At 40.9% G+C, this 144,179-nt stretch overlaps 1 protein-coding gene across 6 annotated transcripts; it reads right to left on the reverse strand.

Moving 5' to 3' along the window:
- Window positions 1-32,258: 32,258 nt before the first annotated feature.
- LOC124550901 (F-box/LRR-repeat protein 17-like) lies at window positions 32,259-110,698 on the reverse strand. 6 transcript variants are annotated; one of them, XM_047125680.1, is made up of 8 exons: window positions 110,552-110,698; window positions 96,711-97,081; window positions 86,053-86,221; window positions 78,503-78,822; window positions 65,543-65,731; window positions 52,685-52,858; window positions 41,266-41,490; window positions 32,259-32,746 (listed from the first exon to the last, which is right to left on the reverse strand). In XM_047125680.1, exons 2-8 carry the CDS (start codon window positions 97,076-97,078, stop codon window positions 32,614-32,616), a joined length of 1,578 nt encoding a protein of 525 aa, XP_046981636.1. In that variant the 5' UTR covers window positions 97,079-97,081; window positions 110,552-110,698; the 3' UTR covers window positions 32,259-32,613. The 6 variants fall into 6 exon arrangements, with proteins under 6 accessions (XP_046981636.1, XP_046981638.1, XP_046981637.1 ...); XM_047125682.1 differs by having other exon boundaries at window positions 110,546-110,698; XM_047125681.1 differs by having other exon boundaries at window positions 110,531-110,698.
- Window positions 110,699-144,179: the final 33,481 nt, after the last annotated feature.

Raw genomic sequence — 144,179 nt, forward strand, 5'->3', positions numbered from 1 at the left:
TGTTTACGCAGCCACAGGCTGCGACTCTTATATTTCGATTCGGGACGAATCTTGTTGAAAGGAGGGAGGTGTGCTGCGCTAGTATTAGTCTCAGGAATGTCGTAGGAAAGAGGAATTTTGTTAAAATTCGGTAAAGATGCAGTTGAGTGATGAAATCTGGGGCCACTGGCAGTGTGTGGTAATAGTCGGCAGCTAGTCGGCCAGACAGAGTAAGTAAACATGGTGCGCAGCTGTAGCAGCGTATTGCACGTACGATTTGAGCAACAGCGAGGCAGGGAAGTGCAGCGTTGCATGGAGTTATTGCGATGTATGAGGTGGGGCACCAGGCCAGAGCCAGGAGGGCGATGTGTAAGTGACTGACGTATGGGAATTTATCCCTGCCGTACTTTCTGTCTCTCTCTCTGGCACTACGTCAGAAGTGAGGGGAAAAGCAGTATAAATAGTCGGGCACTTTTAGCTTGAGTGTGTGTGCCAGGTCAGTCAAGAGTCGGGTCGGACGTGTGCTAATCTATGCTTATAGAGGCCAGTCTGGCAGCGATGTTTTAAATATTCTGTGTAACCTGCACTTTATTTCTATGTTCTTGTTCAGGCTGTATTCCGCCTCCAGGGACACAACATCGGGGTGGGATGGAATAGCAGCCAGGTACTTGGAGATTGCACGGTCTGCCTGAAGGAGTGTGGTGACAGCAGTCTGCAGTGAGTCCAGGACGGGCCACGTTTTCCGTAGGCGGCAGTGGGTGTTGCCATCGAGCAAGCACCAGTAGCGGCAAGTTGCAACACAGCATCCAGGAGGGCACGGGTTCGAGTCCAGGCCTGTCCTGGGAGCAGTGGCGGCCAGTATCTCCACCTTGGTCCTATGGTCAGACAAAGCAGGCCAAATGGGACAGAGGGCGGCAGGGACCAGGGACTGTAACAGTTCCCAGAATCGCGAGCAGCTACGCGACGCAAGACACGATGCATCCTCGGGCGGCGACCGGGCAGAACATGGCCGGCTTCCAACTGAGCAGCCTTGAAGACGGCAGCAGCGGTATCGGCATACCAGGAGTTGCTGAGCCGGCTGGACTCGCGGGACAACGCTGTGGGCGGCACGCCGACACTACACTGCACCCATCGTAGTACTGTAAATTATATGAATATAGGAATACGTCCGAATACCGCTGTATCACACTGCACTGACCCTTGACGCTATTTAACTTGGTCGACCTCCTGACGAGAAGTTGTGCAGTGGGTCCCGGCTTCAGCTCGGCCATCTGGAGTCCTGCGTTCGACCATCCACGCCCCGCAACGAGAGAATATATTGATATGAAATTCCTGGCGTGTGCACGCCAGGATAAGAATTGAACTCGGGACCTTTGCTCTAACAGCTAAGCTACCAGAGTATGACTCATGACTTGCCCTCACAGCCTTACTCGTCTTCTATCTTCCAAATTTCACAGATGCTCGCCGGTGAAACCTGGAAGAAAGAAATTTGCAGAGGCATTGCTTGGCTACAACCTGGGGCTATGCCACGTCTCCACAATATCCTTTCTTCCAGGAGTGGAGGTCTTGCATGTTTCGCAGGAGAACATCTGTGAGGTTTGGATGTACACAGAAGCGCCAAAGAAGCTGGAACAGACATGAGTATCCAAATACAGAGATGTGTAAGCAGGGAAATTGCTGCGGTCAGCAACGCCTGTATGAGTGTCTGTGCAGTTGTTAGATGGGTTACTGCTGCTACAATGGCAGGTTATCAAGATTTAAGTGAGTTTGAAAGTGGCATTGTAGTCGGCGCAACAGCGATGGGGCACAGCATCTCCGAGGTAGCGATGACGTGGGGATTTTCCCGTACGACCATTTCATGCATGTACCGTGAATATCAGGAATCCGGTAAAACACCAAAACTGACATCGCTGTGGCCGGAAAAAGATCCTGCAGGAATGGATCAATGACGACCGAAGAGAATCGTTCAACGTGACAGAAGTGCAACCCTTCCACAGATTGCTGCAGATTTCAATACTGAGCCATCAACAACTGTCAGCGTGCAGACAATTCAACGAAACATCTTCGATATGCGTGTTCGGAGCTGAAGGCCCACTCGTGTACCCTAGATGACTGCATGACACAAAGATTTACACCTCTCCTGGGCCTGTCAACACCGACATTCGACTGTTGGTGACTGGAAACATGTTGCCTTGTTGGACGTCGTTTCAAACTATTGAGCGAATGGACATGTACGGGTATGGAGACAACTTAATGAATCCATGGACCCTGCATGTCAGCTGGGGACTGTTAAAGCTGGTGGAGGCTCTGTAAAGGTATGGCGCGTGTGCAGTTGGAGTGATATGGGACCTCTGATGCGTCTGGATACGACTCTGACAGGTGACAAGTCCATTAGCATCGTGTCTGATCACCTGCATCCATTCGTGTCCATTGTGCATTCCACGGACTTGGGCAATTCCAGCAGGACAATGTGACACCCTACACGTCCAGAATTGCTACAGAGTGGCTCCAGGAACACTCTCCTCGTGTTTAAACACTGGGATGCCTTGCTGTGCTGTTCAGAAGGGATCTCCATCCCCTCGTACTCTTACAGATTTATGGACAGCCCTGCAGGATTCATGACTTCAGTTACCTGCAGCACTACTTAGACATTATTCGAGTCCACAACACGTCGTGTTGCAGCTCTTCTGCGTGCTCGCGGGGGCCCAAGACGATATTAATTTCCTCAGCTTTTCAGTGTGTTAGATGATTTACTGAGGGAAGTAAGGCTGTGAGGGTGTTGTTCTCGGCGGAATTGCCCGAACACTACAGCCCATTTACGCCCCTATTATTATCGCTGTACAGTTCCTTTAATTATACGGCGACAATTGTCCGCATACACTCTTAAAGTAAACAAACAACAGCAATCACGACGATGTGACGCAGTTTTCAACAATACAGGGGTCGCTTAGACGTCCCGTGTCGTTTCTTAGCAACAGTCTGGTTCGAGTCGGATGGTGAGCAACGTGAATAGTGGTGTCCGCATTCAGCAAAATCTTAATAAATACTGAAATGCCGTATGGACAACGATAGCGGTCTCTGGTAAGCCATTAAACAGCATCTGATTTCCACCAATCCATAGCAGCAAAAATACAGGCGTTAAATTGATTGCACCTTTCTGCGGGTGCATAACATTAATTCTGACATCACGTATTTTGAATGAGAATGGGGATCTTCAACACCGCAGTTATATTCGAGCTGATTTAATTTTACGCGGTTCGTCTAAAGCAGTTTGTGTTGGAGAACCATTAACTTCATAAATCTTGTAATTAGAGTAAGATCTGAATACGACAAATTAAACGTGATCCTACGAAGATGCCCATGCCAATTGCTTGCTGTATTCGCTCGTGTAGATAACGTTCGATAAGTTTAGTACTTCACCAAATACACGTTTTCCATGGCCCTATCGTAAGAAATAATATGTTTCTATAAGACTTTCTAGCGTGTTTTAGATGAATTTCAGGTATTGAGCTCTATTTTGAGTCAAATCTAGTGTCCGATTCCATCTGTCAGCTTTGAACATCGCGAGTGAACGACGCCATGAGTTTACGATGCGAAAGATGAAAGTGGCTTGTTATAAATTTTATCTGTGGTTGTCTTAGTAACTGTCGTCAGCTATGCAGTTTATTACGAATATATCGCCATTTCCCAGGTTGTGGTTAAGCAGAAACCTAAGTGCACCGCTTAAGAAAAGAATTTCTGAATGACAACTCCTTCTACTCAATAGATGAATTCTTAGATATCAAGTAGTGACTGAAAAATAAATTAATTAGCTATTTTGTGTAAAGAAAACTTATGTTAAAGTGACACATTCCACATCATTACGAAATGTCGTATTCATGATCTATGGAACAAGGATTAATGTATGTATGCATGTATGTATGTATGCTCGTGAATCAAGTAGCAATCATAAATATATATGACTAATTTTTTCCGAATGTGGCACCTTCTCATAAGGCTGAATTGGCTACAAACTTAAGAGCACAGCTGCAGTTGCTGGTACATAATCTTACTTCTCACAAATATTTGGCTGTTTTTCTCCAATTGTGCCACGATTGTCGAGGGTGAGATTAGGCAGCAACCTAAGAGGACAGTTATATAGGTCAATTCTAGTTCTTCGTCCCACGGTTCGTTGTTTTCCGTGATTTTACAGTAAGTGTTTGTTGTTATTTCTTTTAGGATTACCGTATTTATTTATTTACTTCTTGTCTCTATAGGTCAAGTCTAGTTGTGGATTCCAATGTTAGTTATTTTTCTCGTTCATCCAGTAGCATAGCGAGTGATATGAAAAAGTTAAACTTTTGACGAAATAATTAACAGCCAATAAAAATCATGAAAAATAACGGAACGTGGAATCAACAGTTGGAGTGACACCATACATGGCAATTCTCAAAGAATGCACAGTGCACACCTATGGTACCAGCAGTAGTACATAAAGTAACACGAAAACAGAAATCGTATAACTGTGCATGCTTTTAAAATTTTCATGGGTGATACCGTTCTAATTGTCGATTGCACGTTCCATTATTATGTCATTTTCATTAGGCGTGGCTCCCTATTTCCTTTTAGGATTTACTTGTATGGTATCGCTTCCAGTACTACTGCAAAAAAGCGTTAAATAACCTTGGAATCGACAACTAGAAATGAGCTATACAGCTCACTTCTGGATTATCGATTCCAAGATTTGTCATTTTTTCGTTACGTATGTAGTGACTGTTCTTTTAGAAATTCTGTGTTGCTTTCTCGTTTTTTCCTGCTTCTGCCCTGCTTACGTTTCCTATGTGTTGCTGTTATTTCATTTTGCGGTTGTTGTGTTACATGTTAGTATGTTTCCATTCAAAACCCCATCCCCTACGATTCAATACTTGCTATTAAGAACTACAGCTATTCCGTAACATTACGAGTGTACTATGTGTCATATTGCGGTGAACTTTAAAGGTAGTCTGTGATTCTTTCACTTACTAGCGTGAACTATGATCACAATTCACCCACTGAGAACCATGAGGGCCCAAAGCACATATGGAAAGTTTAGAGAAAAACAGATATTTGTACAAATCAAATTTGTAGGGAAACCACCAGTCCTGTTTTTTAATATCATAATATCATTTAATATTTGTTATTATTGTTGATCTATAAATTTTGTATATATAGGCTAGAGGCAATTGCGTCTTTTAACTGTAGTATGATTTGTAATCAATGTAAAACTGGAATCAGAACATAAATAATAGACACTTAATGCACCACACATAGTTGGGACTTGTCCCAACACTTCACATTCCACGTTATCATCATCTTCATTAAGCAAGTTCTCTAATTTGAGGTTCAGACAAAACTATCTGTTAACTTTAGGCATGAAATATAGTAGTTTTTTTTTTAGTCAATGTATTTCAAGTTTGATATATTTGCCTTCCATCTACGTATTGGGGCACTAGACTTTGCAAGGCATCAACAAATTGTAGAGAAATAGCAAATTGTGGTCTCCCTCGATGTGACTTGAAGTAAATGTTGGCCTCCCACGATTCCATTAAAGAATACGTTACTTTAAACAACTGTTCACGGAAACCTGTTGAAAATTTCATAATTTCAAAACTTATTAAAAGTGCGTTGTTACGATGAACACCAGTTTTCGGTGTGCCAGTAAGGTCGATAACACTCAAAGGTTCCAAAATCCTCAATGTCCATTTTACAACCTGGAATGCTCAAACCATGGAATGTGATTTTACGGTGGGGCATTTCCCCAAGAGCTTCCAGATTTTATGAAGAAATGGGTGTTATTGTAGCTGGTGAGCGTTTCTACAGCAATCAAAATTTATACTTTGGCAGCTTTTCGCAACAGTTCACATACAGGGCGTTTCAAAAGGACTTTACAACTTTAAAAATTCATATAATTTTATCGAAAGAAGATAGAGAACTGGGTTTAGTGTTATTTTGTAGGGAAACACATCAAGTTTTTTTTTTAAATTTTAAACTAAAGATGTTGTATGTGGCTTCCGTTGGTTATCCTGCACACATCCGATCGGAAGTCAATTTCTTCCCAAACTCGCTGTAGCATTGCAGGTGTAACTTGCTCAGTGGCGGCGTCAATTCGTGCTCTAAGTTCAGTTAGAGAAGCCGGCACAGGAGGTACAAACACGATATCCTTGATGAATCCCCATAAAAAAAATCGAGTGGTGTCAGGTCTGGGAAATGTGGGGGCCATGCAAATGGCGCACCACGGCCAATCCGTTGACCTGGGAAACGGTCACTGAGAAAACCCCGGACGTTAGCCAGGTATTGGGGCTGTGGTATCAAAAATTGCTTTAACATATCCAGGTACGCTATCCCGTTGATGGTTCTCTCACGGAAAAAAAGGGCTGTACACTTTGTTCTTGCTCAATGCATGTAAAACGTTCAGTTTAGGACTATCACGAACATGTTGCAATGTTTGATGTGGATTTTCACTGCCCCAAATCCTACAGTTATGTGTGTAAACCTTGACACTTAAGTGAAAAGTCGACTCGTCAGAAAAGATGATTTTATTCAGGAAATGTTCATGCTCATGTTATCGACCTAACATATCTGCACAGAAGTTCTTGAGAGCAATTTTATCAGTGTCTTTCATTGCTTATACAATCGTCAGTCTGCACGGTTTCAAATGCAAACAGTTTCTCAACACACGTCAAACGGTCGTATGTGGGATTTGCAGTTCGCGAGATGCACTCCGTGTCGATTTCGAAGCCTGCTGACGAAACGTTGCCTCACTCTCCTAACGACGTCGTCAGATGTGCTTAAACGACCTGATGATTTCCCATGTCATTTATGCCACTCTAGGAGGATCTTTAGAGTACTTGGAATGGAAATTACTCTGAACTGTGTCGGTGTCTTCGATTCGTCCAAGGAAACCACACAGCTAGCACACTAGAAAGTGGTCGATTCCGCTCCCCCCACCATCTACAGGGCCGAGTGTCAACTTTCTTTGTAGTCTGTTCGTAGGAAAAAGTTGAAAGACTCAAGTCCGTTTTACACAGGACGTGCGACACGAACAAAAAAGCCGCCGTCTACCGCAGCGCTCCACGCGACAGACGGTTCAACTATAAAATAGTGGTCACACGGGTACATGCCTGTCTAGCCGTGTGCTCTACGTATGTACTGTTTTTGTTGTCAACTGCCAGCAAGTGAACCGACGGCTTAAATTTGCTTTTCGTGACTATCAAGTATTCTATGTCCTTTTGTAATGATTACTATGTTTAACTATTTCAGATTGACATTGTGACGCTGTATTTAGCTGTTTTCGTGCAGTTTATATAAAAGTAAATCACTTACATCTGTAAACGACCTCACTGTAAGAGATGGAAATCATGGATAAACTAATAGAAATGTTGCTTTTCTGTTGCCAATATTAATTTACTAGATTAACTTTCGTTTTTCCTTTCATTAAAAGACACTTTATGGCTTTTGTGCGAGTGCATGTGCATATGCGAGTGAACGAGAACATTTTTCTTAAGAGCAATTCCAGAGAGATCCGGATCACTGGTTTACATTCACTTCTTCATACAAGCGTCTTATCGTTTAAATTCCATTGAATGCTTATAGCCAAAGTTCGACCCCATTAACACTTTCTATGAGATGAACGAACTACAACGTTTCGTTGAGCAGGAGACACAATTCACAAAGAACTTCGAGCGGTTTGTCAGTTGCGCTACGCACTTGGACGTCTGCGCATGCACGAAGCACCTACATACGCGTGAGAATAGAATCAATCCTATTCTGCCTTCTAGCGATTGTACGCGTGAATCTCGTGCAATTAGGACCCTCTACACGGTAAGCGACGGCGGAAATTGTGCATCATGAGTAATCTTGCAAGCTCGTAAGTCGTGTGTAGAAAGGGCTTAACACAGTCGCTGACCAAAGAACTAATCAGTGTCACCAACTCTGGATGGTGATAACGCTATAGAGTGCGTCCGATCTCCGTCAGTTCTGGGTGGGTCCGTGGAGGTGAGGTTAGAACCTGTTAAATGCAAGAATTAGGTTAGATTTTAACCTCTCAGTGTGGGATGGATACCACGATTCCTCCGTGGTTCGAAATGAGTTCTGCAGTGCGGCGTTTGCTATTAAAAACGAGGTCGAATGCCTCTAAATGAGATACTTATGTCTTGAAAAGAACTTGGCGAGTATTGTACACACTGTCGTCAGTTATTGGAATTTCGAGTTTTACGAATAGATGAGGGGGAAAATGCCATGCCACGGAAGCTAAAAAACGCTTTAACTCTCTGAGACAACCTTGCTTCTCCCACCACCGATTAGTATCCTTGATGTCTTTCATGTTTATGCGTGTGTATTACGAAATATGTACCTGGCTTCAATGATACATCACATTAAGCATCTCTCCAAAACACTTTGTTCCAAGTATTGTTTAACGTGTGTTCACACATTCCAACAGCGCAACTACGCATGCACAATTGGAAATGGAGGCTGTGCATACAGCGCGTTGATACCCGCCTTCAGTGGGAATCCACGCTCTTCACCAGATGTCGGATAGCTGGGGTCCATATGTGTCGTTTACGTGGGACACATCTTCCGAAAGACGAAAACCAAATTTCGGAAACAATTTTTTGCTGTCATGTTTACATGTTAAGGTCTGAAGCGGATTTGCTAGTCCAGTTAGACCCTTTGCACACGCAGCGACTCAAATGCAACCCACTGCCGACGCCAGTTGCCAACCGAGCCATTTCCTGTATTGTCAAATGGGGCTCCGCAGACGGCGCGACTCACCGGTACATCAACGCTTCCAACGCGTTGTCAACCAGTTGCGCGCGACTCGGCGCCCGCGTTGCAAGCGATCTGAGTTGCGTCGTGTCCACGACATCAGCTTTGTTTTACGTGATTATGAGGATGAAGGAGCAAGTTTTTAAACATTACTTCTGTGTGGGAAGTAGACAAACATTCCATTTTATATAATTACAAGCTTCCAGGCTGGTGCATGAGCGATTTCACAGACATGTCGGAAAAGAAGTTTATATGACAGGTATGTAATGTACTGCATATCTATTGTTTATAATAAAATTACCAGTAAATCATTGGGAACAAATGTACAAAAAAAATAGATAATTCATACTTGGGGTATTCTTTGTGTGACAATGCCGTTACGTTGTTGTGCGCAAACAAGCCTGAAAACGGCGGAAAAGACAAAGATGCCTTAAATCTACTGTATGTGTTAAATACAGTGGTGTTCAAATACAAATGATTTAAAAATCATAAACCACTATCACCACATTTCCATGTGTATAATTGTAATCAAGTGCAGGGTTTCAAAATAACAGTAATCGACAACACATCAAAGTGAAGAATGTAGGTTTCATTCACGGAATTTAATTATAGTCGACGTGAAAGGAACATTCAAGTACAGTTTATATTTCTGTGAATGTATGGAAGAAATTCATAAGCAATAATAATAACAGAGGATCACATCTTCTGTGCTAGAATCTGTGGTCGACATGGCCTGTAATCAAAAGATGCTCAGGTACAAGAGACAATACTCCTTCTCCGCCAAGTTTGCAAACAGCAACCTGTAGTTTCACATTGCAGAGTTGCGCCGTGTTCGGAGCTGCGTTGCAAGCTAGTCTGCAATCAGACATCGCTGACCCGTTGCGTTGCTTTTCAGTCACTGCGTGTGCGAATGGCCTTAAATATGGCGACTGGAAAACAGCTGTTACAGTGTATGATTTATTCAGTGCCATCTATATTTCTCTGAGATTAGACGTGGTGTAAACAACTCCAGCCTAATATTTCTACGTACCCATCACTGTAAAAAAACAATTTGTCCATATTAGCTGAAAATTTTTTAAAACATGACGAAACCTGACAGCTCAAGAACGTCTCAAAACTGATTGAATTTACATGGTACTGAAAATCTATTGCGCAGTTGGAAAATCAGCAACCAGAAGCGGATTTCCAGAATCGATTTTGAAATGTTTACATGATCACCTGGAAGCGGTATTTGAAAATTGGGTTACGATTCGGGTGTTAGGAGCCCCATGTTAACGGGGTGACTGCGTAGTGTGTTGAGGTTATGCTGTACAGTGATTTATGTGCAATATTCTCTGTTGACTCAAAAAGAAGCAAGCATAAGTTTATAGATGATTACACACAAAATTAAAAGTTGTGTGGAATGCTGCATCTGAAGATTATTTGAATAAAATCTCGAGTATGTTGCCCTGAGCATCAAGTATTAGATAAAAAGTCTCCAATCACATTTCTATAAAGAAGAATGCACCATAAGTAGTACCATAGGTAGGAAAACTGAGAAGATTAAGCTGAAAATAAATGAAAAGTGTATATGAAAACTACGGAATTGTATTCACACTGCATCGAATTAAAAGAACAACTGACAAGCCTTACATTTGAACAAATGAAGTGATGTACCAGTATGTGATGATGAAAAAAATATGAAACTGAAAAACACGACGACCGTTCTAGTGGATTCTGTCGTCTATAAAATTCCAAATTTGTCGAGTATTAGTGCATATAATGCAAAATGGGGTAATATAGAACAGTGGGGTAACATGAGCCATTTTGACATCGATTGTGTTAAGTGCACATTGTGGCGACACTGGTGATCTAGTGATACTGCTTATGTTATGAGGACGTTGTCAGAAAAGTGCTGGTTTGTTTAAGAAAAAAAAAAGTTGTTTCATTTGGTGAAGCTGAGTTTGAACTTATTTATTAACGTCATGTGAATAAATTACTGTTAAAATATGCCTCAAGAAACTTTGATTGTTCTGAAATGACCATTATTGAGTCAGTACCAATGCGTCCATAACACAACCTCAAATATTGCTGTTACAGTAGCACACTTGTAAGTTCAGTGCTGCCAACACAAGTAACGCTCCTTGCGAAAATTCTTTGAAGGAGCAATGATGGGGTAACATGGGGCAGTGTCCTGTGTTACCTCCTTGTGTTTTCAGTGTCCAATGTTACCTCTCTTGTTATTTGTAAGTGCAATTTCAACATATTAATAGCATTTTTTCTATTTCAGGAGAATCAGTATGATTGGAAATCCAAAAAGGAAGCCTGGGCCACGTAAATATCGTCGTTTCACTCATGAACAACTACAGAAAGTGATTGACGAAATGAAAAATAAAGGTATACCTCTAAGAAGAGCTGCTGAAAAATATGAGGTGACCAGATCCACTGTAGACCTTCATATACAAGCTGAAGATGATAAGTGTGTCCTTGTGTCTTGTATAATTTCTGCAGGAGACTGCAGCTTCCCTTTGATACCTTTAGACGTTAATCTAGTTGTGAAACCATTCCTTGACCACAGAGGAATTATTGAGAGGAGATTCAACAATAATTTACCAGGCAAAGATTGGGTTTTATCAGTTTTATCTTGTCACAAACGAAAACTCCCACAAAGATTGTCTCAGAATGGGCAAAGATCAAGAGCTCAAGTCGCTTCAGAAATAGTAAACCAATATTTTGATGAATTACAACAATCCCTTGAATAAAACCACATCTTACTGTAAACTATGACGACACCAATATGACTGATGACACAGGAAGAAAATCAGCCACTATCAAACGTGGCTGGTGACATCCCGAAAGAATTGTCGATTCAACTAAATCGACTGTTTTGGTCATGTTTTTGGGAGAGGGGGGGGGCAGTACAAAAGGAACAGTTTATAATTAAGGGAAATGTGGAAATTTATGAACATTGGTTTGAAATGGTAGCTTTGCCTTATTTCAAACAATTCAGTGCTGAATCTCCAAAAAAAATTTCATTGGAGTCAATTTAAGCAGCCACATATAAGCAAAGGTAATATCTGAATGTCAGAATAACAACACCAGTTTTGAAACTTACCGGCAGATTAAAACTAGGTGCCGGACTGAGACTAGAACTCGGAACCTTTGCCTTTTGCGGGCAAGTGCTCTACCATCTGAGACACCGAAGCACAACTCACGACCCATCCCCACAGCTTCAATTCTGCCAGTACCTTGTCTCCTACTTTCCAAACTTCACAGAAGCTCTTGCCTGCAATAGGCAAATGTCCCGAGTTTGGGTATCCGTCCAGCACACAGTTTTAATCTGCCAGGAAGTTTCATATCAGCGCAAACTCCACTGCAGAGTGAAAATCTCGTTCTGGGAATATCAGATTTGTTTCACTTCCTCCCAAAGGCACGGCCTTATGCCGACCACTTAATGTTGGCTTTTCCAGGCCTTTAAAAATTAAACAATAAGAAATTCAGCCTTCAGTTGCAAGGTAAAACTTTTTTACCCTGCAACTGAATGCTGAATTTCTTCTTGTCTGAACAATTCACAGCTGCTGAAGCGCTGCATTATGTTAAAGACTTTATAAATTAAGCGGAAAACTGTTGTTGATGACTGGACACAGAAGAAGAGAAGAATTATTCCAAAAGGCAGGTTTCCTGGACTGCTAAAACAATGTCTTGATGAATTTGGTGACAATTGTGGAAAGCATCTGAAATCAGGGTTCAGAAGTACAGGCATTGATCTTATAGACAGAGAAGAAGTGCTGAGAAAATTGTCTGGACCCAAAATCACCAGTTTCAATCTTGAGGGAAATGAACCAGAATAGATTCAAACCATAGAAAATTTTCTTGAGCAAACCAGAAGAAAAGAAACACAACCCCTCCGAAGTAAAAGGAAAAGAATACGTTTTCCTGCAGGAAAAACTGTATCACCAAGTGATTACACTACACCTACAGTTCCTGGGACTTTAAAGAAACATGTCAACAGCAACAAAGATAAGAAACCTGACACATCATGTAGTGATCAATGTGAGATGTATTCAGTTCATGACTCTGACCCGGATGGTAACATGTCCCTTCTTGAAACATCTGTAGAGGAGACAGCAGGAGAAAATGAAGAAAACCAATTTCCATCTGAAAGTATAAAGTTTTCTCCAAGCTGTGTACCAGAAGGTGCATTTGTAGTCATAAAACTTCTGTACAACAAGGACACTAAGAAGGAGGCAAGTTCTTGATGAAATCATTAAAATGTAACAAAACATGTTTTCCCAGATGATGTTGATTTAATGAAAGTGGAAATGACATCAAAAATTGAATTAGAGGATGTTACAAGTTTCAATTTCAACTACGATCTGTTTCAGTTTTTTTATCGATGAAAATTTGAAATTATGACCAATGCTTGGTATTAAAATAAAACAAAATTCTTTTTCCTTCATTATTACTTGATTCTGAATACCTTTCATTAGCCTTCCGTTGGAAAACACCCAAACAACAGCTTTTTTGTAAAATAAAATGCCAATGTCATATGTTACCCCGATCTGTGGGTTAACATAGGACACATGAATTTTCATTTCAAAACACTGTCAGATGTGAAACTAAATTGAAAATGTTCACAAAGTATAGGGGCTACAAAGTCACCAGGATTTTGGGCATAAAAAGTTCATAGGTATACTTTAGTTAAATTGGAGAAACCACTAGAAGAAAAAAAAAGGTGTCCTATTTTACCCCATATTACAGTATAACAATTCATGATTAAATGCAGCTGACACATTCAAAGTAAATTGAACATAATGACTGAGTCCTCGGTTTCAGGAATAATCATTTTTATTTATTTATTCATGTTCCATTGATCTATTTGCAATAGAACAGCATGGATATGGGATGGATCATATGTAATTATACATGAGCACAATACTTACTGATGCAAATAGGTATAAATTGTAATACTGCATAGGAACAAAATGTGCTAATCATTACAAGCTTAGGCATTTCTTACAGTGAAAAGAGGTACAAAACAATCACATAATAAATTACAATTATTCCACATTACAAGTTACAAATTTGATAAAACTGAAATCCTTTGTTTTCAAATGAGGAGTAAATAATTCAAACAGGTATAAAAGTAGTCACTAGCTGAGGACATTTTATTCCCAAGCAGAAAATCTAAAACCCGGTTGTAACCTCCTCCTGAAATTTCCAGACAAAACATTGTCATTACTTTGTATTTCTCATACCTCTGTTGTTCTTTAGCTACAGTGGCATTTGTGTTTTCTTGTTCTGTTGCCTTTTCAGCACGAGAAACGCAAAATAAGCTCCCAAGCAAAGAAGGGGATTCATAACATATTGCTTAATGCACAATGAGGCAATGTGTGTACACGAGAACATCCATGTGTACATGCATTCTTTCCACAAATTTTTGTGCTTGCCTTTTTATCCCCATGCATCTGCAATTGCACGCAATGAAAGGGGTATCATGTGGACATACTATACGTGAAAACAAAGTTGACGCTTGGTGCAGTGGCTGATAGGAGTGACCGTAAAGGCATTTCCAACTTACAGTTGGAACCATCAGCCACCACTCTGCATGTCAACTTCGTTTGAGTGAATATTACCTTTACCATATTTTTCAACCACACCATCGTCTGATGTTATTGGGTTACCTCTGCCGACAGTATCTAACTACCACTGTGAATACAGTCTTTTACAGCAAATTCCATGTGCCTCATGAACGTATTTTCATATCGTGGCCTATAGCATGGCTACCATTCTTGCAAATGACGATGATCCATTGCGAGTCCAGGCTGCCTATTTACACATGCTATCGCAGACACTTCTGTAATCTTCCAGGTACATTCAGTGATATACGTAGATCTGTCCTCAAAGTCGAGTACAGTCGGTAGTAAAGAAGTAAAAAATTAAACGTCATGTCTGATGCTGGAGTATTACTGCATGAATAGTGAAAATGTAGTAAGTGATAAACTTACTTACTTTCATCATTTTATGGGGGATATCAGCAAGAACAAATTTTGTAAAGATTTGAAATTATGTGTAAAGTTCGTTGGAAATCGCTAAGAGCTCTCATTCTCAAATACTGAATGAATAAAGGCCAGGTGTTTGCACACCATCAGTTACACTGCCTCAAGATGTTTAGTTGCTTTGGAGGAGGGGACCAAACAGCAAGTCATCTGTCCCACTGGATTGGGGAAGGATGCCGACCGTGTCCTTTCAAAGCAACTGTCCCGGCATTTGCCTCAAGCGATTTAGGGAAATCACAGAAAACCTAAATCAAGATGGCCGGATGTCAATTTGAACCATTGTCCTCCCGAATGCAAGTCCAGAGTTCTAACAACTGTGCTACCTCACTTGGTGCCTGAAGGCAAACACACACTTTCTAACAGGAAATCTTGTCTTTGGGTTAAACTTTTAACATAATAATTTACCTCTTTAACGATTTGATTATGGCAGCATTTAAAATTTTTAAATTCGCCCAATTATTACGCGAAATAAAAATCAAATATTTGTTGCCCCAGAAAGTCATTACGTATGCAATCTGCAATTAGTGGCCAATTCCAAGACTGTCGATTTACAATAAAAGATTAATCGCTTTTGCTGTCTACAGATTTTGAAAGACAGCCAACTGATCGAAAGACCAAGCATAACCGATATATCTGAAAATTCACCGCACATTATTTGGGTTGTGTAAACGACGCTAATAACATATTTCATCAAATCTTAACACTTCAGATATTACTATCAGAGCCATCGAAACTCACAAATTAAAATTTATGGAGAATTCCATTGCCACTCAACCTCTGAGCACCATAATATAGGTGAAGGTGTTGGTAAATTAACCGTGTCTAAATTGACTCTCACTTCATGGGCCCACCGACCACAGGCAATTATATTGACTTCATTTATGACCTACATCAAGGCATGGAATCACACAAACCAAAGAATGTTATTTTAACGATTGTCATCATCATTCTTGAAATAATTCACTTACATACCACAATCACGGAATTATCAAATGGCCACATTGTGCAGCCGACGTCCTGTTGTGTAGTGGTTCCTATAGATGTTAGGTAATATCAGGTGAGGCAGGCATACGGAGCATATAAAACAAACAGGCAGCAACAACGCATTACACCATACTGTAAAACACGTGCTCACACATACCACCGAAGGCAGAATTTTAATTCTGAGCAACTGACGTGAAACACAATAGCCTACAACTATAATGAGACATAATTCTTGACACGAAAGCAGCACTTTTAGTTTGTTAGTTTGCAATTGGCTAAAGTGAGTACAACATCTGTTGACAACTCACCCCTGCCCATATGAGGCGAGGGAGGTGAAGTAAAGTAACATGAAACAAACGAAAAGTGAATACTATTCCTGTGGGGCTACAGTGTAGATTATACAACAGTCTGGCTTGAAGCAGCATACTCGGTTGATGAACGCAAGAAATAGTGAAATATTAGTCATTTACTATCATTTTGTTCACATTCTGGAAATCTTGGAATTGATCAGATAAAGAAATGTTTATTTTAAGATTTCTAAAGTCATTTCGGTTTTTCCTGCTGGAAAATGCAAGTCAGAAGCCTCCAAGCTCTCATTATCTTTTCCTCGTGCCCACATATTATAGAGGGGTGTACAAAAACACAGAAACATCACGAGAAATGTATTTCACCACGAATGGCACCTGTGGAATTTGTGCAATACATTGCAAGTGTCAGGCGTGGTAAGAACAGTTTTCTGTGTAGGTGTGAGTGTATTATGACAGAGATAAGTGGATACAAATGTGGGCAAATTGTTAGTGCTCATATGGTGAGATATGGGCATTTCCATGACCAATGTAGCCCAAGTTTTTGGTGTTGCAAGAGGTCCCATATCGAGGATTTGCACGACATACAGGGAATGTGGAAAAACTTCATCCAATAAGTGACATTGCTGTGTGTGTGTGTGTGTGTGTGTGTGTGTGTGTGTGTGTGTGTGTGTGCGTGTGTGTGTGTGTGTGTGTGTGAGAGAGAGAGAGAGAGAGAGGGGGGGACTGACTGTGACAGATGCTCAGTGAATGTGAAAACGTAAGAGGATGACCATTGCATATGTCAGGGACTGACTGTGACAGATGCTCAATGAATGTGAAAACGTAAGAGGATGACCATTGCATATGTCACTGCAGAATGTCACACTGATGAACCCGTTCATCACTAAGGCAACACAAGCTAGGATTTTCATGGTGAGCTGGAATTCGAAAACCAGTGATACAAATGCCTGAATCTATAAAACCTGGACTGCAGAACAATGGAAGAAAGTCATTTTGGCGGGTGAGTCTTTTTTCACACTGTTTCCAACTTCTGGCTGAGTTTACATTCTAAGAGTGAAACACGGTTCAGTGATGATTTGGGCAGCATATCATGGTCATGTGTAGACCCCAAGGTTACAGTACTATCATTATTTGACTATTTTGGCTGATCACGTGCATTCCAGTGTACACTATTTGTGTGCATTCCAGTGTACACTATTTGTCTCCCATTGGCGATGCTGTGTCCTGGGACGACAGGGTCCCTATTCACACAGCCCACTTTCCCCAGGACAGGTTTTGTGAGCACCAGGATGAATTGTCACATTTCCCTGGCTACCACAGCTAACTCTCAATATTATTGAAGAAAAAGACGCGTGATTGCTATCCACCTCAAACATCGCTACTAGCACTTCCCGTTGTTTTGCCCGAAACATGGCATAATGTTTCTTGGGAAACCGTACAGGACCTGTATTTACCCATTCAGATACAACAAAGTGTTATGAAAGTCAATGCTTTTCCTACACTGTATTAGGTGGGTAATGTGCTGTTACCATGTTTTTGTCCACCCCTTCTATTTTCAATGAGTCATACTGGAGGTAAAACATGGTCCAGTCACATTGATGTGACCACCACCTAAGTTTGACATCAACATGCAATAACTACTCATAGATGGCTGGTGCCAGCAGTAGCAATGGAGGGTGCACAAAACGTGTTAATGGGACACAGAAATCAGAGCAGCCATTGTTGTAATACGTAAATGGAGTGGTTTATCCAATGTCCAGTAGGGCAGGGTGACTGGCTTTTCAGGCCACGGCTAAGTTTCTGATTTGCTCGTGTGCTGCTGTGATTAAAGTGTACCCAGCATGGAAAAACAGCACTATCCTAAACCGGAGCTGAGACAACTGTACTGTCCAATGGGCCATATATGACAGGAGTGAGTGATGACTGCAGTCATGTGTATGGGTGAATAGAAGTGCAACTGTTGAGCAAATGACTGCCCACATTAACCGAGGGGCTACCAACACTGTCTCCTCAACGGAGTTGTTGCGTACAGACTCCTGCAGCAGGTGCCGGGATTGTGCACCTGTGCTGGCGTGACAAAGGTTCTTGTAAATTGTCTTACTATTTTCTTTGATACTGAAAAATTCTCTTAATCAAACATTTTGTTACAATTGATATTACAGATTTTCTTCGAATTTTCTTACAACCCTGTGCAAAACACCATAACAACTTCATTTTATGTATTCTCAAATTTTATAACATTATTATTAGGTGAAAGACTCATTCAACTTCAGTTTAGAATATTAACCTTTCTTAAGACAACACTTCTCAGGTGTGATACCTAAGTCATACAATCTCGTACAAATTCAGTGACCGACACTGTTTGAGGGAGATACTGTAAGAAGTCAGGATCTGACAGACCTTTCATGCAGTTAAAGAAATATGCGATACTAACTAAATCCTGGCCAGATTTGGATTCATTTTAATTCGTAAATTATATTATTTATACTGTGGATGCTCACAGCGTTTTATAATCGTCAGGAGCTATTTTGCCATAAATAAAGGAAGAGGCAGAAATGACGGACATTTTTAGAACAGATAGCATTCAGGCTCAGGTAGTAGGAGTAGGAGGACTGATGAGGTCACGTGTTTGGTAGCTCCTCCAACTTTGTTAAATCGAGGTCACTGAGTTGTGCACAGTGCATTTTAGTCAAAGTGCATTGCACGAGTTGCTGGTGATTTTCAAAATTTTGTAACTCATTATTTTGAGGTTTAAAAGCCATCTTTATAAGTCTTTATGTAATGTCAATCATTATGGGAAGTTTTCCTTCAATCAAAAAATATTATTTTTTGGAACATCATTTGAAAAAAAAAGAAATAAATAGTAAAAAAAATTATTAAGTTAAAAGCTAAGGAGTTAAAAGACATTGCTGTAGGAAAGAGAGCGACTCAACCTTCAATGGTAAATTGGCATTGCCTGCCAAATGCAGATAGTCAGTTATAAAATGGCCCAAACGGTCCTTACATCACCCTCCATAAAAAGAGGAAGAAAATATGAAATAGATGGACCCTGGACAATAGCCCATAGCAAATCAACAATTTTATCACTTATAGACTATCCAGCACATCTTAATGACAGCCCACATGTACAGTGACTACATGACGACCACAATGACTGTGCAGCAAAGCATCGGTACTCTGAGCTTAGGGCTTGTCACAGCTGGTGTCAATAGTGCAACTGTGCAATGGGAGAAGCAATAGGTTAACCTCATCCCGCATACCTGTAAACAGCCAGCAAAGGTTTGGCCAACTACAACAAAAGCACTAAGCTCCGAGTACCGGTGATTTGCTGTGCACTCAGTGTAGACCGTGTGGGGTCTGTCACTAGGATGTGATTGTAATTTGTTAGTATTCAAACTCTCGGTTCAGTACAGGCTATTGTCGAGGGACCTTCTATCCCATATTTTTTATTATCAGATATTGGTTCTTCATCGCTTTTATGGAGGATGATATATACACACCAGCAAAAGCTGCACAACCCTTCTTTCCGACATCAATTTCATTAGTGACTTAAAAGTACTGTATGTTTAGTGATTTTCATTACTACAGTTTTGTGACTATAATTTCTCAGAAATGATTTTGTTCTTATCACCAACCTTGGTGTTTACTGTATTCTCTCTGCTTCAGCCATCATCAGCTACTTTGTTGCATTTTCTAACCTCATTTCCTCCTCATTGTCTGATGTAATTTGGCTACATTCTAAAGGGTGAGCCATAATGTACAGATGTTAAAAAAATATATTGTTACTTGTGCTTCAAAAAAAATTTTATTTACAGAATACCACTCAAATGATGTTGCCATTTCACAAAATTAATGCTCGAAAATAACATCTGCCAGGTGATGGCCGTTTTCAGCAGTACACTTCTGGGGCCACTCTTGGAAGTTGGCTTCCACTCTCTCTGATATTGTTCTGTCAATGTGAACAACTTCCACATGAATTGCTTTTTCAGGTCAAGTGTAGGTGGTTTAAGATCATTTACATGTGACTTGAGGTAACGCCACAAAAAGTAATTGCACACGGATGGGTCTGGCGAAAGAGGAGGCCAACTAATGTTACCAAACCGGGAAATGGCGTGACCACGAAAAACAGCCCAAAAAACTTTCACTGACATTCTTGCTGTGTCAGCTGTGGTCCCCTTCTGCTGAAACTAGACTCACCGGATAGGAATACATTTTCCTCTTAGTTTAGGTAGGAAGAACTCAGTGATCATCCGGCTATAATATTCTGAGGTTACAGTTACAGTGTTCCCGTTGCCTTGGAAAAAGTATGGATCAGTAACATTTGTATCAGTTACAGCACACCGGTCAGTCACCTTGGGACTATTTAATGGTCTCTCGTGCGTTAGTTTTGGGTTTTCACTGGCACATTAATGACAGTTCCGCTGATTTACCATGCTCAAATAAAAATGAGCTTTAGCACTCGAGCAAAATAATGCTGCCATTTTGCTCAACTACGAATTCCATTTCTTGAGCAAAATTTAGCTGCTGTGCATAATGTCTAGGGTTCAATTGTTGCACTACGGCCATTTTGTAAGAATAAAATCCTACGTCAATATACAAAATACGCTTTATTGACTGATTACTGAGGTTCAGCTCAGCAGAATGTCTCCTAGCGGATCGACGACCAGCTAGTACGACTTGCCAAACTCTTTCTACATTTTCTGCAGTGCGTTCCGAGTGAGGCATCCCTGGTGGCTTGCCACTCGTCACTGTTCCTCATAAAAGAAATGATTCAGCCCAATGTAAAATGGTGTTGCAAGTGGGAACACTATCATGTTGTGATATTCGCTATTTTTGGCTTCATTAAAACAGCAAATAGTAATTACTTTCAGCCAGAAGGCAAATACTTGTTTATAAAGAATGATTAATGTATAATAAGGCGTCGCATAGTGATGGTGGAATTTCCTAAATAAGGTAACTCGTCGTCTTTGGGCGGCAATATAAACAGAAGAATACGGATAGATACGCGATCCTTCACTATTTTGTTCGCTGGAGAACAAATGAGGCTTTGAGCGCTAAACACTTGTACTGTTTTTCTTAAGTAAGACGGACGCAGATTTGTGGCGGTCTGATCTAATTTTTTACTAAATAAATAAAAACATGTTCCGTCTAAGTTTGAGTGAAGTGTAAAAAGAAGAACTGCTATAACTTACCGTGACGACACACGAGCGACACAAAGAGGACAATGGCTATATAAAAGAGCGATCAATAGACATGAAACGGACATAAAAATCTACCGTCATTGTAGTACTAAGCTTAAGGTACGATATATGTTTCAGTTATAATAAATATTTGTTCTGGGAATACTGAATCATTTAGCAGTGCTCATTCCTATCATCTCCTCAGTATTATTTATTTATTTATTTATTTAAGCTGGCAAGATTAGGGCCATCAGGCCCTCTCTTACATCTAACCAGGCATTCTACTTATTTTACATTCATGTGTTTTAGTAGGCATGCTAAACTACATCTAGTACAAAAAGTGAAATAAACAATTTGAAAGGTACACCTGGAAAAATTCATACATATAGAGTTTATATTCTTAGGTCACAAGTACTGTTATAAATAGACATTATTGAAGAGACAGATTTTAGATAGGAGTGCCAGCAGCAGGGAGTATGAGGGAGACTCATGGTGAAGGGAGGTGAAGAATAGAGACATGATGAAACATAATTAAGGAAATATAAAGGAAAAGAAGATTGCGTGGCTAATAGAGAAGGATGAAGAGGAAGGCATCTCAGGAGCAAGATAGGAGACGCTAGCTTTGCTATTTGACAGATGAGGGGATTGTCCTTGTACATTAATTTTGTGGAGAACTTTGTGAGGATGATAGTAGGAAATGCTTCAACTTCTTCTTAAAAGCAGCAGGAGATCGAATTTTGCGCAAGGTCAGGGGCAGTTTGTTCCAGAGGCGGACAGCGGCAACTGAGAAGGAGTTTGCAGAAGTTTTTGTTTTGTGAGTGGGCACAGTTAGGATACCAAATAAGAGTGACCTCGTGTTTCGATTGTGATGACAAGACAGGTTTTTAATCTCTGAAGCAAGGTACTGTGGTGCTTGCGCGATGAGGAGTCGGTGGAGTAGACATAGAGTGTGGTAGTCACGCAATTTGTCCGGCCGCAGCCACCCTAGCTCGGAATATGAAGCACTAACATGATCATATCGGCGAATGTTGCAGGTGTAACGCACACAGGCATTCATGGTTAGCTCTAGCCGTCTTTTGTTTTCACTACTCATGCCTTGTTGTATCACATCACAATAGTGGAGGTTCGGTAGAATGAGTGCTTGCACGAGCTGGCGTTTCAAGTCCTGTGGAAATATGTTCCGAAACTTTTTGAGAGCATAGAGACAAGCAGACGTCTTTCGGCACACTGCGACTGTATTCTCCGCCCAGTTGAGATGCTCATCCAAAGTTACACTCAAGTTCTTCACTGTTTTCTGATATGGTATTGGAGTACCGTCGAGCAGAATAGGAGGTAGCCGTTCGCGGAAATCTGTACTTATTAATTTCTGATGGGCTATTAAGATTACTTGCGTCTTTTTTGCATTTAGTTTAAGCCCCAGGTTTTTCGCCCATCTCACTACTGAAGACAGATCATCATTCATCTGAGCGATTGCAGTGTTTACATCTTCAGGTCTGACGCTTAGGTAGAGCTGGAGGTCGTCGGCATAGAAATGATATTTACAGGAGGACAGAACCGACGAAATATCGTTGACATATAAAGAAAACAAAAGTGGTCCTAAGACTGATCCTTGTGGCACTCCCGAGGAAACATGTTTCCAGGAAGATTTTTCATTTACGCAGACAACACATTGCTGTCTGTCTTTTAAGTAGCTTTCAAACCAATTTTAATTATGCATTTTGCTAAGATTACAGACACCAAGATCAGCAGTCCAATGTGCGTGTTACATTGATAAAAAGAAAACTGTTTTATCGTCTTCTTGCATCCGCTTTAATACTGAATTTCCCTTTTGTGTGATGTTACAGTTGTTTTTGCGCCATTAAGAACTTTCTGGTCCCTTAGGAAATTGTTTTCTCATAACAATAACCTCACGACCGGGTATGATCGTATCTACGATCATGAAGTAATTAGAAAGACGATAACGCAATTTCTTAATCAATAGCACGCCAGTTGTGACTGCCTCAAACCACACGAAACTGCAAGTAAAAACTATTCACATTTCATTATGCAATATTTTATGACAATGGTCAATCCATGATTCTTACGCCAATTGTGATTGATAAAACAGTAAGCGAAATCTCAAACACCAACTTTTTAATTGAATAACAACATCACTTTTCTTTTGTTACATCACACTTAGCGCCCGAACAGGGACCTGACCAAAAATTAGTTCAAATGCTTGGAAAATTTTCTATGTGCTTATGTTAATAAATGTTCTGTCGTTTCATTTACACATCATCCCTCTGAGAGAAAGATGGAAAATACGCTGATCGATAACGCAGTTTAATTACCTAGAGAAAAGAAAAGAAAAGAGACGCGAATTTGCTGAGACAACATAGTGGTAACCAAGCCATCAAAAAGTAAGTCAGAATTTTGCATACGCAGTGTAGTGCTTCAGTAGCAACGTTGCTTTTCCAAGTCGATCCACATCCCTTCTATCTCCTTCCCTCTATAGAAAATCTGCTTTATTTTATCCTTCAAAGTAAAATTCTTCGTAGTCTGATAATAGAAATTATTTTTCTCCATTGTTAGTAGAGCTGTATTACATTTTCAACATGGTGGATATTGTGTGCAATTTGCAGTGAAGAGCATCTTCATTCATTTGTCTGAAACGTTTAGGTTCCATCTTGTCTTCTCGCCAGATAGAATTTCATTTGTTGCTCACGCGAGAGCGGTGCTCTTAGCGGACTCACCACGTCACAGACAAACGGCAAAAGCCTTGCGTAGCACGTGATTTACTGACGAAAATGGCAGATAGTAAACAGAGACAGGTGACAACAGGAGACGGGAGTGAAGACGTTAACAGTATTCCATACCCTTTACGATCGCCAACGCGAGGTTCCCCTGTGGAAACAGAACTAACTACGTCTGTAACAGGGGGAAGTGACCCTGATGTCCAAACTCCTCCCGCTGCAGCTACAAATGACCTCGGTGCGTTAATGGAAATGCTGAAACAACAGTTTGACGCAGTAAATGAGACTGTAAAAACACAGAATGAGACTGTTAACGCCCGATTAGATGCTGTGAGCGAATCAGTAAAAACACAAATTGAGGCTGTTAACGCCCGATTAGATGCTGTAAGCGAATCAGTAAAAACACAGGTAGGCACAATCAAAACAGATGTGCATAAAGAAATTACGGCTGAATTAAATACCCATTTGGGTGAGGTGCAAACTAAGTTCAGTGATCAAATTCTGAAAATGCAGAAACAGGCGAAAAGTGAAATAGCTGAAGCATCTGGAACATTAATCACAAAAATTTAGGCAGCTATCAAAGAAATAAACTCAGTTAGAAATGCGGTATCTGACATTGAAGGTGTAGCAGAGGATCTGTCGAGGCAGATACACTCAATCAATATCGAAGAACAGGTTAAGAGCACTGTGAAAGCACACGCGGAGGCATTGTCGGAACACTACGGTGAATGGATAAAGGGTACAGATATTTTTATCGAAAAGAAGGTCAGGGAGAAGCTTAGAGAGATTGTCAAGCACGTAACATATGAAATCTTAGCTGCTCCTGGTAAGTCGGGAGACACAGTGGTCTCTGAATTGGGACAGATTCGAAGGACACTTATACGGGATCTTCCTGAGTGGAAGCAGCAAGTAGTGGACAAAGTCAGATTTCTGAGAAACTGGGTGGAAAATCCGCACAAGCATACGCAAGCTATAGGGAACAACTCTTTAGACGGTGACGAATGTCAGTCAACTCCTTATGGTTCACCACCTGATTACATGCAAAACAACAGTCCTGCTGAGCCTCGAGAGGGGAAAATAAATGATCCGCCCACATATGTGAGTTTAATGCATGAGGAAAGTGTGATTAAGCATCGCACTTTTCCTGTTTTTCATCCGCAGAAGCGAGAAATACACCCCATCGTGTTCCTAAAGAATTTTTCCGGTATATTTCCCAGGAGCTGGACAGACAGACAGCGTATTCAGTTCGTCACTGGCTTTATTTCCGGTGATGCAGCATTATGGGGAACGGAAATGGTAGACACGTGTAGGAATTATAAAGAGTTTGAGAAAATGTTCTTGGCAAAATTTTGGAGTAATGGGGTACAGCAGAGATTAAGGAAGGAGGTGTATAGTGCGGAAATTTTCAATGAGAAGCGTGGAAGTCTCCGGCGATACTTCGAGAAGTATCTATCAAAAATTAAATTCTGGGATTCTCCGATTTCTTCCAAGGGCGTAATTATGATTCTCAAAAGCAAACTCCCTCTGTCAATTAGAGAGAAACTAGTTAATGTGTCCGAAGAAGACACGGATGTATTCCTTTCTGTGCTGGATTCCTTAGAATTAATTAGCGAGGGTGTGCGTTCCAAAGTTGGCAGCGGCAAATTCATCCCTGGCAGCCAGCAGAATGCAACGCACGCGGACAACAATGCGCCGAAGGAGAGAGCGAGCTACTGCGATCGCTGGTACCAACCTGCCAGCCGTTATGAAAACACAAACGGCAATAATTTTAAATGGAAGCAGAAAACCAATTACAGTAGTCATCAGAGATACCACCCAATTTACAACCACCAGGTACAACATCAGTACGGAAACCCACCCTTTAATTCAGCGCCTGAGCAGTATGGAAATTCTCCACAAACGACTAGTAATTTTTCAAATGGGCCAGTGTACAATCAAACTTATAGGTCGAAAAATAGCAAGTGGCATGGGCAAGGCGGAGGCCACCCAGCACAACACCAAAACAACTTTTCCCGGGATAGAGGACCGCGGAACAATTTTCAAACAGCACCAAATGCGATCTTTCCTTCACAAGGAAATGGTTTTGCCGGTAACCAAAAGATCGGGCGACAGCAGCCGTCTCAAGTATTCTATTCACAAGTGAATGCACCCAGTGGATTTTACCCCTTTACACCGGCATTTGTACCACATAACCAGCACCATATGAAACGGAACAAACAATTAAGGCTATGAATGACAAACAGACTAAACATCCTGCAGAAAATTAGAGGCAGCGCCTTTCAGCCTCCAAGAGGTCGCTGCGGATTTTGAGTGGGGCACTAACAAATACTCTGATTCTGAGTATGTTAATGCGATACGGCACGACCATGAGACCGACTTACGAGATGACCTTGCACGTGACAAAGAAGCTCAAGACATTAACAACATTTATGATGAACAGGTCCAGGCTTCGATTAAGATTTCTATTGCCAACATTCCTTTCACAGCCGTTGTTGATACATGAGCAAACATCAATGTCATGTCACCATGTCTCTTCAGACAGGTGTCTTCTGTTTCAAAAGTTTTATCATTGCCGATTCAGGGCTGCTCCATATCGGGAGCGATTGGTTCATTGAAACAGAGTTAGTTTACAGACACAGCTTCAACTGCAGATAGAATCTGTTTCAGTTTCTTGCCTCTTGCATACTGGAAATTTCCTTGTGTGAACTGTTAATGATAAGTATTGTGTTGAACAGCGCACGGACTTCATGGTAATGGCTACTACATGTAAACTTCAAGTATTAAATGTTAAGTATGGAAAAATTGTTTATAGTGATGGATATGAACTGATATTTCTTCAACAAGCTGAAGCAGGAAATTTAGGTTGCAGAAAGAATTTCCATTTAACTTTAAGTTAGTATACAAAAAAAAGTGCTTGTGAGGTGATTGCCCGGAGCTATATAAATATGTACAGGTGAGAAATGGAGGAGGGTGCGTAAATAAGCACTTCTCTCAAGGTACAAGAAGATTTATAGATTTATTCTTAGTAATGTAAGTACTTGAAGTTCTGTTGTAAAAGTCCCAATTACCTGCTTTAAAAAAATACATGTTCAAAACGTCCAGACAGTGGACAGGAGTGGAGGAAATATCTTAGCTTAAAGTTCAGTTACAGCGTACTGTTAAATGAGAAAACAAGTGGTAACCCACATGTGTTCACGCAAGGAGACAATAAGCTGTAGTACACTAAGTTAGGTGAAATACAGTACAAATAGAGGCAAACCATGAAGCATCAATATTGTAGCGTAAATACTCCACGAGGCCATTAATTGCTATGAAAGTAAACTGTTTCCCTGTGATCTGAGCCCAATCTAAAGAGTGTATGAGGAATTTTAGCTGTTGTTGTTGTTGTTGTTGTAGTTGTGGTCTTCAGTCCTGAGACTGGTTTGATGCAGCTCTCCATGCTACTCTATCCTATCCGACCATCATCAGTTATTTTACTCCCTAAATAGCAAAACTCCTTTACTACTTTAAGTGTCTCATTTCCCAATTTAATCCCCTCAGCATCACCCGATTTAATTTGACTACATTCCATTATCCTCGTTTTGCTTTTGTTGATGTTCATCTTATATCCTCCTTTCAAGACACTGTCCATTCCGTTCAGCTGCTCTTCCAAGTCCTTTGCTGTCTCTGACAGAATTACAATGTCATCGGCGAACCTCAAAGTTTTTATTTCTTCTCCATGGATTTTAATACCTACTCCGAATTTTTCGAATGTTAGCTGACAAATTGACTCCAGTAGAATCAAGGTACTAAATAACCACATAGCAAGCCCCCTGTATCATAAATAAGTCCAAGTAGAGATCTTCAGAAGTTTTATAGCGTAATCTAGCGACCATTCAATACCCTAACTGAAGGCTAATCTAAAGACCAAGCAATGCAGTGATGTTTAAACTTAATACTGATTATAATGAGAGTCAGATGTAGAAGTAGCAAAGCATGCTGTAATGAAATAGGTTAAAATTTATATATGTGCCTATGTTTATTATGATAATTTTATTTACATGCAGATTTTATTGTAAAAATGTCTCCTAAGACACTCCTCTTATGAAATCCATTTTCCTTGTGCCCGTTCCTTTTGATCCTGGTTCATTAACTTAGACCAAGCGTCGACTTGTAAAAGGCACGTGTGCTTGGAGGCAAAGCAGTGCTTATGAGAAATGAGACAAGTAGTGGGATGAACTTCGCTAGCTTTGGTAATGTTTTTTTTTTTTTTATGGACAGGTTGCGTAAACCCAATGAAATGTGGGTAATTCCATTCATGCAAAAAATAGTAGACACGCGTTACCCTATTTTTTTACAGAGAACGATTGCTGAGTACATGAAGCAAAGAGGGAGACCTATTGTTATCCAGTCTGCCCTCAAATATAAAAATGTTTTAAAGCACAAAGGAAAGCACAAAAGAAAGGGTACAGCGTTAAATGCGTACTCATTAAGTAGTAGATATGCTACGTGGCAGTAGAAAATGATCTTGGGTGAACTAAAGAATAAATGCAATGAGTCTTGCGCAATCTGTAGTTTTCATAATGAGGAGATGAGCCCTTAAAAGGAAGTTTGAAAGAATATTTTTAGGTTCAATAGTGAAAGTAAACCTTGAGAAACAAAGGGTCCATTCATAAAGCAGTTGTTCACTAGACTTAATGAAAGGAGTGACCATTAATTGTAAATATTAGCTCGTAAGTGATCCTTTGTAAATAGTAGAATATAAGTCTTTCTGTACCAGTGGAGGAAACCTGCAAAATTTGATTGTTTTGTAAATGAACACTATCGACGAAGGAACTGAGCACGAATGCTGTGTGAAGATGCACACTAAAGTGCGACGTGCATAATAACTGTTCAGTGTGTATTAGTGGCAGTGTTATACTGCAAGTGTAAAAATAAGTCAAGACTACAACAATAGGTGCAACGCAAAGTTCTGTGTTGTTCTAAGTGCAGCGACAGCTACAATATTCGTCGTCACTTACCTGTGAGCCTCACGGGAGGCAGTTGACAGGGAAGTATGGAGGCAGCTTCAGTGTCCGGCTGCTCTGATGGAAAACGCGCGCGAGGTGTGTGTATCGATGCACTCGCGTGTTACTAAGTTCCCAAAAAAAAAAAAACGGGCGATCGACGACCAGAAGCTCTGTTACAGCCTGAGCGCGAACGGATACTGAGTATTGGAGCTCACGCAACACTGTGCAGCCGCTTTGAGTGGCTGACGTGTGGGTGACGAAACAATCCAAACTTTAAACTGCTAACCGCCATGACCTCAATCGTACATACTGGAGGAAAGACATTTGCACACTTGTGTGACTACATTTTCATACGTAAATTAAGCAATTTTCTTGAGTTGAAGTTAAGATGAGTGAGAAGTAGATTGTCAGATTACTCAGACCTTAAAGCCATTAATACCGGCACTCCTGAACACTGCTAAAATGAATTATAATCCTGTCTCTTGATGGACAAAGAAAATTAATGTGCACTATAGGAAGACCCTGAACTCCAGACCAGTCCTGATCCTTAACAAATGTATCCAATAGGCTGTAAGTTATACTAATAATTTTCCACTTCTTCTGTTTCATATTGTAAATAAAAACCCGGGAAGCCACTTGAATTCCTGGCACCACAGTGGAAAGGACAGATGTACTGCATGATGAACGCCGTAGACAGCTAGCACAGAAAGTGAAAGCATCACAAAGTGTAGTGCTACGTTATTAAACTGTAATTGAACCACAATGAGTCAACAGAAGCTCAAACATTGTCCACTCTAGTTTAGTGAAAATAAGCACTCACTGTACTCATGTATTAGTTGTTAAGCTCAAGAGAATGTAATTTCTGAATTCTATCCCCTGAAGTGTGAAATGAACGTTCACTTATTGTTATAAGCAAATATAGACCAAACTTAAATATGCACATAAGTGTTAATCTTGGTATTATGGAATGAAGTGACTGATGAACAAAGAGTGAAAAACTTTGTTTTGAAAAATGAAAATATCTGACATATTTTTTTATAAATGTAATTTCAATTTATGTACTTAGTACGCCAGTAACATTATGTAAATGTCACACCAAAAATCACGAATATCTCATGAGGACATGAGGATCGAGGTAATCCTTCGGCATTCCCTCTCTCCTCATGGGAGGTGATGTGATATTCGCTATTTTTGGCTTCATTAAAACAGCAAATAGTAAGTACTTTCAGCCAGAAGGCAAATACTTGTTTATAAAGAATGATTAATGTATAATAAGGCGTCGCATAGTGACGGTGGAATTTCCTAAATAAGGTAACTCGTCGTCTTTGGGCGGCAATATAAACAGAAGAATACAGATAGATATGCGATCCTTCACTATTTTGTTCACTGGAGAACAAATGAAGCCTTGAGCGCTAAACTCGTGCTGAACTGCAATGGTAGACTCATTATTGCCCACAAAACTATCATAAGCAAACAGATGATGCTGCACAGTCTGCAGCTCCGTGACCCAACTAAACAAAATGGCAGGAGCTACCAAATATATGACCACATCAGTCCCACTCTCCTACTACCTCAGCCTGAATACTGCCGGTTCTAAAAACGTACATCCGTTCTGCCTCACCAGTTATTAATATTATTTTGCTTTTGTTGATATGCATCTCATAACCTCCTTTCAAGGCACTACCCATTCTGTTCAACTATTTGAGTGTAACAGCACCCACTCACAGTAGACCTGCTACCTGACTGCAGAACACACTCCATATGCCGAGTGCATTTACCGGCGAGATTTTTTGACAGCACTCCACTTCTGCTGAGGGGCTGACTTAGTGACCGAGATTGTCACTTACTGTCAGCTGTTGTGTTTACACCAGCTGTAAAAGACTTTGCACACCAGTTGTGACAGGTACTGGATTTTGTTTTGTTCTCTGTGTACATTGACATTTTATGAATATTTTATGATGATAATTTGTTGGCAGTTATAGACAGTTCTTGTCAAACTCTTCTCTAGTGGTAACTAGCCTCAGGTCTTATCCATTACCTATTCTGTGTTTATTTGGTTAATAAATGTTTATTCGTTCCTGGAACACCAGAATTTGAAACTCATACAACTGGCTGTGTGTCTCGGTATTGACAGCTACAATTGTTCGGGTGCCAGCACGGATTTTATTGACCAATACCTGAGTTATAAGTAACCTCTAGTTGAGAGCTGAAAATTGTGTTGAAGAGAAGGGCTGCCACTTGGACATTTTTTTAAGTGGCCATATAGATAATAAAAAAAACATTAACTTCTGATATTGAATAAATAAGCTTTTTCTTTTCTTAAATATTAACATTCCGCTCATTTGAAGATGATCCATTTGCTACTGGTCACCCTGCAGCAGGTGAATTTTGGTATTTGGCCAGCAAGATAACTGACACTGCCAGAAGTAAAAAGTGTATACAACACAGACTAGTAACAGCAATAAAAACTTTTCTGGGAAAAGAGAAATGTATTAATAGCTAGAAAAGACAAAGGCTTGACTACAGTTTACAGTTTCAAGGGGATGTAGGTTACACAAACACATTTATGAAGAGGAAAGCACAGAAGAGAATAACTTGGAGGGCTGTGTAAAACCAGTCTTCAGTCCCACGACTACAACAGTAACTGAAGTAAGCAGACATAATTATAGTTGCTATAGGAAGTCTGAACTGGCAATGGAGGCTGAAAAGAGTTTGGAAATTTTTATCTAGATTGTAGTGATATTCTGAAAGCCTGAAGAAACACTGACTGCAGTTCATCATGATAAGGAGGACAAGATCATTAGAGATGGAGCACTACATCATCTACAGCCATTTATAAAAAATAAAAAATAAAATAAAAGCTGACGCACTCATGCAGAAATCTGTTCTGGAAACTATAGGATTTTATGAGTTAGGAAAAATTACAGCTTCAACGGTGAGACAGGACTGAAGATTGTTAATCCTTTGAGGTCCTTCACTCGTCATAGGGATCCAAATCTTTTTTTCTCTACCAAACTGTACCACAAACACACACATGCACATCACTGGCATCAACTTTTACGATTAAATTCATATCATATCATTTGTTGCTTTGAGTAACATCACCACACAACAAAATGCACAAGGAATAATAAAAATCACAAGTTTTCTTTTAGTGTAACCAACATATGTAGTCAGACACTACTACATACCAAAAGCTGGAATATGCAATCATGGAAAGAAATATTTTCAGCCACACAGTATTAAAAACATTGCGTGCCATTCGTAATATTGCAAAAACTAATTTTTATTTGTATCAGCAGACCTTCCAGTAACATACATCAATAATTAAATGTAATAATTTAAAACAAAACTGAGACACTCGAGACATGTGCAATTACTAAAATCTTTGTTCACGTATTGTCAGTTGTTTTCCTCTTCTCATTTCCATATTTTGGGCATCCAATGCCCTGTTGAAGCTGACAGTAAGGAAATGGAGGCAGTGGCTGAGTTTTGTAGTCAGGGTCTTTAGAACACGAGTGCAACTTCCATCAGTGTGTCGATCCCATAGCTATCCCACTCCATGTGCCGACTGTGTGCAGACCCTGGAAATGGTGTCACTCGGAGTTACCCTCTTCATATTATTCGTATTCATCGTGACTATCATCTGTCATTTGTGCCCCGAGTGAGCCCTCCACTCTCAGGTCTGGCATCTGGGCCCTGATTCTGTCCAGTGCGCTCGGATCTCCATCACAGTAGTCAAACTCCAGCTCTCTGTTTGCACAAGACAAGAGACACGGTAATTATCAAGAGTTGCCACAGTCAATTTTTATCCTGCGTAATATACAGGGTGTTTCAAAAATGACCGGTATATTTGAAACGGCAACAAAAACTAAACAAGCAGCAATAGAAATACACCGTTTGTTGCAATATGCTTGGGACAACAGTACATTTTCAGGCAGACAAACTTTCGAAATTACAGTAGTTACAATTTTCAACAACAGATGGCGTTGCAGTCTGGGAAACTCTATAGTACGATATTTTCCACATATCCACCATGCGTAGCAATAATATGGTGTAGTCTCTGAATGAAATTACCCGAAACCTTTGACAACGTGTCTGGCGGAATGGCTTCACATGCAGATGAGATGTACTGCTTCAGCTGTTCAATTGTTTCTGGATTCTGGCGGTACACCTGGTCTTTCAAGTGTCCCCACAGAAAGAAGTCACAGGGGTTCATGTCTGGCGAATAGGGAGGCCAATCCATGCCGCCCCCTGTATGTTTCGGATAGCCCAAAGCAATCACACGATCATCGAAATATTCATTCAGGAAATTAAAGGCGTCGGCCGTGCGATGTGGCCGGGCACCATCTTGCATAAACCACGAGGTGTTCGCAGTGTCGTCTAAGGCAGTTTGTACCGCCACAAATTCACGAAGAATGTCCAGATAGCGTGATGCAGTAATCGTTTCGGATCTGAAAAATGGGCCAATGATTCCTTTGGAAGAAATGGCGGCCCAGACCAGTACTTTTTGAGGATGCAGGGACGATTGGACTGCAACATGGGGCTTTTCGGTTCCCCATATGCACCAGTTCTGTTTATTGACGAAGCCGTCCAGGTAAAAATAAGCTTCGTCAGTAAACCAAATGCTGCCCACATGCATATCGCCGTCATCAATCCTGTGCACTATATCGTTAGCGAATGTCTCTCGTGCAGCAATGGTAGCGGCGCTGAGGGGTTGCCGCGTTTGAATTTTGTATGGATAGAGGTGTAAACTCTGGCGCATGAGACGATACGTGGACGTTGGCGTCATGTGGACCGCAGCTGCAACACGGCGAACGGAAACCCGAGGCCGCTGTTGGATCACCTGCTGCACTAGCTGCGCGTTGCCCTCTGTGGTTGCCGTACGCGGTCGCCCTACCTTTCCAGCATGTTCATCCGTCACGTTCCTAGTCCGTTGAAATTTTTCAAACAGATCCTTTATTGTATCGCTTTTCGGTCCTTTGGTTACATTAAACCTCCATTGAAAACTTCGTCTTGTTGCAACAACACTGTGTTCTAGGCGGTGGAATTCCAATACCAGAAAAATCCTCTGTTCTAAGGAATAAACCATGTTGTCTACAGCACACTTGCACGTTGTGAACAGCACACGCTTACAGCAGAAAGACGACGTACAGAATGGCACACCCACAGACTGCGTTGTCTTCTATATCTTTCGCATCACTTGCAGCGCCATCTGTTGTTGAAAATTGTAACTACTGTAATTTCGAAAGTTTGTCCGCCTGAAAATGTACTGTTGTCCCAAGCATATTGCAACAAATGGTGTATTTCTATCGCTGCTCGTTTAGTTTTTATTGCCGTTTCAAATATACCGGTCATTTTTGAAACACCCTGTAAATACACTCATTCAAAGCTTCCATTAGTTAAAGGAGACAAGTCAGATTACTGCTTCTACCAAAATTTTATTCGCGCTGTGGGCAACACGAGGCAGGAAAGCTACTTATTATTGAGGGATATGTTGTGCTGCATCAAATGTGAGAGCTATCAAAAAAGAAGCTTCACTCGGCTATGAATAAAATACTGGAATAGTTGAATCACATCTATTAAAACCATCCTTAAAACTACAGTTTATTTCTCTATACAATCACCATTCAGATTTAAATATTCACCACTTGGCTAACAGATTACAGTGGCGTTTGGTTTTGTGACTTGTCGTTTGTTTGATGTACAGAGCACAGAAGAGTCGTGAGTTTTGCTATTGCATTTGTCAGTGAACAGCACGTTTTGTTTCATTTTGTTCTGTGTATACTGAAAGTGCAGGCTACGGAAACAACTTTACTTTGTTCCTAAAGGGGAAGGGGAAAAAACTATGAGTATACAATAGAGTTATGTATGCATTTTTACCTCTAATTATTACTTAATTACTAATGTCACCATTTGGAGTCATTCATGTGTTAATATGTATGGGATACACAAGGATGAATTTGTATCATGAGAGTGTATTGTTTTTGTTCTTATATAACATTTTGTAGTTTTCATTCTTGCATCATATTTTCTTTATGGGTTAAGCATGGACACATCAAGGCTCTACAGGATAATGAAATTCTTCTTCGGCGTTGTGATGAATCTGAAATATCAGATGACGAAATTATTTTGGGTGGTGAAATTGATGATGAACCACCAGTGCAGCAAGCATTGACTCAACAGACAGAAGTTGAACTGGAGAGTTTTGATGATCCTCGTACTAATGATGAAACGCCTATAGCTGTTATGGATAGAAACTTTAGGAGCTGTAAATGCAAATTGCCTGTGCTGTGTGTGGGTACGCAAGGATCTGCAGGCCATGGATGTACAGTGTGCTGTGCAGTTTTCAGATCCACTAAGTGAAGAACATACCCCCTTCCAATATTTTGAAAGTTTTATTGATGAGACTATAATTTACAATTTAGTTACACAGACTAATATATACTCAACTCAAGGGTAAGGCAAAGTATAAATGCTAGTGCCAATGCAATGAGACAGTTCATTGACATTCATTTAGTAAGTGGTATTGTGAGTGTTCCCATTTACAAGATGAATTAAGCAAATGAGACAAGCTATAAACAGATAGCTGACACGATGCCACTCTGTCAATTCTACAAGTTGAGGAAGTGAGACCTGAGTTTCTCCTGGTGTATACAACTTTTAAATAACTTCCGGGAATTCAGCCAGGTAACACTTTCAGCGACCGTAGATATTTCGGTGGGAGAACACCCTGCCATTGTCAAGGCAAACTGAAACGGACAGGCGGCATACGTGCAAATTTAAAACCTCGGTTCTCGGACTAAAGCACCAAAGATGACCAAAGACAGAGCTATTGATAGTGAGACTATGAATGCGCAGGTGAGGTAGCATTGACTCTGTCCCTCTGTTTTTTGACAAGGGAGAGAGCCAGATTCCAAATAGAGTTTAAACAGAAACGTCCATCCCTGTTAACGAGGTGCTTGCTAATTTAATCTCAACGAGCAGACAGATGGAATTGCGATGGGTAGTCCATTGTCTCCTGTGATCGCAAATTTGTTTGTGGAAGACTTCGAGGAATGTGCATTGGAGTCGGCGCCTTTGAAACCCGCCTGTTTCTTTAGATACATTGACGATACCTTCGTTGTTTGGCCTCATGGTGGGGAGAATTTGAATCTCTTTCTAGAACATCTGAACTCGATCCACCCGTACATTCATTTTACGAGGAAGAGGATGGTTGCATTCCCTTTCTTGACGTATTGGTTAGGAGGAAGGATGATGGATCATTGGGATAGTCTACAGGAAACGTACTCACACTGACTTGTACTTACAGGCTAATAGTTGTCACCATCCGGCTCAGCGTGAAGGGGTACTTCGTACCTTGGTACACAGGGCACATGTCGTTTCTGACGCTGGAGTAACATTTTGTCAAAATGGTTATAGTGTTAGACAGATTGAACGTGCGTTGCGCTATCGACCAACTGAACATCGGGTGACTGATGATAATTCTGAGTCAACACCTAAGTTTACTGCCTTTTTGCCTTACGTAGGAAACACATCCAACAAGATCGGCTGTATTTTACAGAAATACGATGTGAAATGTGTTTTCTGACCTCCATCTAAAATTAGAGCACTTTTGAGTTCCGTTAAGGATGATCGTGGACTGCATAAGGCGGGTGTATATCGTATTCCTTGTAGCTGCGGCATGGCATATATTGGTCAAACTATCAGGACCATGGAGGACCGATGTACTGAACATAAACGGCACACACAATTACAGCAGCCAAGTAGATCTGCTATTGCTGAACATTGCTTGGATACTGGTCACCCCATGTTATACAATAACACCGAGATATTGGCATGCACGTCCAGCTATTGGGACAGTGTTATTAGCGAGGCAGTTGAGATTAAATTAGCGAGCAACCTCATTAACAGGGATGGAGGTTTCTGTTTAAACTCTGTTTGGAATCCAGCTCTCTCCCTTGTAAAAAAACAGAGGGACAGAGTCAATGTTACCTCACCTGCGCATTCATAGTCTCACTATCGCTAGCTCTGACTTAGGTCATCTTTGGTGGCACTAGTGTTCAGTGTGTGTATTATCTTTCCTGCTTTAGTCCAAGAACAGAGGTTTTAAATTTGCATGTATGCCGCCTGTCCATTGCAGTTTGCATTGAAAATGGCGCGCTGTTCTCCCACCGAAATATCGGCGGTCGCTGAAAGTGTTACCCGGCTGAATTCCCGGAAGTTATTTGAAAGTTGAGGAAGTATTTGCATGTGAACGACAGTGCAAATATGTTGCCCAGATGTGACACACAGCATACAAATTGTCCAAGGTGAAGCCATCTTTAGATCAACTAAAGAACAAATTTCTCAAAACTGAAGTTGAAGAATACAATGGCATTGATGAACTTATTGTGCCTTTAAAATTACACACTTCTATGTGCCAGTATATAAAATCAAAGCCACACAGGTAAGACATAAAAGTATTTGTTTGAGCTGGTGCAAGTGGCTGCATTTATGATTTTAAAGTGTATGTTGGGAAGGGAACAAACACTGCATGTAATCCTGAGTTAGGAATGAGTGGAAGTGTAGTGATGTGGCTGACTGAAATTGACATGCGTAGGCACATTCTTAAAGTCTTTACGGACAACTGGTTTACATCCCTCAATGCAGCAGCAAAGCTTAGAAATGAAGGAATATATGTTGTGGGAACCACCAGAAAAATCAAACTGGGTGGATGCAAACAGAAAACTGATGCAGAGATGAAAAAAGCAGCCAAAGGCACCTGTGATTATAGGGTAGATGAAGAAAACAAAATTATAGTTTTGAAATGGTTTGACAATAAAGCTGTCCACCTGACTTCTCTTTATAAAGGCAAGGAACCTGTTGCAAATGTGGAACACTGGAGAAAAATAAACAGATCGTACATAGAAGTTCTATGTCAGAACATTGTGCTGGAGTATAATATGCCCACAGGAGGAATATGTCCATCCTGATATACTGAATAAACATAAAAAGCAAAAGGTACTACCTGAGAATTACACTCCTGGAAATTGAAATAAGAACACCGTGAATTCATGGTCCAGGAAGGGGAAACTTTAATGACACATTCCTGGGGTCAGATACATCACATGATCACACTGACAGAACCACAGGCACATAGACACAGGCAACAGAGCATGCACAATGTCGGCACTAGTACAGTGTATATCCACCTTTCGCAGCAATGCAGGCTGCTATTCTCCCATGGAGACGATCGTAGAGATGCTGGATGTAGTCCTGTGGAACGGCTTGCCATGCCATTTCCACCTGGCGCCTCAGTTGGACCAGCGTTCGTGCTGGACGTGCAGAACGCGTGAGACGACGCTTCATCCAGTCCCAAACATGCTCAATGGGGGACAGATCCGGAGATCTTGCTGGCCAGGGTAGTTGACTTATACCTTCTAGAGCACGTTGGGTGGCACGGGATACATGCGGACGTGCATTGTCCTGTTGGAACAGCAAGTTCCCTTGCCGGTCTAGGAATGGTAGAACGATGGGTTCGATGACGGTTTGGATGTACCGTGCACTATTCAGTGTCCCCTCGACGATCACCAGTGGTGTACGGCCAGTGTAGGAGATCGCTCCCCACACCATGATGCCGGGTGTTGGCCCTGTGTGCCTCGGTCGTATGCAGTCCTGATTGTGGCGCTCACCTGCACGGCGCCAAACACGCATACGACCATCATTGGCACCAAGGCAGAAGCAACTCTCATCGCTGAAGACGACACGTCTCCATTCGTCCCTCCATTCACGCCTGTTGCGACACCACTGGAGGCGGGCTGTACGATGTTGGGGCGTGAGCGGAAGACGGCCTAACGGTGTGCGGGACCGTAGCCCAGCTTCATGGAGACGGTTGCGAATGGTCCTCGCCGATACCCCAGGAGCAACAGTGTCCCTAATTTGCTGGGAAGTGGCGGTGCGGTCCCCTACGGCACTGCGTAGGATCCTACGGTCTTGGCGTGCATCCGTGCGACGCTGCAGTCCGGTCCCAGGTCGACGGGCACGTGCACCTTCCGCCGACCACTGGCGACAACATCGATGTACTGTGGAGACCTCACGCCCCACGTGTTGAGCAATTCGGCGGTACGTCCACCCGGCCTCCCGCATGCCCACTATACGCCCTCGCTCAAAGTCCGTCAACCGCACATACGGTTCACGTCCACGCTGTCGCGGCATGCTACCAGTGTTAAAGACTGCGATGGAGCTCCGTATGCCACGGCAAACTGGCTGACACTGACGGCGGCGGTGCACAAATGCTGCGCAGCTAGCGCCATTCGACGGCCAACACCGCGGTTCCTGGTGTGTCCGCTGTGCCGTGCGTGTGATCATTGCTTGTACAGCCCTCTCGCAGTGTCCGGAGCAAGTATGGTGGGTCTGACACACCGGTGTCAATGTGTTCTTTTTTCCATTTCCAGGAGTGTATTTTCCATTCCATAGACGTGGCTTGTGTAAATGCTTGGCTGTTTTAGAGAGGACATTGTGGTCAGAAAAATGAGAAGTAGCAGACGCAGCAAGTGCCTCACTGAAGAAAGGAACTGGTACACCAGAAAGAAAGAGGGGCCGCCCAATCACAGATTCTCTAAGCCCAGCTGCTCCCAAAAGAAAGCCTAAGGCAATCTGCCCAGTTGCTGACGTGCACTTTGACCAAATCGGATACTGGCCTGAGCATTTAGATTCAGAATCAAGATGCAGACTTTGTACAAAGGCCTATTCAACAGTCAAATGCTCCAGATGCAGTGTTGCATTGTGTTTTAACAAACAAAACAACTGTTTCAGAAGTTTTGATTAAAAATAAATCAGTAAAAAAATCAATTTTGTAGAACAATTTTCGGTTAAAAATAAATGTAAGATTCAAAGAAACATGCTGTTTTATTCCTTAACTAAACAGTAAAAAGTTTTAACACTTTCTAATAAAATAAATAAGAAATTAGTTTATGTATTTATACTAATTACTTTAAATCTAAGTAACACTTATGATGAATTTCAATGACAATGATGCCATTTAGAATAATTACTTTACTTTTTAACCAGTAGCATCAGAACAACTTCAGCAAAGCATATGGCGTATGTACAACATATATAGTAAATATTCATTTTTCCCAATTTTTCTCTAAATACCATGCACAAATAGTTAATGAGCAACAGATTCTCTCTGCATGAAACCCTGTTAGCTAAGATTACAACCGGGCTGTTACAGTATCTTCAAGTTCTTTATTGTAGCCGAGCCTCTGTTCAGAGTCCATGAAGAGATGGAAACCAGTTAGAGTGAAGTCTGGGCTGTAGGGTATATGTTCAAAAATGTCCCATTTGAACTGATGCAACAATTCTCACATTTGTTGGGCAGAATTCAGCCAAAAACTGTCATCTTAAATTGAGACACCAGTACCCTAGAGACCACAGCACTTATATTGAATTGTTATTTTCACTTATCTCGGTAGCTCACAGTAGTAGTAGTAGTAATAGTAGTAGTTGTTGTTGTTGTGGTCTTCAGTCCTGAGAGTGGTTTGATGCAGCTCTCCATGCTACTCTATCCTGTGCAAGCTTCTTCATCTCCCAGTTCCTACTGCAACCTACATCCTTCTGAATCTGCTTAGTGTATTCATCTCTTGGTCTCGCTCTATGATTTTTACCCTCCACACTGCCCTCCAATACTAAATTGGTGATCCCTTGATGCCTCAGAACATGTCCTACCAACCAATCCTTTCTTTTAGTCAAGTTGTGCCACAAACTCCTCTTCTCCCCATTTCTATTCAACACCTCCTCATTAGTTATGTGATTTACCCATCTAATCTTCAGCAGTAGACTTGAGAATTAACTGCCATTCACATTTCATAAAATCCAGAACAAGATTCCTTTGATGTCCCAAAAAGATAGTATCCATAAACTCTCCAACTGACAGGGTTTAGTGTCCTTTTTCCTGTTTTGTTACGGTAGGCAGTATGACCTCACATGATGGTCATCCATTTAGTTCCCTGTTGGGATCGACTCTTACCACTGGTCACAATTTCGTTTTGTAAGACTTCCCCTTTCACATTTTAATGATCACAGAGGTCCAGAGAAGAAGTCACCTGTTGAGTGCTGCTGTGGTTCATAGAAAGAATTTTTGGAATTCAATGACAACAGAACTTCCGGTAACCTGCTTGCATCTCCTGTATAACACTCCAAGGTGTTTGTGGAAGTTGCCGCCCCCCCCACCCCCCACACACACACCTGTTAGCTAGACTACTACACTAGTATGAATGTAGTGTTACCTGAGCTTCACCAGTCTGCCAGGAAACTTCTCAAACGGTATGGCGTAGCAAAAACAATACTTGAAGAAAAGCCTGCGGAGCTCTGACATTTCGAGAATGCAGTCCACATAGGGCTTTAATCTATAAAATTTAATATAACTGAACTCCAAAGTGTGCAATGCTGACACCTGAGCTATGTATGATATTGCTTTTCCACCAAGACATAGACAATAAGAAATTTTCAATCTGAAACACAGCAAAATTATATTTCTGTAAGACTGCTAACAGGATATATTTGAGCAAAAACCTTTTTAGTAAAGTTTATACAGATTTTTAGGATAATATAAATAGTACACTGTTGTCAGTAGTTCAAGTCATTGTTAAATCAAGTAACAGTGTAAAAGAAGCAATTTTTACCTATCTATAATCTATCATTAAGCGTTTAAATGGACTCAATTTCACCATTTTGTGTACACATACATGCACACAAACACATGTGCATTATGAAAAGGATACAGTGAAAAACAGTGGGGTTATAATTAAACTTTTGCTACTTGATCCAGTAGTGACAAAATTATTTACTGTATGGGAACCCAACTTTCTACGAATTATGTTCAAACTGCGCGCTGCAGGATTTGTGATGTTAGCAGTATTAGTGTCGTGACTTGTCAATATATGCCAGTACTGATAGTGCATTACAGCTGAAGACAGTCTGGACAAGGCACGCGGGGCTTTATTTGTAAGGCTGTTTTATCAAAACAACAGTAATAGTGCTGCTACTCTTCACAAGTATCAATGCATTTAAGGAATATGGAGAAGTCCTCTTTCCACACTGGGGTTGAGGAATATTATTCATATATTCAAAATAACTGGTGATTTGGGAATTGCTCCTCGGAGAGGCCAACTGTGGTGCAAATTTTTGAAGAAGTTATGTTGCCACGGCTGAGTATGCCGAATTCAATGTGCTATTTTCGTGCAGTGCACGAGCTGTGTCAAGACAGCTGAACATTCCACAGTCCACCATTTGAAAAGTGCTGCGAACAACTATGAAATGGTATCCATACAAAGTTCCTGGCTGTTGTGTATGCAGATGGTCATCACACTGAGCAACACTTTGTAACCCGGAACTTAACATGGTATGCAATTAACAAATGTTACCCTCTCATGCAGAAATTAAGATGTGTTTCTTTCAATGATTTATTTGTTATTTCTCTTCTGCATGCCCTTACAAATGTTTCCACAAAGTTTCATCATCCTATGATCACATTTTTTTCACAGGAGCCCTCTCAAGTAGCAAAAGGTTAAAATGAATACCCTGTATGTACGCACGTTATCTGCTGCTATTACCAATATAGATACTACAGTCTATAAGCTGGGACAGTTTTAAATATCACAAAATACTGCTACTCCATTGTACAATACATGACATTTATTACGTACTCACATACATGAACAATATAAATGAAACAGCATTAGAACTCAGAATCAGATTCCACTATCAGTTTCCATACTGGGGAAGGCTGCAACATTTAAAGAGTAGAACTATGGGGCCAGGACTCTTTGAGGAGCTTACAAACTGCATCTCCTTTGCTTTTTGTAATCAACTACTAAATAGCACCAAAAGCTAAATCTGAGATATGACCTATAGATATTATGTTACAACATTGAAGCCACATTTTCTGACATTTTATCATGACAAACACATTCTGGAGAGATCTTTCATGTGGCGTATGTTATCTCTGCTGTGAACTTAATGTTTTTCATGTTTTCAGTTCTGAATCTGAAATATTTAATGATTTAAGCATTTGTAAAGCAAATGTACTGTATCTGTCAGGTTTTTAATCAATGCTTATGTATTGCAAATATATGCAGTTTAAGTGATACACCACATTAAAGATCTTTTCAAAAGGCATCTTTTTTAATACCTTTTTTGTTGAGCTGAAGCATCAGGAAGTGTGACATTGGCGACCAAACACGCTACTGTACATTGATCTATTGATATTACTTATTATACCCTTGCATGGATATGCACTGTTTTTTGATCTTGTTTGATGTTTGGTCAGATACGAGTGTTCCAAGTTTCTTCAGTTTCCCTAAGCTCTTGTTTCAAATTTTACCTGATAAATTGTACACTGAATTCATGTTGTGCTATTTTCAGACTCATGGTATGCTATAGGTACTCACAATAAAATAAAACGCACTATAACTCGGGAACAATACGTTCACAAAAAGGAATGACATCAGTGAGTGAAGAAATTGTTGGTAACTACCAGTGATGGGACACATTGTGCATGCTTACTTCATCTAATTATTCATGAAAATCTCATTAGATGGTGCCACCTATGTTACCATATTCTAGTGAACTCTAGTGAGCCATTTACAACTTCGTGTGTCTTTCCAGCAAGGGATCTAAAAGCCAATGTCGGGAACAAAAAACTGTTTTCTACATAATGGAAACATTAATATTGAATGTAGGTTAATGACCCATCAAAGTATAATAAAAATGTACAGAGCCAGAGATTTGATAACAAAGCTTCTGCTGCTCTGTTGATTCCCTTTCATCATAAGTACGTGAGGTGATGGTAGGAGACCCTTAGGCAGGACGAACAGAGTGTTCAATGGATCCATATGAGCTGTACTACATGGGACTTAGGAACCCAAACTTCTGATACATAGAGCTAATTGGAATTTCAACGCGCACCATTATCACTTAGCTACTACCTGTTCGAAAAACGTCACTCGATGTCAACAGTTCCAAAAACATTTACTGTCATTATTTACACCCTTGTGGTAAGCACACAAAATGTGTCTTGGTGATTTCAGCTCTGTAATTCATTACCGAGAAATATATTTTAATACATGCTCTGGAGAGGCTCCACCGCAGACCATTTTACTACAAGCCACGCCTGCTTAACAGACTTTCCAGGAAACCTAATGAATTCTCATACTGTATAAAACATCTTTTGCGTAGAGGTTTTGAACACAAATATGCCTTCACTGGCAATATGTTATATAATTGTAAACCCATGTATGTCATAATGTGCCAAATTTTTTATGTCTGGCAGCTGGGATGTCAATCTGCTTTTTAATGAATGGACGAATAGCAGGTGTAAAGGCTCAAACAGTGTAGTACAGTAGTTCAATGGCTACCTGAAAAACATGCGTCCATGAGCTGTCTAAGGGTTGGAGATTTCATTGTGGAAATGTGGCTCTCTGGAAGAAGAATGTTTGGTTTAAAGTCCTGTCAATATCGAGGACATTAGAGATGGAGCACAAGCTCGAATTGCATCAAGGATGGAGAAGGAAATCAGTCGTGCCCTTTCAAAGGAACCACCCCAGCATTAGCCTGGAGCAATTTAGGGAAATCACAGATGTGACTCTCTGGAGTCCCCCAATGGGTTTAAGTCCTTGGTTGATTGCTTTTGCCACTGTATATCAACAATATTTCATTTGTGGTCTACAAGGTGTGATAAAAAAATGTAATGGGAATTTTTGTTTTTCTTAAAGAATCTTTATTCATTCATCAGCATCAACCTTGTTCCTTTCTAAATAATCCCCCTCGGATACAATATGCTTGTGGCAACACTTTTTCCAAACTTGGAAGCCCTTCTGGAACACACTTTTCGTTATGATATTCAGCTCCTTCAGTGATTCTGTTTTTATCTCATCAATGGTGGGAAATGAAAGAAATTGTAGGGGGCCATGTCCGGCAAATATGGTGGCTGAGACAATGTAACAGTTTTGTTTTAGATTTTAGTTTTTTTGTGGTTGCAAGGGGGGGAGGGGGGAGGGGGGAATAATCACGAACAAGTGTGAAAGTGTGAGTGGGGAGAATTATTGTGATTAAATTTTCTTCAGATTGCTTGATGCAAATGGTGTACAACTTCCAGGAAATACTCCTTATTGACCATACAACCATAAGGCAGGAAACTCACGATGCACTATCCCATGGCAACTGAAGAAAAAAATGAGAAGAACCTTTGCATGTGATCAAACTTCTCAAATTTCTTTTCGGTCTTGGCTCTTCAGGCAATGTCCAATGGTAGGATTGGGTGTCAGTTTTGATGTCACACCTGTGTATACATGTTTTATCACCTGTTAAAAAGCAACTTTAGAATTTCTGGATTATTGTCAACATGATTCAGCAATTCCTTAGCAATGTACATGAGCTGTGTTGCGACTCGTGTTGGTGCCGTTGGTAGGTTGGTATCGTGTAATAGGGATATTGGCATCTCGTTTTCTTCTTGTGTTTACTGGCGCCACTACGTTTGCTGGCGTTGTCTGTCCGGAAGTGGCAGCAGCAGCATTAGCGATATCTAGTACCGTGGTACTATCTTTGGAAGGAAGCGAAGTGTTTCATGGGTCGGGTGTGTCGGCAGTTCGGTTGGGACAGAGCAGCAGTGAGGTCCGGCAGCGCAAGGACATGCCGGGACCACTGGCAGCACAGAGGCATTGCCGGATCGAGGGGCTGTAGTTGCGAGGGCCACAACCTCATTGTCCACCAGACCCATGACATTTGAGTTGAGTGAACATTAACCCAGTAGTGAAACCTCCACTATTACGAGATCACGCCTTTTGTTCATGCACTGCTGCTAGCAGGTTCGCTGAGATGAAGATTAACGAGTGGACTGTTTGCGGTTGGCAAAATTAATTAGCCGTCCTTCACTTCTTATTATTAAGCATTGAATTCCTTGTGTTTGTTGATGAAGTTCAACCAGCAGTATTTTTCTGCCTAGTGGCCGCCAATGCCCCAGTTACCTGCCCTGGGGGTTAGCATATTTTCGCGGCAGTGTACCTTTCCTCACCTTGCCGCTGCTGTATGGTAAGGCATGTAGTTCGACAGCCTCCTTGATTGTGGTTCGGATATTTTGTTCTTTTGGATTACCTTGGCCGTAGTGGTTCCTTATGCTTCTGGATGTTCTAAACACCGGATTCTCAAGATGTAATGCTGTCTACCGGTTCTGCATTGCCAGGGTTATTCCATCGTTGTGTTGGTTAGCAGACATTAGGTAGATTTTGCAAGAGTGCTGGTTTGAGTTGCTGTCCGGTTAAGTGACCACAAGTCTTGGCTTCCTGTCTCATCGGTCACGAAAAGTTGAGTGACTTTCCCACGCCAATCCTTGAAGCACTGTCTGAGGCCCACTTCTCTCTTGGATTGATCAGATTGTGATGATTTTTTCTAAATATTTTAATTCTGAGTTATTACTATTGAGGCCTTCAGCCAAAAAATAATTTGAATTTCTGGTCAATAAGGCCTTCAGCCATGAGTGCCACTTGCTTAAGAATTTTTTATTAAACAGTGTGTCTTACCAGCCAGATCTGATAACTGTTCCTTATTGTCAACCTTGTTCACAATTGGTTCCAAATAAAGTGTACGTGACTTTAAAAAAATAAAATAAAAAAAATAATCTGAGCCACCAACGGTAACTGAGTAAGGCCCCGTCCACACTGAATCCTACCTTCCCTAAGTACTACATCTGAGTCCACCTGATACTGTTTTTGGTTGAAATTCAAGAATTTCAGAACAAACTTTGCTGCTACATGTTTCATGCCCAAAATATCTGAAAAAACTGCTTAGTATGGAGACACAGGAATCACATCATCATCAGTAACCTCTCTGATGGTGATTCAGTGATTTTCCAGAAAAAAAATAATTTTCTTACTTCTTCCACACTGTCATCAGTAACTGATGTGCTAAGGTGTCCAAGGCAGTCACTGTCTTCAACGTCTTTTGAACTCTCTTTGAAACATTTATATGACTCAGACGAGATCTGCTAAATCCAGTCAACAATTCAAATTCGGTGCTGCACTTTATTCCATTTTTCAAGAGAAATTTAATGCATACTCTTTGATCCATCCAGCTTTGAAAGTAAAAATTTGCCAAGCACTTGAAAACACGTACAACCTATTCAACTGTCAACAATAAACTAAATATTCAAAACAGCTGAAAATGCAAACACACATCAGAAATGTGTGTACCAATATGATAAAGAAACTGGAAAAACCGCAAGCTCTGAGATCATTGCTGCTGCCGTATCAAGTTTTAATGGTGACCAGAATGAAATTTTCACTCTGCAATGGAGTGTGTGGTGATATGAAACTTTATTGCAGATTACAACTTTGTGGTTTATTGCTAGAGCACTTGTCCACAAAAGACAAAGGTCCCAAGTTCAGACATGTGCAACATCACTAGACATTTCTCACCCCATACAGTGTGTCAGTTTTCTTCTCTCTTGCTCTGCACATTATACAGTTTCTGGAGGATGTTTTCTTGATGGCATTGGTGGGAAGGGGAATAAACCTAGCAAAATGTGCCCAATTTTCTGCTTGCACTTTTAATGGGTAATCCCATAATGAAGCCATCCACGTCTAGAATAGTCTGGCGGTAGAGTGACTGTTTCTATTATGTCCTCAGCCAGCTGACTTCTAAACTGATTAAAACAAGATTTTTCTCCTGTTGCTTAGTTTAGTGTGACATATGAATTGAAAATCCCAATGTCCATCAGGTACAAGAAAATGTTGTTCTATCCTTTGGCATATCTTCTCATGACGGAGAAAGATAACAACTGCTGGTCTTGTCTGTCAACTGCATTCATTGATTTACTTGTGTTGTGTTACTGCTTGGGACTTCTGGACTGGAGTTTTGGTTTTCCTGCCAGTTTTTCCTGTTGCCGTCATACTGATATCTATATGGATAGTTGATAGAATATTTACTTCTTTTATATCCATCGACTTCAGAGCCATGAGCCATGAGCCATTATCAGAACTATCAGAAACATCACATTCAAGAAATATTACTTTCAAGAAACACTGCTGTAACTTTTATTCAAAAGATTTTTTATGTCCTTGTCCGAGAGAAACTTTTTGCAATACTGCATTGCTTGCTATTACACAGCTGCTGAAAAAGCCTGAAAATGATTGCTTGTAACTCCCAAAATACCAAAAGAAATCAAATGTGGTATACATCACCAAATAGATCATTTTTTCAGCTTTCCAATGATACATAATGCACCACACACCATCTATTGACAGAAAATAAGAAACACTAAGAAGAAGCTATAGCTGACTGTACTACCAGCCAACAATGTAACAGCAGCTTGAAACCTGCAGCCAGCTGTATAAGCCAATGGGTTAATAAATGTGAATACAGTACTGAGTGAAATGCTTTTCCAAAGTCAGAACACAGTGTCCTGCTGACTGGATAGATCAGTGGCTTTCCAGTTGTCGTGTAGGAAAAACACAAGGTAGGTTTTGCATCACAAGTATTTTTGTAATCCGTGCTTGTCGGCACAAAAGAAAACCATTCTGTTTGTGATAACTCATTACATTTGAGTGCAAAATGTGTTCTAAAATTCTGCAATAGGTGGATGTCAGAGAGATCTGATGGCAGCTTCACGAATCACTTCTGCTACCGATCATATAGATGGTATGATCCATGCTTTCTTCTAACAAACAGGCAGTTTCTTGTTTGAGTGATCCACAGTAAATTACTCTAAAATAGGTGCTGGCCCATACATAATTTCTGTCTAGAACCCAAGGATTCCACGGAACTAGTTCACTCTAACACTTTCAGCTGTTTCTCGAGGACAATTACACTAACATTTATATCACTCTTCTTTTCAACGGTGTGAGAATTGAACTGGGGCAGTCCTCCTGTTATTTCCTTTGTGAAAAACGTTTTAAACTGCAGTACAACATATCTGCTTTTGCTCTGCTACACTCAGTATGAGTTACCGTTTCACCACAAGACTCTGGACATTAACTTCGGGGCCACTAATTGTCTTTTCGGTCAGCATGGATTTTGTTTGAGTTCAGAAGAGTCCTTTTGATACGATTGTGCCACAGTTGTTGTTGAGCTGGAAGTGTGACTGAACCAAGTACAATAGTGAGAAAATTTTCGAGATTGATTGTGTGTGCAAGCTATGTTGCAAAGAAACTTTTTTTCTGAGATTAAGAAGGAACAGGGGTATTTCTAGAAGGGGTGGGGGTGGGGGGGGGGGCATTATCTGACATGATAAAGATTGATGATAATAATTTCTAGAAATACCGGTATAACAGTTTGTCTAGGATAGCAATGAATGATCCTTTAGAGTCAGTCATAAGAATAAATTAAAAAATAAAAAATAAGAATAAATTAAAAAATAAAAAATAAGAATAAATTAAAAAATAAAAAATAAGAATAAAATAAAAAATAAGAATAAAATAAAAAATAAGAACAAAATAAAAAATAAGAACAAAATAAAAAATAAGAACAAAACAAAAAATAAGAACAAAACAAAAAATAAGAACAAAACAAAAAATAAGAACAAAACAAAAAATAAGAACAAAACAAAAAAAGAACAAAATAAAAAATAAAAAAAGAATAAAATAATAAATAAAATTTCCAATACTGTGTACGTTTTAAAACTAGCGGAAGTGGGATGAGATAGGGCAGACATGTACTCTTCCCTTTCCAAACTCATTTCTGAACACAATTGAGCACGGCAGCAGAGTTTGAGGAGGTGTGAGGCAACTGTGTTTGACCACTGTTACTCAGGAAAGCACAAAATGGCTGTGGGAGAAGCGAGGCCACTAGAGGTTGGAGAAAACTGTGTTTCTGGAGAGCAGTGAAAGAGGCACCCCGAATGTTCTGGAAGGTTGATATAGGAGCATCTAACATTAAATTAAAAGGAAGATACAGTTTTGAGAGGAGAGCTACTCCTTGGCAACAGTAGAATGGACTTGTCCCTGCACACTGAAGCAGATAGACATGAAATGGTCAATAAAAATATTTTACAATAAGAATTATGAATGTTATGCAAGGTGATGTATCTGACATCAGATGTTGGTTGAGGCTCAACATGATCGACATTGGCTGAGAGCAGACAGTGACACTTGAGGCAGCACAACCTCACTGATGCTCTAAGCGGAATTGGTAGTTTATCTGATGTTGCAAACTAAAACCATGTACACCTATGACAGTCTACTGCACAATGTCTCTCAAATGCATTGGTACATGGGCTATGGACACTATCTTGCAGTGTATATTGTGGAAGATGATTGTGTTTCGCCTTATGGTCATAACTGAGTGGGGACAATCAACAATAGAGCTGGATCTTATTGTGAATGGTGCCAAGCAGTGTCTTAAATATCCTAGTGTTTCACAGATAAAGTCCCTTATGGCATCATATTTCATATAGCAACCTTTGCATGAGCAGGTGTAATGATGGCCCATTGGCTTATCTTCCACTGGTGTTGCTAGTTCATAGAGAGCACAGTGGGCGACAGTTACTCAGAATTATTGGTTCAATGAATGTTCCTCAAATTCTAACATGATATATAACATGATGCATATATATCTTTGAGTTGGAATATGATAAATATGTATACCAATAATGAAAACTCATGGATGGAAAAATACGTAAGATATGTGAAAAGCAACCACTTACCTTGTAGCGTAATGTGTGACTTTGGTGAAGTGATGTGCTGCAAAAATGAATGATGATTGCCAGTGTAAAAAGTTTAGTTGGGTACTGAATTTGTATAACCTGACGTTTGGCTGTACGTTTCATTTATGCTCACGTATCACAAGACAGATCGACACAGCGTATATGGTAGTTGAGCGAATGACAGACATCTTAAATCCATTCGTGGTCGAATGTAATGCACCTGCCATTGTTCAAGCGTAGTACAGAGGTGGACTGTGTAAAGATTTTTGTGGTCACTATTGGTTATCTATATTACCAGCCTGGCCATGTCGTTACATCTGAAGACAGCAGACTCCTTTCTCCAAGATGCAAAGTCTGTGTCAGCTATAAATCTAAAAGATCGATCATGAAAAATAAATGTATGTGCTGTATTTCACTGCCATTGTATACATTATGGTTTATACTTTATCACAGTGTACAACTTTAACCAAATTCACAATAAAGACTGGTCTTTGTCATTTTCACTAGACAGATGGAATATCCCATCATTTTTCGAGAATGTAATAGATTACGCCTCAGTGGTAACTGCTAGTCGGACGGCTTATTCCTAGTAGTCAGGTCCAGCCTTAGAGATACAGTGTGAACCACGGAAGAAAAGTGGCTGTGACAATGCCTATGACATCGTGGGGAGAAGGGAAAACCTGTATCTGTACATCCAGTTGGAATCTGTTAACTAACACAGACCATTTGTGGATGTAGTCCGTATCAAACTATTTGTAATTGTCCGCATAATTAACCAACTTCATTATGCACGGTCATTATAAATGAGAATATAAAATTTATCTAAAAACAAAGATGATGTGACTTACCAAACTAAAGCGCTGGCTCGTCGATAGACACACAAACAAACACAAACACACACACGCAAAATTCAAGCTTTTGCAACGAACTGTTGCCTCATCAGGAAAGAGGGAAGGAGAGGGAAAGACGAAAGGATGTGGGTTTTAAGGGAGAGGGTAAGGAGTCATTCCAATCCCGGGAGCGGAAAGACTTACCTTAGGGGGAAAAAAGGACGGGTATACACTCGCACACACATACATATCCATCCACACACATATACAGACACAAGCAGACATATTGCTCCCGGGATTGGAATGACTCCTTACCCTCTCCCTTAAAACCCACATCCTTTCGTCTTTCCCTCTCCTTCCCTCTTTCCTGATGAGGCAACAGTTTGTTGCGAAAGCTTGAATTTTGTGTGTATGTTTGTGTTTGTTTGTGTGTCTATCGACATGCCAGCGCTTTCATTTGGTAAATCACATCATCTTTGTTTTTAGATATATTTTTCCCATGTGGAATGTTTCCCTCTATTAATTCACAATATAAAATTTGATACACAAGCTTAATCTACATTGCCACCCAATATCGCGATAAAGTAGAAGCAAAACATCGCAACCTACAGATGATTGATGTGTTGGCCACACAAACACATAATAGAAAATGGTTAAAATTAGCTTTTGAGCTCTCGATTATTTTGCAGTAAGAGTACACACATTCACACATGCAACCACACAGATACCAAAGTGTACACACTCAACGCAGCAGAATGAATACCAACTTAGTTTAGAGCACAGGGCCTCAACAATATAGTCTGCTCTTTCTGGGCATGTTGAGTACTTACTTTCTGGCCAGCTGTCCACGTCCCCATCCTGTAATTTCATTCAAAGTGTACGCATGTTCCACCACAATCTGAGAACTTTTGCAGTGAATGAAAGGCAGGTGAGTATTGCAGGTTGCAGTGTAGCTAACGTGCACCGACTTTTAGGAGCAAACTACGCTTTAGGGCACGAATGCGGGTGCCTGTACCTCAAACTGCCACCAACGTGTGTAAGTTCCTTCTCTAGAGATTTTGTGCGAGTTCTGCTTTTCACCTATCTTGTATGAATAAAAGTCTGTGCCATATAACGAAATTGGACGCGAAGTTACAAGCATTTAATGCAAAACAAACACACTGTCGTGTTGCTCACACTTACGTTTCCAGCTTTTTAAGTTGGTGGAGTGGCTCAAAAAGAGCATCTGTGTGATGCGCACAGCTGAGCAGTTCAAGTTCTCGTAGGTCCGGGCAGTGCTGCACCACGGTGCGCACCGTCTCATCCTGCACTATGCAACTCAGCTGAAGGTGCTGTAGTTTCTGCAATCGTCCGTTCCTAAAGGGACAGTAAACAGGTGTGTACTAGACTTATAACAAAATGTACAACATACAAAAACTATCTAATGCAAAATGTCGGAAACTCTGTGAGGCTTTTCTCAGACAATACTCTCGTCTGCAGGGAGGTCACAAGCCCAGAGTATAGTACCACAAAGCAGGAAGATTTCAGAGGATCTGTGATGCGTGCAGTGACTGGAAGATAATACTAATGTACATAAATGTAACATACTACACATAAATAAGCAGAGACACTGATTAATGTCCGGTAAAGCTGTTGGTGATAAATCAGTGAAAATGTTAACAACAATAAAATATTTAATTGTATACATCTGGAACAATAAAATATTAATGACTATAAAAAGTTAGTTCTGTTGTAAGCAGATGCCAGGTTATGACTCCTAGGAAGGAAAAAAAAAAAAGATTAAAAAAAGAAATGAATCGACTGAACCTTACATATTCCTTCACTGGGTATCATTAAGTGAGGACGTATATGAAAGTGACCAAAACAATGAGAATTTTTTTTATTGGCTCTTCATTTACTACATGGAACTGAAATTTCAGTTCCTCAATATTATCTTCCATTTCCACTTCTAAGTGTGATAAAAATAATAATTAACAAAAGCTTGCATGGGCCACGCCCCTTTGTTGTCCTGTATTTCCACATATTATTTATTCCAGCAGTGTTTTCTTCCAGTTTTATGGAGCCACAATGTGGGGAATATTTTGGTGTTTAGCGAATTCAGTATGCGCATGGAAAACTCAAAATCCTAATGAAATTTCCAACTCCCTGGTAGGGTAACCATGCCCCAAGACAACATTTGTTTCCACAACTGCTGATGAATTTGCACCATATGATGCTTGTTTAGTTTTTAACTGTACTAATCTTGCAGACTACAGACTCTAGAGAGGCTAGTATTTGATCCAAGAGCTTTCACATTGGCGACATTGAAGGAAATCACAAGCAGGAGAATTGATGCTGCTGACATTACTGTTACTCAGTTTGAAAATCAGATTAACCTAAGAGGACAAGCGAAGTAAAGACTACTTGAGGATGAAAAGGAGAAAGCATATGTTTTGCACTAGTTTGCACTGATAAGGTAAGGCCTAACATAAACACTGTCAAATCTTTAACTCAAGCTTCCCATAATCTACATTTTGCCAATTTTATGTAATTAAATTTGGCGTAAATCAGTCACTACTATAGTGAAACATTCTGTGGAAGGAATTTTCATTTACTACTATAGTAAACTGTAATATAATACTATAATGTTAACAAGAAACCTGTTGTTTCTTTCAAACTATTAATTGTATTTTAGTATGTAGCCTATATGACGTTGTCTATTGCTGTAATGGCCGAATGACAATAAAATTATTATTATTATTATTATTATTATTATTATTATTATTATTAAGGCAAACCTCTAAGATTTTTTTTCATAGGAATTTGAATAGCTGTAAAAATCTAGCAAAAGAAGGTATCAATATTCTGTTCCACAGATATTTGTAATAATGATATATCAAACTTTGTACACAAGAACATTAATTCCAGTCTGACAGAATTTCATAGAAGGGACATTTGTACTCATCTTGTTGAAAAAATTTCAATTATTTATAATTAAAACATATAACTTCAATAAGCATGAAAACATGTGTGTGTATCCATATGACATTCTTTAACAACTGTGCCAAATTTAGTTACATTGCCTTGAGAACTTCAGATTTTTTTCAAAGTACTGCAACTTCGCATATGTCCCCCCTTAAAAGAGCAAATAGAGAAAAGCCAGCAAAGACCAGCCAGTTTTCTCTCTCCATTATATAGTATGTGCAACACTGTAACAGAAATCCTATGAATTCCAGTGGCAGATGTTACAGGAGCCATTCTGCTCTGTGCAGAAGCTTACTGTTAATATTTTGAGAAAATTTGTTCCATGAAGTGAAAAGCTAGATACTGCTTCCTCCTCACACGCAGCTTGTAAAATAATTGTGACTGGAAAATAAAGAGAATTTAGACCTCGCATGAGGTATTATATTACATGCCCTGTGCACCGTTTGCAAGCAGAACAGGTATGAGGTGAAATGACAGTTCCCTCCACCACACACTGTAATGTGCCTCATGGGGAATACTTGGAGGTGTACAACTACATCGTAAGTTTATGTATGTTGATAGGCCTGTGGCTCCTGGTACGTAACATGGTAAAACATTCTTTTTTTGTGCTGGTAAGGAATTCCTACACTGATACAAGGAATTCCTACCGCAATACACTGTTGTTTATTGCCAGTGTACCTTGTTAGACACTAATTAAAATTTTATGACATGAAATGACTTCTTTTCCAGTATATATGAAACACTCATACTCAGTCATATGAAACTCATTTATTCATTTGTCGTGTTCTGCAGTCCTCAATAAGGAGCGGAGCTTCCTGGAACAGGAGGGCCAGAAAACAAAGAAATTAAGATTTAACTAATTCAAATTTTACAAGCAGTAGGTGTATTTTCTATGGAAAGGATGAGAATCCAGCTGAGCCGTGATGCTATAGGAAGTGTTGAAAATCAAGTTAGTTAGTTTCATGTTCCACAATTCAACTGCAACATAAACTGTAAAGTGGAATGAGTCATTTTTCGTTCATGTTGCAAGATAGCTTGTAAATATGGCTCATCCTGAACATTTATAACTGTACTTACAATCACTTTTAAATATACATCTATGAGTTAGTAATTCCTGCCCACCACCTTTTACACATCATAATAACAATATTTTTTTTATGAAACAGAAGTAGTTTTCAATGAGAAACTTTATTTTGTTTTCAAATTTTTCTTTTTGTCAGTCAGACATTTTATAACACTGGGTCAGTTATCAAAAATTTTAGTTGTAGCATTGGGCATTTCTTTTTGTGCTGAAGACAACCTTAATGTGGAGTAATGAATTTCATTTTTCCTTCTGTCGTTTTGAGTAGTGCTGGATTTTTCAAAACAAACTGCGTGAGGGAATAAATATACTGTGAAGCACTAGTCAGAATGCCCAACTCCTTAAACAGATGTCTACAAGACGATCATGCGTGAGCACCACGTATTATTCTCATAGTATGTTTTTCAGTAATGAAGACTTCCTTTTCTTATAGATGAATTACCCCACAACATTATTCCATATTAAATTCTTGAATGAAAATATGCAAAATATATCCACTTACAGATCTGTCTCTCCCCAAGATTTGTGATGGTTCTAAGTGCAAATGTGGCTGATTTAAGTGGTTTCAGGAGTTCCAAAATGTGCTTTTATCAATTTAAATTTTTATCAACATGGATACCTACAAATTTTGAACCGTCCAATCTATTTATTATTCCCCTTATTATGTTACACTTACCGTTGGTGTAGCAACCCCAAGATGTGCAAAACTGAATAAATTTTTTTAATTCAAGGTGATACCATCACAGAAAACCACTCAGTGATACTTTTAAGAACCTTGTTTACCATTCTTCTGGTGCTATATGTATGCTTGGAGTGATTACAACACTACAATCAATAGCAGAAATAACTATATGTTTACCATTCTTTTGGTGCTATATGTATGCTTGGAGTGATTACAACACTAGAGTCATTAGCAGAAATAACTATTTCTGTTTGATGTACATTAGACGGAAGATCACTTACACATATGAGGAATAATAGCAGACCTAACATTGAGCCTCGAGGACACCCATATGCGATTCTCCCCAATCAGAACAATGTCCCCAGACTAAAATGGTTGATTCTTTTGGTTAGATCTGACATTATCCATTGCTTGGCTATACCATCAATTAAATAAAAGTTCTGTTTATCTAAGACAGTACTGTAATTCACAAACTCGAATGCCTTATTTTGGTTGTACTAAATACCAACTGGCACTGTTCTCTTATTTAACATTTGTAAATTTTGCTGAGTGAACATGTAAATGGCATTCTCAGTAGAGTAACTCTTTTGAAATCCAAACTGTGATTTACTGAAGATATTATTGGAGCTTACATGAGAGATTATTCTATAATAAATCAACTTGTCAAAAAGTTTAGAAAATGTCAGTACTGAAACTGCTCAATTATTATTGATGTTATCTCTTATCGTCTTTGAAATATGCCGTTGTTAAACCCCTCTTTAAGACTCTCTCTCTGGAAATTCTTGAGCTAGTGATGGATAACATATTTCAGAGAAGGCAGAGCTTATTGTATGTGATTAAATCATTAGTACGCTACTGAAAACACCATCAAAACCAGATGAGCTTTTATTTTTGAGGGAATACACAATTTTCTTAATTTCAGAAGTTGGTGATACATTTATATAATTGAATTTTATGTGAGTTGCTTTCTCAACATAGTGTTGTGATTTTTCCCTGTAATTGTTTGTCGTACACTCAACATTTAAGTAAACTGATATGACAAGACATTAGGAAGTTCTTCACAGAATTGGTGGGGGATGGAATGTGCCAAAGCCACAGAAAGAAGAAGGAATAAAGTGACAGTATGTGTGTCGATACATCAGGGAACATACCCACATATTATAAACTCGTGCCACTGAACACAGTTCTTTTTTCTTGCAGGGTCCAATTATACTCCTCAAGCCACTTTACATTGTATGGCAGAGGTATCTCTGCCACCAATCTCTCTTCCCCCCTTCCTGTTCCACGCACAAACTGCAAAAAATGAATGTTGCTGAATCTCCATATAAAGGCTCATTTCTCTGATCTTCTCCTTGTGTGCATTTCACAAGACATTGGTATGTTTTTAATTTTCTTTCCAATTGGTAGGAATTCCCAATTTATTGGTTTACTTTAGATAGAAACTTCTCAAATATCTTGACAACAACAACTAAAAGCGTACAGGAGTAAATGTATTGGGAACTGAATGTAAGAATTTCCAGATCCTTAGAAACTCTTCTACAAGTTGCTCAATTATCTACTTTACACAATATCCATACTGATTACTTCTGTTGAACAAACAATTACTTCACTTTATGTGAACCGCTATAGAAGATAGGGAGTGAAACCATGCAAAACAAACCAACACTCTTGTCTTTAGGTCAACATACAGAAGTGACTTCTAAGGGCAAAACACACTGAACTGAGTTTCTTGCTTATTTTATCTGTGTGTCGACTCCATCCTGACTTGTTAAGCAGCTCCACACAAAGGAATTTCCACAGTGTGTTTCATTTAGAGTACAGTCATTAATGATTTCTCACAGTTCAAACATGCCTTTTGACTTGTCTGAAACTGAATAATATTAGTATTTCTGAGATAAAGAAGGGAAGAATGAAGACTAGGGTTTAAATGAAATGACACTATTTCCGAGTCTTTACTGGCCTCAGAAAAATATGATTTTATGTATGTAGACTGAAGCAGCAAGTGACAATTTGTACTGAGGCTGGGAGTCAAACCCAGGTCTTCTTACTATACAGGCGCATTGGCCAATAAACCCTTCTGGCACAGTGGTTCACACAACTGCACAGATTAGCCTGGCATGCCTCCCCCCCCCCCCTCTCCCCCCTCCTCGATCTAACTGCTCATTGCTGCCCCAGTCTGACACAACTGCTTAGTAAGCAGGAGATCCAGGTTTGATTCCCAGCCTTGATACATATTTTCACTCGCTGCTTCAGTATATATACACAAAAAAATCGTACCTGTACAAGACTAGCGAAGTCTCTGAAACTGTGCCATGTCATTTGCATTAGTACTTGCACTTGCATTTCAGGCAGGATCCTCCATTTACGTTTGATGCTGAGGTGGTATTCCAAAACACGGAGCCTCAGTAATTCTGTAGTTCTGTTCACTTTTAAGGGGGGAATTAAAACTAGTATGGAGCGGCAATGATAATTTGGATCGAGGAGAGGCGAGCCAGGGTAATCCGTGCAGTTGTGTGAACTGCTGTGTCAAGATGGCTTAGTGGCTAATGCATCTGCCTAGTAAGCAGGAGACTCGAGTTCAATTCCCACTCATGGTACAAATTTTCACTTGACGCTTCAGTTTGTATACATAAAACCAGGGTTTAATGTCCTGTTGACATTGATGTTATTAAAAACAGAACACAAGCTCAGATTGCTTCAAGGATGGGAAAAGAAGTAGACCATGCCCATTCAAAGGAACCCTCTCAGGATTTGCCGGGAGCGATTTAAGAAAATTGCGGAAAACCTAAATCTGGATAGCCAGAAACAGATTTGAACTACAGTCCTCTCCTGTATGTGAGCCCAGTGTGCTGACTAACCCTGTTGTGAGAGATAAGGATTTAAACTGTTAGGGGCAAAGCACTCTCAGGCTCATACTGCTATCTTCTGAGCTAGTCTGGTAACAGTTTGATTAGATTAGCTCAGTTGTGCCACTGGCAAACATTAAAGCTTTGGAACATACCAACAGACATTGTTAGGAAACAAAAATTGAAATTCATATGGAAAAATGCAGCCATATTTGGATCCTGTAGGATAAGCTACATTATCTACTTTGGCTAGGGCTATTTCTAATCACAGATGATAGGAAACTTTTTGTTTAGATTAACTTCCCACCAGGTCCTAACCCAATCTGTACGGTGGGTCCAATATTGCCACTACATGAGACACAGTCCAGCCATGGCGAGTGAACAGTCGACAGCTGATACTCTTGACATCGCCGTAGCGCCATAAGCTCCACTGGTAACTTTTCACGAAACATCCCTACGATTCACACTATCCTTGTTAGCCACACCTCAACTGTGAGAAAACAAACTCCTTTTACCAGGAAAGTGTCTCTCCTGTACACCAAGCTTGAACATCGTGCTTCGAAGGGCTCTAGGGAACAGCTGAACAATGGGAAGAGAAATTTTTTTGTTGTGGACTGAAACAGGCAGGTTTGAAAAAGCATTAAAATGTTTATTACATCACAACACATTACTGTACAGTAGTTATATTTTATGGATCTTGTACAGAGGCAGCTCTGGGGTGTGAAAAGTACTCAAACATGTACATTTTACTTACGTGTGTTATAATCACTTAAGTCGTTACCACAAAACATTATTGTATTACAGTGCTAATTTTGATTATAAAGTAACCTAACCCTCAATTTTAAGTGTTTCTGTGAAGATATTTGCAATGCAGTAGGAGGGGTTACCCAACAGAATGTTCTTTACTTCAGTCTGAAACTCCAGCAAGTTGTTGAATACGTGTGCTGCCACCAACCTGACTACTTCCTGCACTAATCTAAATCTAGAGATCATTTTTAGTCCTGATGGCAAATTCTTTTTTTCCCCCTCTTTTTGTGAGAAAAGACAGGTATTAGCAATGACTAAGGACATTAAAAATGTATCTATTTGTGAAATAGCTTTCAAATACTAAGTTCTATGAAAAGAATCTCAGCAAGATGTCCTAGAACAAACACCTGTTATAATTATTGCAACACAATTCTGTTTTCTGGAACTACTATCCCCTTAAGTTGAACCTAGCCCCTCTGCCCAAAAGAAAGGTTCCAGAACTCACTGGTGAACATAACTACATAAATACATTTCTTTATTTTTAAATCATCTATAGCAGTTATCACACATATGCTAACATATGCTGAACAAAAGGTGCTTCAGTAATTCCAGGCAGTGGGTTTTCCAACTCGGACTTTGATCTGTCTGTAGTGCCAAAACTTTAACATTTTTGCTACTTGCACGTATTTGTTTGAAAGGACTATTATACGGTGTCCAAAATTAAAGCAAAAACCCCTGTTTCTCTATTCTGTGTCTAATTCACGATGTAATCATACAAACTGTCAAGAGACATCTGTACGATCGTGTTGTGTACAGAATATGGCATTCCACCAACAATGAGGCCAGGGCACTTATCGAGCAGGATAGTGTTCTCCAGGTAGTCCCTCATCCACATATGCTGTGTGCACAGTCAAAGACGGTGCACTGCGGCACAGAGAAGACGCCTACCTGACTCTCTGCGGTGGAGAGCCATAGGAAGAATGGAAGCAGGACAGTGGAAAAGGCTTAATGTGAATTGTTCCGTTATTTCTCAAGTGTGGAAACAGTTTAGAGAGACTGAAACCGTATCCCGAACACCAGGTCAGGGGCTACCATTTGTGACATCAGAAAGAGAGGATTGTTATTTGGCTTAGTGCTGCACAGCAACTGACATCTGACCCCACAGCATCCACTGGATGTGTCGTATCGAGGCCGACGGTGCACAGAAGGCTTCGGCAGAGTGGCCTCTACTGCCGGAGACCAGTCGTACGTGTACCTCACAGATGGGAACGTATAGAGTGCAGTTGTCAGCATGCCACCTGAACAGTCGAACAGTGGGCCGATGTTTTTTCCACAGACAAGTCCCGATTTCGTCTGGAGAGTGAGTCTCAATGGATTCGCATCTGGAGGGAATGTGGAACTCAATTTCGGGTCCGAAACACTGTGAAATGAGACTGATATCGCGGAGGATCACTAATGGTGTGGGCAGGGATTATGTTAGCCACACTAACACCTCTTCATGAAATTATACGCGTGAATTGGCAAGATTTAACTGCCGTCAGGTATTGTCACGAGATCTCAAGACCTCACGTACGGTTGTTGTGAGGTGCTGTGGGCCCGGACTTCATACTGACAGACGATAACGCTCAACGTCATAGATCGTGGGTGGTTGTTCTCTTGGAAAAAGAAGATATTGCACCCATGGCGTGACCTGCTTGCTCTCCCGATTTGAATCTCACAGATCATGTCTGGGATGCATGGTGAGAGGGGTTGCATCACGTAAACTTTCACTGACCACTCTCCGATACTTGCATGCATTACTACTTCGACACGAGATCGATGACATCATTTGCAGCTTGGCCCGTTGTCATCATGCCTGCATTGGTGCCAGTGGTAGTCACACCCTGTACTGAGAACATTAATCAGTTGTCAAAATGTGTATGCAGATCCGTTAAGTTGGAAAAAGTGAATAACATTTTTATCTATTCTTATCTGTGTTGCAGTTGTTTACATTCTGTATTTTTTACCTTGTGTCTACTTTACCATAACATGTTTATACTGTTTTGTGGCAAAATAAATGCAGCATTGCAAAATTTCCATCTGTTGCTTTCATTTTGGACACAGCGTGTTATAGTTTTCGGAGTATCACTGCACTGTATTGAAGTTTGACATGACATTTTTAGGATGGCACCTCCCACTCCCAAGCTTCTATGAAGATGAAAGATGTTTGTGACATTTAGCAGTGGGTGTTGGAATATTACACGATGGGATATACAGATATGTGCAGATAGGAGAAAATCCAGGTGAACACATTCCTCAGGCTATGTATGTGCTGCTCATGGTGAGTAACATTGCTGCAGAGTAGGTTGGTGGTCTGAACACTGGGGGCAAACAGAGAGTAAATGTTCAATCCCATGATTGCCCACAGCAAGCAGACGTGGCAATGAGCCATCATCTTCGTCCTTGATGCCCCCCTCCCCTCGTGGCCACAGTGCAGGATGCGCAGGTTGTTCTGCTGGAAGGACGTCCAAATCACTGCCCGCGGCACTGTGTCTTCTGTTGTCAACAAGAGGCAGTCTGTGGCATAGAAGAAAATAACTACAGACAGGGTCTGAGGCTCGAGCCAGAGGCCACCCGGTCACCCACCCTCTATGGATATGTTGCCTCACCTGGCAGAGAATGAGATCTGAGCTGACTGCATGAGCTCATAATAGGGAACCCGTCTATGGTCTGCTGAGCTTCTTTGTTAAGGTAAAAGTGGAGGATTTCTTCCCAGTCAAAGCTGGGGTCAGGTCCCATTGGGAAACATGAGAGTCCATCTGGGTTGGACTGCTGAGCCATCAGGCAAAACAGAATCTCACACTGGTAACAGCTGAGGAACTGGCCTGCTGTTGAAACCTGTGTGCCATCTTGACTGGCAGATGCACCGTGCAGCTAAAGAGAGAGACTAAGGACGTGTGATCCGTGACCAGGTGAAACTTCACACCATGTAGAAACACATGAATCATTCTGATTGAGTAAATAGTGGCAAGGGCTTCCTGTTCAATCTGAGAAGTGTCTGAGACAAGTAGTATTGGCTGATAGGAATTGTTGGGATTCCAAAGGACCAGTGTAGCCCACTAGCCTTACCGAGATGCATCTGTAGCCACAACAAACTGTCAGCCCAGCTGAAATGTGGCCAAGCACAAGTCCAAATGATGACTGTCTTTCAAACTGTTGAGTGCTTGTTCACATGCTGGCATCCAAAGAATCAATGTGCCATTTTTGGACAACTGCTTTAGAGGATATGCCATAATAGGTGCCTGTGTAATGAATTTGTGGTAATAAGCAACATTGCGTAAAACTGCGTGTAGCTCCTCGATATAAGCAGGTTGAGGGAGGGCCTTTATAACCTCGACGTGACTGTCAGTTGGACCTCCCGAAAGCAAATGATGCATCATAGGTATTCAATAGATCGCTGAAAGAAATGTGATTTATTCAGTTTGCACTCGAGACCCACATCACGCCGTGTCTGAAACAGAAGCCAAAGGTTCCGTAAGTGTTCCTTGGTGATGGGACTCACGACTACAATTTCAGCTAGATAGTCTATACAAAAAGAGACCTGTTCTGTCAGTTGGTCCAAATAAAGTTGAAAAAAGGCCATAGCACTCAAGATCCCAAAAATAATCCGCTGTACTTGTAGAGACCAAAGGGCCTGTTGACTCCAAGCAACTGCAGGAACTCCTCACTTAGTGGTAGTTGGAAATATGCCTCTGACACATCAAATATGGAAAAATACTGTCCCCCACCAGTTTTTCAATGAGTTCTTATGGACACAGGACGAGGTACGTGTTGACCATAAAGTGTGCATTAATTGTCCTCTCGAAACTGCTGCAAAGACACAGCTTGCCGGGGGATTTGCAGCATCTCAGTCACACCTTCAAGGGGAGAGGACTGCGGTAACACTAAGTCAACTCTCATAACGTACCTCAGTGACTGCTACTGTCACTATTCAACTCACCTGCTCCAGTGCTCAGCAGCACGATCAAACATTGGACGCATAGGGGACAGTACGTGCAGCCGATAGATGGTGCCACCTTGAGATGCTTACGAGCAATGAGCAATCAATCCCATATAATCCCAGAACGGAGTGCACACAACTTCATTCTGTTATCTTGTGTGCTCATGTTAACTTGACTCAAGTCTTGGGGCTCTTTGCATCATATCAGATTTGTCATGGCATTACACTTGGACTGTGAATGGAACTTCTAAACTTGTTTCTCATTAAAGTGATTTACACTTTAGGCATGTACTTACTTGGGTGTGCAGTTGCTATAGACAGGGGCACTGTCATGCTGAGAAAAACAGTCACTTGCTGACAAACATCAGACATTTCTACTGCACACTTTTGTCCTCTCCTAATGTCTAAACAGGAAACTTTATTATGGTCTGACCTGGTGGAATAAACTCTGATTTCACTATTCTCCTCACACAAAAAACAAAAACAAACCACCACTACCTCAATGTGTGACTTAACTTCACATGTCCACTTGGGGAGGCAGCACTGACATCTTCCATCTGTTTAATTGTCATTTAGGTTGCATGTCATTACCCTAGTACTGAGAAACACTAATAATAACTATTTTAGAAAAAAAATCTGTGACAGTCTGGTGACATTCTGTTGAAACATAGCACGCTTCCAGTCGACACTCATTTTGCTGGACTGTACAATGTAGAAACTGCCAGATGTCTAGAATGAGGTGTGCCATCAATCAACATTTCACCAAATTAGAAATGAGCAAAGCACTGGTACGTTCAAGTTTTCCACACAGCATCAACTCTGCAAACTTTTACAACTCCACGAGAGCTTTAGAAGCATTTTTCCCAGAGTGGGAAGCAAAATTTCACAGCTGGTGCTTTTCACTTGTACTCATCTTTCCACTGTAAGAAATGAGAGAATGAACCAAATGCAGCAAAAAAACTCACTACAGGGAGAGAAAAATTTGCAGACCATTCATATATATATCTCTCTCTCTCTCTCTCTCTCTCTCTCTCTCTCTCTCTCTCTCTCTCTCTCTCTGTGTGTGTGTGTGTGTGTGTGTGTGTGTGCGCGTGTGTGCGCGCGCGCGCGGAGGGGGGGGGGGAGGGGGGAGGGGGGAGGGAGGAGGGAGGAGGGAGGAGGGAGCAAAGAGCAGGGAGCGAACTGCATGCTGCAGATGCTCCACACAGTGCAGCATTGAACTTTTGGGTAGTCCCATGCACAGCCATTCGAACAGCCCCTACAAACTAATACAATAAGAAGCAAATTTTATAACTAGACTAGTCACTCCAACGATGACAGGCTTTTTACAGAAAAAAGAGCCTTCACAGGTGCGGACGACTATGGCAACGTGCCGAAGATCCAATTACTGATGTACCCTAGTACAGAGTACAAGTTGTTGTGAGTGGCACATAACTTTAGTCCCACCATTTGTCCTGGTCTCTCACAGAGGTATTTTCACCAAAGCGAATGCTGCAGCTCTTTCTTTCCCTTGGCCTCAATCTCTGAGTCCACAATCTCCTAGATGGGACCACGTTAATGGGTAGTCAATTCTAGACATGCAGATAATTTGACCAACTGTATGATATGGCCCTATAGTGGTATACTAGCACTGTGCATGGCAGAACTAACAGATCTTTTTGTAATGGTCACTGTGTAATTGTGGGCATGGACGAGCTCCACTTTAAAAGAAAAGTATGGTATTTAATCTGGTGTAACTCACTCAAACACAGCAGGAACCAAGTGTCGGACTTCCCAAATAGTGGCACCGAAGTGGAGATGCCGCAGGTTGTGGAGTTTCCCCAGGGCGGTGAGAGTTTTTGTGGCCTCCTCGATGCTGATCTTGTGGTTGATTATCAGCTCGAGGTGTTCCAGCACGTCGACACACACAAGTAGCAGCGGAACTATACTCCTGCGGAGAAGAGCACAATATGGCTTTATGTGCTGATGAGGTGTACAGGTAAATCCTTCTACACAACTCAGTCAAATTCACAACTCTGTAACAGTCAAACGTGGGGAGTCAGTACACAATCGACATCTGAAAATTCCACAGAAATGTAGGAAGAGCTGAAGCAATGACTCAACTATTGGAGAAAAGCAAATATACATTATAGTGTTTACAGATTTCAAGTAATTTTGAAACAATTCCATCTGGAATAGACAGTCTGACATTCTTAAGGCAGCAGGGATTAAACATAAGAAGCGAAACACGATCTACAATTTGTACAGTAATTGCTGCATGGTTAATATATAATGTGGCTCCTTTCAATATAACCGCACCTTTTACAGGGTAAGAAAAGCCAGTGACTAGCTATGGTAGGAGGTCACAGGTAGTCTTTGGGACAGTACTGCACCTTGGTTGACTATGAGGGAAAGACTCATGGGGTGCAGGGTCGGTAGCAGGGTTGCGAGCAGGATGAACAAGGATATTCTGTAAGTTTGGTGGGCTGCAGAACACAGCTTTGGGTGATGCATGTAGGATATTCCTCATCTCAGAGCTGAACCCCTGGGGAGGATGGATTGAGCTCTTCAAAGCCAAGGAGACGCTGGGTGATCAGAGAAGTGCTGGTCAGTGGTCAGTTAACACATTTACTGGTGTCACTAGAGGAGGCTGCTGTGGATATCTGATTGTGGATGAACTGGATAGAATAGTCTGTCAATAAAACCTCTGGTATGCTTATCAGTACCTCTCCAGGAGAGACTGTTTAAAGCAGTACTATTCGTGTGGGTCGAGAGGTTTGCATGTTCGTGTGACACTAAGAGCTAAGCGGTAGCATAGCTACTGGGAGGGTCTCCCGAGCCGGACAGGTCTCGATCGAAGAACCAGATGAAGTGTATCTCAGAATGCTCTATTTTCCCATTCCTTGTCCTTCACCTTTTCACATTTTTCAGAGTGAGGAAATGAACCTTGACAGCTGCAGAGAAAGCTTTGAAATTCTGCAGGAAGAGATGGCAAATGCAGTCGTCAACAAGTAAATCAGGAGCAACAAGATTTGGGTTGGAGATGAATGTATTAAGGCATTGCGAAGAGAAGAGAAGCCGAGAAAGGCTTGCTACAAGTCGCACATATTGCTCGAGGCAAAGCACAGTTCAAAGAAATATCGAGAAATAACTGAGCAATCCTGATGAGAGCAAAGAGAATGTGCATCAAAGGAATGAGGAGGCTCAACAAGATTTCTTGGAGAAAGAGGTGCAAAAGATGTGCTGTAAAGTCACGTTCTTCAAGAACAGATACCAGAGTTGCCAAAAATTCATCAAGGACAATAACAGGACCACATTCACCAATTAGTTCAATACTGCTGTGAGATGGAAACAATACTTCAGGGAGCTCCTCAACTGTGTTGATCCTAAAGATGTGCTTGAATTTCAACATCCTGACATTGTAGATTTAAATTGCTGGGGAAATTAAGATCACCCACATTGGAGGAAATGAATATTTAGATAATGAAACTGAAGGAGAATTAAAGTCCAGGAGAAGATTGAGTCCAGGCAGATGTCATTCAAGCTGACGGAGAGACACTCCAGAAGAAAATACAGTTAATCAAGAGGATCTGGATTTTGGAGGATATCCCAGAAGATTGGAAGACAACAGTCGTCTGCTCTGTATACAAGAAAGATGAGAAAAAGGATTGCAGCTACTACAGAGGGTGCCTCTCGTAAGATCTTGTCTAACTGTATACTGGATAGAATCCAGCTATTTGCAGAAGCAGTGACTGGTGAGTATCAGAGGGGTTTCAGAAAGGGCTGTTCATACGTCAACATCTATGTGCTGCAACGGCTTACCGAAAACACGTGGGAATGTGGCAAAGACCTACATGTGCTATTCAGGGATTTTACAAACGGATATACTGCATCCACTGAGAGAGACTTATGAGTTGCCTAACCAAATTTTCAATGCCCAAGAAACTCATCAGCCTAGTTCGAGCCTGTCTCACTGATTCCAATGGGAAAATGAAGCTTGTGAAACAAGTCAAGGAGAGCTTTTACATAAAAGGAGAACTTTTACATAAAAACAGAGTTCAGACAAAAAAATGGTGTGTCACCGACATTGTTCGACCTGGTGTTCAAAAAAATAATAGGGAAGCTTTCCATAAAAAATTGAAGTGACAGAGGTAGATGTTGAGAAAATCACATACCTCCATCTGTCAATGTTGCAGCCCTGTCATCTAGACCCAAGGGAGAACTGATGCGGTTGATCGACAGGGTGGAGGTGGAAGTGAGTAGAATAGATCTCCTTGTGAATAAATTGAAGACAGAGTATCCAGTGATAAGCTCGACCCATGCCTGTTTGAGAGACCCACTCCAACCTCTGATAGCCAGAACCTGATCATACAAATGGGATCATAATTTTAAATGTCTGGGGGCAATCTTTACGAATGACACATCGTGTAAGGCAGAAATCAGAGGTCTGTAGAGTTGTGAAACTTGGAATATGCAGAAAAATCTTCTCATTTTCCAGTAAAAAGTCTTACGAGAGCTCTATGGTCTGGCAGAAGATAAGATCATTGGAGAATGGAAGATCCAACATAATTGTGAGGTGGCTGAAATCTGTAACAGACCAAACATTGCAGACCTGATGAGAAGCAAGCAGCTAGAATTGGCAGGACATATCACTCAGATGGGTAAATATGGAAGGCCTTTGAAATCCGTGGATTTTACTTCATGTGGAAGAAAACCACTAGAAAGACCAAAGAAAAGGTGGAGAAATGGAATGTACAAGAACTTGCTGCAGATCACAGAAGGTGACTGGTGACAGAAGGCACAAAACAGATTCCAATGGAAGAAGAGACTCGTAGCCGTGCATGATCCTCTGGACCTGATCGCGTAAAGTATGTAAGGTAATCTTTACATTTAGCGAACTCCTGTTTTCCTTTGCAGATGCAGTAAGACTGTAAGGAAGACACTTTTTGAGATGGAATGGCTGACAGTTTACAAAGTGGAGATAGTTGGTGATCGGTCCACTCGATATGAACGAAGAGGTTGAGATTTACATATAAGAAAAGACTTGGTAAGCTGAGAAGGACCAGGTGAAGTGGATTTCAGAGCAGATGTAGAGGAAGTGGAGATACAAGCAAGGATTTTCCCGTCACGAGCCCAAGTCGTGAAACTATTATCAATGAATCTGAACCTGACAATGCATTGTAAGTGTTGATTGGGTAGGAAGGAATCAAAATGTTGTAAGACACTTAAAGAATCATCCGATTTAAATGTTGGCAGGATATCAGTGGGCTCAAGCGAAAATTATTCTTTCACTATCCAGGAACACAGCGCAGCGATACTGGTGCACTGTACATCCCATTATAATTAATCTAAAAGAATATTGAAGAATGCTAAAAAAATCCACTATTTTGGTAATGACTGTGAGGGACCATTAAACAAATTAATTTTAAAAAGACACGAGAAGAACAGCTGAAAGATAGCACAAAGACCCTACAACATCAAATACTATCTTCATCAAGTTAGCTTCATCTTCATCAAGTTAGCTTCAGTTTTAACACGTTATCATCACCGAAGTTCAGTTTCATTTTATTTTGGAAGAGAATTGGGCAAATTCTTCTTGTGCAGAATGGTCCTCAGAATTCAGACACATCCTGAAGGCAGAAGTTTCCATAACTTTAAACCATTTGAGAGTTTTTAGCGAACCTGCAAGCAAGGAGGAGGAGTAGTGTTGTGATGTCTCAAGACCACCTTGTAATATAACTCAAAGAATAAATTAGCATCTTTTGTGTGAGAAGAAAATTTGATACCAGCAAGGTATGTAGCTTTTAAATATTTAGAACTGTGGATGTTTCGGCCAATCATAGAGCTAAATACAACACAACACGATGTCACTGCACAGTTTACGCATTCCTGAGGACCTTCGCCGTCATTCCATTAGCCCAAATGAGAGGTTCACATTCCTCGTGTGCTGCTTGTTGCTGAGCATCCTAAAACATCAGTGGGGAGAACTTACCTGTTTACAAAGTAGTATCTGTGCTCTGTTCGGAAAAAATGTATGTAGCACTGTTTAGGAAAAAATTACTGGTAATTGAACCTATTTCTAAGTTTAATCAATTAAATTTCCAGTTAGATCAAAAGTATATTATCCAGGCCTCTCAAATCTTCAATTATTAATTTTACATTCTAAAGGAAAAATTAATAACTATTATTTGTTACACGAACAAAAAATATAAAGGGACAAATAACAAAAGTTGAGGTTTCTTCCATTCCCACAGGGGTGGAAAGGAAGAAGCACACGAGATAAGAGAGACGCTCAAGACATAACAGACCCTGTAAGTGGGAAGGCAGGGGGCCTGGGTGAACCACCAAGCCCAGTTGAAGCCAATCCAGTCTGGATGAAGGGGGAATCAACACCTATAAGGTGGAAGGTCCCTCCCTTAAATAAAGCGATAAAAACCCCCATCACAAATAAAACATAAAACGAGATCCGCCGCCGAGGCATTGTCAGCCAACACAAGGGGTAGCGAGTCTGGAAAGCTTAAAGCCCGTTGAAGGGTGGCCAAGTTTGGGCAGTCCAATAAGATGTGAGGCACAGTCAACATTGATCCACAACGACAGATAGGCGGGTCCTCATGACGGAGGAGACAACCCTGAGTCCAAAAAAAAAAGTATGGCCAATGCAGAGCCAGCAGAGGACAACAGAGGTCTTACAAGAGGCCCATAAGGAGGACCGGCATTGAGTTGTAGAATCCTTAATTGCCCTGAGCTTGTTCGGTGAAGAAAGAGTGATCCATTCTGCACCCCAAAGGACCAAAACCTGACGTCGTAATGCCAAGCGAAGGTCTATTTCTGGAATGCCAATAGCAAGAGATGGCCAGGTAGTAGCTAATTTAGCGAGTTGACTGGCAAGTTGATTGCCAGGAATCCGAACATGGTCTGGGGTCCAAATTAAAACCACCAAGCATCCACGTTGAACGAGGAGACAAAGGGACCAATGGGTGACGAGGGAAGCACCGGCCAATAGCGTTCAAACTGCTCAATGAGTCACTACAGATAGTGAAGGGGAGTCCTGAGCAGCAGCAGATATGGTCCAGTACGTGCAAGATGGCTACCAATTGAGCAGTAAAAACACTACTGCCATCTGGCAAGGAATGAAGTTCCATGTGTCGCGCATAGGTGTAAGCAAAACCAGTGCAGCCAACAACCATGGAGCCATCAGTATAGATCACTTCTGAACCCTGAATTGCTGGAGCTCAGAAAAGAGCAACTGAATGCAGACAGCCATGGTAAGCCCACATCGTGGCCGCCACTGCAGCAGGGTGATCGTGTCTGGATAAAGGAGACCATAATTAGCGTGCTTTGGGGTGCAGCGAATGCGGAGCGCATAAGATATTGGACGTTGCTGGCGCCAAACTTGCAGTGGTGGAATCCCCGTCTCTGTGAGAAGGCTAAGTATGGGGCTACTCTGGAAGGCACCAGTCGCAAGTCGGACCCAACAGTGGTGGATGGGGTCTAGTATCTGCAGTGTCGAAGGCAACGCAGAACCACAGACAGGACTTTCATAGTCTAAACGAGACTGGACCAACGCTTGATACAATCTCAGGAGAACACAGCGGTCTGCACCCCATGTGGTATTGCACATACACATAAGAACATTGAGATGGGACCAGCACGTCCTCTTCAGCTGGCGAAGGTGAGGGAGCCATGTCAAATGGGCATCGAAGACCAGACCCAAGAAGCATGAGTGTCCACCACCGCGAGGTCCTGGCCATCGAGGAACAGTTCTGGATGGGGATGGACTGCACGGCGACAGCAGAAATACATGACACAAGTCTTGGCCCCCAAAAACTGAAAGCCATGGGAGAGAGCCCATGAGTGCGCCGGACAGATTACGCCCTGTAAATGGCGTTCTGCAGTGCCCATTACGGAGGAGGCGAGGTAGACACAAAAATCGTCAACATACAAAGAGGGGGACACTGTCAGCCCAACAGCTGTCAACAGACCATTAATGGCTACGAGAGAGAGGGACGCTCAGCACAGAACCCTGTGGAATGCCATTTTTTTGCCGATGGGGAGAGCTGTAGGAGGAGCCAACTTGGACCCGAAAAGAGTGACAAGAAAGGAAGTTACAGATAAAAATGGGCAGAGCACCACGGAAGCCCCATTCGTGATGGGTGGTGAGGATGTTGTGGCACCAGGTGGTGTCATCTTTATGCAAATCAAAGAAGACTACAAGGAGGTGTTGCTGATGGGCAAAAGCTGACCGAATAGCAAACTCCAGGTGGACCAAGTTATCCACCGTAGAGCAGCCACAGCTAAAACCACTTTGAGTCAATGACAAAAGATCGTGGGATTCAAGGATCCAAAACAGCTGCCGACTCACCATGCATTCAAGGAGCTTGCAGAGGGTGTTAGCAAGGCTAATTGGATGGTAGCTATCCAACTGAAGAGGCAACTTCCCTGGCTTCAATACGGTTACAACAATGCTTTCCTGTGACTGTGTAGGAAATACCCCCTCACCCCACAGATGGTTAAAGAGGGACAGTATAAAACGGTGGCCAGCCACTGGTAAGTGTTGGAGCATTTGGTTATGTATCCCATCCGATCCAGGAGCCATGCCTGGACAAAGGGCGAGGGCACTGGCAAATTCCCACTCACTCAATTGAGTATTATATGGCTCTGAGCAGTGAGAAACAAAAGACAAAGGCAGTCGTTCTGAACGCTCTTTCAGGAGAAGGATACTGAGTCGATGCCGAAGCTTGAGCAAAGTGCTGAGCGAAATTTTCTGCCACAAAGTCCGGATTGGTAAGGACAACACCATGCACAGAAATTCCTGTAACCCCAGTGGGAGGACAGTGGCCAAAAATTCGTCAGAGTTTCACCCAGACTTGTGAAGAGGGGGTGTGGGGACCTATGGCAGCTACATATCGTTCCCAGCAAATCTGTTTCTGAAATTTGATTAGGTAGTGGGCCCGGGCACGGAGTTGTTTAAAGACCAGAGCAGTAGAAGGGTGCCTCTTGAAGTGTTGAAGTGCACGGCAGTGGTCCTTCACAGCTGCAGCAATTTCCGGAGTCTATCAAGGGACCATCTTCCAGTGGGGGGAACCTGAAGAAGAAGGGATTGCTGAAACAGCTGCTGAAACGATGGAGGCAGTCAAAGTCTGAGTAGATTCATCAACACTGTCGTGTGGCAATACAGGGGGGATGGGAGCAGAGGAGAAAGCACGCCAATCAGCCTTAGATATGGCCTACCTGGGAGGGTGACAGAGCGAGAGACACTGAACGAAGGTCAAAACAATCGGATAATGGTCGCTGTCTCATAAGTAACCGTGGACGCCCCACTGAATGGAGGGAAGAAGGCCAGGACTGCAGACGGAGAGGTCAATGGTTGAGAAAGTGCCGTGCACCACACTAAAGTGTGTGGGAGCACCTGTGTTTAGTAAACAGAGGTCAAGCCCTGCCAGAACAGCTTCAACTGTCCTGCCCAGGGCAGTAGTCACGTGACTACCCCAAAAAGGGTTGTGGGCATTAAAGTCCCCTAATAACAGGAAGGGAGAATGGGATTGTTGAAGAAGGGTGGTGAGGGCATGGGATGTTGGCGGCCTGTCAGGTGAGAGGTAGAGATTACAGATTGTGATTGGAATGGCCAGATGGACCCTGGCAGCAATGGCTTCCAGAGTGGTGTGGAGGGGAACCCATTTACTAACAATGTCCTTACGGACCAAGGTGCAAACACCACCAGAAGCCCGCAAGGTGCCAATTCGGTTCCAACAAAGTGTGGAACCCAAGAAGGGTGGGTGAGTAAGAATTGACAAAATGGTTCTCCTGGAGCACAATATAAGCGGCAGAGTACAAGGAAAGAAGGAGCTGCAACTCTGGAAGGTGATGCAAATATCCATTACAATTCCACTGGAGGATTTTCAAGCCGGAGTCCAAAATGGAAGTGAATGGACCGGAGTCGGTCACGCCACCGAGTCACTATCCGACACTGATAAGGATGGGGTAATATCCATATAGGTGGGGCCAGACTCTGTCGGTTCATTGACTGTAGGAGGGGAAGGCTGCATCTCAGGGGGTACCAGAGGGGCCTTGACCTCATTCCTGCATTTCTGCTTCTTCTCTTGGCAAGGAAGAGCAGGGCAGACTTCAGCGAGGGCAGGCAAGGAATCACCCTGACGATGTAGAGTAGCGGATCGCCTTTCAGGGGGGATGCCGGGAAGAGGAGTCCTGGGAGGGAGCTCCAGTACCGGTGGCCTCCGAAGGAGGAGAGCACTTCTCTGGTGGGGGAGGAGTAGCAGCACCCGAAGGGGTGGGTATGGGTACTGAGAGGCAGGGGGAGTGGGAGAGGGGGGAGGAGGAGAGGGGAGGGGGAGGAGGAGAGGGGAGGGGGAGGAGGCTGAAGGCATGGGGCGAATGGGGTGGGGATGGGAAGAGGAGGGAGTAGGAGGGGGAATGGGCGTAATTGAAGCAAAAATAGATGTCATAGACACAGGATGGAGCCGGTCATGTTTTTGACAAGCCTCAGTGTAGGTGAGCCGATCTAAGGTTTTGTACTCTTGAATCCTCCTTTCTTTCACAAACACCGGGCGTAAGGCGAGTGTGAAGAATGCTGTCCATTTCAATTTACACACATTGGCGGGGGAGCACACGCGCTCCCCTCATGGAGGGGGCACCCACAGTCACCACAGAGGTGATCAGTGGTGCAGCGGAAAGCCATGTGTCCAAACCTTAAGCATTTAAAACATCTCATCAGTGGTGGAATATAAGGTTTTCATCACACTGATACACCATTACCTTGACCTTCTCTGAGAAAACATTCCCCTCGAAGGCCAGGACAAAGGCGGCCACAGCGATGCGATTGTCTGGAGGGCCTCGCCGCACATGGCGGATAAAATGAACGCCTCGCCACTCGAGGTTAGCATGGAGCTCCTCGTCAGTTTGCAGGAGTAGATCTCGGTGGAAAATAATGCCCTGTACTGAGTTCAAAGATTGGTGGGGTGTGACGGAGACTGGGACGTCACCGAGATGGTTACAAGCACACAGGGCGTCAGATTGGGCAGCAGAAGATGTCTCGATGAGCAAAGCATCGGACTGCATTTTACTCATCGATTTTACTTCGCCATACTTATCTTCAACCATCTCCATGAAAAACAAAGGCTTGGTCATGGCAAAACTATTGCCATTCGTCCTGGTACAAACCAGGTACCGAGGGAAAGGTTTCAACCCAAGCTGGCGAGTTTGACCCTCCTCCCACGGGGTGGCCATGGGAGGGAAGGCTGAAGGATCAGAAGGAGGAGTGTCACATCTGCTACCACTCTTAGAGACGGCCACAGGATGGCCATGATGGTGAAGCTTTTGTTGCTTCATGCACAAGGCGTTCGCCCTAGTACAACCCAATCCGATCAGGGGCTCACCCCGTGGGTGCCACCCAGTCGCAGCAAGAGCCATATGGCACGGCGGCCATTACAGGGAGTTGTGGTGCCCCAAAATGATGAGCATCGACTCCAGGGCATACACGAGGCATTAACAGCTCAGGTACTAGTAGTGTGATCCCTGTGGTTTCAGGGGGGCTAAGACAAGGGGTACTTAACAGCCCCACCACACGGACTGGCTACAATGCTGGTGACCTAGCAGGAGGGAGGCCAGGGTGCAAAGGGAAAGGGGAGGGGAGGGGGAGAGGAACCTGCACCATGGAAGCTAGGTAGGGAGTTCATCTTCAAGTGGCTCACACTGAATGGAAAATTTTGGAAATGGAGGTCAAACCCCAAGGGGACAAAACACGCCGAAAAGGATGTGGAAACAGTAAACTAAACAATAGCACAGACCAAAACAAAGCCAGGAGGATAGCCAGGTCAACATAAAGAAGACAACTAAGAGGGAAAAGAGGGGGCACGAACAAAGGAGCAAGGATAAGGAGGGAGAGGAACAGGGATGGTAATGCAGCCTTCAAAGGAAAGGAAAGGAAAGGAGACTGCAATAGCTCGGGGGCCCGTGCGTACACACACACGTACTTACTAAAGGACTGTGGGCCCCTTTGGGGGGTGAAATTTTTCTTTATAGTCTATAGTCTAGAGCAGTGGTTTCCAACAGGCGGTCCACGGACCCCCAGGGGTCCGCGAGCTATGCCAGAGGGGTCCGCGAGATGCTATTATAATAAAAAATATATTAAATATATTTCGTATGGTAGTAGAGTTTTTGCTTTGGCCACTTCCTGCATGAGCAGAGCTTTAGCGAACGCTAACTTCTGCGTCTAGCAATAATCAAAACTTTAACAATAACAATAAATTGAAAAAGTTTTAAGCTCAATATTTTTTCAATAATGAATATGTCAATGTTTTTTTCTAAGTACCAAAAATAGAAAATGTATAAAAAGACTTTTAATTTGGCTTTTTTAGGTGCCTGATACTGTGATATGACAAGGTACCAATCATGCTCAATGAGGGGGTCCGAGAAAATTTTGTTGGTAACCCCTGGTCTAGAGAGTATATAACCATGTAATTTCACATAGATTGGCTGATAACAAATTCATAAAAATAATAATTGTATCAGATCAAAAAAGTCTCGAAAATTGTATCATTTCATTTGAGAAAAAAGAAATTTCATTTATTCTCCAAATATTAAAGTGTAATTTCGTGCCAACACAATGGTAAAAAACAACAAAACTTTGAAACTTTGGAGTACAATAAAATGGAAAAACAGACAGAAAAATTGCTAAAATTTTGTGCGGTTATCATTTACTTATAGAGGATGGACACAACAAAACGTGTTTGTGTCAAAGACTGAGCAATAAACGCAGTGATATGTAATGATCAGAAGTACATGCCTTCTCTGGAAATGACTGCATGATGTGTGAAACTTCACTTTGGCTAATTTGGAATGTAAAGATAACCAACCAAAATTTAGAGGTATGAATTAGGACAGAGTGGTACTAGTCACACAGAGGAGGGGTTGTGCGGAAGACGGGCACACTTAAAAGTAGGCTAAGCTATGGGACAAAGCCCTTACTCAGATTTATAACCCCCCCCCCCCCCCCCTCTCTCTCTCTCTCTCTCTCTCTCTCTCTCTCTCTCTCTCTCTCTCTCTCTCTCTCTCTCCATACTATCACAACAACTAAACACGCACATGGTCACTGGTGTCTCTGGGTGCTGAACCAAACTGTGGGGCTCAAGGCCTCTTCAATGGGGTGAGCAGTAACCTATCCTAATTCACACTGCTATTCCGTTCAGGTTTTTCCAGTGTTAAATTTTACATATAAGTGGATTTCAAAATAAAAGTAAAATCTATTACTCAGTTAATGCCCATAATTTTGCACATAATTCAGTTATTTAACTTCCGACAGAAGAGAGCATGTAAAAAAGACTATGACAAAAAATATCACCACTTTTGGAGGCGTGTGAGGTTTAACTGGAAACTTTTTGGAAAAATACTTTTTGTATTTATCTTTTACACATTGGATGCGTGAATTCAATTCCACAAACATTTTTAAGACAATTTGAATAGTAAAAATATAGGTCCCAATATACCAAGCTTGACTAAATTCCAAAACTCTTGCTCCATTATCAATTAGCACGTAAAGTTCACAGAATATTCAGATCACACCAATATGTCTGAAATCATCAATTTTTATTCAGATATTCTGAGGAGACAAAAGACAGTTAAAATGAAATTTTAGTATTAACTGTGGTCTCTTTCCCCAAAGCACCGTCTAGTGGAGTAAGATATCTTTCTGTGCTCCACAGTATATTCGTCATAGTTGATGGCAAAAGTTATTTATTGTCAAAAGTACCTGAGATGAATTTAAATTAAGACTACAAGAGGAGTATTCAGTTTGTTATTTTTCAATTTTCTTTATCACCACTGTGTCAAAGCATAATTCTGTGTCCCTTCTGAAGACAAAGCAATGTGTTTGGATTTTAGAGTCTTCCAAAAGTTTGTAAACAGCAAACTGGCAAACATGATATCTCTCAAGTGACTCTATGAAAACTGAAAAATAATTAATAGTAGTTGATACCTGTCTTCAATTCTACTGACTCAGTCATCTTTTATCCTAATTAATCTTCTGAAACATAAATGAAAACAGCCAATACATTAAATTGTAAGGCAAAACCTCCACACAAAAAAAATGAAATTATTACAGTAGGAATCAATCAAATTCCAGAAATGATTAGTAATGGGACTGAATTGTTTTGTTTATGATAAAACAAGTATTTTTTTTTCATAAGCTTTGATTTGAGTGACAAGTTCTTTAAGACAGGTCCTTTGCACAGAAATGAACATTTTGATTATGCTCTACATGTAGTTCTTAAACTGAAAGTTGTACATTTTCCTGCCGAGATGGGCACCGAGCTCATGGAGGACTATACTAAATAATTTACAAAACATCAAACACAGAAGCTTAAGTTTACATCTGATTACCTTAGTATATATACAGTTTTATCAAAAAATAAGATTTTTTAAAAAGAAAAGGCAATTTTTTTTTTAGACAAAATTGCTGGATAGCACTTAGCATCAGTACTGCTGATAGACGCATGCAGAAGTAAAATTGATACACTTACTAGCTTTCAAAACCAACAGTTCCTTCCTCAGGAAGGGGGGAGGGACAGTTTGGCGAGGGTTAAACAGGAAGGACAGGTCACATGCCAGGATGAGAAGAACTCACTTTGAGGATAGAAAGTGTGCGCACAGCAGAGGTGGCAACGCAGCGATTCATCGTACGAGATGAGTGTCACGACTTTAGACTCACCTGCCGTTGACTGATGTCCACCTGATACGCAGGCTCTTGAGCACACATTTATGGGAACTGATGAAATACTCGGCATCTTGATACTGGTAGTATAGGCCGTACATGTCCCCCAAGTTCAAGTCACTTAAATGTGGGCAGCCATCAGCTATAATGCGCAGTGGAATCACCTTCTCTGCAACTTCAGTTTCTCGTATGTGCAGCACTCGCAGGTCTGCCAGCCGTGCCACGGCGTCCAAGAATCTCACGTTTGCCCGGATACCCTTGTCGGAAATGGACAATGTGCGGATCTTTCTACAGCCAGCAAAGAGGTTGTCTGCTTCCTGAATCAAAGCGAAGCAGACACGAGTCAGGTTTATGATACACTATGGATAATTTGCAGAACTGATACGAGTACAAAAACAAAGTCAATTGCGTATATACAGGACATCAAAACTGCACATCTTAACAAATCAACTCATTAGACACAGGGAAGGATAAAAAGGGTGACAAAACTGCCCCAGAATTCCAAAATTACACGGATTAAATCATTAAGGGTATCTGTCTATGCTACGTGTGACTGAATTTCAGTTACACTGCAGTACTTGCCATCTGAATGATGTAATGAAAATACAGTAAGACAAACAAATGACACCACAAAGAAGTTAAGCAAACTGGTCACAAATTGATGTTCATACAGGCATTGACGAATGATGCAAAACTGTAGACCTTGGCAGCTGACAGATGGATGTGTAATGCTGCAGCACAATGTCGTAATGTAATTGGCAAGGCTAGTAAAAAGAGGAATATCAATACTAGGGCACAAAGTCTTTGCAAATTTCATTATGTGTACTCAGTTGTACAGCAACTATGCCTCACAGACAAGAGCATGAATATATATATGCACATGTTGCGATTTGAGAGAGAACATGTAGTTGGGCTCAAAGAACCCGGTCAGAATAAACAGCGAATTGTTCCACATTTGAATATGGAGTGATACCACTATTCGAAGATGTCAGCAGGCATAGGTGAATGGTGGCAAAACATAATGTCACAAAGGAAGCGGTGACCTAGAGAGAGGATAGAATGTGGCGGCCGAGCAATCGCCAGAGAGGCACTAAGAGCCTCAAATTCATCATTGTCGTTGATCCATTGTGCAACTGGTGCTTCAGTGACTGCAAAAATCATTAATAGGAGGCTTACACAAAGGGGGCTGAGCTCACAGCAGCCCATGCACCAACTGCCATTGACATCTGCACATCGACATGCCTATTTGCAGTGCTGTTGGGTACATTTGGCTGGGAATCACATTGACTGGAGTAGAACTGTCTTCAGTGATTAGTTCCACTTCAAACTGAGCACTGATGAGCAGTGAAGACGTATCTCGAGGTGACATGGACGAAGGTGTGATACCAACCTGATTGTCGCCCACTATACGGCCTGACAACCAGGAGTGATGGCCTGGGGCACCATTTCTTTTCATAGTAGGACCTTTTGGTCATCATCTGCAACACCCTTACAGAACAGAAGGACACTGACGATATCTCACACCCCAATTTGTTGCCCTTCATGGCAAACAACCCTGAGCTTGCATTTCAGCAAGATAATGCCCACCCACACAGTGTGATAATTTCTACAGCTTGTCTTTGTGCTTGCCAGACCCTACCTTGGCCAGTAAGGTTGCCGGATTCCTACCCAACTGAGAACATTTCAAGTATTTCGGGCAGGACCCACCGACCACCTTGAGATTTTGATGATCTAATGCGTCAGTCGGATGGAAGTTTGCACAATATGCCTCAGGAGGACATCCAACACCACTTTCAATCAATGCCAAGCTAGCTGCTAGCATAAGGACCACAGCTGGACCAATGCATTATTGGCTTGCTCAATTTGTGATTCTCTTTGTCTTGAATAAATCATTCAATTTTTCTCAAATTGTAAACATTTGATTGTTATACACTACATTACTGCTATCCACTTCATCCCATTTGGATCCTTCTGTCCTGGTGCGTCTTTTTTTCCTTATTGTTGTGGTATTGGTTTATGAAAGAAGTTTAACAAAATTTTGATATTTATAATTTATGAATTAATACAAAATGGTTATTTAAAATGTGTTTGATGTTGAATGAGTGGGGATCATAACAACACAGATTCATATACATACTGTGTTGGGAGTAGATCCTTGCCATCCCAGTCAGCACGTTGCATATAGCTGATGGCCTGTGACCACAAGGAGATACTGCCATTTTGTTCTCACTTCCTCTAATCATTTATTTAAAAACTGTACCCATGTGTGTGTGGAGGAGGGGGGGGGGGGGGGGGGGGGGAGGTAGAGAGAGAGAGAGAGAGAGAGAGAGAGAGAGAGAGAGAGAGACGGGCGAGGAGGGAGGGGAAGGGGTGTGGCAAATAAAATGGGAGAGTGAAAGCGGCTTACTAAATAATTATATATAAAAACAAAGATGTGGTGACTTACCGAACGAAAGTGCTGGCAGGTCGATAGACACACAAACAAACACAAACATACACACAAAATTCAAGCTTTCGCAACAAACTGTTGCCTCATCAGGAAAGAGGGAAGGAGAGGGGAAGACGAAAGGAAGTGGGTTTTAAGGGAGAGGGTAAGGAGTCATTCCAATCCCGGGAGCGGAAAGACTTACCTTAGGGGGAAAAAAGGACAGGTATACACTCGCACACACGCACATATCCATCCACACATACAGACACAAGCAGACATATTTAAAGACAAAGAGTTTGGGCAGAGATGTCAGTCGAGGCAGACGTGTAGAGGCAAAGAAGTTGTTGAAAGACAGGTGAGATATGAGTGGCGGCAACTTGAAATTAGCGGAGACTGAGGCCTGGCGGATGACGAGAAGAGAGGGTATACTGAAGGGCAAGTTCCCATCTCCGGAGTTCGGATAGGTTGGTGTTGGTGGGAAGTATCCAGATAACCCGGACGGTGTAACACTGTGCCAAGATGTGCTGGCTGTGCACCAAGGCATGTTTAGCCACAGGGTGATCCTCATTACCAACAAACACTGTCTGCCTGTGTCCATTCATGTGAATGGACAGTTTGTTGCTGGTCATTCCCACATAGAATGCATCACAGTGTAGGCAGGTCAGTTGGTATATCACGTGGGTGCTTTCACACGTGGCTCTGCCTTTGATCGTGTACACCTTCCGGGTTACAGGACTGGAGTAGGTGGTGGTGGGAGGGTGCATGGGACAGGTTTTGCATCGGGGGCGGTTACAAGGATAGGAGCCAGAGGGTAGGGAAGGTGGTTTGGGGATTTCATAGGGATGAACTAACAGGTTACGAAGGTTAGGTGGACGGCAGAGACACTCTTGGCGGAGTGCACTAGTTAGCTACCACTTGTTTCTCGTACTGAAAGGTTATTTGCCACAAGCATCATTCAAAAATTTTAAAATAGCAACAGATTTGTAACTGAATTCATACTATCACGAATTATGAAGATAAATATTTTGCTGGTGAAGTGTGAAAATAAGCTGAATCACCTAAAAATTTATCGTATCAGATTCCCTTGATAACTTCCCTTTTTTCTTTTGATACACAGTGCAATATATTTGAGGTAAATAGTTATTATGGCTATATCTAGTTCAATATAACAGTACAAGAAAGAAATACTGATTAATTAAGGGGAGAGCCTGGCACTGCTACTCTTGAAAAAGGCTTCCAATATCTGGTTTGACACAACTCTAAGTCAACTCTCCACATGAGTGTCAGTGATTAGAAAAAAGTGATGCAAAACGGGCAGAGCACACTAATAAGGCTGCAATATTTTTCCTTAAGCACATACTTTTGACAGAACTCCAATAGAGGTACACTTTCAAACTTTTTCCAAATCTGAGTGACACTGAAAATCTTCACAAGCCATATGTAAATCTTTGGAGACTTTGTCTGCACTTATGCAGAGAGGGGAGCAAAAGAGATTGAGACTTACTTTATTGCCCTTGAAGTCTCAAAATCTACTACTGAATTCCTCTATTTAGGTATGATATTATGTGTAAATCTCAGACAGAATTTTTATTGCTGCTTTTTCTGCTGGTGAGGAAAATACACAAAACTGTGATTTGTGATTCCCAACTTCACAGAGTTATTTTATCTTAAATGGCTCCACACGGTGATACATAGTTCTTATTAACTGTTCTTTCCATTGGAAAAATATATTTAGTTTATCTGAGTGAGCCGTTGTAACTACCACAAAAGTAAAATCCCACATTCATATTGCACCTTCAAATTCATACTTCAATCGATCCTTTGGTTCCTTCCACCACAGCAATGCAAATGCCTCAAACCAAGAGGCCTACCGATGAAAAAGGCACTTCAAAGAGGAACAGCAAATTTTTGCATGAATCACTGCCAGTGGAGAAATGAAGGTTGATCACCAGTCTGGTTCTAACTGGTAGAAACAATTTCATATTGGTATCGGTCTCACCAATTTTTGGATTAATTGCTTTTAAATGATATATTCAAAATAGTGTTTCAGCATTCTAGAAAAGGCATTCATCTGGCAGTTCATTTACTTAATAAATAACACATCCACAAATTGCTACTTCTCATGTGTGGCCACAATGTTGCCGGACAGCATTGTCAGACTACAATGTTGGCAATAGCCAACTTTTACAGTCTGTACCTCAATTGTCCATGACAGATGTTGGATTGTTTCAGCTGTCAACAAACTGAGTCCATTCGGACTGGCCTTAATTCTGAGCAGCAGGAAATTGGAAAATGCCTGCCACCGCTGGACGGGATGGAAACGTGGCAGCACTGCCGAGTCATACTCGGCCACAACTAGGAGGCATGCAGTTGGAGCATTGCCGCCGTGCAACTGGTGGGCACTGTTGCTGACCCTTTGTGTTTGGATGGCCCTTTTCCTTAAACTCACGAGAACATATATGTGGTAGACAGCCTTGCCTCTGTGTACTCGGGCTACAAAATCTTTGCAAATGTCCCCACCACTGCAGAAATAGACAACTGGTAGAAACTTCACTTTTGATCAACTCACTCTCGGCTCCTCGAGGCAAGGAGTGTTTCGGGAGGGCCGTCCTAATTTTAGTGCCCTGTCTCGTAGTTGTATCCGAGCCTCCACAGTTCACTGGTGATAATGATAGTCGTGTCCTCCCCCCCCCCCCAACCCCCCACCCTCCACACACACACACACACACACACACACACACACACACACACACACACACACACACACACACACACACACACAAAATGTGTTTCAATATTTTTTCACCATCACTGTACTGTCATTCTCAGGGCAGTCAGTCGAAGTTTGGGGACTGACAGCACACATTTTCTCCATGTTCAAATTGTGGCTAACGGTGTCATGCGTAGTAGTTTTCAGAACACTTAGCACCTCTGCTATGATCTGTATAGTCATTTGACAGCCACCGTTTGAAAGGTTATGAAGACGTGACACATTTCATCACTTTTGCTGGCACGAGGCTCCAGAGTGGGATTCACCATTGACGTCTTCCTGACACCTCTGAAAAGATGTTTATAGCTTAATAACTTGAGAATTTCATGAAGCAGAGTCATATTTTTTCCATACATCACATCATATCTCACCATACTTTGAGTGAAATTTGCCACTGTCAAATTGGTGCACCCAATCTATTTTCGAAAATACTTTTGGTCTCTCAATTTCATTCACAGTTGTCTCTATCCCACTGGAGTTCTGACTCGATGACAAAATTCAAACGTTACTATTAAAAGTAACAAAATTAAAAACTGCAAGAGAAAGAGGAAAATGTACCCAATATCTGATTACAAAATTAACAAGCCAAACAGTCACCTCACACCCATCTCAGTCACTCGACATCAGCTGCTTTACCTGCTCATGTGTGGAACAGCTACGTACATAGAGGGGCTTCAACTGTACTTGGCTTCCACATATGGAACAATTACTTAAAAATCTGAATGTTTAAAACACCTATAACATAATCATTGCTTATCAGATGAGTGGTCTATTCATAATTCATTGTAGTTCCTTCAAATACTGAAAACTGTAGTGGATTACATTAAAATACTGAAAAACCATGACTATTGTAGTTTTTAAGTTTATCTTTCCAAACTTATATGCCACTTTCTATGAAGATAACTGTTCAGCCTGACAAGTACAACATATAACAAGCTGTGCAACTTGATGTCAACTGAGTGATGTAGGCATGTAACAGACATGTAACTTTTGGGAAAGGTATTGACCATATTTTTATTCCCTTATTTGCCCTGTACCATAATTTTTTCTAATTTAATAGTAACTTTGCATTTCGCCTTTTCTGTATTTTTTAACTCTAGGAATGGCTTATAAGAATCAAATCCAATAAACTGTTATAACTCTGACTGAAGTGATCAAGACAATTATAAAAAAGGGACTCTGAGTTTTTGACAGAACTCATCGCGACTCATTAATTGACCATAAATTGCACTGTGTGTGTCAACATGTAACTGTAAGGATATTCACAGAAACAGGAATACTGATACTCAAAGTCTAAAGCTGACTGACAAGGAACTGTACAAATTTCCTTTACTGATTTGATTCTTATGGGATGTGCGGGGCATGACTATGATTTCAACACACATAAATACGAAGATGCAACTCTCAACCATTTTCGAGAAAATGGTGTTTGAACATTCTACAGATATTTATATATTTTGTATGACCACTAGTACTAACAAAGTCCACAGTAAGTGTGTTAAGCAGTTGGTTTTGGGAGTGCAAGGTCCAAGGATCGAATATCACCGCCTGCACTTTTTTCCCTTCCCACATAATTATTATGACTGTCCAAACCATCATTACTGAATCATTCATTTATTATTTTCATAGTCTTTATGCTAAAAAAAGAAGAAAAAAGCTTCATAATAAGAACAAAAAATGGATAGGCAACTTCCAATTAATTCAGAACAGTCATTTTATTTATATTATTTTATCTAAATGTGGCAAGTGTAATGTGTAACCTATGGAGCACTGTATGAATCAGGGGGATACTGATCACATTAATTATTGTGAGATGTAGCAACTGTAATGAATGTCAAATCTTTGCATGTGTATGGCTTTTTCAGGGTGTCTATTGCATAACAAATTTGGGTTACATTCGTAAGCAGTTCTCGTATCACATATATCTGTTGTTAGAATTATGTGAGAAGTGATAGTTGATCCACAGACCTCACGCTTATGAAACTACATGCTTACTCACCTGGCTTCAGACTCCTCGGTTACGTTTCACCACATGAATCGTGTAACCACACGTAAAATGTTCAAATTTGATTCTCTCAAAAACAGTTGCATGTTGCGTCTTGCTATTTGCATATGTTGAAGTCCTAGTCAAGCTCTACACAGCCTGCCAATATGAATCACATCAGTGAGAGGAAGTTTGCCCTCGCGAGCTAGACAGCATTGTGAAGATAAGACATCACCCAAATTGGTCGAGATAAGTGGGAGCATCAGAAGAAAAAAAATAATTTCATTACTGTTCAGACACCCCTCATAGTGAGTGATACTTCCTCCTCAGCAGGGACCTCTCCAGAACCGATATGAGACACTTACCAAGCAAGTCAGCATCTGCCAAGTGTCAGTCTTGAGGGTGGTGAGGTGTGGGCAGCTTCTAGACAGAGCGTGGAAGAAACCAGGTGAGACTTTTTTTTCTAGGATCACAGTCCGCAGCTGTGGCACTGCAGAAAATGTCGCAACAGCCTCCTCTTCACTCGTTTCCTGTCTGTGCCGAGAGTAGTAGATTTGATTTTAGTTTCATTTGCACAAGCACAACAATTTCAGCAATAAAATCACATAACTACAAATGTAGCTTTACTGACACAGTTGTGTCCACTGCCTGTTCACAACAGTATGAGTGGGAAATTAAGATATCTTTACTTTCAAAGCAGCATAATTAACCGATTCACAATGGTTCAGGTGACCTGATGACCATACAAGTATACTTCTGTTAACAACTTCGTTCCTTTCACAACCTAATTCAGGAAGCAGCCTCACAAGAAGATATTTGGAGACACTTTCACAACATATTCTATAAAAGAAGTGTTTCCACTGGTTATTCAGTGCTTATTACAACCAACCCTTGACATAGATGCAGTGCATAAAATTCTGCCTCACCATGTTTCTCTCTCTCTCTCTCTCTCTCTCTCTCTCTATCCCTTTCTTTCTTTCTTTTTTTTTTTTCACAATGTTTTGTAGCTACCAGTCCATTTTCAAATGGTATCTTACAAAATTACACCAGCAAAATGTAGTATAAAAAAGATAATTCTAACACACAATTACCATATTTACTCGAATCTAAGCCGCACTCGAAGATAAGCCGCACATGAAAAATGAGACTCGAAATCAAGGACAAAAAAATTTCCCAAATCTAAGCTGCACCTGAAATTTGCGACTTGAAATTCAAGGGGAGAGAAAAGTTTTAGGCCGCACCTCCAAATCGAAACAAAGTTGGTCCATTGAAATATGAGACACAATTTAGGTCAAATGAATGGCGATACAGCTACAGTAGTTTGGTTCAAGTCGTAAGCTTAGCAGTTAAGCTTTACTACGTAGCCACTGCTATGCGTCAGGCGCTCCGTCCGTATTTATACGGGTACCCTTCCTTTTTCACGTGCTTTGTCTGGTTGGAATTGATTGCTTATTTTTCTTTGATCTGATAAGTACCATTCTTTTTGTTATAGGCGTTTATGTCACTCTAAGCTGAAAATGCATTATTGTACTGTGTCATGCATAGTTTGTCACATTCTGATGATGAGCGTTTACGGCCTGTCGCCGCTCGTGGCATGGCTTGCTTTTGTGCACACTACCGCCGCTTACAATTTTAAAAAAAAAAAAGAGAGAGAGAGAGAGAAATCGTCTCATTAGCGAAACAATGGCAAGAGACTGCCATTTGTTGTTACTTACACTGCTGCTTTCTTTGATAATGATCAACAAGAACTAAATAATAGAATGCGTATGATAGAAGATGTCCTGAACGAGAGTTTACCGAAAATTTTTCTCCGTTTGAAAATCTTTGCAGACGCCTCTTTAGTACATTACATTCTGCACAGAAATTAGGGTCATCTTAGATTCAAAAATCTAGTCAATTGCCATGCTTCATTTCTAACTCTATCACTATTAGGCATAAGAATAATACAGATATAAACATGACATGATATGTATATTCTTCCGCATTTGCTGTTGTCTCAGTCTAGCTTCGTAGTTTATTAGGCAGACAGGATTTAAATGAGATAGCAGCAAACACGAAAGAATACATGGCAAAATGTTTATATTCGTATTATTCTTACAGTGAAGAGAATACTGCATGTGATTCACAATTCAAAAAGTTCCTATTCACAACTATCTCTTCTCACAGGTAGGAAAAAATTCAGAATGTAAAGTTGGCCATATTGACAAATATCCCAAACAGTCTTGCCAGTCGGATTTTCGTAGTACATTGAAATGCTGCTACATTCGAAGATGACCAATACGGAATTTGTATTTACTTTGTTGAATAATGTATGAAAATGCAGTGGTGGAAACTCGGGGCGGAGAAAAAAGCTCGTCTTCCACCTTTTTTTTTTTAATTTATTTACTGACGCAGAGATTTTGGCGCCAGGATTTATCATTGTGCCTGTAAAACATGCCTGTGTAGCGCTATATATATTCGACGGCAGAAGTTAGTTGTGGCGGCACCTACCAATATTTTTCAGAATTTCTGCCTACTTTGCACTCGATTCTAAGCCGCAGGCAGTTTTTTGGATTACAAAAACTGGAAAAAAAGCGCGGCTTAGATTCGAGCAAATATGGTATTCAAAGACAACATTTACGTACAAGGGCAGTTCAATAAGTAATGCAACACAATCTGAACGAACTTCTCCTTCTTCATGACAACGCAAGACCTCACAGAAGTCTTCGCACCCGAGAGGAGCTCACAAAACTTCAGTGGACTGTTCTTCCTTGTGCACCCTACAGCCCCGATCTTGCACCGTCGGATTTCCATATGTTTGGCCCAATGAAGGACGCAATCCGTGGGAGGCACTACGCGGATGATGAAGTAGTTATTGATGCAGTATGACGTTGGCTCCGACATCGACCAGTGGAATGGTACCGTGCAGGCATACAGGCCCTCATTTCAAGGTGGCGTAAGGCCGTAGCATTGAATGGAGATTACGTTGAAAAATAGTGTTGTGTAGCTAAAAGATTGGGGAATAGCCTGGTGTATTTCAATGCTGAATAAAACAACCCCTGTTTCAGAAAAAAAATGTGTTGCATTACTTATTGAACTGCCCTCGTACTAGGCTTTAAAAAAATCAGCAATAACCATGTGTTGTCCAGTACTAAAAAATTCAAACTGGATCATATTTAGTGGTGACATACTAAACATATAACATTCAGTCTAAAGATTTTTAGAACAATTTTTTTTCATTTCAGATAATTGGCAATGCTATTATTTATCTTTTGAAACACTGTTCCTGGGAAGCAAAGATTAAAAAATTAGAATAAAAGTGTTTAAATACAAACTGTCTAGAACAGAACACACATTGCCAAAATAGAAAATTTATGAATCAGGTAACGGGTCTCAATTGTCGAACAATCGTCATCCAAACCTTAAAACCGTGTTAAAATACTAATATAGAGTTTCAGAGGACAAGATTTAGGCATGAATATAAATTACATAAAAAAATTTAAAATATGATTCCGTATTTACTGATGATGACAACTGGAGAATGGGGCTAGGAGCAGCCCGTTATGTAGCAACGATAAAAACAGCCGACCACCACCACCACCACACAGCCGCTTGCAGGTCGATAGCGGGGGCTCTGCGCACTGTCTCCCACATAATGTCATTTACAGGCAACGGTTATGGAGTACGGCATAATTTCATAATAAGATTGCAGTAAAGTGTAATTATTATAGATGTAATGGCAAAAAATATAAACATGAGACAATGTATAAATTAAACTATTGGTTGTAAATGATGTTATGCAGGAGGCAGTGGGTGGAGCTTCTGCTACCTAACTGCAAGCAGCTGTGTGCTAATCAGCGGTGTTTATTGTCACTTCATAGTGGGTTGCTCACTGCTTCTCTACTCAGTACTTTGTCAAGCTTACGTAAAACGTGTTAACATAATTCGAAAACAACTTTTGCACTTATCAATAATAACAAGAAACTCTTGCCTTTGATCATACTGAAGAATGTTCTATTGAGTACAAAATAACAATAATAGTTATATACTTCTCTTATGTTTGTGCATGTTAACTGTACAGGAATCATCAAAAGTAATTGCTTTGGTTAAATAAGATTGTGGAAGTTACGTGATCGACCACTTTTTAATACTTATAAAATATAATTTGTATTTTGTAAGGACATAAAATACACAATGGACTGACACTTATCAATGTGTGGTTCTAATTATATGCAAAACAAAGAAACAAACAAAAAACAAAGAGAAGTCAGTGGCTGCCACCTTCTCTCTCTTATATTCATTTTTCTTTGCCTATCAATGCTAGCAATAATCCTAACATTATATCATGTTATTTATGTACTATACCAAAACTACCAAACTAGGGTTTTGGTAGAGTGCAACTCCGCTACAAACACATTTTGATTTGCAACTCCTTGATCCTTATAACTAAATACAATTTCATTATCAGGAGGACTAGCCTCCCTCATTTGTGGGGATGAGTGTGTGTGAGTACTCCCAGACGGCACACCCATCATGCTAACAGTCTATAAATTTGGGTTCGAGGATTCCATCTCAGTCCTGTGAGCAGCCAGGGAAATAAAGGTCCACTCACACAGAGCCCCACTTGCCTTAGTAAAACTTATACAACAAGTGTGCGAAGTTGCTCAAAGGTTGCCTACAAACAACTGTTCCACCTCCAGAGCCACTCATCTCACGGGCACATGGCACACCTTGAGACTGAGTATTTCTTTCATAGGGGTTTTGACCATCCTCTCAATCAGGATGACTAAGCCGAGATCACCAGTCCCTGTGGGACACAACACTCCGCTGTTGTGGCACACAGTGGTTCCCAAACTTTGCCCAGAGTTTATGATTATGTAGGACTGGTGATGCTTACCAGTCCCTAGCTGAGGAAACTCATGTTTGTCAAACCCGTACCTGACAAGTGAATGCTGAGCTGCCTGAGGTGCTTGCCATTTAGCATGACACATGCTTATTAGTGGCTTACTGAATGCCACAGTTGTGGAAGCACTAGCCTCAAGAGGAACCGTGATAATTTCATTGTCATCACAGGATCAAGAGAAAACTGTGACATACTCACACAACTGGGATCTGAATTAAGACAGAGCTTTTTGAACTCAGTCCTTATCAGTATAATGTTCTGAATAATGAAGCACTTTTGTACAACATGGTCGCTTTAAACAAGAGAAGAATACACAATGTGCTGCTTATGAGAAACATCATATTTATTTGAAGAACTGGATTTTGGATTGTATTCTTAACTTCAAACAGTAACTGCAGCACTCGAGGAAAGAAGTTCAATCAGAAGAGGTTGGCAAGTGTGCTGAAATAATGATGTGAGCCAGATCACATTGAAACAACTTCAATTTCCTGTTTCTTTTATTGCAAAATATTCCACATGATTTTATAAACTGTGAATCCATTTTTCTTCTTGCAAGAGTAATTTTTACATAGGTTATTCTAAAACAACTGTACTTTCCATGAGGTAACCTTCTGATAGCATTATAACAACACAACAACTCACTCACAAGCTACCACGGTTTGGTCTTCATAAATTTTTCCTACGTGCACCTGAAACTTCTAGATGCTTGAACTTTTCTAATTACAATACTTTTCTATTACGAATTCAGTTATAAATGGATTCTGCAATGGATGATTGATCAATGGGATTGAAGGGACTGAACTACGAGGTGATCGGTCTGTTAATCCTTTGTGTGTCAAACTGGAATAGTTCCCCAAGATGAATTACACCAAAGACAAATTCCAATGGATTCGACTATACCTGGGAATCGACAGACCGATGAGATGGAAGCAAGCAGAAGTGAGAGAGGTATAGAAGGGTTAGGTGGGGCAGCTGCCCATCCCAGAAAAAAGCTGTAGGTCCACAGCACGCATTATGCGACAGGAGAAACACCCTCTGCCTCCGACTGGTGCTTCCACATCATTAGCACAATAAAAGTAGCTACACAGACAATGTAAAATCTCAGGACAGAGAACAATCATGACAAGTCTGTTAACCAGTGACAGATGTAAAAAAATAAGAAGAATTAAAAATATGGGAAGGGCAGCAAGCAGCAAGCTGGAACCATCCACTGAGCAAGGGTAGCCATAGGTACCCCGTGTCAGATCAGGTGACGGGGCACCCTTCCAATCCTTCAGGCAGTTGACAAGACTAATGTGCCCTATTGCACAGACAGGAGTAGAAACCATTTACACTGGTAAAAATTGAAACCAATTCAGCGACTCTGGCATCATTCACTAGCACCAGAGAGAGCCTGTCAGGAAGGTCGGTCGGTTGGCCGGTTTGGGGAAGAGGACCAAACAGTGGGGTCATCGATTCCATCAGATTAGGGAAGGATCGGGAAGGGAGTTGGCCGTGCCCTTTCACAGGAACCACCCTGGCATTTTTTTAAAGTGATTTCCTTAAATCATGGAAAACCTAAATCGTGATGGTCAGGCGCGGGTTTGAACCTGTCAGCAAGTTTAAGGTTATGCTATAAGGTGGCCAAATTACGGCAGTCCAGTAAGATGTGAGACAGGCACAACATCGAGTAGGGTGGATCCTCACTATGTAGGGTGTGACCATAGGTCAGCCAAGTGTTGCCAATGCGAAGCCAACAGAGGACAGTAGATTCCCTGTGATAAGCACAAAGAGAGGCTGCCACGTGCTCATGGCCTCCTTTATTGTTAGCACTTTATCTGGTGAAACCAGGGCACACCAATCCGCATTACAAGCCTACAAGAATTGTCGGCATAGAGTCAACCAATTTCCTTGGGATCCCAGCATGACAAATTGTCCGTACAAAAATGACCTGCCGTCCTACATTGTGGAGGTCATAAAGGAGATCCTGGATAGTCACAACCAACAGGTGTCAAGGATAACAAAAAGAATGACTTGCCAGTGCATGAACAAAGGTGGCTTAGGGCTCAAGCAATGGCCACCAATTCTGCAGTGAATACACAGCATCCATTTGGCAGAGGGGGTAGTTCACTCCATCTTGGATGTGGGAAGGCAAAATGGTTTGTCTGTTGACCATAGAGATGCCAGTGTATACCACATTCTAGCCCATAAATAAGTTGAGGACACCCAGAAACAGGCAGAGGAAAATCGTATGGTCTATTGAGTCTTTCAGTCTGAAGGAGTAGTCGAGGCAGATCTGAGGAGTGGGTACACACCATGGGGGTGCTGACAACAGGTGACAGTGGGGGAAGGTGCAGTTCAGAGTAGATAGGGTTGGGTTGTTTGGGGAAGGAGACCAGATAGCGAGGTCATCGGTCTCATCGGATTAGGGAAGGATGGGGAAGGAAGTCGGCCGTGCCCTTACAAAGGAACCATCCTGGCATTTGCCTGGAGCGATTTAGGTAAATCACGGAAAACCTAAATCAGGATGGCCGGACGCAGGATTGAACCGTCGTCCTCCCGAATGCGAGTCCAGTGTCTAACCACTGCGCCACCTCGCTCGGTCTCAGAGTAGATACCCTGTATGCAAACTGTGATCATGCCTTCAGACCATGGCCTCTGTTGTGGGAGATAGGTCTCCCTACCAGGAAAAAGGAAACACTAGTGCAGATGCTCAGGGGACCAGCAATTGTGTATTGCTGTTGAGCGGCAGTTATCGGTGCCCGACCTGTAGGGGAGGGACGCCAGACCCAGTGAGTTGACTGTTTGTAAGGCCAGTCCGAAAGGCACCTATCACAAGTCAGACCTCATAATGGTGTATCGGGTACAGCATCCGCAATGCTAAAGATAGTGCTGATCCATACACCACAATCCCATAACTGAGACACAACAGGATCAGAGATTTGTAGAGCTGCAAAAGTATAAAGCGTTCCACACCCCAGATGGCATTGCTAAGGCAGTGATAAGTATTGAGGTGTGACCAGCACGTTCGCTTAAGCTGGCGAAGATGGGGAAGCCACGTCAAACGAGGTTCAAAGACCGATCCCAAAAACTGATAAGACTCTACCACATTCAGAAATTGATCGTGGAGGTAGAGGTCTAGTTGGGGACGGACAGTACAATGGTGACATGTCCTCGCGATGGAATATCCAAAGCTGTGGGCGAGAGCCCACGACTGCACTTTTCATATGGCACCCTACTGTCAGTGTTCTGCACTACTCACAGTTGAGGAGCAACAGTAGATGCAAAAGTCATCAGCGTACAGGGAAGGTGATACTGTAGATTCCATAGTTGCAGCTAGACCATTGACAGCCGCTATAAAAATGAGAACTCTCAATACAGAGCCCTGTCAGACACCATTCTCTTGTATATGGTGAATACTGTAGGAAGCACCAACTTGAACCTGGAAATTACAGCAAGACAAGAAGTTCTGGATAAAAAATGGGAATTGGCCCTGGAGACCTCACTCATGGAGGGTAATGAGGATGTGGTGATGCAACTTAATTGTCTTAAGCTCTATGTGAGTAAAAAAAAAAAACCTGCAATAAGATGGTGATCACTAAATCACTTTTACTTGCTCAAAAAAGTTTCCCAGTTGTATGTGAAACCAATGTCTACAAGTTTCTGAAACAAGATGATGTTCAGCTACCAGGTGTCATTCCTCGAAGAATGTTCTGTAGCAGTTTATACCTGCTACCCATTCTCAGTAAATAATTGAGACCTTGTGGTTTTCTGCTTTCTGCTGTGTCCTCATTAGTTTCACGAAAGTAGGTGTGGTGGAGGAAACAAAGCACAATTACTTGAAACTACTGAAACTATGTTTATCAATCACCAAACATACATATTCTACCATTTTGTAACACATGTCTCATACTTCCAATGCACATAACTGACAGTGCAGTTTTTACATATTATATTGCTGTCAGGTGGATAACTCAGATACATGCAAGTATATTCTGTATTCACATATCTTTTTGCATTTTTGACACTGCCTGGAAACACAGTAAAAAACACTGTGAACTGAAGCCATAACATTACTGGAAACTTTTAGAACACAGAGTCATGTGGAATTTGCAATCGCAAGGACAGCAGTTAAGAGCGAAATAGTTTTACACCAAATTCATCTGGGTACAGTTGCTACTACTAGACAGCGTACATTACTTTTTCAGGCTTTCTTCAGACTGATACACCTGTCTGTGAGGTGGGGCACAATCCAAGTTCAGTTTGTGAGTATCGTAAAGAGAAGGTTCTGGGTGGAACTTACACAACCTGCTCCTTTGTGGACATAAAGGCAAATTTTTGCATATAGTTTTCATTGGCTATCTTCAATACCTCTTATTCTGAGGCACTCGTGTCTGCTGACAAACTACAAATGCCACATGTTGTACTCTCACAGTAACGTGTTTCTTCCTGGAGGGCAGTAAGGACTGAGGACACCTGCCCTTCCCTGACAGTTCCTAGGTACAATCTCTAAGGGAGCAGTGATGATGAAGTATCACTATTTTCATTGAACTTGACATTTGCAGTGTCAGACAGAGAGATCTTTCAGTCGACAGGAAGTGACGGCAGGAAAATGTCCGCTGTTTTCTGATGATATCTTAAGTTCTTTATTGCAAAATTAAATAAGAAAGATAGTCATTGTAAACAAACTTTGTTGTGTGCAATGGGGGAAAGCCAATACCTGCCTGTCAGCTGAAAGATACAGATCTGTCACTGAATTGTATCAAAGCTGTCGATAGCAATTCTCTGTATTGGAACTTAATAAACTCTGATTCAACATGAAACTACTCAAGAAAAAGAACTGAGAAGACTATTTCCAAAGAAGTACACTCATTTTAGACAGCTAAAAATTTATTTACTGGCCTGTGAAGAGAAAATAAACAGAAATTTATACAAAAAGAGTGATCTGAACTTTTTCGGATAGAGTTATCCAAAATGACCATGTTATAAGAAATTAGTCTTTTTCAGATGTCTTCGTTCTTCTACATCAAACAGCTCAAATGTCCAAGAACAGAATGAACGCAAAGAACCTACAACAATTTATTTCAGATATATTAATTTCAGTGTTGACATACCCTGCACAACTTATAGCAGTGAAGTAGTACATCACGCACAGGTTCACTGAAGCTCCAAGAACCAATATTAATTCAATATAAATATGTAAGGAGAGAATGAATATCGATTCAGTTGGTGAAAACATGATAAACTTCATTTTTTAAACTTCCTGCCAGATTAAAATTGTCTGCCTGATAGCTTCTCAAATCCTTGTCCCAGTCTTGCCCTCAAAGCTTTAGTATCACCAGTACATCACCACCTAATTTCCAGATTTCACAATAGCTCTCTTGCACTACTTGTGGAAATGGGAATATTCCTTCTATCCTGTGGCTAAGACACTTCTCTGCGACATTTTTTCTTCCCGGGCTGTTAGTCCTACAATGAATGCAGGGCAGTTTTGTGGACTTGCAAAGTAGGGAAGAAGCCCTGTTGGAAGCAAAGTTTTGGAGACAGGTTGGGAGAGGTCTTTTTCACAGTGAAGTTGTAGGGATAGGTTATGAATCATGCCCAGTAGCTCAGTCGGTAAGGGAAATGTCCACAAAAGCAAGGTTCTGGGTTCAGTTCCTGCTCTGGTGCACAATTTTAATCTGCCAGGAAGCTCCAAAACAACACAGACTCTCTAGAACATCTTTTTGGTGTTCAGACTGCGTCAAACTGGAGTTATAACTTGAGATTTTCCAAAAAGTCACACAGTCTTCCTTGTCAGCTTCTCAATCACGGCCTGTCGAAGGAGTAGTAGGCGTACCACCACATTAGCGATTTCCTGCATTTGTGCACACGACCCCTGTTCTATGGGTGACATCACCTGGCCAATGAGGAGTTGAGCACAAATGCAATAAAGGAAGCGGATATTACTCCTAGCAGAGAGTCCTCTCCTGACGAAGAAAACAGTGCTAATATTTGAAAGCTCAAATTTTAACGCCAATCTGATGTGGTCTGAACAGTGAGGTGATTTGATACAGAAATGCCACCACAATAGACCTCAATGTTGCAGCACAGACTCAGCTTCACAAGGCTCATTCTGAACTCATCACTGTCTGCAAGTGACACCAAATCGTAGCTTCTTACCTGACAACGTACTTCTCATGAAGCCACAAATGAGCGTCCTGGGCCAGAATCCTCCAGCGAGTGCACACCTTCTGTAAAACTTTAATGTTTTCACTGAAGCTCACATATGAGAAAATCTTCAGCATCAGTTCATCTGGCAGGTCATCTACTGTGGTGCCTCTGCAATCCAGTTTCGAAGCACTACTGGCCGCTCTTAAACGACTGTCTCCTTCCGAATGTCTTCTGTCATTCAGTTCGAGGTCTGAAACCAGTGGCGCACCTGATATGTTATCCCCATCTGCAGTAGATGTAGGAGAGACACTGCTGTTAAACACTGTATCGGCATCCTCTGATATTTTCAAAGGTGTAGTAGGAGACCTTGTGGCCATGACCTGTAATAACCAAAATAGATTTCACAAACATGTTGAATAGCTTCATATTTTAGAAAAGTAAATACAGGGTTTATTTTAGAAAAGTAAATACAAACTCTGTGCAACACAATTGAAAATGAGGTGGTATTTAATCCATTCAAAATAAATATTCAGTGGTACAGATTACACTGATAGGAGACACCATTTTCCTTCCTGCCATACAGTGAGGACTTAACGGTGAAAGCATAATTTATCTCCAAAGTTGATTTATTTACCAAGCATATAAGGTTGACTAATATTTGCTGTGAGGCTATGACCCCAAGCATTCAGTTCATTCATTATGTTCTGCAGATCTCATCAAAAAGGAGAACATCAGAGATGTGGGATGGGCCAGGGTACATATTAACAAAAGACAAGGAAAGTGTACAAAATTAATTTGTGTACTGTATTAACATTAAAGTATCACTATGCTGATTACTGCTATTGATGCTGATGCCACCTAAACTCGATTAAGTAAATTAGCAAGAAAGCTCTACTTCGAAAGCGGCTGCTGCCTCCTTACTTATACATAATGGCTCCCTTTTATCTCCTACTGAGAGCTTATCAATTATCTTATTATACCAGGAATTCTGAAAAATATAGTTATCTGAATCTGTAAATAATCAGTCATGTTTAAGCACTTCTTGTCATGCACCTTTACAATCACTGCTGTTTGCCCTGTAGCTAATGGAACATTTCTAGCCTAGATTAGAAAAAGTGTGATTAATGAGCTATGCTTTTAATTTTATTTTGAATTGGTTGCTATTCCCAATTTATTTCTTTATGTTGGATGTGTGCTTGATGGTTGTCTTACTACCAGTGCACATGGCTTCTCACAAATCCTGTTCCAGAAAGCAATGTCTACATGAAAATTATTTTTGTCTTGTATTCTGATTGTGTACATCACATTTCTGTATTCAATGTCAGAAACAACCATTAAAGAGTGAATGCACGGGGAAGTGAGTGCAACAATTCAAACATCCGTCAACAGGCTTCTGCAAGATGTGAGGTTATCTACTCCACACTATAATCTTACTGTTAGCATCCCTGAATAAACACTATATTTATTTCAGGTGCACCATCCAATAAGATAAGTGGAAAAAATAAGTAAAATACGCCAGCACTCTTGCCCTTATTTCATTTATGCATTTATTTACTTACATATTTATCACACCAAGCAACTTTGGGGCCTTAATGCCCTCACTACTATCTGACCAGTCATCCACGGCATTACAACATGTGTTAGCAGTACAATATGTGTAGCACGAGCAGTAAATAATAACAGTAATAATAATAATCAATATACATGGAATTCCAGAAATTTCAGTCATGTTAACATTGTGTTGATGTTCCCTGATTACGTTCTTGTAAGATGCCAATAATGACATCTAGCAGAAATGGCAGCACTGAAGGAAATCAATGACAGAGCAAGAACGAGAAACAATAGGGAATGCTTGCCACATCTAGCAGAAATGGCAGCACTGAAGGAAATCAATGACAGAGCAAGAACGAGAAACAATAGGGAATGCTTGACAGACAACAGTGAGACAAAAACACCAATGTGCACTTTGCTGAATTGTTCCAGTGCCACAAGTGGCCATGCCTTAATAGTGTTGGATGCAGGGTTGAGGATGGCACTTGTGCCAGGTGACTTGGGGCATGTTGTACTGGTACCAATTGGGACTACTGACAGTTGGCTCTTCACGTCGGGCCTGCAGCTCACACGACTGCAAGGGGAGGATGGGTGAGCAAATTAGGAGAGCACAGTAGGTGGAACTCAGGTCACGCATGTCACTGTTTGGAGGAATGGGTATTTAAAAAAAAAAAATGCAAAAGGTGCCTCTGCTTGAAAAATTTGACAATTAACATAAAAACTTCTACAGTCAGCTCACAAAAGATAGACTCCATCACAGCACAAAGCTTGTTTGTTAAAAATCAGAATCAGACAGGGGACACAAGGTTACACAATATTGGAATTCATACAGCTCAAACAATCTTTCTTCAGAATATTCAGACAATAAATAATAAAATACAGCAATATTAGATTGAACTTAAGTCCTTAAAATATACAGCAATTTGCAACACAAACACAAGCACAGAGATCCAGAAATCCAACAAGTAACATTATCCTGATATGAAAGGATAAGCTCTTATTATTGGACTTCCTTAAAACGGAGAAGATCATGCACATACCCCAGAAAGGCTTCACAGTTCAAACCCAGACATGACCTTACCACAGGTAGTGATGAGACATTTTGGAATTTCAAGTATTGAACTACCAAACGACGGAAAAAAAAAGGAATGACCATTCTTTGTGTGTACCAATAACCTAAAATAGTAATCAATCACGTTGTTGCAAGTTACAAGCAGAGACGGGGAACACAGTGTTGTACATGCGAAAGATTTTAGATGCTAATCATTTCAGCTAATTAATAAAAATAAAAGCTGTCTCGCAAAAGCTCATCAGACTACACATGTTCAAAAGACCTTTTTGGAGGGCTTTCATTTTTCAAGAGCATTTTTAGACCAAAGCGGGGCTGAAGTTTATACACATAACAATGCAGATGTAAAATTCTCTAAGTTCTGTAATATTTAAATCAAATTTCGAAAGTATCCACATTGGCTGCAATGGCCAGTAAAAAAAAAGTAAATAACTGCAGGTATAGAGAAGTTCTCTCTTACCAGAAATATATCTGTTCCACAAAGGAAATCCCACCGTATTGCAAGAATACAAGAGAAAGATTTCCTACAAACTATCACAAACACAGTGCAATACTTTACTCTTCCCAATGTAGATGTTCATGCACAATTACACCAAGAACTTTTACTATTTTGGATAAGGTAACTGGATATCAAAGATTATTGGAGGAATCACTTCACAAAAAGGTCCAGTGACAAACTTTTGTTGTCATATGAGGATTGTCTGCAACTTCTCAGCATTTAGTTTACAACCAAAGTTTTGTACCCATTGTGAAAATGAACAAAAGTCTTCCATCATAACTGATATACCAGCAGCAATGTTGTTATGACTGGCACAAAAATATTACTAGATGTTGTCGACATAGAAGTAGTAGTTACAAAAACGTTGCACAGATGCAAAATCATTGATGTACAGTAAGGAAAGTAAGTGATACTAACAGAACCCAAGAGAACTCAGCAAATATGTTCCCATGACATCTTCTCTGATCCACTAAGGATTTACTGATATTTGTCAAACCACAGTACTTCTCTCTTTCATAAATTCAGCTGCTTCATTTTCGTAATACACAGAACAAAGGCTCTGCTGAGATCAAGCAACAGTCTGGCTGTCATGGCATACTGAGGTTCCTGATGCCCTGGGGAATTTTATTTCATGAAGCTTTAATGAAAATGTACCTGTGAGTCATATTTACTTAACCTTCGAGTGGGCGGGCCTACGTATAAAGTGCGCCAACTGGAAATAAAAGTGTTTTGCACCATTCCATTGTTGTTTTTGCAATGGCAAGCCCATGCCTAATCCTTCATTACTGGTTGCTCAGCTAACAAAGTGATAAATTGTATTGTCATATGTCCATGTAAGCAGCAGCAATATATAATAAAGAGTGAGCTAGGTGGGAAAAAAATTTACGTTCCATATGAGAAAAAGACCCAAATTATGAGTTAGCAGCAAAATCTTACAATGAAGCAGTTGTCTATGAGAGAATTAGTAACTGAATAAGTGATTGGCTGGGATCTGATGCAACTGTGCTGTTTAATGCTTCAAATGGGTTATTACTGTGGAGTAATACTTGTCCGTGTCATCAGTGACTCAATCAAAGCAGCGTCTTAGGCAATATTACATAAGTTTATTTTATCACTGTTTAATTAAACTAAGATTAAAGTCTTGAGTTTGCCCATACATGTTTACCATGGTAACATAACGAAATCTACTCTTTACATGTATACAAATTACACCACGCACTCGCTCATGGGTTCATGTGGCACACAGACAAAATTTTCCCTGGGTTATGTTTAACACATGTGGCAATCAAGTTGTTAAAATGATTGCTTTACACCTGTCCAAAAGTATGTTTGATTTTGTCAGTCACACTGATTAACGTAGTTGATTTACTATGCTCATTTCCAAAGCCTGCTTGATATTTATCGCGGTTGTTTTAAGGTAATCTGTCAGCTGGTCATGAAGAATGTACTCTGAGGCTCAAATACTGCATGCAATATGCTACTCTGTCTATAGGTGCCTTGTATTTTTGGATTATGATTCCTGGGTATTGGCTGAACTAAATTTTACTTCCACTCAGCAGTATATGTACCACAAATATGAGGCATACTGAAGGTGTTTCTAAGAACTGGAATAATATATCAACATTGTTCCTAATCATACCTATACACGCAATACTATGTGGAAAGTTCAATACAGAGATGCAATAAGCTATCTTAATCATCTATAATGATGGGAAGTCACAGCCAGGGCCGGCCTTAGCCATCCAGGTGCCCCGGGCGAGTCCTCCAGTTGGCGCCCTTTATTGTATAAATAGCGAACCTGGCAGTGCTTTGCAACACGGTATTTGACTGTTTTCTAGAAATCGTCTTAAGTGGTTAATGGCGTCATCTTATGATCATAACATGGTTTTTTCCATCGTAAATTTGAGTATTTTATTTTTTTAAATGGAAATGAAATCCAAACAATCTGAAAGCCCGCTAAGACGCTCCATGTGAGTCTTGTGTAGCCTGTGACGTCAGTCCAGCATGCTGCTGTCGCTGCCGTAACAGTCAGTATAGCAGTGATATATTGTTTGGGCATTCACGTTTTGGGAAATTGTCTAAAAATATTGCGTAGTACTGCACTGTACATCTACAAAAACTCCAGAAAATTGTTTTTGCGTGTTCCAAACAAAGAAAAGATGCGTTAAATGTGGTTGAAACAGGCTCGTATATCCCAAATATTTCTTTTCTTTTCTGAAGCACCCCTGTACTAAAGCGAACAAAACAAAACAAAAATTATTCAAATTGGTCAAGCCATTTCTTTGTTTTGGTGAGACTAACACACAACAATTGATTTTTATATATAGGAGGTAATATGTATAACGAAAAAACACTAATTTTGAATTGGGTAGCATATTTTTATTGAATTTAATATAACTGTAAGCCATAAACCTATATTTTCTGTCAGTCATCTGAACACAAAACATATTACACCTAATGAAAAACAATTACAAACGACTAAAATTTTACTTTTCTCGCTTTTCTGTCGGCAAAGTCTCTGATCAGATTAGCAAAGTCCAGGTTTTCTGCAACTTCATTTTCAATGGACAGTGAGGCCAAACTGGTTAGTCTTGTTTGAGACATTGTAGACCGCAAGTACGTTTTTATCAACTTCAGTTTGGAAAAACTGCGTTCGCCGCTTGCGACAGTCACTGGTATCGTTAGCAAAATACGTAAGGTTATCCAGATGTTGGGATATACCTCTTGAAGATTATGCTTTTTTATGAAGTTTAAGGCTTCAATAGGCGTTGCCTGGCTGTCTTCGAGATAGTGTTGCAGGCCTAAAATTTCGTCGCACAGCAAATTTCCATCAATATCTGACTTCATGTTGACAGTTAACTTTTATTGTAATTTAGAACAGCATTGTATTAGTTCTTCTTTATTTTGATTTTTTTTAATGTCAAACAAGAAACTCCACATCGCAGAAAATTCTTGCATCTGTTCAAATCTTTCTTTCATGGATATGTGCACGGTGTCTAACAGCGCATTGAAAAACTCTACTTTAAACTTCTTTTTTGGGTCAGTTATTTGATCATAAACAGCCTCTTCACCCGGCCTGCGTTTAATACGTCTTAATCGCATTTGTGGTTTAAATTATGGCTGCGTATCAAGATCCAAAGCCAGTTCAGTTGCTGTTACAATAGATTGTTCGAAACCTGTTTGTCTATATGTTTCCAAATAAGAGCAACATTTGTCAAGGATTCCCATAAACTCGACAAAGTTGATTGTGGGTGACTGACTTGCTTTACTCACAACGTTAATTTGAAACAGAAGATCATACCATGTCACGAGAGAAACAATGAAGCTGAAGTCTTAATTGTCCTCCTAGTGTTGTCGCTTCGTGTGACACCGCAGCATCGCTTTGTTCAGTAGCATCGGCCAAGGAAACCAAAGCGTCATGCATTTCGCATAATTGATAACGGACCGCTTTGACGCTATCAATTCGAGCTTCCCAGCGTGTGTCACTTACATTTTTCAGGGTGTATATCTTCAAATGGTCGGTCAAAATTTTCCATCTATTTACCAATCCAGCAAATAGATTAAACATTTTTTGTAACATTCCGAACAGTGTCACGGATTTTACTGATGATTTTGCCGCATCACACAATACCAAATTATAACTATGGCATCCACATGGCACAAAAAAAGCTAGTGGATTTAACTTCTTAATTCTGTTCTGGACGCCTTTATTTTTCCCCTTCATGTTCGCGCCGTTATCGTAGCCCTGTCCTCTGCAGTCATTAATGTTAAGGTCAAGATCACTCAATGTTTTTAAAATGCTTTCTGTGAGACCTTCACCGGTTGTATCATCTATTTGCAGAAATGAGATGAAATGTTCTTTTACATTTGCGCCATCCTCTGTTATGTCGGCGCATCTTAAAGTTATCGAAAGTTGTACTTTGTGGCTTATATCTGGAGTACAGTCAGCTATGATTCCATAATACTTTGAACCCTTTATGCGGGATACGATTGTAGACATAAGGTGCGATGCCCTGAGTTCTATTAATTCATTTTGTATATTTTTGCCGCAATAATGGTCAGCCAAATCACCACTCAATGCCAGTCTGACGTGCTGTTCCATGATTGGATCAAACTTTGCCAATAACTGTAGAAGACCTAAGAATTTTCCATTATTTGGGGTAAATAATTTATCTGATAACCCTCTGAATGCCGTATTATTTTCAGCCAAATACAAAGTAATGTGCATCAATCTTTGAAGCACATTGCTCCATCGTAAACTTTCTTTAGAAATTTGCTTTTGTTCTTCCTTGTCAATAGTTAATCCAGCTTTAAACCTGATTTCAGCTTCAGTCCATTGAGTAAATGCTTTTTTGTGGTTAGGACTATTTTCATGCAGTTTCAGAGCTTCACTTAAATGTTTCCAATTTCTGAAACCCACAGTGGTAGTCAAATTAGTAGTTGACTTTAAATCAAACAGTCGACAACAAAAGCAAAAGACACAGTCGTTTGATACAGAATAAATTAGCCACCATCGTCTGATAGTTTCTTCGTTTGATAGTTTTCTTGTGTAATGAGTTGAAGAGAAATGACGCCCATTTTCATCTTTTGGAAAGTTATTTAGACATACTTGTGAGGGTCCACATATTATAATGCGATCTATATCTCTAGCATTAAGTACTTTTGGCCATGTACCTACATCAGAAACATTGTATTCTTGTATTGCAAGAACGTTGATACTTTCATCGACCACAGATGTCATATGTTGATTTTGACTTTGAGAAATATCAGAGGATTCATGCAAAGATGTACTGCGCTGGTCAATTTGATCACCTTCAATAGGTGATTGTATATTTTTTGTGTACAATTGTTCACAGTCTGAAGAAATATTTGCTGATACATGGACTTTTGATTCAATATCTGAAGTATTTGCCTTAGAATTTCCTTTAAGGTACTTATAAATATTCATATGCTTTTTAGTTTCTTCAAGAACTTTTTCTTTTTCAGCTTTTCTTTTCCGATTTTCTGAACCAGAAAGCTTTTTTTTAATCACTTCCTTCTCTTCTGGCATGATTTAATAATTTGACAAATTATTGCTTGGACACTACTCTATTTCGCGACCACAATATTCGATCTATAACAAATAAAGAAATTCACCTATCAGTAGACGTAACTAGAAAAAAAACCTGAACTGAAAGATAAAAATGTTTTTCGAACTTACCAGAAAATTAAAATGTTGACACAGTCACGACACTCGTTTCACTCACAATTATTCAGCCACGAAAACATGACCGCTGCCTCCGACTCTTACTGATAATTACTGTCATGCGGGTGCAAATCGTAGCGCTGCCAACATATGCAGTCTAACAAACATTGTGTGGCGCTGTATTATTTCAGTACGTTAGGGGAGAATTCTCTATGAATGAAGTGCACGCATTGCATGATCTATTAATTAATGTACATAAGTCATTAAGTCACAAATATTCGATATAAATACATTCGTATTAATTAAATCATAATGTAATGTATATTTCACAGTCTGTATTTTCTTTTATTTGGAGCGACCGGTAGTTTCTGTTGTGAACGAGAGATGGTGCGGCTGCATGGGCTCTTCCTTGTTGCAGTTCTTGAAACAAATAAGAGAGGCGCTTTGGTAGAGCCCGTGCTAGCCTGCGTCAAACATGGATGGTTGCAGACAATATGAAGATTGCATTCAGCATGATTTCTCTTCTGCTACCCCAAATTCATCGCGCATTCGTGAGATTAGTGACGTATGTTGAATGAGACTGAATAATATTTTAATTTCGCGAAATGGGTGATTGTAAATTGTAATTTTTTTTACATGCGTTTAATACGTGGCGCCCCTTGGGCCCCGGCGCCCTGGGCGACCGCCCAAGTCGCCCCACCCTAAAGCCGGCGCTGGTCACAGCTGTTCTATACAAATAGTGCTTTACAAAAAATTGACTACTGTTTACAAGAATACTGCTGTAAGTACTTAGCTTCCCCCTCCCTCCCCCTTACCCCCCAAGCTCAAACTATTACTTGTGAAGACGAGAGTTGACACTTTTACAGTCAAAGATCCATTAAAGCAAACTCCCACATAACTGTCATTTCTACAACAGTTTTTTAATCCTGAAAATGACGAAATTTATCAGCAGCCATGACTTTTAGAGATGTTTAACACTTTCGCTGCAGCTGACGCTTATAAGCGTCACAACAAGCCATGAGCCAGTGCGGCTGACGCTTATAAGCGTCTGCTCTCACTGTCAGATTACTCAGTCTAGTTGCAGCGTCTAAGCTAGCATCAAAGCGTGTAAACTTTTGTTTTGTGTGGTCAGTTATTGAACGTATATTGTTTGTAATGGCAGTTAATGGACCTTCCAATGTGAAAAGGAGCAGGAAAAGTGTTTCACTTACTAATTTCTACACATCCGGGCATCCACTGGGCATCTATGATAAATGTAGACGGCTAATTCTCTCACACCAGGAGCAAACATGCTACTAAATTGATGACCTCATATCAGAGTCAATCTTAAAAATGCGCATTTAAAGTAAATACGATTTCAAATGAATCCAGTTTCTTTTTTCCTTTCTTTTTCCTTCTTAAGAATATGCGATTTGGAATCGAAATTGTATTTTTTGTTACATTATCAACAAATCACGAACATCTGAATGATCCCTGTGACCCCTACAGGTATCAGATAGAAAACAGACTTTAAAACATGACCACAACACAGTCGAAGCTTATTTGAAGTAATGCTCCTAAGGTGTCATCATTAAGTCAGTATAGAACATGATCCTACAGATCTTACAAGGTCTTGACGTCAGCCTGTAGCTCAGGTGTGCTTAGGAGCGTCGGCTCCGAGTGGTACCAGCTGTTTCAGTGTGTTACCGGCCCGCACTCGAGCGTTGCCAGCCCGTACTCGCAGGGCCGCACTGGAGAGTTGCACGCCTGTACTGATGCCACAGTGAAAGTGTAAAGTACCAATGCAGCCCCAAGCTGCTGACTTCAAATGGTTCAAATGGCTCTAAGCACCATGGGACTTAACATCCTAGAGCATCAGTCCCCTGGACTTAGAACTACTTAAACCTAAAAAACCTAAGGACATCACACACATCCATTCCCAAGGCAGGATTCGAGCCTGCAACCGTAACAGTACCGCGTTTCCAGACTGAAGCACCTAGAACCGCTCGACCACAGCGGCAGGCAGCTGCTGACTGATAACTAAGACTGCTTATGGGTAATTCTACCAAGTCAGAATCAGACTTTCAATACTCTGCTCCAAATATCGTCAGTGTCAGCAAATTAAAACTATTTTGTGCTCGTAATCACTTTAGGGGGTGTATTGTTGCAATACACACAGTGTCTGCACAAGTAAATCCAATGCATCTGTATTTGGGGTTGTTAGTGGGCGCTCTGTTTGCTGTCACAGAGGAATACTAACTGAAGTTGGTGGCAAATGATTTGAAAGTGTCACGATTTCTGTCACACCAACTTTTTGAACACTGAAGTTAATTAGGAGTGCTAGTTTTGATGGTTTATTACTTAATACGAGGTTTGTCCGGAAAATACGTACAAAAGTTGAATAATAACTTTATTTTACAATTATTCGGGTATTACAATATGGTTTCCTTCAAAGTACTCGCCCTGAGATGCGATACACTTCTGCCAACGTCGTTTCCACTGTTAATAACATTGCTGAAAGTCTTGTGACGTTGTTCAGTTGCCGTGTCGTTTCCGCCTTGATGGCTTCCACATCTCGCAAGTGCCGTCCCCAAAGCACCATTTTGCATTTCGGGAACATGAAGAAGTCACACAGGGCTAAATCGGGTGAATAAGGCGGGTGGTCTGTCACGGTGATTGAGCTTCGAGGCAAAAACTTGCGCACAACGAGCGACGTGTGAGCGGGCGCATTGTCGTCATGAAGGATCCACCTGTCCCCTTTTGCCAACTCCGGTCGAACTCGGGCCACACGAGCTCTGAGACGTGTCAGAACTTCAACATAAAAATTTCCGTTCACTCTCTGTCCGGGAGGGACAAATTCCTTGCGAACAATGCGCCTAGAATGAAAGAAAACAATCAACATTGTCTTCAGATTGGACCTTGATTTTTGCGACTTTTTTGTTCTCGGTTCTCCTGCTAGTTTCCATTCCTTGCTTTGAGATTTGAGCTCCACATCGAATTCGTAAAACCAGGACTCGTCTCCAGTGATGACTCGGTTGAGAAAGTCCCCTCGTTCCTCTGCTTCCAACCAATCCTCACAGCACTCAACCCTCTTTGCTTTCTGTTCTGGCATCAAGAGCTTCGGTACGATTTTCACACACAATTTCTTCAATTCAAGATTTCGTGAACGATTGTTTTGGGGATTGACAGCTCGTCAGCAATCATTCTGACTGTCAATCTACAGTCTTTAAGAACACAAGCCCGAATTCATTCAACATTTGCATCGGAACTCTATGTCAACGGGCGTCCTGGGCGATGGTCATCTTTCACTTCTTCTCGGCCATCCCGGAACCTTTTTAACCACTTGTTCACGGTTGGTTCCTTCAGAGAATTGTCTACGTAAACCTGTTTCAAACACTCAAAAATCTCACGGCCATTCTTGCCTAGCTTTGCAAGAAGATGTTGATGCGCTGTTACTCAATCAGAGAGAGCTCCATGCCGATGGCAGGAAAAAGGGTAACTCAACAAGCTGCCGCACACTCCCACCTTCACGCAGAGTGCTCTGACTCGAACTGAGCATTGATGGGATTGATTACAGCAGTAGTCCCACCTGGCAGTGACTGCAACTTGTAACATAAAGACATTATTCAACTTTTATACGTATTTTCTGGACAAACCTCGTATTATTCAACACTGCTGCAGTCACATTTTTTAGTGTTTTAATTTTTTAGCTTTATGTCTATGTTCTGCTTTTCATTTTTAACAATGGTCTGGATGAGTTTAGAATACTGATGGTAATGGAGTTTCAACTACAGAGTACAGCTTTTCTTCACAACCACGTAAAGGTCTCTTCTTGAACTACATTCTTTAACCACATGAATTATCCATTTCTCATTCTAGTTTATGTAACTTCTCTCAAACAACTATAATTGCATCACTGTTCATGATTCTGGGCCATCAGACTTTTATTCTGTGATCTATATTTAACTATTACGCATATTTTACTGTGTACATTTGCCCATTAGAATCAGATGAGCTGTGGATGTGATGAGTCTAAAAACATATCCCACATGGCTGTTTTTCTGTGATTTACCTAAATCACTCAACCCAATGTGGGTATGTTTCCTTCTCCATTACTGAAACATTCCAAGTATGTGCTCCATTTCTAATTACCCCAATGTAGACTGGACATTAAATACTCACCCACCCTCCTTCTATGGCTGTTGCATTAACTCCTTCCATTCCTGCTGGGAATTTTACATGGCAAATAATCCAGACCTAGTATTAATGCTTGATCACAGCTATCTGACAGGAAGTCATTTAATTTTCCACGAACAATGATGCTCCAACTATATTTGCATAACCTTATAAAAGCAGTCAGTAGCTACTTTATGGACCTGTCAGTAGCAATCTCGTGTGCTTCCTGATCCAGTATTGATGCATGGCATTAAGATATGTTCAAATAATATTTCACAATCCAAACATAATATTTCACAATATTAAGTGGAACATACCCCATTTTATGTATATATAGACAATATTTACCTCTTTTTCTGCCCCCCCCCCTTTTTTTTTTTTTTTTTTTTTTACTAATATAGCATATAACTATATTAACTTTATCCACAAGGATGAATCTATTCAGTATTTATGTGACTCTGATATGCACTAAAGATTTATTATTATTATTTCCCACAGCAAACTACATGGAGATCACATTGTCAGGTCATTTCATGAGGATCTTTGTAACATATTATATTTTAAAACATACTGCGATATGAAAAGACAGGTTTGCAAAGTAAATTGCTTTGGAGGGAGAAACATTTTAACTTAGCATCTTTGTCACACTCTGGATTATTTAACTGCGGCACAAATGAAACAAAAATAAGTGATAAGCGATGTTATTAAATGATATTAATACACAACAACAAATCACATAAAAAATTTTCACTGGTAAGTGCAACACTGAGCCACTTATCTAGTGAGCAGCATGGGCAAGCAGTAAATTTTATCTTTATCTGGCCTTAAACTCTGCAGTAGGGAGAGATGTCACTGATGACTGAAATTTGCTGGCAAACCTCAGTCCATGAAGTTACAGTGATCGTTTCTAATATTGAGTGTGAGTAGGTCGGGGCCCAGATTTTGTTTAAATGTTGGCAATTGTTACCCAAACATTGTATTACTGAGAGAATTTATTTCTTGCGAACCGTAGACTGTAAACACAAGCGTGCTACAGCAATCACAGCAGACACAAACAGTAACCATTCAACTTCTGAAAGGCACGTTCCCAAAAGCCAACAACTCGTCGGAAAGTGACACCTGTCACCCAAGGTGCTTGGGTTAGGGTTTAACATGCCCAAGTTGGGGAAATGCGGCCAAGTTCCTTAAGCGTAATACCCCATTTTCATCGAAACATCTTTAAATAACAGAATCGTCCAATATTGAAATTAACACTACATTCCACTTCGCAACTTTGTCATTCTTAGTTAGTTATAACAACGCTAACCTGACTACCAAAACGTTTCGATTATTCTTAAAACTAATTTGGTTTCGGATTCTCAACTAACTACATTCAACCAGCGTACACTTGCCGTCTGTTATCTTATGATGCAGTACAGCTGCAAACTATCTAGAAATACTTTGTGCCACATTGCAAAAGGTTCCACTATGTCGCAAAATGAAGTTCGTGCTATCGCATGCGTCATATTTTCGCAGAAATGATTCACCCTTGGTTCCCCTTGTTTTGTACCCCCCCCCCCCCCCCTCTCACTGTCTTGGGAAAAAGTTGAATATCAAACACAGTTGCCGACCAAAGCGCTAATCAGTGTTGCCACCTCTGTTACACGTCTTTCGGCAAAATTGATTAAGCCGAAAAGCGCATGACTTTTGACAGTTCGTGGGATGGAGGTAATAAAAAAGGGAGGTGGCGCTTTAGACTTACGCTGTCATGCTGATTACATGGGGCTCCCAAAACCGGATAACGTAAACCGATTTCCCAATTCCGGCTATGGGTGGTCGTCTTGTTTTGCAAGAGCCGGAGTGGGCGGGGCCTGCGGGCGTCTTAAACAGACCGAAACATTAGAATACTACCGTTTGCGATTGTTTCTTGTCCATTATGTTTGTCGTGTGCACACAACAGCTGATTTAAATACTAAAAATTTCAGTCCGTACATGAATAACATAGTGTAAGGAAGGCAATTTCGAACGTTTTTTCTGTTCTTGAACGTGTATTTGATCGAGAAATACGACACATGTGGCTTCGTTGATGTAACTTGATTAACCAAGAATTATGTATTGTGAAAACGGTGGCTTTGTAATGCGTATTATTTCACTTTTACTATGTTTGTATCAATAGCAAATGACGCTCGAACTCCTCAAACGCACTGATAACCTTGCAGTTTAGTATCTTTAATCTACAAACCAACCAACTCTGGAAGCAATGCTTGTTTGTGTACTACTACTGCATCTTGTTCGTCACATTTTCAGCTTTCAACTCAGGCACACATTTTTAATGTTTACATTTGCAAAAAAAGAAACATAACTACATGTTCTTTGTTAGCCCATAAACTTGTGCAGTGAGGAAAGAATCAGGGCTTGCAATCTATCTTCTGCGTGGCAACTAGATGAAGAATTTACGAACTTGCAGCATGCAACAGGTGAAGAATAGGTCCGCAACTTGCCTTGTAATCGAAATAAATAATTGTTGCTCAGTCATGAGTTGCATTAGAAGAACCTATTTTATATATCTTGATGGTGACTAGTTTTGTGTACATTATTTCAAAGTGAATGATTACTGAAATTTCAAAGAAACAATTGCATAGATATGTACCTTCCTGCATAATATTGTTCTTGTTTTATTAGATTGTCAGTGCATTAGTGTCACTGTAGTTTAGATGACTTCTCACTTTGAAATCTTACATATGGGGCATGATTCAGTATGTGGCCAAGTATAGCATATTACATGGTAAAAAAGGACATTTTTTAAACATCTTCCAGAATTGTGGAATGCTATAAATGCAAGTAAGGGAATGATCTAAATCGCTTAAGACTCCGTCAAATGGATATTTTGCTTTAACATGTTTCTAAGTAGGCCTAAGGTTTTTAGTAATGATAGTCTAACCTGTGTAAGATGTAGGCCTACCTTTCCAACAGTAGCGTATTTGCCTCCCCCCCCCCCCCCTCCCCTACCCCAGTAACTCTCACTAGTAACATTGTGAGTTTTTCGAGAATACCCAAATCTAGTTCAATTGGAATGTATTCCTACTTTGATCGTCTGCTTAATTTTACTTTTGAGTTTCATTCTGAGTTTTTCAAAGTATATAAGGCTAAACAATGCTATGTGATATACCAATAGTTAGTGAGTTTCATGTTCAAAGTATCAGTTGCATGATAAACCGTAATGATGTGTACTGAGTCTTGTATATTGACGTCACCCTTTTGTAAATATGCCTCCGTGCTCAACATTTATTTTATTTTTTTCATAACTAAAGACAGGCATACATTAGTCAGTAATTCCTGCCCATCACCATTTACCCATTACAGTAATAGATAATCTGCAGAATAGGAGGAGTTGTCAAAGAGAAACATTTTCTATTTATTTTCACTTTTTGCTGTGCTGTCTGTCAGTTTTCCAGTTTTAATCTACAGTTCGTAACCAATAATTTGTCGTCCAAATCCACATCTACCCCTAGAAATATCTCGCAATTCAAAATTTGGTTCTTATGTCTTTGTCTTACCACTATATAATCAATCTGAAGCCTTCCAGTGTCTCCAGGCCTCTTGTATGCATACAACCTTCTTTTATGATTCTTAAAGAAATTTAGCAATGATTTAATTATGCACTGTGCAAAACTCTCCCAGGTGGCTTCCTCTTTCATTACTTTCCCCCAGTCCATATTCACCTACTGGTTTTCCCTCTGTTCCTTTTCCTACTAGGCCTATCTAATTTCAGTCTCTCATCACTATCAAATTTTCGTCTCACCTAACTATCAGAATAATTTCTTTTAATTTGCCATACACTTCTTCAATCTTTTCATCATCTGCGAAACTAGTTGGCATATGAAGTTGTACAACTGTGGTGGGTGTTGGCTTCATGTGGATCTTGGCTGCATTATTGCATTCACTATGTTCTTCATAGTAGCTTACCCCCATTCCTGTTTTGTTACTCATTGTTAATTGCATTGCCCCTATTTAATTTTGTACTTATAAACGTGTATTCACATGACCGCAAGTCCTATTCCTCCCGCCACCAAACTTCACTAATTCACACTATATCTAACTTCAACCAATCCATTTCCCTATTTCATTTTTCTAGCCTACCTGCCTGATAAAGGGGTGTTCCACAGAATGCCAATTTTGTTTTTCCTGGTGAAGGCATCCTCCTGAGTAGTCTCCGCCTGGAGATCCGAATGGGGGGACCATTTCACATCTGGAATATTTTACCCAAATGGATGCAGTCATCATGTAAGCAAACAGTAGAGGTCCATGCCTTTGGTAAAAATTAGCCACATCAGTCAATCATCAAGACTCTTGCCCCTGCAACTACTGGCGGTTGTACCTATGGTACAGCGATCTGTATTGCTGAGGCATGAAAGCCACCCCACTGACGGGAAGGTCCATGGTTCACTATGGAGACAGAAGAGAATGCCTTTCCTTAATTTGTAGGTTTACTGAAAGCCATGGGGTAGACTTGGCCATAGAGTATATAGAGAGGCCACCAGCACTGAAAGGTACCTAAATGCCTCCTCCCACCATCACCTTATGCAGAAGAAATCTAACCTGCCCACTTTAACCAAGAGAGCCCACAGGATAAACAATGAAGAACATTTGAAGGCTGAACCCCAAACCCTCAGGTAGATTTTTTGGATAGGTTGAGACTGCTAGATAAAACTATGGTGGCAAAGCATGAAGGCAATAATGAAGTCCAGAAGGAAGCACGAAACATCGCACTACCACCACATGTTCAGGGGGTCACTGAATGCAGAAGAAATCTAACCTGCCCACTTTAACCAAGAGAGCCCACAGGATAAACAATGAAGAACATTTGAAGGCTGAACCCCAAACCCTCAGGTAGATTTTTTGGATAGGTTGAGACTGCTAGATAAAACTATGGTGGCAAAGCATGAAGGCAATAATGAAGTCCAGAAGGAAGCACGAAACATCGCACTACCACCACATGTTCAGGGGGTCACTGAACATGTGGCCAAAATTTTCTCCTGAGCAGGTATCTAGCCGGTTTTTCGAAGCAGCAACAGAACAGATGATGTTCTTGGCTCAACAAAAGGTTCAGTTGACAAGCTACAATGCTGCTAGAGTTTATGAAACCAGGTGTGAGTGCAAACTCATGTATGTAGGTGAGATGGGGCAACCCATTAGCTATGGATATCTGAACATGAAAGATATACCCGACTACGACAATACTAGATGTCAGCAGTGGCAGATTACCAGGATGAGTGTGGCAGACAGATAGAAGTTTGAGGCGCCAGCGTATTGATGAAACTGCCTCTTACCTCCAGGAGGAAGATTAGAGGGGTGACAGAAACAGCCAGGTGACCCCCCAACATGAACAATTCTGACTTCCAGTGTCTTGCCTACAAGCAGCAACAGCACTGTGGAACAGCAGTTTACGTGAAACAGCACACACAGGTGTGCAGGAGACCACAGTGGCGCATGTACACGAGAGTACTGGTACGTCTCAGCTGGCACTAGGCAGCAAGTAAGCAGCTCTACATCATAATTGCTTTACTACTTGCCACTGGTAGAAATACGTGAATGGAAAATGGGCAGCAAACATCAGTTAAGAATGTCCATATCCACAAATGAAAAGAAATAATGAAAACACCAATGAAGGATGGACAGTGCGGTGATAAACACAAGAATTTCACTGACTCTGACAATGGCCATCTACATTCACACACACACACACACACACACACACACACACACACACACACACACACACACACACTGTAATACATACAAAAGAAAATATCACTAAATATACCTGGAGACTCAGATGAGGGGAACAGAAAGAGGGAGTGGGGGTGGGGGAGAAAGATAGATAGATATTCCAGGCCCTTCTGTTGTCAACAGACAATGCCGATCCTTTTTCCCCCAAAACAGCTGAAAACTTTCTTCTCCAAAGGATGAGCCTATACTAACAGTACATGCAGCTCTTCGAGTATACTCACTATTGATTTATCTGGTTTGGTTTCTTTCCAGAAATGGCAATTTGTATCAGATCCTTACAATAAGTTTGTTTTTTGAACAAATATGTGTCTGTAAGATTACAGAAAGTAAGGGAGAAAACTTTGTCATCCCAATGCTAAATATACACAGTGCTCTTCACAGTTTTTCCAATTACTACCTTGATGGCAATATTCACACTTCACAAAAAATGTTAAATTCAAGTGTTCGTCCAAGAACATCATTCCACTGTCAATTCTGAGATCTATTGCATTTTTAGCAGCCAGTTTCTCGCGTAATACCAAGGCCATGGCCTTAAATGTAAAATAATAATAATAATAATACTAGAATACATCTGATAACAGAATCCTTGTGTCTTGAGGCATGTTGACAAAGCTCTTTTGTTTATAAGTTTTTAAACTTGTTTGAAATGTTGCTCACTTTCAGATTACGCGAAGTTTCCACACTGAGAACAAACCACAATACTTGACAAGTACTACTAGTCCCTATGATTTTTTTAACCAGTGCAGGGAACTAAGTGCAATAAAATGTTGTATGACAATGTTTATGAAAATTTTGTGCACTTGTGGTGCTGACAACATATGTTTGAAGGAAACAAAAACTGTAGTTGTTTTGGGAAATCATGGTTGCCACCTGTTAGTAGCTTCTGTTCATTAATTCAGCTAAGATATATTGTTCAGGCAGAATGATGAGAATTACACTTACTTTAATTTCATAAATAGTGACCTCTCATACTCCTAAGAAAGTAACGTAACAGCAGCCATAATGTTACTGAACGCCAACCTTTGGCAACGGTAAACGTCCATCACTGTACAAAAATGCCTTGACGAAAAAGTAAACAAATCACTCCCGACACCATCCTGCTGGAAGTTACAGGCATGGAGATCGTGATTTCTTTGTCACACAAAATTACTGATTCGTAAGGGAAAGAAATGATCTGCACCTGAACTATTTTGTCTCTTCCACAACATCACTCACCACAGCAAAGTTATCTTAACAGTCATAGGTACAACATAAAACAGAATGTCAGAAATAAAAAATAAGTGATAATGATGGATGAAAATGGTTACATATATAAATGTAGAAACTGTGCAATTGCAGCACTAGTACCCTCACCTCCTGTCACCTCTGCCTCAATGCTCCTGGCAAACATTGATGGGATTAACCAATTGTCGCCCCAATGCTGCTGCCAAACATTGAAGGAATCAACCAATTGCAAGGGTGTATTTCCTTATATTCTTCAGGTTTCCCCACATCCCCATTGCACAACTTTGCTTTTGTGAGTGACGAGACCTCACTGGCGTCTTCTACCACACTTTTCCTTTACTTCCAAGAAGAAAACTCAAGAACTTAATGTTAGGAATAAATGCCTTTTGAATATAGCTTAAACAAAGATTTATTCGGTGCTCATAAACACGCTCGTACTGACATAAAGACAACTAACTTAAAATTCGAAAATTTTCACTACAGATCTGACTTAAATAACTTTTTCAATGGTGTTGCATTACATTAACTGAATCTACATAGTACATACGAAGTCCACCAACATTCATGGTATTTCTGTCTACAAATAATTATGCCACAATAAATGTTAGGAAACTTAAATTTTCATGACACTGTGAATATTAATCCAATCGGTAAATAAAAAACAGGAAAACAGCCATCAGCATTGATTTCACTGTCGAACATAATTATAGATGGGTCCACTCTGGTTACTATACCCATTCAACTAGGGTTGGAGGGATTTGATGTCATTTCTTCAATAATTATACTGTGTAAGTATCTAACCTTTCATGGGCTGCGGGGTTAATACTTTTTGAGATACTCCTCCTGAGGGGCTGACAGCAACCAAGATGGTCATTTACTGTCAGCTGCTGTGTTTACACCAGCTGTCGAAGACTTCGCATGCCAGCTGTGAGAGGCACTGGATTTTGCTTCATTCTCTGTGTACCGTATGACAATTTCTGAATGTCTTACATAACAATAACTTCTTGGCGGTTATAGACAGTCCTTGTCAACTATTCTCTAGTGCTAACTGGCCTCAGGTCTTATCAATTATCTATTCTCCATTTATTTTCTTAATAAATGTTTATTTGTTCCTGGCACACCGGAGGTCGAATCTCGTACAATTGGCGATCTGTCTTGGTCTTCACAATTATAGTAGTTCGGATGGCCAACACAGATTTTATTGACAAATGCCTGTTGACCTGACTTATAAGTAACTTTCGGTTTGGCTGCCACTTGGATGACAGTTTTTGTAAGTGACCATATACATAACAGCAAACATTAACTTCTGATACTGAATAAATAACATTTTCCTTTTCTTAAATATTAACATGCTACTGCTTATTTGAGAATGATCCATTTGCTACTGGTCACCCTGCAGCAGATGAATTTTAGTATTTGTCCAGCAAAATAACTGAAACTGTCAGAAACAAAGAGAGTATAAAACACAAACTAGGAACAGCATGAAAAACTTTTCTGAGAAATGTATTAATATTTTGAAGAAAAACCAAGCTTGACTACAATTAACAGCTTCGAGGGGATGTAGGGCACACAAGTTACACAGTTATGAAGAGAAAAGCAGAGGACAGTCTAGGTTGGAGAGCTGTGTAAAACCAGACAACGGTAACTGAAGTAAGAAGGCAAAATATAGTTGTCACAGAAAGTCTGAACTGGCAATGGAGGCTGGAAAGAGATTGGAAATTTTTATCTCAATGGGTGATATTCTGGAAACCTGAAGAAACACTGATTGCAGTTCATCATGATAAGGAGCGCAAAACTATTAGAGGTGGTGAAATACATCACCTACAGCCATTTAAAAAATAAATAAATAAAATAAAAACCGAGGCACTCTTGTAGGAATCTTTTCCAGAAACTACAGGATTTTACAATTTAGGAAAAATCACAGTTTATATGGCAAGACGGGACTCTGAAGACAGTTAATCCTTTGAGGTCCTTCACTCAAAGCCTAGGAGTGCAAACCCTTTCCCTCTACCAAATCATACCACAAACACATGCCTGTTCATCCTTGGCAACTGTTGTTACGTTTAACTTCAAATATATTTTCTTTGTTGCTTTGAATAATGTCACCTCACAACAAAATCCTTAAGGAAGAAAACAATTATTTGTCTTTTAAATAATAATAAATCACAAGTTTCCTTTTAGTGTGATCATTACATCATTTAGTGAAAATAGGCAGACATCACTACATAATCAAGAACTCGAATATAGAATTATGTAGGGAAATTTTTCAGCCACACAGTATTAAAAAGATTGGCTGCCACTCATAATACTCCAAAAACTAATTTTTATTTGTGCTGGTAGAATTTCCAATAACACAGAGTCACTCAAGTCATTGATAAGTAAATAGAATAATTTAAAACAAAACTGAGGCACTTGACACATCTGCAGTTACTAAAATCTTCACCATTGTTATATTGTCTTTTTTTCCCGTTCCTTATTTCAGGCATCCAATACCCTGCTGAAGCTGACAACACTAAAAAAATGGAGCACAGGCTGAGTTTTGTAGTCAGGGTCTTTGGAACACCAGCGCGCAGCTTCCAGCAGTGTGCCAGTCCCACAGCTCCCCAGCTCCAGGTGCCGAGTGTGCGCAGATGCTGGAAATGGTGTCACTCGTAGTCACCCTCTTCGTAACTATCATCTGTGACGTAGTCACTCTCTTCGTAACTATAATCTGTGATGAGTGCCTCGAGGGTGCCCTTCACCCTCAGGTCTGGCATCTGGGCACTAATTCTGTTCAGCACGTCTTGGTCTCCATCACAGTAGTCTATCTCCAGCTCTCTGTACAAGACAAGAGACACGATAATTATCAAGAACTGTCACAGTTAGTTTTTATTCTGTATAATATAAATACACTCAGCCGAAGCTTCCACTGGTTAAAGGAGACAAGTCAGATTACGGCTTCTACAAAAATTTTATTCGTGCTGTGTACAACATGAGGCAGGGGAGCACTTATTATTGAGGAACATGTTGTGCTGTATCAAATGTGAAAGCTATCAAAGAAGTCTTCTTGAGGCTATAAACAAAATACTGGACTTGTTAAAACACATTTATTAAAATCACCTGAAACAGCACCTAACTTCTATACATAATCACCATCTCTTAATGAACTGACAGATTGTCTCTGCATGAAATTGAGCTAGTTAAAATATTACAATCGACCTGTTACAGCTTCTTCAAGTTATTCATTCTAGCCGAGTCTCTTTTCTAAGTTCGAGAAGAGGTAGAAATCAGTCACAGCTAAGTCTGACTGTAGGGAGCATGTTCCAATGTGTCCTGTTTGAACTGATGCAACAATTCTCACATTTGTCAGGCAGAATACAGTCAAGAACTGTTATCCTAAACTGAGACACCAGTACTTGAGAGACCACTGCACTTATTTTGAATGGTTATTCTCACATCTCCTAATGAGTCACAGCAGACATTAGAATTAAGAGTCCTTATACTTTTTATAAAATTCATGGACAAGATTCCTCTGATTTCACAAAAGACAGTATCCATAACCTCTTCAACTGACAGTTTAGTGAGCTTTTTTTGCTGTGCCCCTAGGTGATATGATCACACATGACTGTCTGCCATTTTGTCACCATGTTGGCAACGACTACTCGTCTCTCACCACTGGTCACTGCTTTGTTTTGTAAGACTTCTCCTTTTGAATTTTAATGATAAAGAGAGTCCAGAGAAGCTGTCATCTGTTGACTGCTGTTGTTCTTGGACAGAATTTTCGACTTTAATGACCACAGAACTTCTGGTAACCTGCTTGCATCTCCTGTAAAACACTTATGCAAGAACTGTGAAAGTTGCCTAGCAGTCAACATACTGGGAAATCCCAATCCACGTGTTTTTTTTTTCTTTTTTTTCCTCTCCATGAAAGTTGCTACTCACCACATAGTGGAGATGCAGAACCACAGATAGGCACAAACAAAATTACTGTCACAATATAATCTTTTGGCCAACAAGGCCACGCACGCGAGTGCGCGCGCGCGCACACACACACACACACACACACACACACACACACACACACACACACACACACACACACTGGCAGCTGAAGAGACACTATGAGCAGCAGCAGTGCATGATGGGAGTGGCAACTGGGTGGGGATAAGGAGGATGCTAGGGCGGGGAGGGGGAGGGATAGGAGGGTAGGGATGGGGGACTGTGAATTGCTGTTGGGAATGCACAACAATGAGGTGGATAGAGGGTAGGGCAGCTAGGTGCAGTTGGGAAATTAGACAGTGGGCAAGGGAGAGGTGGGAGGGAGGGGGGGGGGGTTGCAAAAAAGTGCACTTGGTGTGTTGGTGGGCTGAGAGCTGTATAGTGCTAGAATGGGAACAGGGAAGGGTGAGAAAAATGACTTATGAAGGCTGGGGCCAGGAGGGTTATGGGAACATAAGATATACTGCAGTGAGAGTTCCCACCTGTGCAATTCAGAAAAGCTAGTGTTGGTGGGAAGGATCCCTATGGCACAGGCTTCGAAGCAGTCATTGAATGAAGGATTCCGTGTTGGACAGCGTACTCAGCAAAAGGGTGGTCCCCTCGATTCTTGGAGACAGTTTGTTGGTAGCCATTCATGGTTACAGACAGCTTGTTGGTTGTCACGCTCACATAGAATGCAGCACAGTGGTTGTAGCTTAGGCTGTAGATTACATGACTGGTTTCACAGGTAGCCCTGCCTTTGATGGGATAGGTGATGTTTGTAACTGGACTGGAGAAGGTGGTGGTGGGAGGATGTATGGGACACATCTTACATCTAGGTCTGTTATAGGGATATGAGCCATGAGGTAAGGGGTTGGCAGCAGAGGTTGTGTAAGGATGGACAAGTATATTGTGTAGGTTCAGTAGATGGCGGACTACCACTGTGGGACGGATGGGAAGGATAGCGGGCAGCACATTTCTCATTTCAGGGCACGATGAGAAACCCTGGTGGAGAATGTAATTCAGCTGCTCCAGTCCCAGGTGGTACTGAGTTATGAGGGAAACTCTCCTCTGTGGTCAGACGACGAGACTTCGGGGGGCTGTGGGAGACTGGAAACATAAGGCATGGAAGATTTGTTTTTGCACAAGGTTGGGAGGATAATTACGGTCTGTGAAGGTGTCAGTGATACCCACAGTATATTTCAAGAGAAACCGCTCGTAACTGCAGATGTGATGATCACATATGGCTAGGCTGTATGGAAAGGACTTTTTGGTATGGAATGGGTGGCAGCCGTCAAAGTAGATTTATTGCATGTGGTTAGTAGGTTTCATATGGACAAATGTACTGATGTAGCCATCTTTGAGGTGGAGGTCAACATTTAAGAAGGTGGTTTGTTGGGTTGAGTACTGTATTTACTCGAATCTAAGCTGCACTTTTTTTCCGGTTTTTGTAATCCAAAAACCCACCTGCGGCTTAGAATCGAGTGCAAAGTAAGCGGAAGCTCTGAAAAATGTTGGTAGGTGTTGTCACAAGTAACTTCTGCTGTCGAATTATGTAGCGCTACACAGGCCGTTTTGCAGGCACAAAGATAAATACTGGCGACAAAACCTCTGCGTCAGTAAAAAAAAGGTGGAAGACGAGCTTTTTTTCACCGCCCCGAGTTTCGACCACTACAGTTTCATACATTATCCAACGAAGTAAATACAAATTCCATAACGTTCATCTTCGAATGTAGCAGCATTTCAACTTACTACGACAATCCAACTGGCAAGATTGTTTGGGATGTTTGTCAATATGGCCAACTCTACATTCTGAATTTTTTTGTACTTGTGACAGGAGATCATTGCTAATAAGAACTTTTATGAATTATGAATCGCATGCAGTATTATTTTCACCATAAGAATAATACTGTACGAGTATAAACATTTTGCCATGTATTCTTTCGTGTTTGCTGCTATCTCACTTAAATCCTGTCTGCCTAATAAACTACAAAACTAGAGTGAGACAACAGCATACACGGAATAATATACGAGGGCAGTTCAATAAGTAATGCAACACATTTTTTTTCTGAAACAGGGGTTGTTTTATTCAGCATTGAAATACACCAGGTTATTCCCCAATCTTTTAGCTACACAACACTATTTTTCAACGTAATCTCCATTCAATGCTACGGCCTTACGCCGCCTTGAAATGAGGGCCTGTATGCCTGCACGGTACCATTCCACTGGTCGATGTTGGAGCCAACGGCGTACTGCATCAATAACTTCTTCATCATCCGCGTAGTGCCTCCCACGGATTGCGTCCTTCATTGGACCAAACATATGGAAATCCGACGGTGCGAGATCGGGGCTGTAGGGTGCATGAGGAAGAACAGTCCACTGAAGTTTTGTGAGCTCCTCTCGGGTGCGAAGACTTGTGTGAGGTCTTGCGTTGTCATGAAGAAGGAGAAGTTCGTTCAGATTTTTGTGCCTACGAACACGCTGAAGTCGTTTCTTCAATTTCTGAAGAGTAGCACAATACACTTCAGAGTTGATCGTTTGACCATGGGGAAGGACATCGAACAGAATAACCCCTTCAGCGTCCCAGAAGACTGTAACCATGACTTTACCGGCTGAGGGTATGGCTTTAAACTTTTTCTTGGTAGCGGAGTGGGTGTGGCGCCACTCCATTGATTGCCGTTTTGTTTCAGGTTCGAAGTGATGAACCCATGTTTCATCGCCTGTAACAGTCTTTGACAAGAAATTATCACCCTCAGCCACATGACGAGCAAGCAATTCCGCACAGATGGTTCTCCTTTGCTCTTTATGGTGTTCGGTTAGACAACGAGGGACCCAGCGGGAACAAACCTTTGAATATCCCAACTGGTGAACAATTGTGACAGCACTACCAACAGAGATGTCAAGTTGAGCACTGAGTTGTTTGATGGTGATCCGTCGATCATCTCGAACGAGTGTGTTCGCACGCTCCGCCATTGCAGGAGTAACAGCTGTGCACGGCCGGCCCGCACACGGGAGATCAGACAGTCTTGCTTGACCTTGCGGCGATGATGACACACGCTTTGCCCAATGACTCACCGTGCTTTTGTCCACTGCCAGATCACCGTAGACATTCTGCAAGCGCCTATGAATATCTGAGATGCCCTGGTTTTCCGCCAAAAGAAACTCGATCACTGCCCGTTGTTTGCAACGCACATCCGTTACAAACGCCATTTTAACAGCTCCGTACAGCGCTGCCACCTGTCGGAAGTCAATGAAACTATACGAGACGATGCGGGAATGTTTGAAAATATTCCACAAGAAATTTCCGGTTTTTTCAACCAAAATTGGCCGAGAAAAAAAATGTGTTGCATTACTTATTGAACTGCCCTCGTACATATCATGTCATGTTTATATTCGTATTGTTCTTATGCCTACTAGTGATACAGTCAGAAATGAAGTACGGCAATTGACAAGATTTTTAAATCTAAGATGACTAATGTCTGTGCAGAATGTAATGTACTACAGAGGCGTCTGCAAAGATTTTCAACCGGAGAAAAATTTTCCCTAAACTCTCGTTCAGAACATCTTCTATCATACGCAGTCTATTATCTGGTTCTTGTTGATCATTATCGAAGAAAGTAGCAGTGTAAGTAACAGCAAATAGCAAGCAGCCTCTTGCCATTGTTTCGCTAATGAGACGATTCCGCTTTTTTTTTTATAGTAAGCGGCGGTAGCGCGCACAAAAGCAAGCCATGCCGCAAGCGGCGACAGGTCGTAAACACTCACTATCAGAATGCGACAAACAATGCATGACACAGTACAGTTATGCATTTTCAGCTTAAGAGTGACATAAAGATCTATAACAAAGAGAGCGACACTTACCAGATCAAAGAAAAATAAGCAATCAATTCAAACCAGATGAAGCACGTGAAAAAGGAATGGTACCCATACAAATACGGACGGAGCACCTGACGCATAGCAGTGGCTACATGGTAAAGCTTAACTGCTAAGCTTAAGACTCGAACCAAACTACTGTAGCTGTATCGTCATTCATTTGATCTAAATTGTGTCTCATATTACAGTGGACCAACTTTGTTTCGATTTGGATGTGCGGCCTAAAACTTTTCTCTCCCTTGGAATTTCGAGTCTCAAATTTCAGGTGCGGCTTAGATTCGGGAAAAATTTTTTTCCTTGATTTCGAGTCTCATTTTTCAGGTGCAGCTTAGATTCAAGTGCGGCTTAGATTTGAGTAAACACGGTAGAACCAGGTGAAGCAAATGGGGGAAAATCTGTTGAGGTTCTGGAGAAAAGTAGATAGGGTATCTTCACTCTCGATCCAGATCGCACAGATGTCATCAATGAATCTGAACCGGGTGAGGGGTTTAGGATTCTGGGGGTTTAGGAAGGATTCCTCTAGATGGCCCATGAATAGGTTGGCATAGGATGGTGCCATATGGGTGCCCATAGCCGTACCCTGTATTTATTTGTAGGTAATGCCTACAAAGCAGAAGTAATTGTGGGTAAGGATATAGTTGGCCATGCCAACTTAAAAGGAGGTTGTTGGTTTGGAGTCCATGAGGCATTGGGGAAGATAGTGTTCATCAGTGGTAAGGCCATGGGCATTAGGAATGTTAGTGTAAAGGGAGGTGGCATCAATAGTGATGAGCAGGGCACTATGTAGCAATGGGACAGGAACTGGGGAGAGTCGGTGGAGGAAATGGTCAGTATCTTTTATATGAGCAGGTAGGTTCCAGGTAATAGGTTGAAGGTGTTGGTCTATGAGAGCAGAGATTCTCTCAGTGGGAGCACAGTGAAAATGAGAGTTTGGCATCAGTGGTTGGGAGTTCCCAGGCGGGAAGTTTGGCAACCCAGTGCAAGTCTTATTGAGTGTGACGCCACATTGGGCAACTTGTGTATTGAAAATGGGGATGAAATGATGCTGAGGACAGCATGACACCCAGTCCCTGAGGGGAGAAAATCTCCCACCCCACCCAGGAATCAAACCTGGCCCCCTTGCATGGCATTCCAATGCGCTGACTGTTCAGCCATTGGGGCAACCTGGAGGCACAGTAATTGGCCACAATGGGGTGTCCTGGTTGGTTGGGTTTATGGATTTTAGGAAGCATGAAGAAGATAGGAGTGCAGGGAGTGGTGGGGGTATGCAGAGTGGTGGACTCTGGGGAGAAGTTCTGTGATGGGCCTAAGGATTTGAGTAGAGACTGGAAATCCTGCTGGTTTTCCGGAATAAGGTGACTATGGCAAGGTTTGTAGATGGATGTATCTGAAAGCTGGCAGAGTCCTTCTGCCAAGTAATCCTTGTGGTTCAACAGTGGTGGTGACTTTGTCCACAGGTAGGATCATAAGGTCGGGATCAGTTTTTAGTTGGTGCACTGTGGTTCTTTCTGCAGATGGAAGGTTAGTTTGCATGTTGAGGGATTTGGGGAACAATGGTGAGGCATAGTTCAAGTTTAAGAAATTCTGAAAAGTTAACAGGAGGTGATATGGGGGCAGTAGGAGTGGATCACAGTTGGATGGAGGAGTGAATTGAATCAGACAGTTTAACATTGGTCTTTGGTTAAGTCTGATTGATAGTAGGGTTGGTGGCAAAAAATGTTTCCACTGTAGGGACTGGGAGAAGGAGAGGTCTTTAACATGTCCTGCATGATTGAATTTTGGATTTTCCATTGTTCATGCTGAGTGTTATTTTTTTATGAATATTTTCTGACTACAGGTGGAGAGCCACTTTCTAAATCACTGAGACCATTCGACCTTCCATATTCAAACTGAAGACGCCAATAGCCTGGAATACTTTCACACTTCACATTTGGTCAGTATACAGCACAAATTTCATAAGTCTCAACAGATTTTTGCCACCTATAACAGTATTACACAATGAATTTTATATCTGGAACCATTTTCAACTCTGCTGCTCATACCAAATTGCTAATTTCGAGGAATGGTACACAATGTTGTACTGTATGAGTCAGTGTTTCCCCAGCAATTTCACTTTACATAAAAGGCAGATGTCACTTTCTGGATAGCCCTTGCACAAGCCACATTGACAGCTTATTCCATTTGCAGCCCCCCCCCCCCCCTCCCACACACACACACACACACACACACATTCCTATTGCCTAGACTACTGCACTACTATGAATATAGTGTTACCTGAGGTTCACCAGTCTGCCAGGAAACTTGTCAAATGGTATGGCCCTGCAGATACATTCCCTGAGGAAAATTCTGCGCAGCTCTGACATTTTACGCATGCATTTTACACTGGGTTTTAACTTATAAAATTTAATGTCACTGAATTCCAAAGCATTCAATGCTGGGAGCTTAGCTATGTATGACATTGCTTTTCCACCAATACATTGACAATAAGTAATTTTCAGTCTGAAACATAGCAAAATTTTCTTGCTGTAAGGTTGGTAACAGTAAATATTTGAGCAGAAATGTTTTTTAGTTATGTCTATTAAGATTTTTAGGATAATGTAACAGGAAGCTGTCATCAATAATTCAGGTCATTGTTAAATCAAATAACATTCTAAAAACAGCAATATTTTACCTATTTATAATCCATTATTAAGCATTTAAATGCACTAAAGATCATCATTTTGTGTGCACACATGCACCACGCACACACATGTGCATTGTGAAAAGGATACAGTAAGACACAGGGTGGTTATAATTAATCTTTCGCTACTTGAGCCAGTGATTCAGATGTTTGAATTTGTGATTTGTGAATTGCTCATTGGAGAGGCCAACAGCCAACTGTGGCACAAATTGTTGAAGAAGTTATGTTGCCGTGGCTGAGAATGCTGGATGCAACGTGCACAAGCAATGTGACGACACCTGAACATTCCACGGTCCACCATTTGAAAAGTGCTGTGAACAATTATGAAATGGTATCTGCACAAACTTCCAGGCTGTTGTGGATGCAGATGGTCATCGCACTGTGCAAGTTTGTAACATGGAACCAAACAAGGTATCCAATTAAGAAATGTTACTCTCTCACATAGAAATTAAGATGGTTCTTCCAGTGGTTTATTCGCTATTTGTCTTCTGCATGTCCTTAACAAATGTTTGCTCAAAGTTTCATCATCCTACGATCAGTCATTTTTTCATGGGGCCCTCTCAAGTAGTGAAAGTTTAATTATAAATACCTTGTACATAAAGTTATATACTACTATTACCAATATAGGTACAACAGTCTATAATATGGAGCAGTTGTAAATATCACATGACACTAGTTGTCCAATATACAATGTATGACACATTCAATGTCTGCTCACATACATGAACAATATAAATGAAACAGCATTAGTACTCAAGATCAGATTCCACTATTGGTTTCCATACAGGGGAAGGCTGTGACATCTAACAAGCAGGGCTATGGTGCTGTGAATCTCTAAAGAGCTTACAGACTGTACCTTTCCTTCTTGTAATCAACCACTAAATGACACCAAAAGCTAACTCCAAGATAAGACCTGTAGGTATCATGTTAAGCCACCAAAGCCACATTTTTTGACATTTTATCACGACAAACACATTTTTCAGAAATTTTTTGATGTGGTGTATGTTAGGTTTGCTGCATACTTAATGTTTTTCATGTTTTCAGTTCCAAGTCTGGAATGTTTAATGTTTTTTTGTCCATGTTCAACCTGTGGCCTTTATGAGTTAACGATATGAAACAGTTATGTAATATATTGTCAAGGATTCTGTGCTGTGTTTGGCTAAGCAAACTGAGCAGCCCCCATGTTGACTGAAGCCATTGTGAAGCAAATGTACTGTATCTGTTGGTTTTCAAATTAACGCTTATGTATTGCAAAAATATGCAGTTTAAGTGATACACCACATTAAAGATCTCTGGAGAAGGCATCTTTTTAATACCTCTTTTTGTTGTACTGAAGTATCAGCAAGTGTGACATCAGTGACCACCCTTGCACAGATAAAATTTTTTTTTTTTTTTTGCCCCCTCGAATGATGTTTAGATTGGAATGATGCATTACAAAAAGAAACTTCCCAATAACACACTTCATCCCTCAAATGCCATCAGGAAGTGAGGAAATTGTTGGTAATTACAGGTGATGGCACACGTTTTGCATGCTTATTTCCTCTAATTACTCGTGGAAATCTCACTGGATCGTACCACTTATGCTACCACATTCAAGTGAAATGTAGGATGCCATTTCTAACGTAGCATGTCTTTCCATCAGTGGATACAATAGCCCATTTCAGGAACAAAAAACTGTTTTGTGTTTAATATTAAATATTGGCTAATGACCCATCAAAGCACAATAGAAAAATACAGAGCCAGAGCTTGAATAACAAAGGTTTAGCCACTCTGCCGGTTCTCTTTCGTCGTAAGCAGCAGTATGTACAGTGATGGTACGAGACCCTTAGGCAGAATGAACAGACCCTTCACAACGCCTGTAAGAGCTACATAGGACTTGTGCAACACCTTTATGGCTTGGCTACTACAGGTTTGAAAAATGTCACTTGATGTCAACAGTCCCAAAAACATTTACTGTCATTATTTACACCCATGTGGTAAATATCCAAAATATGTCCTAGTGATTTAAATTCTGTAATTCGTTATTGAGAAACATGTTTTAATACATCCTCTGGAGTGGTTCCACCTTAGACCATTTTATTACAAGCCGCCATCATATATTGATGACATAATGACTTGTAGGGTTTTACGCTTAAGGCTATCTGGAGCCGTCAAGGGCATCCCGAGGTAGGAAATCGGAGACACAATGCAGAGAGAGCAGGCAAAAGCGGTAGCATTTAATTTACCAGTGATAAACAGTAACACTAGAGCTGTGCAAATTGCAGATGCTCTTAATGCTGTCCCACCGGAGAAGTTTCACTTCAGAGAATTAACTGGTAAATCCATCCGCCACCTAGAAGTTGTCGTAAGGCATCACTGTAAAAATGGTCATGAAAAGGCACGTCTTAGCAGAGGCAGCAAGCTCAATACTTGTTCCTGAGAACTGCCACATCTGTGGGTTTACAGAGGAGTGCTACTACAACGGTCCCCACCTAGAGGAGGGCAGAGGGCGGGGCTGAGTGACATAAAACACGGTTTTTTCTGGGCATAATAGGAGTGGCAGTGACATTTAGCTTTCAGCTGAATGCTGTTGATACTAAACTCGAGTTTGTTAATGTAAAATCCAGAAGGATCCCTGCCTACCGAGTAGGGGTAGGGGAGGAATCTAAATGTGGTTGGTCAGAGGCACCCTGGAGGTGTAGAATGACTTGCCAGATTGGACAAAGCTCATTAAATGCAGGTGAATTGGTGGGTCGATTATAGGAAGGGAGAAATGGTGCACCACCATGATTCTTTAAAAATGTTTAGAATTAGTTTTCAGCGTATTAGTAGGACTGATCACAAATAAATAGTATTGATCAGACACCTGAATTCCATGAGTCTCCTGCTGCAAGCATCCTGTCGAGTCCCAAAATCCATGTCTCGCGTAGATGCCCTGTGACATATTTGCTCCTTACCATTTGGAAATTGTAGATGGACCTTAAACCCATGTCTTTTCTCTATTCTGTGTCTGGACATGACACCGTACCTGCTTAACAAAATCTTCAGAAAACATACGAATACTCATACTGTGTAAAACATCTTTTCTCTAAGCCACTTTAATGTAGTGGTTTTGAACACACATATGCCTTCATTGGCAACAAGTTATATAATTGTAAACCCACGTATGTGACAATGAGCCAACTTTTGTTATGTCTGGCAGCTTGGATGTCAATCTGATTTTTAATGAATGAGCAAATAGTGAGTGTAAAGGCTTAAACAGTCAAATACATTAGTTCAACAGCTACCTGAAAAACATGTGTCAAGAAGTCATCGTTGGAATATGGCTCTCTGGGTTTAATGTCCCGTCAACTTCGAGGTCATTAGTGGCAAAGCACAAGCTCAGACTGTGTCAAGAATGGGGAAGGAAATTGATCGCGCCCTTTCGAGAGCACTAGGGCATTAGCCTGAAGCGATTTAGGGAAACTTAAATCTGGATCAAACTTGGGTTTGAAACATTGTCCTCCCAAATGCAAGTCCAGAGTGCTAACCACTGTGCCACCGCTCTCGGTGTGGCTCTCTGCTGGCCTCCAAAGTTAAGTCCTTGGTCCATTGCTTTTGCCACTGTGTATCAACAATATTTCATTTGTGGTCTACCATGTGTGATCAAAAAGTAATGGGAATTTTCACTTTCCTTAAATAATCTTTATTTATTCATAAACTTCAACTTTGCCCCTTCTAAAAAATTCCCCCTCAGACACAATATAGCTGTGGCAGCAGTTTTACCAATCTTGGAAGCACTTCTGAAACTCTTTTCATTATGATCTTCAGCTCCTTCAGTGATTCTGTTTTTAATTCATCAATGGTAGCAAAATAACATTCTTTCAAGTTTCTCTTCTGCCCAGAGAATAGCAAGAAGTTGCAGGGGGCAAATACAGTGGCTGAGGCAACACAATGGTTTTGTTTTTTGAAAAAATCTAGAACAAACACTGAAGTGTGAGCAGGGAGTATTATCGTGATGAAATTTCCGTGAGTGGTTTTGTCACAATTGTGGTTGTTTTCTTCCGATCTCATGATGAAAATGTTTCATAACTTCCAGGTAGTATTCCTTATTGACCATATGACTCTAAGGCATGAACTCATGATGTGCTATCTCATTGTAATTGAAGAAAACAGTGAGAAGAACCTTCACACGTGATCAAAATTGTCAATTTTTTTTCTGTTTCGGCCCTTTAGCAGTTGGAATGACTGCATCTTGGCTTCAATGTCATACCCATGTACACGTGTCTTATCACCTGTTATAAACACCATTAGAAGTTCTGGATTGTTGTAACTCAATTAATCAGTTCCTGGGTGATGTCCACATGATGCTGTTTTTAGTTGAAATTCAACAATTTTGAAACAAACTTTGCTGCTACATGTTTCGTGCCCAAAACATCTGAAAGAAACTGCTTGGCATGAGCCAAAGGAATCACAGCATCATCTGATGGTGATTCAGCAATTTTCCAGAACCATTTTCTTACCTCTTCCACATTGTCATTAGTAAGTGAAGTGGTAGGATGTCCAAGGTGATCGTTGTCTGCTAGACCCCCTTTGAAACATTTATATCGCTCACTCTTGTCTCCTTTTTTTTTTTTTTTTGGCCTACGTCCTTAATTATTTGCTTGACGTATTCCAATCTCTGTCTTACTCTACAGTTTTTGCCCTCTACAGCTCCCTCTAGTACCATAGAAGTCATTCCCTCATGTCTTAGCAGATGTCCTATCATCCTGTCCCTTCTCCTTATCAGTGTTTTCCACATATTCCTTTCCTCTCCGATTCTGCGTAGAACCTCCTCATTCCTTACCTTATCAGTCCACCTAATTTTCAACATTCGTCTATAGCACCACATCTCAAATGCTTCGATTCTCTTCTGTTCAGGTTTTACCACAGTCCATGTTTCACTACCATACAATGCTGTACTCCAGACGTACATCCTCAGAAATTTCTTCCTCAAATTAAGCCCGGTATTTGATATTAGTAGACTTCTCTTGGCCAGAAATGCCTTTTTTGCCATAGCGAGTCTGCTTTTGATGTCCTCCTTGCTCCGTCCATCATTGGTTATTTTACTGTCTAGGTAGCAGAATTCCTTAACTTCATTGACTTCGTGACCATCAATCCTGATGTTAAGTTTCTCGCTGTTCTCATTTCTACTACTTCTCATTACCTTCGTCTTTCTCCGATTTACTCTAAAACCGTACTGTGTACTCATTAGACTGTTCATTCCATTCAGCAGATAATTTAATTCTTCTTCACTTTCACTCAGGATAGCAATGTCATCAGCGAATCGTATCATTGATATCCTTTCACCTTGTATTTTAATTCCACTCCTGAACCTTTTTTTTATTTCCATCATTGCTTTCTTGATGTACAGATTGAAGAGTAGGGGCGAAAGGCTACAGCCTCGTCTTACACCCTTCTTAATACGAGCACTTCGTTCTTGATTGTCCACTCTTATTATTCCCTCTTGGTTGTTGTACATATTGTATATGACCCGTCTCTCCCTATAGCTTACTCCTACTTTTTTCAGAATCTTGAACAGCTTGCACCATTTTATATTGTCAAACGCTTTTTCCAGGTCGACAAATCCTATGAAAGTGTCTTGATTTTTCTTTAGCCTTGCTTCCATTATTAGCCATAATGTCAGAATTGCCTCTCTCGTCCCTTTACTTTTCCTAAAGCCAAACTGATCATCACCTAGCGCATTCTCAATTTTCTTTTCCATTCTTCTGTATATTATTCTTGTAAGCAGCTTCGATGCATGAGCTGTTAAACTGATTGTGCGATAATTCTCGCACTTGTCAGCTCTTGCCGTCTTCGGAATTGTGTGGATGATGCTTTTCCGAAAGTTAGATGGTATATCGCCAGACTCATATATTCTACACACCAACGTGAATAGTCGTTTTGTTGCCACTTCCCCCAATGGTCTTAGAAATTCTGATGGAATGTTATCTATCCCTTCTGCCTTATTTGACCGTAAGTCCTCCAAAGCTCTTTTAAATTCCGATTCTAATGCTGGATCCCCTATCTCTTCTAAATCGACTCCAGTTTCTTCTTCTATCACATCAGACAAATCTTCCCCCTCATAGAGGCTTTCAATGTATTCTTTCCACCTATCTGCTCTCTCCTCTGCATTTAACAGTGGAATTCCCGTTGCACTCTTAATGTTACCACCGTTGCTTTTAATGTCACCAAAGGTTGTTTTGACTTTCCTGTATGCTGAGTCTGTCCTTCCGACAATCATATCTTTTTCAATGTCTTCACATTTTTCCTGCAGCCATTTCGTCTTAGCTTCCGTGCACTTCCTATTTATTTCATTCCTCAGTGACTTTTATTTCTGTATTCCTGATTGTCCCGGAACATGTTTGTACTTCCTCCTTTCATCAATCAACTGAAGTATTTCTTCTGTTACCCATGGTTTCTTCGCAGCTACCTTCTTTGTAACTATGTTTTCCTTCCCAACTTCTGTGATGGCCCTTTTTAGAAATGTCCATTCCTCTTCAACTGTACTGCCTACTGCGCTATTCCTTATTGCTGTATCTATAGTGTTAGAGAACTTCAAACGTATCGCTACTATATTGTGATCTGAGTCTATATCTGCTCCTGGGTATGCCTTACAATCCAGTATCTGATTTCGGAATCTCTGTCTGACCATGATGTAATCTAATTGAAATCTTCCCGTATCTCCCAGCTTTTTCCATGTATACCTCCTCCTCTTGTGATTCTTGAACAGGGTATTCGCTATTACTAGCTGAAACTTGTTACAGAACTCAATTAGTCTTTCTCCTCTTTCATTCCTTGTCCCAAGCCCATATTCTCCTGTAACCTTTTCTTCTACTTCTTCCCCTACAACTGCATTCCAGTCGCCCATGACTATTAGATTTTCGTCCCCCTTTACATACTTGTCTTATGCATAGCAGATTCGCCAATAGAAGTCGACATTTGAAATGTGGTGCTGCACTTTATTCCATTTCTCAAGCACAATTTAATGCAAATTCTTTGAGCCACCAATTTTAAAAGTAAAAATTCACCCAGCACTTGAAAACACATATAACCTTTTTGACTGTCAATAATAAACTGAATATTCAAAACAGATGAAAATGTAAACATACATCAGGAATATATGCACCAATAAGATAAAAAATTGACAATCAGATGCAAAAAGCCCGTGAAATTGAAAAATTCCCATTACTTTTTTATCACATCTTGTATTTTCATAACTACCAGAGATAGGAAACTTTCTAGCAGATTAAAACTGTGTGGTCTATTGATAGAGCACTTGCCAAAGAAATGCAAAGGTCCCGAGTTCAGGCACGTGCAACACCACTAGACATGTCTAACACTCATACCATGTGTCACTTTTCGTCTTCCTTACTTTGCACACCACACAGTTTCCAGAGGATGTTTTCGTAATGGCACTGGGAGGGAGGGGGGGGGGGGGGGTAGCCCAATTTGCTACGTCCAGTGTAATTGGAAATTCCAGTGAGGCCATCCATGTCTAGGGTAGTCTGGTAGAGTGACCTGCTCTATTATGTCCTCAGTTGAATTCTAAACTTATTGATACATGATTTTTTTTCCCTATCACTTAGTTTAGTAGGATATATAAATTGAAAATTCCAATGTCCATCAGGTAAAAGAAAATTGTCTTCTATGCTTTGGCATATCTTCTCATGGGAGGGAAGAGAGATGACAGATTGCTGATCCTGTCTGTCACTGCATTCAAATGTATAACTGCTTGGGGCTTATGGACTGGGGTTTTGGCTTTCCTGTCAGTTTTTCCTGTTGCTGTTATACTGACATCTGTATGGATAGTTCATAGAATATTTACTTCTTATTTATCTATCCACTTCAGAGTCATGAGCTCGTGTGAAAATAACACGAGAGCCTCTCCTTTTGTAGTTTACATTTTTGGAACTGGTCTGCCATATTTCACCTAGTAGATCTAACTGTTCCTGTGGCATTTGTGCCTCTTTCAGTAAGCCTCACAAACAATTACCGGGAAATCAGGAAGTGTAACAGTTGTCAACATATACTGTATCACCATTGTCCATATATAGTTGCATGAGGTCCATAACAACAGCTTCTCTAATCAAGATTTCTTTATTGTTTGACTCAGGTTTCTTTCTTTCTTTTTTTTTCTTTCAGGATAAATATCAAATCCTGAACAATAGCCAGTATCTGACACTCATATTTTGAAGACTTTTATTCAGAAATACACCCTTTTTTTGGGGACTGAATTGGACATAGCAGAGTCTACCTCTGAGTTTCATGAGGCTTTCATCAATTGCAACATCTTCTTCAGGATAATAAACACTTCAGAAATTTTGTTTGAGGTGGTCAATAAGAGGGTGAAACTTGTTCAGTTTGCAGGGTCAACATTTTCATTATTTACAACATGAATGAACTTAGAAATATTTAAGAATCTCCTACATGGCATGACATCAGAAAAGAAAGGAGTATGAATTGATTTTTTTTTTTAAGGACCAGTATGACCAGAGTCTTGGTTTCTGCACCTGTGCCATAAGAATGCATAAAGTAAAATATGCTTCAATTTCATCTGGAAACCAAGCAGTGTTTGATTTCCAAGTAGGATATTTTTTTTAATAACAATCTGTTGCATATCTATTTGCTTCTACTGTTACATTATCCCAGAAAGACATATGAACCATTTTTCTGTACATATCTAATGGCGTTAGTTTTTGAGCGAGTTGTCTCTGACCACTAGGACTACTGTCACCAGAACCAAAAAAATGAAATCTTAGAAGGTTTATCCTGATTCATTCCCATTTCCATTTTTCTACCTTATGTTTTCTAGCAACACTCACACCTGTTGCTGCAACGTCTCTGTTACTATCTGTTTCATTTGCCTCACTGTCATCACTAGTATCATTTACATCGCTGTCACTTTTTTCAACAGACTTTCAATTTCCTCATCTGAGAGAAACTATTTACCGTACAGCATTGCATGCTACTTCACAGCTGGTGAAAATCCAGATAACGATTGCTTATAACTTGCAAAAATCAAAAGAAAACGAGTGTGTTATATGTCTGTAAACAGATCAGTTTTTCAGTTTTCCAAAGGTATCCACAACAGCCCGGAAGGTATGTCATACCATCTGTTGACAGAAAAGAAGAAACACTAAGAGGCAGCTATAGCTCCTCAGACCGTCTTAACAGCCAGCAATGTCATAACGCACTTGAAACCTGCACCTGGCTGTGAACTAGCTGTATAAGCCAATGGATATTATTAATGGATAAGACGTGTGGTATCCACCTGATCCACCTGATTGCATCAATCAGTGGCTTTCCAAGCGTCGCATGGGAAAACATAAGGTAGGTTTCGCAACACCGATATTTCTGGCATTCACGCTTGTCGGCACGGAAGATCATTCTGTTCCAGATAACTCATTAGATTTGAGTGGAAAACATGTTCTAAAATTCTGCAATAAGCGGATGTTATAGATATCAGATGGCAGCTTCACGAATCAATTCTGCCACTGATCACACAGACGGTGTGACCTGTGCTTTCTTCAAAGTAACGGGCCGCTTCTTGTTCGACTGATCTACAGTAGATTACAATGAAGGAGGGACTATCTAATACACAAATTCTGTTTAGAATCAGGGATTCCACTGGCCCTGAAATTAGTTCGATGCTAGCAATTTCAGCTGTTTCTTGATGACACTTACCCTAACATTCACATTAATCTTCTTGGCAAGAGTGTGGCAATTGAACTGAGAGAGTCCTCCTGTTATTTCCTTTATGAAAGACATTTTAAACTGCAGTTTATCATTTCTGCTTTTGCTCTACTTCACTAAGTTTGAGTTACTGTGTCACCAATGAGTCTCCAGACACTAACTTTGGTGTCACTAATAACCTTTCCATTTGACCTAAATTTTGTTTGAGTTCTTTTGATCAGATTCCACCACAGTTGTTGTTGAGCTACAAGTATGACTGATGAACCAAGTGCAATAGTGAGAAAATTTTTAAGACTGTAAATTGTGAAAGCTATGTTGCAAAGAATCTTTTTTTCCAAGGGGTATTTCTGGGGTGTAATGGGAGCCCCGGGGGGGGGGGGGGGGGGGGGGGAGTCTGCATCCTGCCCCCCTTGATTCACCACTGACATTATCTGATATGACAAGGAGGTCGTGGACAATTTAGATTAATGATAAGAATGTCTAGAAATACTGGTATAACAATTTGTCTAGAATAGCACTGAATAATTCTTTACTGTCAGTAATGATGATAATATGAGAATGCTACTTGAATTCATACAAACCTAAGGAAGAATGTAAAATTATAAATGATTTAAAAATTGACGGTAAGGTATTGTGGTCATTCCAAAGATTTAAGTTTGTATAGAAAGTTGGTTCTGGTTTACTGATCTTCAATATTATATTAGATTTAAAACCAATGGAGGTGGGATGAAATGAGGCAGTGACATGTAATTTTGCCTGCCTACACTAATTTCTGAACATTATCAGGCTTAGCAGCATAATCTGAAAGGGTGCAAAGCAACTGTGTTTGACTACTGTTACACAGAATGGCTGTGGCAGAAGTGAGGGCACTAAAAGTTGGAGAAAGCTTTGTTCCAAAGAGGGGCGAAGGGCATCTCGAATGCTCTGGAAGGTTTACGTGGGAATTCTTCCTGTGAAACTAAAAAGTAAGGTGCAGTTTGAGAGAAGAGCTGTCCCTTGGCAACAGTAGAATATACTTATTCCTGCCATTGGAGGGGAGAGGCATGAAATTGTCAGTAAAAATATTGTTACAATAAGAAAAATACTTCCTAAAAGTCTTGCTAGAGTTGCTCTAACTAACTGTAAGCATTAGTCACCACTGGGGCTAATAAAAGTATTTTAATTATGGCTGTTATGCAGAGTGATGTATCTGACATCACTTGTTGCTTAAGGCTGACCAAGACGGGCTTTGGCTGAGAGTAGACAGTGTCACTTGAGGCAGTACAATCTCACTGATGCTCTAAGCTGAATTGGTAGTTTATCTGACGTCACAAATTAAAACCATGTATGCTGATGTCAGTCTACTGCATCACGTCTCTCAACTACATTGGTACACAGAGCTATGGACACAATTTTCCAGTATATATTGTGGTAGATAATGGCAGTTGGCCTTACGGGCACAACTGAGTGGGGAAACATGATAAAGTCCCTTCTGGCAGCATATTTTGTGCAGGCATGTCTGAATGTGTGGATGTGATGACTGCCTGTTGGCTTATCTTCCACTGGTGTCGTTAGTTTGTAGTGATCAATTTGGGGAGACATTTACTCAGAAATAGTGGTTCCATGAAGGCTCATCAGATTTTAATGTGAAGCATATATATTTTTGATTTGGAATATGATACATGTGCATACCAATAATAGAAATTTCTGAATGGAAAAATATGTGAAATATTGGAAAGGCAACCAGTTACCTGATGGTGTAATATGTGACTTTGGTGAGGGGTGAGTTGCACAAGCATTCATTCACTGAACCGCAAATGATGTTTGCCACTATAAAAAATTTAGTTAGGCAAAAAATTAGTATAGCCTGCTGTTTGGATGTTTGTTTTATGTATGCTCACATATCATAAGATTGACGAGCACAGCATATCTGCAATCTGGGATGACGACAGACATTTTAAACCCATTTGCAGTGGAAGGTAATGTGTCTGCCGTTGTTCAGGTGTATGGAGGTGGATATGTAAAGGTTTCTGTGGTCACTATTAGTTATCTATTCTATTGGCCTGGCCATGTTGTTGTATCTGGAGGTAGCAGGCTCTTTTCTCCAAGATGTGAAGTTGATGCCAGGTATAAATCTCAAACACTAATTATGAAAAAATAAATTCATGTGCTGTATTTCACCCCCACTGTATACATAACACTTCATACTTTACTGTAGTGTACAACTTTAACCAAGTTCACAATAAAGATTGGTCTTTTCCATTTGCACTAAATAGAGGGAATAACCCATCACTCTTAGAGAAAGCGGTCGGTTACTTCTCAGTGGTACTTGCCAGTTTGGCGGCTTATTCCACGACATCGTGTCCTGCCTTCGAAAAGTGGTGTGAGCCACAGAGGAAGAGTGGCTGTGACAATGCCTATGACACCATGGAGAGAACAGAAAACCTGTTATCTGTATGTTATTTGGAATCTGTTAACTAAGACAGACCGTTTGTGGTCATAGTCCATATCAATGTATCTGTGAAGGTCCGCATAATGAACCAACTTTGTTATGCACGATCATTATAAATGAGAGTGTATGATACATAGTTTATGAGAAGCATTTATTTATTTCTATAATTGCATTGTGGAGTGCACTTTTAACTTTCAGTGGTAACTGGATCGAATAACAGGAAGTCGTAGCTCCTCAGCATACTTACTTTACATTGTCATCCGATATCACAATAAGGAAGGAGCAGAATATCACAACCTGTAGACGACACACACAAACATATAACATAAAATGGTTAACACTAGCTTCTGAGCATCTTGATCATTTTACAGTAAGAGTACACACATAACATGTGCATCCACACAGACACTCAAGCTTACACGCTCAGGGTAGCAGTCAGAATACTAGCTTAGTTGAGGACACAGGGCCTCAACAAAACATTGTTTTTATTAGTCACATTGGGTATCTATTTTCTGGCTAACTGATCTCTTCCCCATCCCATAATTTCATTTAAAGTGTACACATGTCCCACTGCAATGTGAAGAACTTGCGCAGTGAATGAAAGACAGGTGAGTTTGCACACTGCAGTGTACCTGAAGTGCATCGACTTGTAGCAATAAGCAACACTTTAGGCCACGACTGTGGGTGCCTGTAGCTTAAACTGACACCAATGCGTGAAGTTCTTTCTGTACAGCCTTTTTGTGTGTGCTGGTTTTCACCTACCTCTCACGGACAGAAGTCGACAGTATAATAAGAGACAGGTAACTAAGTCACAAGCATCTATTGGAGAACAAACACACTGTTGTGTTGCTCACACTTATGTTTCCAGCTTTTTGAGTCGGCGGAGTGGCTCAAAAAGAGCGTCCGTGTGTCCCTCACATCTGAGCAGTCCAAGTTCTTGCAGATCAGGGCAGTGCTCCGCCACAGCACACACCGTCTTCTCCTCCACAATGTAACTCAGCTGAAACTGCTGTAGTTTCTGCAATCGTCCATTCCTAAAGGGATGACAAACAGCTGTGTACTACAATTATAGTAAAAAATGCAATATACACAGACTATCTAATGCATAATGTCGGAATCTCTGTAATACTTTTCTCAAAAAATACAGTCATCTGTAAGTAGGCCGCAGGCCCAGAACGTAGTAGCACAATACAGGAAGACTGCAAAGGATTGGTGATGTGTATAGAGACGGGAAGATAATACTGAAAGCAAATAAATGTAACATATTACATGTAAATAAGCAGAGAGACTGATTAATGTCTGATAATGCTACTGGTGATAAATCAATGAAAATGTTACCAACAACACAATATTTAAGCGTATCCACGTAGCACAACATAAAATGCAGTACTTATTAAAAAAAACTGGTTCTGCTCTAAGGGAATGCCAGGTTAAGCCTTGCATATGCCTTTACTATGTATTATGAAGGAAAGGGGGGGGGGGGGGGTCATTGGATGGTGGACGTATGTGAAAGCGACCAAAACTGTGAAAAAAATTTTATTGCACTTTCAGTTACTACATGGTAGTGAAATTTCAATTCCTGAATATTACGTTCCAATTCCGTCCCTATGTGTGATAAAAATAATCATTAACAAGAGCTTGCACAGGGCTACACCCCTCTGTTGTTCCATATTTCTTATTATTTATTCATGTGGTGGTTTTTTTTTTTTTCTAGTTTTATGTGTCACAATGTGGGAAGTATTTTGATGTTTGGCAGATGCAGAACTTATACAAAAGTATGAACATGGAAAAAATAAAAATCCTAATGAAAGTTACAACTCTCTGATGGAACAACCATGCCCCAAGACAACATTTGTTTTCACAACTGCTAATGAAGTTGCAGCATATTATACTTGTTTAGTTTCTAACTGTGCTAATTTTGGCAGACTACGGACCCTACATAGGCTAGCATTTGATCCGGGAGCTTTCACACTGTCAATATTGGAGGAAATGAATATCAGGAGAATTGGTGCAGCTGACATTATTGTTACTAAGTTCGAAAATCATGTTATCCTTAGAGGACAAAGTAAAGAATACTTCAGGATGAAGAGGAGAATGCATATGGTTTGCAGCAGTTCACCCAGATAAGGTAAGACCTAATACAAAACACCCTCATCCATCATTTTTAACAGCCCTCAGCACAGGTACAGATGAGCTTCTGTATCGGGCTGTGGCACCTCGTGGTTCAAAGGAGCCGTCCCAGCCAGTTGCTGTTACTGTCCCCATGGCTGGTACTGAGCACCATCCCATGCTGTGAGGAGGGATGCTGGGGTTGCATCACGTCAGTCACCCCTCCAAGGTGAGAGGACGGCAGTAAATGGAAATGAGCGTATGGCATTGTGGGCCAGGAGTCCCCCATTTGGGGAGGTTGGGTTCGCCGAGGGCAAGTACATATTGCATTCAACGCCACATTGGATGATTTGCATGACAGAGATGGGGATGAAATGATGATGATGACAACACAACACCCAGTCCCAGAGCGGAGAAAAGCTCCTGTCCAAGCCAGGAATCGAACCCTGCCACACTGACCACTCGGTTAACGTGGGCGGACAGGACTGCAATAATCCTATGTCACCTCTCATAATGTATCAGCTCTTCGACAGCCACTACTGTCACTATTCAACTCGCCTGCTCTGGTGCCCAGTGGCACGATCAGACATCGGACACATCAGGGTCAACATGTGCATATGACAGAAAGTGCAACCTTGAGAGACTCAAGAGCAGTGTACCGAATATAATCCCAGAACAGAGTGCACACAACTACATTCTGTTATTCTGTGTCCTCGTGTTAACTCAACTCTGCTCTCAGGACTCTTTGCATTGTATTGGATCAGCCTGGCATCACACTTGGCCTGTGAATGGAACTTCTACATTTCTTTCTCATTACAGTGATTTACACCACGAAGATGACATGCTACAGACGCAAAATTTAACCAACAGGAAGAAGATGCTGTAATATGCAAATGATTAGCTTTCTACACCATTCACACAAGGTTGGTGCTGGTGGCGACACCTACAACATGCTGACATGAGGAAAGTTTCCAACCAATTTCTCATACACAAACAGCAGGTGCCCGGCATTGCCTGGTGAAATGTTGTTGTGATGCCTCATGTAAGGAGGAGAAATGCGTACCATCACGTTTCTGACTTTGATAAAGGTCGAACTGTACCCTATCGCGATTGCAGTTTATCGTACCGCGACATTGCTGCTCGCATTGGTCAAGATCCAATGACTGTTAGCAGAATATGAAATCAGTGGGTTCAGGAGGGCAATACGGAATGCTGTGCTGGATCCCAACGGCCTCGTATCACTAGCAGTCAAGATGACAGGCATCTTATCCGCATGGCTGTAACGGATCGTACAGTCACGTCTCGATCTCTGAGTCAACATATGGGGACATTTGCAAGACAACAACCATCTGCACAAACAGTTTGATGACATTTGCAGCAGCATGGACTATCAGCTTGGAGACCATGGCTGCGGTTATCCTTGACACTGCATCACAGACAGGAGCACCTGCGATGGAGTACTCAATGACGACCTGGGTGCACGAATCACAAAACATCATTTTTTTGGATGAATCCAGGTTCTGTTTACATCATCATGATGGTCGCATCTGTGTTAGGTGACATCGCTGTGAACGCACATTGGAAGCGTGTATTCATCATCGCCATACTGGCATATCACCTGGCACGATGGTATGGGGTGGCATCGGTTACACGTCTCGGTCACCTCTTGTTCGCATTGATGGCTCTTTGAACAGTGGACATCATATTTCAGATGTGTTACGACCTGTGGCTCTACCCCTAATTTGATCCCTGCGAAACCCTACATTTCAGCAGGATAATGCATGACCGCATGTTGCAGGTCCTGTAAGGGCCTTTCAGGATACAGAAAATGTTCAGCTGCTGCCCTGGCCAGCACATTCTCCAGATCTCTCACCATTTGAAAACATCTGGTTAATGGTAGCCGAGCAACTGGCTCATCACAATACGCCGGTCACTACTCTTGATGAGCCGTGGTACTGTGTTTAAGCTGCATGGGCAGCTGTACCTGCACACGCCATCCAAGGTCTGTTTGACTCAATGCCCAGGTGTATCAAGGCCGTTATTACAGACAGAGGTGGTTATTCTGGGTACTGATTTCTCAGGATCTATGCACCAAAATTGCATGAAAATGTAATCACATCAGTTCTAGTATAATATATTTGTCCAATGAATACCCATTTATCATCTGCATTTCTTCTTGGTGTGGCAATTTTAATGGCCAGTAGTGTACTTATATGTGTGTGTAATTACTACAGGGAAGAGCACTGTTGTGAGCCCACTGCGGGAGGCAACACTGACATCTATCAGCTTAATTGCTGTTTAGGTTCCAGGCCATTATCCTAGTACCGAGCACCATTATGGGTAACTATTTCAGAAAAAAATTCTGTGACATTCTGTGAATGCACGGCACACTTCCACTTGCTACTCATTTTGCTGAACTGTAAGAAAAGGAGGCTGTAAGATATCTAGAATGAGATGTGACCACAATCAATATTTCAACATCTTTGAAATGAGGAAACCACTGGTACATTCAAGTTTGCCAAACAGTGTCACCTTTGTGATTTTCTTTGATTTCACAAGAGCTTTTAAAGCATTTTTTCTTGAGAAGGAAGCAAAATTTCACAGCTGGTGCTTTTCACTTACACTCACCTCGCCACTGTAAGAAACGAAATGCACGTGCCCATACACCAGTGCGCATGCATGCCTGTGCACGCATACACAAAGGGGGGTGGGAGGGAGAGCATTTACAGCATAAGCTCCACCCAGTGGAGCTCAAAACTCTTGGTTAGCCCCCTGCACAGCCATTCAAACAGCCCCTACGTGACTAATACAATAAGAAGCAAGACTTACAACTTACAACTAGACTGGTCATTCTAATTATGACCCCCCCCTTTTTTATTTTTTCTCCAGAAACCAATAAACTTCGCAGGTGCTGACAACTACAGTAGCAATTACTAATGTACCTCAGCACAGAGTATGAGCTGTAGTGAGTGGCACCACTTGCACTGCTGTCTGTCTGTACTCTCACAGAGGTTTTTCCTCACAGTGAATACCGTAGCTTTTTCTTCCCTCTGCCCTCAATCTCTGAGTCCACAATCTCCTAGATAGCGCAACGTTAATGGATGGTCAATTTTAAACACACTGGTAACATCACCAACCTGTGTGATGTGGTCCTATAGTGGTGTACTAACTCTGTGCATGGCAGAACTAACAGGTCTTTCTGTAATGGTCACTGTATAATTGTGGGCATGTACAAGCACCACTTTAAAAGAAAAGTGTAATATTTAATCTGATGCAACTCACT

Source organism: Schistocerca americana, chromosome 9, assembly GCF_021461395.2.
Source record: "Schistocerca americana isolate TAMUIC-IGC-003095 chromosome 9, iqSchAmer2.1, whole genome shotgun sequence".
NCBI lineage: Eukaryota > Metazoa > Arthropoda > Insecta > Orthoptera > Acrididae > Schistocerca > Schistocerca americana.

Coding starts and splice junctions, on each gene's coding strand:
- LOC124550901 (XM_047125678.1), bottom strand. CDS start 109,205: ATGGAAGGAGTTAATGCAACAGCCATAGAAGGAGGGTGG. Junction 78,823..86,052: donor GGCAGATGCTGACTTGCTTG/GTAAGTGTCTCA, acceptor GCTTTGATTCAG/GAAGCAGACAACCTCTTTGC. Junction 65,732..78,502: donor TGGACATCAGTCAACGGCAG/GTGAGTCTAAAG, acceptor TCTTCTCCGCAG/GAGTATAGTTCCGCTGCTAC.